Below are 144,179 nucleotides of genomic sequence, written 5' to 3' on the forward strand. Positions count from 1 at the left end.
CAATATTCCAGGTGTGGCCTCACCAGTACCCTGTATAACTGCAGCAAGACTTCCCTGCTTTTAAACTCCACCCCCCTTGCAATAAAAGCCAAGATTCCATTGGCCTTCCTGATCACCTGCTGTACCTGCATACTAACCTTCTGTGTTTCATGCACCAGGACCCCCAGATCCCTTTGTACTGGAACACTTTGCAGTTTCTCTCCATTTAGATAATAAGTTGCTCTTTGATTTTTTCTGCCGAAGTGCATAACCTCACACTTTCCAACATTATATTCCATCTGCCAAATTTCTGCCCACTCACTTCGCCTGTTTATGTCCTTTTGCAGGTTTTTTATGTCCTCCTCACTCACTGCTTTCCCTCCCATCTTTGTATCGTCGGCAAACTTGGATATGTTGCACTCGGTCCCCTCCTCCAAATCGTTAATATAGATTGTAAAGAGTTGGGGTCCCAGCACTGACCCCTGCGGAACACCACTAGTTACTGATTGCCAACCCGAGAATGAACTATTTATCCCAACTCTCTGTTTTCTGTTAGATAGCCAATCTTCCACCCATGCCAGTATATTACCCCCAATCCCGTGATTTTTTAATCTTGTACAGTAATCTTTTGTGTGGCACCTTGTCAAATGCCTTTTGGAAGTCCAAATACACCACATCCACTGGTTCCCCTTTATCCACCCTGTTTGTTATATCCTCAAAGAATTCGAGCAAATTTGTCAAACAGCACTTCCCCTTTATAAAACCATGCTGACTCTGTCCGATTAAATTATGATTATCCAAATGTCCTATTACTGCTTCCTTAATAATGGACTCCAACATTTTACCAACCACAGATGTTAGGCTAACTGGTCAATAGTTTCCAGCCTTTTGTCTACCTCCCTTTTTAAATAAGGGCGTTACATTAGCAGTTCTCCAACCTGCTGGGACCTTGCCTCAATCCAGGGAGTTTTGGAAAATTACCACCAATGCATCCACAATCCCCACCGCTACCTCTCTCAAGACCCTAGGATGTAAGCCATCAGGTCCAGGGGATTTATCTGCCTTAAGTCCCATTATCTTACTGAGTACCATCTCCTTAGTGATTTTAATCGTGTTTAGCTCCTCCCCCCCCATAGCCCCCTGTTTGTCCAGTGTTGGGATATTTTTAGTGTCCTCTACTGTAAAGACTGATACAAAATATTTGTTCAGCGTTTTTGCCATCTCCATGTTCCCCACTACTAATTTCCTGGTCTCGACCTCTAAGGGACCAACATTCACTTTAGCCACCCTTTTTCTTTTATATAACTGTAGAAACTCTTGCTATCTGTTTTTATATTTTTTGCTAGTTTACTTTCATAATCTATCTTCCCTTTCTTAATTAATCTTTTAGTTATTCTTTGCTGGCTTTTAAATGCTTCCCAATCTTCTATCCTCCCACTAGATTTGGCTACTTTATATGCCCTTGTTTTCAGTCGGATACTATCCTTTATTAATTTACTTAGCCACGGATGGCTGTCTTTTCTTTTAATCCCCTTTTTCCTCAGTGGAATATATTTTTATTAAAAGTTGTGAAATATCTCCTTGAATGTACACCACTGCTCATGTATCGTCTTACACCTTAATCTATTTTCCCAGTCCAGTTTAGTCAACTGTGCTCTCATACCTTCATAGTCTCCTTTATTTAAGCTTTGTACGCTGGTTTGAGATCCAACTCCCTCACCCTCCAACTGAATTTGGAATTCAACCATGTTATGGTCACTCATTCCAAGGGGATCCTTTACTAGGACATTTTTTATTAATCCTGTCTCATTACACAGGACCAGATCTAAGATTGCCTGCCCCCTGGTTGGTTCAGTAACATACTGCTCAAGGAACCCGTCCCTGATGCACTCTATGAACTCTTCCTCAAGGCTGCCCTGTCCAATTTGATTTGTCCAGTCAATATGAAAGTTAAAATCTCCCATGATTATAGCTGTTCCCTTATTACAAGCCCCAACTATTTCCTGATTTATACTCCGACCAATAGAGTTGCCACTGTTAGGAGGCCTATAGACTACGCCCGCTAGTGACTTTTTCCCCTTATTATTCATTATTTCCACTCAAACCATTTCACTATCCTGATCCTTTGACCCAATATCATTTCTCACTATTGCAGTGATTCCATCCTTTATTAACACAGCCACCCCACCTCCTTTTCCTTCCTGTCTGTCCTTCCTAATAGTCAAATACCCCTGGATGTTTAGTTCCCAGTCATGGTCACCCTGCAGCCATGTTTCTGTAATGGCCACCAGATCATACCCATGTGCAGTTATTTGTACCGTCAACTCGTCTATTTTGTTACAAATGCTGCGTGCATTCAGATAAAGAACTTTTAAATATGTTTTGTGACAATTTATTCCTGCTTTTACCCCCTTTACTACTTTACCTTTATCTTTATATATTCTGTCCCTTCCTGACACGCTCTGGTTTTTAATTCCCCCACTGCTACCTTGCTCTATTGCCTTCTCCGCTGACATTTTTATTTGTCGCACTCTTGAAACCTCCCCCCACTAATTAGTTTAAAGCCCTCTCTACAGCCCTAGTTATTCGATTCGCCAGGATTCTAGTCCCAGCACTGGCCAAGTGAAGTCCATCCCAACAAAACAGCTCTCTCCTGTCCCAGTACTGGTGCCAGTATCCCAAGAAGCAAAACCCATTTCTCCCCCACCAGTCTTTGTGCCACGCACTTAACTCTCTGATTTTATTTACCCTAGCCAAATTTGCTCATGAGGGCAGGTACAGCACAGGTTAGATACAGAATAAAGCTCCCTCTACACTGTCCCATCAAACACTCCCAGGGCAGGTACAGCACGGGTTAGATACAGAGTAAAGCTTCCTGTACACTGTCCCATCAAACACTCCCAGGGCAGGTACAGCACGGGTTAGATACCGAGTAAAGCTCCCTCTACACTGTCCCATCAAACACTCCCAGGGCAGGTACAGCACAGGTTAGATACAGAGTGTCAGCCGTGGCTCAGGCAGCAGCACTTTCTCCTCTGAGTCAGAAGGTTGTGAGTTGAAGTCCCACTGCAGAGACTCGAGACTAAAACCCTGTGCTGCCCCTCCAGTGCAGTGCTGAGGGAGTAAAGCCCAGTGCAGAGTAAAGTTCCCTCTGCACTGCTCCACTAACAGGCCTGAGCCCCAAACTCAGAAGAGCGCCCTCGGCTGCATTCCACTTGTCTCAGCAGCGGGAGAAGCAGGCGGCGGAAGTCCCGCCCCTCGGACACTCCGATTGGTTGGAGGACCCGCCGCCACCTCAGTCCTCCGAGCTCCACCCGCTCTCTCCCTATTGGTCGGAGCCCCCGTCAGTCACTGCCATGGAGTTGATGACGTGCCCCAGTCCAGCTCCCTGCAGAAGACAAGGGGCTGCGGCCGCTCAATCGGCTCCGCTCGGTGCCGGGAGGGCGCTGGGACGGTTAGGTTTGTATTTTCTTTTTATTTATCTCCCCGCCCGCGCTTCTCTCCGCTATATATAATAAAACCCTGATAAAACTCACTTTCCGCCGGTGATCCGGACTCTCGCGGTTGCCCGGGCCAACCCAGAATGAGAGGCCCTGCACCGGCGTGGTAGCGGCACCTCGGGAGCGGGGCCCCGTGGCGCATGCGGAGTAGGGGGAGGGGGCGGGGCCTGTTCAGAGCCCGCGCTCACCTTGGAGCGGCGCATGCGGAGTAGGGGGAGGGGTCGGGGCCTGTTCAGAGCCCGCGCTCACCTGGAGCAGCGCATGCGGAGTAGGGGGAGGGGGGCGGGGCCTGTTCAGAGCCCGCGCTCACCTGGAGCAGCGCATGCGGAGTAGGGGGAGGGGGCGGGGCCTGTTCAGTGCCCGCGCTCACCTTGGAGCGGCGCATGCGGAGTAGGGGGAGGGGGCGGGGCCTGTTCAGAGCCCACGCTCACCTTGGAGCGGCGCATGCGGAGTAGGGGGCGGGGGCGGGGCCTGTTCAGAGCCCACGCTCACCTTGGAGCGGCACATGCGGAGTAGGGGGAGGGGGCGGGGCCTGTTCAGAGCCCTTGCTCACCTTGGAGCGGCGCATGCGGAGTAGGGGGAGGGGGCGGGGCCTGTTCAGAGCTCACCTCCAACAATGGGAACAACAACAACTTGTATTTCTATAGCGCCTTTAACATAGGAAAACGTCCCAAGGCGCTGCACAGGAGTATTGTAAGACATTGAAAAATGTGACCCCGAGCCACAGAAGGAGAAATTAGGGCAGATGGCGAAAAGCTTGGTCACAGAGGTGGGTTTTGATCAGCCATGATCTCATTGAATGGCGGAGCAGCCTCGAGGGGCCGAATGGCCGACTTCTGCTCCTATTTTATATGAAAGGGAGGTGGAGAGGTTCAGAGAGGGAATTCCAGAGCTTAGGGCCGAGGCTACAGAAGACACGGCCACTGATGGTGCAGCGATTATAATCAGGGATGCTCAAGAGGGCAGAATTGGAGGAGCGCAGATGTCTCGGGGAGGAGGAGGTTGTTTTCTTTGGAACCGAGGAGGCTGAGGGGAGACCTGATTGAGGTGTATAAAATTCTGAGGGTCCGAGATAGGAAGGACCTATTTCCCTTGGCAGAGGGGTCCGCAACCAGGGGGCATAGATTTAAAGAAATTGGTCGGAAGTTTAGAGGGGAGTTGAGGAGAAATGTTTTCACCAAGAGGGTGGTGGGGGTCTGGAACTCACTGCCTGAAAGGGTGGTAGAGGCAGAAACTCTCATCACGTTTTAAAAAGTACTTGGATGTGCACTTGAAGTGCCGTAAACTACAAGGCTACGGACCAAGTGCTGGAAAGTGGGATTAGTGTGGATAGCGGTTAATCGGCCGGCACGGACAAGATGGGCCGAATGGCCTCCTTCTGTGCCGTAATTTTTCTGTGATTCTATCGCGGGGGGCGGGTGGTTGTGACGCTGAAGGGAATAACTAAGATAGGGGGGGGCGAGGCCATGGAGGGATTTGAAAACAAGGATGAGAGTTTTGAAATCAAAGCATTGCTTAACTGGGAGCCAATGAAGGTCAGCGAGCACAGGGGTGATGGGTGAACGGGACTTGGCGTTGAGTTACAACACGGGTAGTTTTGGATCACCTCAAGTTTATGTGGGCTGGAATGTGGGAGGCCAGCCAGGAGTGCATTGGAATAGTCGAGTCTAGAGGTAACAAAGGCCCGGGTGAGGGTTTCAGCAGCGGATGAGCTGAGGCAGGGGCGGAGACGGGCGATGTTACGGAGGGGGAAATAGGCAGTCTTTGTTATGCTGCAGGTATGTGTTTGGAAGCTCATTTCAGGGTCAAATACGACACCAAGGTTGTGAACAGTGTGGTTCAGCCTCAGAGAGATGTTAGGGAGAGGGATGGAGTCAGTGGCTAGGGAACGGAGTTTGTGGCAGGGACTGAAAACAATGGCTTTAGTCTTCCCAATATTTAATTGGAGAAAATTTCTGCTCACCCAGAACCGGATTAGAGATCGTGGAGGGGTCAAGAGAAGTGGTGGTGAGGTAGAGCTGGGTGTCATCAGCGTACATGTGGAAACTGAGGCTGTTTTCAGATGATGTCGCCAAGGGGCAGCATTTAGATGAGAAATAGGAGGGGCCCAAGGATCGATCCTTGGGGGACACCAGAGGTAACGATGCGGGAGCAGGAAGAGAAGCCGTTGCAGGTGATTCTGTGGCTACGATTAGATAGATAAGAATGGAACCAGGCGAGTGCAGTCCCACCCAGCTGGACGACGGTGGCGAGGCGTTGGGAGAAGGATGGAGTGGTCAACCGTGTCAAAGGCTGCAGACAGGTCAAGAAAGACGAGGAGAGATAGTTTACCTTTGTCACAGTCACAAAGGATGTCATTTTTGACTTTGAAACTTGATTTGACTTCAGGGCCATGTCAGTGAGATGGATTGGGCTGTTTCTGGCCCGCTGGTTATTGTGGGCACGGCTGGACACCAGTGGGACCGGCTCTACCCCGTTTGTTCTTTGAGGCAAAATAAGCCAAGAAAACCCCTGCTTCCCCTCTTACCCTTTCTACACTCCTTTTACAGGGTTTTAGAAGTGGAGCATTTACAGACAGGAAGCTCAAACCAAACATCACCTCAAATTCTGACAGAGTTACACGATTCCTCAGGACCTGATTGAGTCGCTCCTCCAATCTGCTGGCACACCCGTGAGTTCACACTGATGAGAGACCTTTTAAATGTTCTGAAAGAGCTTCAAAATCTACAAATACCTGAAGCGACACCAGTGGCCACACACTGGGGGAAACCCGGGCCCCGTGTGTGGGAAGGGATTCACTCAGCCATCCGCTCCAATGATACACCAGCAAGTTCACACTAGGGAGAGACCTTTAACCCGCTCCGTGTGTGGGCAGAGATTAATTACACCCTCCGTGCTGCTGAGACACCAGCTTGTCCACACCGATGAGAGACCGTTGACCTGCTCCGTGTTTTTGAAGCGATTCACTCATTCTGCCACCCTCCTGAGACATCATCTTGTTCATAGTGATGAGAGACCGATTAAATGTTCTGACTGTGGGAAGAGATTTAAAAGGTCCCAGGATCTGAAGAGACACCAGCTGGAGAGAGCAGGAGAGATTCTGTTCACCTGCTCAGTGTGTGGGAAGAGATTCACTCAGTCCTTGAATCTGCTGGCACACCAGCGAGTTCACACTGGGGAGAGGCCGGTAAAACATTCCGACTGTGGGAAAAGCATTAGAAGGTCCCAGGAGCTGAAGGGTCACCAGCTGGAGCCATTAGGAAAGAGACCGTTCACCTGCTGTGTGTGTGGGAAGGGATTCACTCAGCCATCAAGCCTGGTGAGACACCAGCGATATCACACCAGGGAGAGGCCGTTCACCTGCTCTGCCTGAGGGAAGGGACTCACTCAGTCATCCCACCTACTGACACACCAGCGAGTTCACACTGGGGAGAGACCGTTCACCTGCTCTGTGTGTGGGAAGGGATTCACTCAGTCATCCCACCTGTTGAGACACCAGCGATATCACACTGATGAGGGACCATTTAAATGTTTCAACTGTGGGAAGAGCTTTAAAACCTCTGGGGTTCTGAAGGGCCACCAGCGAGTTCACACCGATGAGAGACCATTTAAATGTTCCGACTGTGAGAAGAGCTTTAAAAGCTTCAGGGATCTGAAGCAACACCAGCGAGTTCACACTGATGAGAGACCGTTTACATGTTCTGTCTGTGGGAAGAGCTTTAAAAGCTCCAGGAATCTGAACGGACATCAGCGAGTTCACACCGGGGTGAGGCCATTCACCTGCTCCGTGTGTGGGAAGGGATTCACTCAGTCATCCCACCTGCTGGCGCACCAGCGGGTTCACACTGATGAGACACCATTTAAATGCTCTGACTGTGGTAAGAGCTTTAAAAGCTCCGGGGAGCTGAAGAGACACCAGTGAGCTCACACTGTTCTATAGTGCAGGGCCCTGCAGACAGTTGGAGTGATATGAACATGGAATGGATGAATGTTTTGAAATTCTTGTACTGCTGTTTAATCTTTAAGACTGCTGTGCTGATGATTCCCTTCGATTGACTGTTCATGGTGTGGAGATGCCGGTGTTGGACTGGGGTGGACAAATGTAAGAAGTCACACAACACCAGGTTATAGTCCAACAGCTTTATTTGAAATCACAAGCTTTCGGAGCGCTGTTCCTTCGTCAGGTGAAGTGGAGAGATGCATAAAAACACAGCTTATATAGTCAGAGAATAATGTCAGATGTTTACAGGTAATCTTTCTAACTGCCATTTATCACACCTCGGCAGAGAGATAATCACAGCAATCAAAGGTGTGAATGGTGTCCAAACAGGTCAGTCAGGAAAACATTACATCAAAGAACAATGAGGTGGGGTCACAAGGGGCCAAAAGTTGCAGATGCTGGGGTCTGTATGAAAAACAAAAAAACAGACAAAAAACATTTTTTTTGCTGGAAATCACAGCAGGTCCGGCCGCATCTGCGTGGAGAGAACAAGCCAACGACAACTCAAGTCTGGATGACCCTATGTCGGGGAGCACTTCAGCAGTCAAGGACATTCAGTCTCCGATCTTCGGGTAAGCATTCTCCAAGGCAGCCTTCGAGACACACGACAACGCAAAATCGTCGAGCAGAAACTGATAGCCAAGTTCCGCACCCATGAGGACGGCCTGAACCGAGATCTTGGGTTCAAGTCACGCTACATGTAACCCCACCTGACGTAGGGTCATCCAGACTCGAGTCGTCGTTAGCTTGTTCTCTCCACACAGATGCGGCCGGACCTGCTGTGATTTCCAGCAAAAAAAATGCTTTTTGTCTTTTTTTGTTTTCCATACAGACCCCAGCATCTGCAACATTTGACCCCTTGTGACCCCACCTCATTGTTCTTTGATGTAATGTTTTCCTGACTGACCTGTTTGGACACCATTCACACCTTTGATTGCTGTGATTATCTCTCTGCCGTGGTGTGATAAATGGCAGTTAGAAAGATTACCTGTAAACATCTGACATTATTCTCTGACTATATAAGCTGTGTTTTTATGCATCTCTCCACTTCACCTGACGAAGGAGCAGCACTCCGAAAGCTTGTGATTTCAATTAAAGCTGTTGGACTATAACCTGGTGTTGTGTGACTTCTTACATTTGACTGTTCATGGTGTTCCATAGAATGTACGGCACAGAAACAGGCCATTCGGCCCAACTGGTCCATGCCAGTGTTTGTGCTCCACACCCACCCTACTTCAATTAACTCGATCAACACATCCTCCTATTCCTTTCTCCCTCATGTGGCTTCCCCATAAATCCATCTGTGCTGTTCACCTCAACCACTCCTTGTGGTAGCGAGTTCCCCATTCTCACCATTCTCTGGGTAAAAAAAGTTTCTCCTGAATTCCCTCCTGGATTTATTAGTGACTATTTTAAGTTTGTGGCCTCATAAATATGATGAAATTCTGTTAATCTGACCAGTATGTTGTTGTACTTTGTCTTTTTCTGATGAATTAAACATTACTGAGCCCTTGTACGCCTGTTATGGGATGACGTTTTTTTTTATGCGTTCATGGGATGTGGGCGTCGCTGGCAAGGCCAGCATTTATTACCCATCCCTAATTGCCCTTGAGAAGGTGGTGGTGAGCCGCCTTCTTGAACTGCTGCTGTCCGTGTGGTGAAGGTTCTCCCACAGTGCTGTTAGGGAGGGAGTTCCAGGACTTTGACCCAGCGACGATGAAGGAATGGCGATATACTTCCAAGTCAGAATGGTGTTTGACTTGGAGGTGGTGGTCATAGAGTCATAGAGCTATACAGCACAGAAAGAGGCACTTCAGCCCATCGTGTCCACGCTGGCCATCAAGTCCTGTCTATTCTAATCCCATTTTCCAGCACTTGGTCCGTAGCCTTGTATGCTATGGCATTTCAGGTGCTCATCTAAATGCTTCTTGAATGTTGTGAGGGTTCCTGCCTCTACCACCCTTTCAGGCAGTGAGTTCCAGATTCCAACCACCCTCTGGGTGAAAAGGTTTTTCCTCAAATCCCCTCTAAACCTCCTGCCCCTTATCTTGAAACTATGCCCCATGGTTATTGGCCCCTCTACTAAGGGGAAAAGTTCCTTTCTATCTACCCTATCTATGCCCCTCATAATTTTGTACACCTCAATCATGTCCCCCCTCAGCCTTCCCTGCTCTAGGATCCAGGAAGGATGTTTCTGATGGCCAGGGAGTCCAGAACCAGGGGTCGTAGTCTAAGGATAAGGGGTAAGCCATTTAGGACTGAAATGAGGAGGAATTTCTTCACCCAGAGAGTGGTGAACCTGTGGAATTCTCTGCCACAGAGGGCGGTGGAGGCCAGTTCATTAAATATATTCAAGAAAGAATTGGATATATTTCTTGAGGCTAAAGGGATCAAGGGATATGGGGAGAAGGCAGGGACAGGGTACTGAATTTGGATGATCAGCCATGATCTCATTGAATGGTGGAGCAGGCTCGAAGGGCCGAATGGCCTACTCCTGCTCCTATCTTCTATGTTTCTAAGGAAAACAACCCTAGCCTGTCCAGTCTCTCCTCATAGCTGAAGTGCTCCAGCCCAGGTAACATCCTGGTGAATCTCCTCTGCACCCTCTCCAATGCAATCACATCCCTCCTATAGTGTGGCGACCAGAACTGCACACAGTATTCCAGCTGTGGCCTAACCAGCGTTTTGTACAGCTCCATCATAAACTCCCTGCTCTTATATTCTATGCCTCAGCTAATGAAGGCAAGTATCCCATATGCCTTTTTAACCACCTTATCTCCCTGCCCTGCTGCCCTCAGTGATCTATGTATTCTATCAGGTGTTCCCATGCGCCTGCTGCCCTTGTCCTTCTAGGTAGAAGAGGTCGAGGCTTTGGGAGGTGCTGCCGAAGAAGCCTTGGCGAGTTGCTGCAGTGCATCTTGTAGATGGTACACACTGCAGCCACGGTACACCGGTGGTGGAGGGAGTGGATGTTTAAGGTGGCAGATGGGGTGCCAATCAAGCGGGCTGCTTTGTCCTGGATGGTGTCGAGCTTCTTGAGTGTTGTTGGAGCTGCACTCATCCAGACCAGTGAAGAGTATTCCATCTCACTCCTGACTTGTGCTTTGTAGATGGTGGAAAGTCTTTGGGGAGTCAGGAGGTGAGACACTCGCCACAGAATACCCAGCCTCTGACCTGCTCTTGTTGCCACAGTATTTATGTGGCTGGTCCAGTTAAGTTTCTGGTCAATGGTGACCCCCCAGGATGTTGATGGTGGGGGATTCGGTGATGGGAATGCCGTTGAATGTCAAGGGGAGGTGGTTAGATGCTTGCTTGTTGGAGATAGTCGTTGCCTGGCACTTGTGTGCTGCAAATGTTACCTGCCACTTATCAGCCCAAGCCTGAATGTCATCCAGGTCTTGTTGCATGCGGGCATGGACTGCTTCATTATCTGAGGAGTTGTGAATGGAACTGAATACTGTGCAGTCATCAGCAAACATCCCTACTTCTGACCTTATGATGGAGGGAAGTTCATTGATGAAGCAGTTGAAGATGGTTGGGCCGAGGACACTGCCCTGAGGAACTCCTGCAGCGATATCCTGGGGCTGTGATGATTGACCTCCAACCACCACAACCATCTTCCTTTGTGCTCGGTCGGACTCCAGCCAGTGGAGAGTTTCCCCCGATAGATTAGCATTGAGGTAATAGTGAGAGTAATAAGGGAAGCGAAACAGGACATTAGAAATAAATGAGAGACAAGGAAAGAAAACTAAAGATCAAAGTAAGAAAGAGACAAACGAAGGAGATGAGAGGAAAAGAATTTGAGGAGAAAGTGAGTGATGATAAGAAACATTGACATTTCAAAAATGAGACAGGAGAGGAGAAGATAAGTAAGAAGAAAGAAAGATCTTGAATATGTACAGCACCTTTCACAATTTCAGGACATCGCCAAGCGCTGTGCAGCAATTGCAGGACTTCTGACATGTGGTCATGTAGGAATGTAATGTAGCAGCCAATTAGAGAGAGATGTGGATAGGAAAGGCAAGAAGAGAAAGAGCAGGAAAGGAAAATAAACGGACAAAAAGAGGGAGGTAGTTTATTTAAAATTTGTTCATGGGATCTGGGTGTCGCTGGTAATGCCAGCATTTATTGCCCATCTCTAATTGCCCTTGAGAAAGTGGTGGGGAGCCACCTTCTTGAACCGCTGCAGTCCGTGTGGTGAAGGTATTCCTGCAGTGCTGTTCGGGAGGGAGTTCCAGGATTTTGACCCAGCGACGATGAGGGATCGGCCGATATACTTCCAAGTCAGGATGGTGTGTAACATGGAGGGGAACGTGGAGGTGATGGTGTTCCCATGCACCTGCTGCCCTTGTCCTTCTAGTTGGTAGAGGTCACAGAGTCATAACGGCACAAAAAGGAGGCCATTCGGCCCATCAAGTCCGTGACGGCTCTCTGTAGAGCAATCCAGTCAGGCCCACTCTATCCCCATAGCCCTGCAAGTTTATTTCCCTCAAGTGCCTATCCAGTCTCCCCTTGAAAACATTGTGTGTCTCCGCTTCCACCACTTCCGTCGGCAGTGAGTTCCAGGTCCTCACCACTCACTGCGTAAAAAAGTTGTTCCTCACGTCCCTCCTGTATCTCTTGCCCAAAACCTTAAATCTGTGTCCCCTAGTCCTTGTACCATCAACTAGTGGGAACAGCCTTTCCCCATCTAGCCTATCCAAACCCGTCATAATCTTGTACACCTCTATCAAATCACCCCTCTGTGGAGGAGCCACAAGAGACTCAGAGTAACTTAGAATAATCCCCTTAATTGCATTGTAGTGCAGCCGGGGACTGCACCTTTAAACTGATTGTTACCTTTACTGTATGTACTTGCCTGTATCCTGCGTGGTGACATCATGATGCCGATCACGTGACCGCCAGTGGCGCGAGGAGCATCATGACGTCATGACGTCAGCCGAGAGAACTTTCCAGCAGTCTTCGACTACCTGGCATCCTGAGCAGATGTATATTGAGATCCTCCTTGTATCTTCCAGTTAACTTTGTTATTATTAAATTCCAGTCTTTTGATTCATCGAGTTGAACTCAGTTATTTAGTTAGGAACCTCCGTTCCTACATTGGTGACCCCGATCTCGTCGAACAACCGTCGAAGAGAATTCAACATGAGCACAAATGCCGTTGCCCTCAAATTGCCTCAGTTCTGGGACCAGCAGCCAAAAGCTTGGTTCCTCCAGACGGAAGAGCAGTTCACCCTGCGAGATATCGGAGCGGATTCCACCGGTTATTTTTACGTGGTCTCCGCTCTCGACAGCGCCACGGCCTCGAGGGTCATCAGCCTCCTGAGCAATCCACCAGATGAGGGCAAGTATGAAGCTCTTAAAGCTGGTTTGCTGCAAATTTTTGGCCTTAATAAGTCGGAGCGCGCACGCAGGCTTATTGCCATGCCAGGCCTCGGGGACTCAAAACCTTCGGAATTAATGAGCCAAATGCTCACCCTGCTGGGTTCGGAAGCCCAATGTTTTTTATTTCAGGAACTTTTCCTCTGCCAGCTACCTGAAGCTGTTCAGACAGCCTTGGCCAAGTCTGAGATCACTGATTGTGCCGAGCTCGCGGCAGAGGCAGACAAGATTTTTACGGTTACACAGCAGTGCTGTGCAGCCATGAGGCGCCTTTCTCCTGTGCGTGCGAAGCCCAGCCCTCCTCCAGCAGGCTGGTGCACATACCACGCCCGTTTTGGCGCCAAAGCTCGATGCTGCCAGCCCCCCTGCAGTTTCTCCCCCCCAAAAAATCCTTCAACAAGCCATCATTGTTCGAAAGGGACGAAAAGGCCTGAAAAACACGTTCAATTTGCCATGGCGGTCGGTTCAACAGGGAAATTACTTTATGTTACTGATTCCACAACGGGAAGACGATTCCTGTGCGACACTGGGTCCCAGTGCAGCATTCTGCCAGCTTCCAAGCTGGATCAACAATCCGGCGGTCGCGGTCCTGCACTCGAGGCAGCCAATGGCGTGGCTATCCGCACTTTTGGAAAGCGGACTGTTAATGTAACCTTCGGCGATCAGCTGTTCCTCTGGCAATTTATCACTGCCACAGTGTCACAGGCCATACTAGGTGCTGACTTCTTTTGTGCAAACGGCTTTCTTGTCGACATCAAAAACTGCCACCTCATTCATGCGTCCACTTATCACGTGGTGCCCTGCCACTGCAGAACCACTGTGTCCTGGTCGGTTGCCTGTGCGGTACCAGTGCAAGATGGGTTTACATGCCTATTTGGCGAGTTTCCAGAGCTCACCAGGCCTACCTTCTCGGCAGCAATCACGAAACATGGTGTGGCACACCATATCACCACAAATGGTTCACCGGTTTATGCCCGGGTGCGCAGGTTAGAACCCCGCAAACTTGCAGCGGCTAAAGCAGAATTCCAAACAATGGAGCGCCTCGGGATCATCCGACGCTCCGACAGTCCTTGGTCATCTCCACTGCACATCGTCCCTAAACCAGGCAGAGGGTGGCGGCCTTGCGGTGATTACAGATGACTGAACGATGCCACGACACCAGACAGGTATCCAATACCTCATATGCAAGATTTCTCGGCCCATTTGGCTGGCAACTCAATATTTTCAAAAGTTGATCTCGTCCGCGGGTATCACCAAGTTCCGGTGCACCCCCAAGACGTTACCAAGATGGTGGTCATCACACCGTTTGGCCTTTTTGAATTTCTCCGAATGCCTTTCGGGTTAAAAAATGCAGTGCAGGCTTTCCAGTGGCTCATGCACTCTGTGCTACGGGATTTACCTTTTCTTTTTGTATATCTAGACGATATCCTCATCGCTAGCAAAGACTCCAAGGAACACTTGGTGCATTTACGCAAGCTCTTCACCCAGTTAAGCCAACATGGCCTCATCATCAACCCAGCTAAATGCCAATTCGGTCTCACCAGCATCGACTTCCTGGGGCACAGGATCACCTCGGGCGGCGCCGTTCCACTAGCCACCAAGGTAGTGGCCATTACAGCTTTTTCACAACCTCTCACGGTCAAGTCCTTGCAGGAGTTCCTGGGGATGGTTCATTTTTACCATCGTTTTGTCCCCAAGGCAGCTTAGTTGATGCAACCACTCTATGAAGCACTGAAAGGGAAATCGGGCAAAGACCTCATCGACTGGACTCCCCAGATGGACCAAGCTATCCTGGATACCAAAGCAGTGTTGGCAGATGCAACCATGCTGGCACACCCCATTCCGGGCACAACCATCGCTCTCACGACAGATGCCTCTGACTATGCCATTGGGGCGGTGCAGGAACAATGTGTCAATGGGACTTGGCAGCTGCTGGCCTTTTTCAGCCGCCAACTGCGCAAGAATGAGCGCAAGTACAGCACATTCGATAGGGAGTTGCTGGCCCTGTTTTTGGCCATTTGGCATTTTCGGTTTCTGCTAGAAGGATGCCCATTCACCGCGTTCGTGGGCCACAAACCACTCACTTTTGCAATGGCCAAAACGTCTGAACCTTGGTCAGCTCGGCAACAGCGTCACCTCACCTTCATATCGGAATTCACAACCGATTTACGACATGTCTCAGGCAAGGACAACCTCGTGGCCGATTGCCTCTCCCGCACTCCTGTCCTGGCAGTTCACCTGGGTATCGATTTTGCTGGCTTAGCGGAAGAGCAGTTAGCAGACCCTGAGGTGCAAGCGTACCGGACCACACCTTCCAGTTGGCAAGTCGCCGACGTTAAGTTCCAGTCAGCAGGAACCACCCTCTTGTGTGACATGTCCATGGGAGTGCCTAGGCCCATAGTGCCGGTCGAATGGCGCAAGAAAGTCTTTCAGGCAATACACGGGTTGTCGCACCCAGGGATGCGGGCTTCGCAACATCTAATGTCCCACAAGTTCGTGTGGAAAGGCATGCACTTAGATGTCCGAGATTGGACAAACAATTGTATTGATTGTCAGAAAGCGAAAGTCAACCGGCATGTTAAAGCCCCATTGGCTGAGTTTCCAGTGCCAGAACGACGTTTTGACCACGTGGACATGGACCTAGTGGGTCCTCTCCCCGCCTCACGGGGTTTTACGCATCTCCTCACAATAGTGGACCGTACCACCAGGTGGCCAGAGGTGATTCCATTGGTCGCTACCACTACAGCTGATGTCTCCAGGGCGTTGCTATCATCGTGGGTGGCTCGCTTCGGCACCCCATCCTACATTTCATCGGACTGAGGTCCACAATTCACTTCCGAATTATGGAATGCCGTTGCACACAGCTTGGGTACCAAGCTGCACCGTACTACCACCTACCATCCGCAGGCGAATGGCCTGTGCGAAAGGTTCCATCAGTCGCTCAAGGCATCCCTTCGTGCCAGCCTGCGCGGATTCAATTGGGTAGACAGATTACCCTGGGTGCTGTTAGGGCTCCGGACAGCCCCCAAGGAGGACCTTCAGTCTTCATCAGCTGAGTTAGTCTACAGGCAGACCTTGCGGGTACCTGGTGACTTCCTACCTCCACACACAGAACCGTGGTCTGCAGCTCAATAGCTTCTCCAGCATCGCGAGGTGGCCAAGAACTTCCTGCCTATTCTGACCTCGCATCATGGCTTACAGAGGCCTCACATTCCTGCGGACCTCATGTCCACCGATTATGTCTTCATCAGGCAAGATGCTCACAGGAACCCACTTAAACCACCGTACGCCGGCCCATTTCGTGTCATATCTGCTGGAGAGAAATATTTCACGGTCGGCGTGGGCGTCAAGCCTGATACTGTCTCCATCGACCGGCTGAAAGCCGCTCATCTCGATCGCACTGAACCAATAGTTCCTGCCCAGCCACCTCGCCGAGGACGACCGCCGTTGAACGCCGAACCAGTGTTACAGCAGCCCGCCACTGAACCGCCTGCAGCTACCTCATTGTTGCCTTCACAGTCAGACACCGTTTTTGACGCACCTGACGCACCGCCACAACCACAGCCAAGCTCCATCTCGTCTCCCGATGTTCCACTTCCGCCGCCTGAGGGTCGTCGACGCTTGGACAGAATCATCAAGCCTCCTGCTCGTCTGACACTGTCCATTAAAGGGGATTCTGGGGGGGCGCCTGTGGAGGAGCCACAAGAGACTCAGAGTAACTTAGAATAATCCCCTTAATTGCATTGTGGTGCAGCCGGGGACTGCACCTTTAAACTGATTGTTACCTTTACTGTATGTACTTGCCTGTATCCTGCGTGGTGATGTCATGACGCCGATCACGTGATCGCCAGTGGCGCGAAGAGCGTGATGACATCATGACGTCAGCCGAGAGAACTTTCCAGCAGTCTTCGACTACCTGGCATCCTGAGCAGACGTATATTGAGATCCTCCTTGTATCTTCCAGTTAACTTTGTTATTATTAAATTCCAGTCTTTTGATTCATCGAGTTGAACTCAGTTATTTAGTTAGGAACCTCCGTTCCTACACCTCAACCTCCTTTGCTCTAATGAAAACAAATCCAGCTTCTCCAACCTGTCCTTGTAGCTAAGATCCCCCATCCCCGGAACCATTCTGGTAAATCTCCTCTGCACCCTCTCAAGGGCCTTCACATCCTTCCTAAAGTGTGGTGACCAGAACTGGATGCAATACTCCAGCTGTGGCCTAACCAGCGCTTTATAAAGTTTCAGCATAACCTCTCTACTTTTGTACTCAATACCTCTATTTATGAAGCCCAAGATCCCAAATGCTTTGTTAACCACTCTCTCAATATGTCCTGCCACCTTCAGGGACCTACGCACATTAACTCCCAGGTCCCTCTGTCCCTGCACACTCTTTAAAACTGTGCCATTAAGTGTATATTGCCTGTCCCTGTTCCTTCTGCCAAAATGCATCACCCACACACTTCTCTGTATTAAATTCCATCTGCCACTTGTCTGCCCATTCTGCTAGCCTTTCTATGTCCTGTTGCAGTCGATTGGTATCATCCTCACTGTTTACCACACCCCCAAGTTTGGTGTCATCGGCAAATTTAGAAATTCGACTCTGTATTCCAATATCCAGGTCATTTATATATATCAAAAAAAGCAGTGGCCCCAGCACTGACCCTTGGGGAACACCACTGTCTACAATCCTCCAGTTTTAAAAACAGTCATTTACTACAACTCGCTGTTTTCTGTCCTTAAGCCAATTCCTAATCCAAGCTGCCACTGACCCACCTATTCCACGAGCCTCAATTTTGATAACCGGCCTTCTATGTGGTACCACAGGAACTTTCAAAGGCAATTGGACATGTACTTGAAGAGGACTAGTTTGGAGGTTATGGGGATAAAGCCGGGGAGTGGGACTAAATTCAACAGCTCTTTCAAAGAGCCGGCACATCACAATGGGCCCAAGAAGCTCCTTCTGTGCTGTAAGATTCTATGAACAGTGTGAACTCGCTGGTGTCTCTTCAGGCTCTTCGAGCTTTTCAAGCTCTTCCCACAGTCAGAACATTTAAAGGGTTACTCTCCAGTGTGAACTCGCTGGTGTCCCTTCATCTCCCCGGTGCTTTCAAAGCTCTTCTCACAGTCAGAACATTTAAAGGGTTTCTCATCAATGTGGACAAGCTGGTGTCTCAGCAGGTGGGATGGATAAACAAATCCCTTCCCACACACGGAGCAGGTGAACAGACTGTCCCCGGTGTGACTGCACCGATGAACATCCGACGGACGGGGAACTGAATCCCTTCCCGCCGTCCCCACCTTTGCCCGGTTTCTCTCCGGTGTGACGGTGCACGTGTCTCGCCAGGTCAGGTGATCAGCTGAATCCGAGTCCACACACGGAACACATGTGCGGTTTGTCCGCGCTGTGATCACTGCTCTCTCCTTCCATGTACAAAGGCCAATGATACTCAGGTCCCGATAAATCGAGCGACTCAGATCTTAACGTCAGTACTGCACCAGCCCTGGGAGTGTTGGATGGGACAGTGTAGAGGGAGCTTTACTCTGTATCTAACCCGTGCTGTACCTGCCCTGGGAGTGTTTGATGGGACAGTGTAGAGGGAGCTTTACTCTGTATCTAACCCGTGCTGTACCTGCCCTGGGAGTGTTTGATGGGACAGTGTAGAGGGAGCTTTACTCTGTATCTAACCTGTGCTGTACCTGCCCTGGGAGTGTTTGATGGGACAGTGTAGAGGGAGGTTTACTCTGTATCTAACCTGTGCTGTACCTGCCCTGGGAGTGTTTGATGGGACAGTGCAGAGAGAGCTTTACTCTGTATCTAACCCGTGCTGTACCTGCCCTGGGAGTGTTTGATGGGACAGTGTAGAGGGAGCTTTACTCTGTATCTAACCCATTCTGTACCTGCCCTGGGAGTGTTTGATGGGACAGTGCAGAGGGAGCTTTACTCTGTATCTCACCCGTGCTGTACCTGCCCTGGGAGTGTTTGATGGGACAGTGTAGAGGGAGCTTTACTCTGTATCTAACCTGTGCTGTACCTGCCCTGGGAGTGTTTGACGGGACAGTGTAGAGGGAGGTTTACTCTGTATCTAACCTGTGCTGTATCTGCCCTGGGAGTGTTTGATGGGACAGTGCAGAGAGAGCTTTACTCTGTATCTAACCCGTGCTGTACCTGCTCTGGGAGAGTTTGATGGGACAGTGTAGAGTGAGCTTTGCTCTGTATCTAACCTGTGCTGTACCTGCCCTGGGAGTGTTTGATGGTACAGTGTAGAGGGAGGTTTACTCTGTATCTAACCTGTGCTGTACCTGCCCTGGGAGTGTTTGATGGGACAGTGCAGAGAGAGCTTTACTCTGTATCTAACCCGTGCTGTACCTGCCCTGGGAGTGTTTGATGGGACAGTGTAGAGGGAGCTTTACTCTGTATCTAACCCATTCTGTACCTGCCCTGGGAGTGTTTGATGGGACAGTGTAGAGGGAGCTTTACTCTGTATCTCACCTGTGCTGTACCTGCCCTGGGAGTGTTTGATGGGACAGTGTAGAGGGAGCTTTACTCTGCATCTAACCTGTGCTGTACCTGCCCTGGGAGTGTTTGAAGGGACAGTGTAGAGGGAGGTTTACTCTGTATCTAACCTGTGCTGTATCTGCCCTGGGAGTGTTTGATGGGACAGTGCAGAGAAAGCTTTACTCTGTATCTGACCCGTGCTGTACCTGCCCTGGGAGTGTCTGATGGGACAGTGTAGAGGGCGCTTTACTCTGTATCTAACCCGTGCTGTACCTGCTCTGGGAGTGTTTGATGGGACAGTGTAGAGTGAGCTTTGCTCTGTTTCTAACCCGTGCTGTACCTGCCCTGGGAGTGTTTGATGGGACAGTGTAGAGGGAGCTTTACTCTGTATCTAAGCCATGCTGTACCTGCCCTGGGAGTGTTTGATGGGACAGTGTAGAGGGAGCTTTACTCTGTATCTAACCCGTGCTGTACCTGCCCTGGGAGTGTTTGATGGAACAGTGTAGAGGGAGCTTTACTTTGTATCTAACCCATGCTGTACCTGCCCTGGGAGTGTTGGATGGGACATTGTAGAGGGAGCTTTACTTTGTATCTAACCCATGCTGTACCTGCCCTGGGAGTGTTTGATGGGACAGTGTAGAGGGAGCTTTACTCTGTATCTAACCTGTGCTGTACCTGCCCTGGGAGTGTTTGATAGGACAGCGTAGAGGGAGCTTTACACTGTATCTAACCCGTGCTGTACCTGCGCTGGGGGTGTTTGATGTGACAGTGTAGAGAGAGCTTTACTCTGTATCTAACCCATGCTGTACCTGCCATGGAAGAATCACGCAATACTCTAGAATTGTTTTGAATAATTTTTATTGACATTCAGACCTGACCCTTTTACCAGATAACAAAGTCATACAACCTTATTCTGGGGAGCACCACTCGGAGCTGAGGGTGATCAGGACCGTGTTCTGGGAGAGTTGAGGATGTTCTTGTCCTTCTTGCTTCATTGTGACTCGTGGTTCTCCTGACAGTCGCTGTAATTCTGGATGTTTTGTAGCCTTAGCTTCCTGAGTCTGTTGCTGCGCAGAATACATTATGTAGACTTGTTTTTCCAATAGTTCAACATCCGCCTTATCTCTTCCTTTGTTACGTCGCACACTTTCGTAACTGTCACCAGATTGGATAAGCTTTGACAATGAACAGTCGAGCAGGCCGCAGTCAGTCTGTAATACTGTTCCATTCTGGGCACCGCACCTCAGGAAGGATATATTGGCACAGATTCACCAGAATGATACCAGGGCTAAAGGGGTTAAATGATCAGGACAGGTTGCACAGACTAGGCTTGTGTTCCCCATGAACCATCAGCTCCACAGGCTGAAAGATTAAACAGCAGTACAAAATTTATAAAAGAATTTCCATGTTCACATTGCCCCAGCTGCCGGCAGGGCCCTGCCCTACAGAGCAGGGTGAACTTGTTGGTGTGTCCGCAGGTGGGATGACTGAGTGAACCCCTTCCCACACACAGAGCAGGTGAACGGTCTCTCCCCGGTGTGAACTCACTGGTGTGTCAGCAGGTGGGATGACTGAGTGAATCCCTTCCCACACACAGAGCAGGCGAACGGTCTCTCCCCAGTGTGGACCCACTGGTGTGTCAGCAGGTGGGATGACTGAGTGAATCCCTTCCCACACACGGAGCAGGTGAATGGTCTCTCCCCAGTGTGAACTCGCTGGTGTATCAGCAGGTGGGATGACTGTGTGACTCCCTTCCCACACACGGAGCAGGTGAACATCTCTCCCCGGTGTGAACTCACTGGTGTGTCAGCAGGTGGGATGACTGAGTGAATCCCTTCCCACACACAGAGCAGGTGAACGGTCTCTCCCCAGTGTGGACCCACTGGTGTGTCAGCAGGTGGGATGACTGAGTGAATCCCTTCCCACACACGGAGCAGGTGAACGGTCTCTCCCCGGTGTGAACTCGCTGGTGTATCAGCAGGTGGGATGACTGAGTGAATCCCTTCCCACACACGGAGCAGGTGAATGGTCTCTCCCCGGTGTGAACTCGCTGGTGTCTCAGTAGGTGGGATGACTGAGTGAATCCCTTCCCACACACGGAGCAGGTGAACAGCCTCTCCCCGGTGTGAACTCGCTGGTGTGTCAGCAGGTGGGATGACTGAGTGACTCCCTTCCCACACACGGAGCAGGTGAACGGTCTCTCCCCAGTGTGAACTCGCTGGTGTGTCAGCAGGTGGGATGACTGAGTGACTCCCTTCCCACACACGGAGCAGGTTGTTGTGGAGTATTTTAAACCTACACTCGACACAAGGTTTTCAGATCGTTATTCAAATGGTCTTTAATACACCAGTGGGGAGACAATCTCTAACTGGCGCACCAGTAAGGACTTCTCCAAAATTATACAGTAAGCGTTACATATTTATACGTTCAAATGTCGTGTTAACCTCGTGCATATTCCATTACACTGTTTTAATTGGCTTAAGGCCCGCGTGCACAGTTGCTGTTTAGCTAATTCCCTATCTCGCATCACACAATCTTTCGCCTATATGTTATTGTCACATGATCTTTATGATCTCACCTGTTATTGTATTTTGTGACCGTTAGTAAAACCACATGTCTGCATTTCTGTCTTGCTGTGCCCCGTGTGGTTTCACTTCCATAGTTTGTGGTTGGTGTTTCTGAGCTAATTTCATCTAACGTTCAAAAGCATCGAAACTTTGTGGTCAACATGTCTGATCTCTGCCGGTCACTGTCTCAACTGTTTCTAGTGTGTAAGCTGCATTGTTAACCCCTTAATTCCTGAAGGGCGCCGATGCCCCACTTCAGACCCCCCTTTTGGTCCTTGGCTAACTTACCCAAGATGACCAATTACTACTACTACTGCCTTAGGCATCCCGCCCTGCTTGCAGTGGCCAGCTGCTAGGTTGGGGACACCTAGTGCGTTTTAGAGCTAAGTAATTCCTTCGTCTTGCACATGTTTGAGCAGCTTACTCTGTTCCTTAACTATCGTCTTTGCCCTGGTTTTGTTTCTATGCTTCGAGCAAGCAGCACAAGTCATTGTAAGCCAACCTAATGCTAATATTAATTGTAGCGCTACCAGTACATGAGAGATGATGCGGATCCAAGGATGGATATCTACATTTAAGCCCCAGTTTCAGGCTGTTTCACATCACGGTATCTTACGGAGTTCGGTTTCGATCTCCTTGTCTAGTTCCTGTAACTCTTGTTTTAGGAGATGGTACCGTTTCATGTTGAAAGGGTTAAAAGGGAGAAAGGGGCTCATTAGCTAAAAATAAGAGAATTGAGGAACCGAGCATACATCCAGCCATATAAAGAGTTGTTTTGTAGATGTCCCAGAGGGAAGGATGGTGTAATGTGGTCAAATGGTCAAACTGTCAGTTACAACTTGAGTAAGGTACACAAACCGTTAGTTACTAATTAAGGAATGAGGTGAAGATAACGTATGGGGTCACAAGACTAATGTAAACGGTCAGAATGTGCACACGGGTCACAAGAATTTGCATCCGAAGCCAACTGTCTGATGTAAGCCACGACTTAGAGCAAAAACTGTATAAAAGGCAATGGATTGTAAAAATCGGGGAACATCTGTCCACGGATAGGTGTTCCCCTGTTAATGTGTAATAAAATTGTGTTGAAGGTACTTTCTGGACTCTGAGTGAATTTTATGTTGCATGACCCACGGGCACCCACGGCTCCCCGTAACAACCTGTTGCAGAGGTGAGTAAAGGGGATTTAGTCCATCTGTGACCAGACCATAACCACAAGCCCGTCTGGGTATCACAGCTATATGGTCCGTGAGGTTATTATTAGATTCACAGCCAGACGTTGTGCCTTCACTTGTCGACCTATTCTATGTGATAACATGAACAGTTCACCGGCGTGCTTGAGGCCTTCCACGACTGGTGGGTACCGGAGGGACTGACGTGCATCATCACCCCTGAAAATAGAATTTTAATTTAATTTAAGTTTCCTTTAAACTTTTTTTTGGTATGTTACATGTTTTATTGGTTGTGCCCCTTTAATAAGGGGGCACATGGTTGACTTTTAACAGGCAATTGCCTATGATAAGGGAAAAAAATAACATGAACAGTCAAATCAAGGGAATCGTCAACACAACAGATTGAAAGATTAAACAATAGTACAGGAATTTATAAAACATTCATCCATTCCATGTCCATGTCACCCCAGCTGCCTGCAGGGCCCTGCGCTACAGAACAGTGTGAACAAGCTGGTGTCTCAGCAGGGCATTGGAGCTTTTAAAGTTCTTCCCACAGTCAGAACATGTAAAGGGTCTCTCATCGGTGTGAACAAACTGGTGTCTCAGCAGGCTGGAGGACAGCAAGAATCCCTTTCCACACACGGAGCAGGTGAATGGCCTCGCCCCGGTGTGAACTCGCTGGTGTGTAGTCAGAGCCCAGGATCTTTTAAAGCTCTTCCCACAGTCAGAACATTTAAAGGGCCTCTCATCAGTGTGAACAAGCTGGTGCATCAGCAAGGTAGAAGAATCAGTGAATTGCTTCCCACACACAGAGCAGGGAAATGGCCTCTCCCCAGTGTGAACTCGCTGGTGTCTGATCAGAACCTCGAAGCCTTTAAAGCTCTTCCCACAGTCGGAACATTTAAATGGCCTCTCATCAGTGTGAACTTGGTGGTGTGCCTGCAGGTTGGATAACTGTGTGAATCGCTTCCCACACACGGAGCAGGGAAATGGCCTCTCCCCAGTGTGAATTCGTTGGTGTATCTGCAAGCTGGATGACCCAGTGAAACCCTTCCCACACACAGAGCAGGTGAACGGTCTCTCTCCAGTGTGAGACCGTTGGTGTGTCATCAGATTCATGGAACTTTTAAACTTCTTCCCACAGTCGGAACATTTAAACGGTCTCTCACCAGTGTGGACAAGCTGGTGTCTCAGCAGGTGGGATGTGCAAGTGAATCCTTTCCCACACACGGAGCAGGTGAGCAGACTGACTCCAGGGTGACTGTGCGGATTAAATTTCAACACAGACGGGGAACTGAATCCATTCCCACCATCCCCACCTTTACTCGGTTTCTCCCCGGTGTGACGATGCATGTGTCTCGCCAAGGCAGGCAATCGGCTGAAGGTGAGTCCACACATGGAGCACGTGTGCAGTTTGTCTGCGCTGTGATCGCTGCTCTCTCCTTCCATGTGCAAAGGCCAATGATATAAATCGAGTGACTCTGTCAGATCTTGATGTGATGTTGGTTTGAGCTTCCTCTCTGTAAATGCTCCGCTTCTAAAAAAAAACCCTGTGAAAGGAGTGTAGAAAGCGGTAAGAGGGAGAATGTCGTCTCATGTTGCTCTTTCGCAGCCCAGGGGCAGTGAAGCTGATTTTCAGGCCCCAGCTGCTGCACAACTTGGTTGAAAGAATCAATAGTAATGGCGGCTGCAATTCCCACAAGGCCCCGCGCTCCAGAAAGTGCTCCGGCCACTGCGCTGAGTTGTGGCTGACACCGCGCATGCGCCCATGGCCCCGCCCTCTCCTGCTCCACAGGCGCCCAGCCCGCACCGTGCATGCTCAGCACACACCCTGCTCCCCTGTCAATCATCCTCCTGCGCGCTGGGCCCCTGAGCTCCAGGCTGTCGCGCGGGGCTTTCTTTGTAAAGTCGGTGTTGGTTATGAGCTGCAATCAGTGAGGGAAAGTGAGTTTTCCCCCAGATCCGATTGAGATCAGCGGAGGGGAGAGAATAAAGGGGAATCCAAACCTGAGAGTCCGCGGATCCGGGCCCCGAGCGGAGCTTCTTCAGTTTGCCGGAGTGCACTCCAGGGACACGTGACCCAGGCCTGATTGACGGGAGCTTCCGACCAATAGGGAGCGAACGGGGCGGGGCTAGAGGAGCGAACCGGCGGTGGGTCCTCCAACCAATCGGGGAGCTTGAGGGACGGGACTTGCGCCGGCTGATTGTCTGATCCACAGGGCAGCGAGTTTCTCCAGTCCCTTGTTCAGGGCCTGGGGCCAGGGGAGGCTGTGGGCCTTTAGTCCCCGCATTGGAAACAAGGCTCTTTGGCTCACAACCCACGGGCTCAGATTGTAATACAGTCTTTTTAAATTCAGGAATCAAAGGGACAGGATCTCTAATTCTGTTTTGCGACAGTTCCTGGGACAGACTTAGATTTTCGGAAGGCGTTTGACAAAGTACCACATAGAAGGCTGGTTAACAAAATGGAGGCTCATGGAATAGGTGGGTCAGTGGCAGCTTGGATAAGGAATTGGCTTAAGGACAGAAAACAGCGAGTTGTGGTAAATGGGTGTTTTTCAGACTGGAGGATGGTAGCGGTGTTCCCCCAGGGTCAGTGCTGGGGCCACTGCTTTTTTTGATAGAGTCACACAGAACAGAAAGAGGCCCTTCGGCCCATCGTGTCTGCGCTGGCCATCAAGCCCTGTCTATTCTAATCCCATTTTCCAGCACTTGGTCCATAGCCTTGTATGCTATGGCGTTTCAAGTGCTCATCTAAATGCTTCTTGAATGTTGTGAGGGTTCCTGCCTCTACCACCCTTTCAGGCAGTGAGTTCCAGATTCCAACCACCCTCTGGGTGAAATAGTTTTTCCTCAAATCCCCGCTAAACCTCCTGCCCCTTACCTTGAAACTATGCCCCCTGGTTATTGACCCCTTTACTAAGGGGAAAAGTTCCTTTCTATCTACCCTATCTATGCCCCTCATAATTTTGTACACCTCAATCAGGTCCCCCCTCAGCCTTCTCTGCTCCAAGGAAAACAACCCCAGCCTCCTCATAGCTGAAGCGCTCCAGCCCAGGTAACATCCTGGTGAATCTCCTCTGCACCCTCTCCAATGCAATCACATCCCTCCTATAGTGTGGTGACCAGAACTGCACACAGTATTCCAGCTGTGGCCTAACTAGCGTTTTGTACAGCTCCATCATAACCTCCCTGCTCTTATATTCTATGCCTCAGCTAATGAAGGCAAGTATCCCATATGCCTTTTTAACCACCTTATCTACCTGTCCTGCTTCCTTCAGGGATCTATGTACATGCACACCAATGTCCCTCTGATCCTCTGTCCTTCCTAGGGTCCTACCATTCATTGTGTATTCCCTTGCCTTGTTAGTCCTCCCAAAATGCATCACCTCACACTTTTCAGGGTTAAATTCCATTTGCCACTGTTCTGCCCATCTAACCAACCCATCTATATCGTCCTGTAGCCTGAGGCTTCCCTCCTCGCTATTTACCACTCCACCAATTTTTGTGTCATCTGCGAACTTACTGATCATACCTCCTACATTCATATCTAAATCATGAATGTACACTACAAACAGCAAGGGGACCAGCACCGATCCCTGCAGTACACCACTGGACACAGGCTTCCAGTCACAGAAACAACCTTCGACCATCACCCTCTGCCTCCTGCCACTAAGCCAATTTTGGATCCAATGTGCCAATCTGCCCTGGATCCCATGGGTTCTTACCTTCTTGACCAGTCTCCCATGTGGGACTTTGTCAAAAGCCTTACTGAAGTCCATGTAGACTACATCAATTGCACTACCCTGATCCACACACCTAGTCACCCCCTCGAAAAATTCAATAAAACTGGTTAGACTTGATCTCCCCTTGACAAAGCCATGCTGACTATCCTTGATTAATCCTTGCCTCTCCAAGTGGAGACTAATTCTGTCCCTCAGAAGTTTTTCCAATAATTTCCCTACCACTGATGTTAGGCTCACTGGCCAGTAATTCCCTGGTTTATCCCTACTACCCTTCTTGAATAATGGTACTACGTTAGTTGTTCTCCAGTCCTCTCACCAGAGGTTCTGAAAATTTGTGTCAGAGCCCCTGCAATCTCCTCCCTTGCCTCACAAAGCAGCCTGGGATACATCTCGTCTGGGCCTGGGGATTTATCCACTTTTAAGCCTGCAAAAACCGTGAGTACCTCCTCCCCCTCAATACTAATTTGTTCAAGTATATCACAATCCCCCTGCCTGATTTCTATGCCTACATCGTCCTTCTCTATAGTGAACACATATGCAAAATATTCATTTGAAACCTCACCCACATCTTCCGGCTCTACACACAGATTGCCACTTTGGTCTCTAATGGGCCTTAGTCTTTCCCTGGTTATCCTCTTGCCCTTAATATACTTATAAAACACCTTGGGATTTTCCTTTATTTTGCCCACCAGTGTTATTTCATGCCCCCTCTTTGCTCTCCGAATTTCATTTTTAAGTACCCCCCGGCACTTTTTATACTCCTCTAGGGCTTCCACTGTTTCTAGTCCTTTGTATCTGCCAAAAGCCACCCTTTTTTTCCTAATCCATTCTCGTATATCCCTTGACATCCAGGGTTCCCTGGGCTTGTTGGTCCCACCCTTGACCTTTACGGGAACATGTTGCCATTGTACTCTCTCAATTTCCTTTCTAAAAGATTCCCACTGCTCTGATGTGGATTTTCCTACATGTAGCTGATCCCAGTCCACTTTGGCCAGATCCTGCCTTATCATATTAAAATCGGCCTTCCCCCAATTTAGAACCCTTATTTCTGGTCCATCTTTGTCCTTTTCCATGACTACCTTAAATCTCACCGAATTATGGTCACTGTCACCAAAATGCTCTCCGACTGACACTTCTCCCACTTGCCCGGCCACATTCCCTGGAATTAGGTCCAGTACCGCCCCCTCTCTTGTAGGACTTTCTACATGCTGCCTCAAAAAGCTCTCCTGGATGCACTTTAAGAATTCTGCACCCTCTGAGCCTTTCACACAGATGAATGCTGGAGGAGGGGCGTGTCTGGAATAAAAAGGCGGAGGTTGTGAATATTTATTTTATGTTTAATCATATTTTCTAAAGTATTGTCTTATTTTAAATTAAATTGAAATGGGTTTATTTTTTGCTTTGATGTGCCTGCTGTACATGGTCCATGTCTCTGAGGCATACAGGAGGGCGGATATCACTACTGCTCTGTAGACCATGAGCTTGGTGCCAGGTTTGAGGTCCTGGTCTTCAAACACTCTCTTCCTCAGGCGACCGAAGGCTGCACTGGCACACTGATGGCGGTGTTGGACTTTGTCGTCGACGTCTGCCCTTGTTGACAGTAGGCGCCCGAGGTATGGAAAGTGGTCCACGTTGTCCAAGGCCTTGTCGTGGATTTTGATAATCAGGGGGCAGCACTGCGTGGCGGGGGCAGGTTGGTAGAGGACCTTTGTCCTGCAGGTGCGCTTCGCCAAACTGAAGAAGCTCTGCTCGGGGCCCAGATCCGCGGACTCTCAGGTTTGGATTCCCCTTTATTCTCTCCCCTCCTCTGATCTCAATCGGATCTGGGGGAAAACTCACTTTCCCTCACTGATTGCGGCTCTTCACCAACACCGACTTTACAAAGAAAGCCCCGCGCGGCAGCCTGGAGCTCAGGGGCCCAGTGCACAGGCGTGGGGAGGATGATTGACAGGGGCCCAGGGTGAGTGCTGAGCAACAGAAAATGCTGGAAAAGCTCAGCAGGCCAGGCAACATCTGTGGAGAGAGAAATCGAGTCAACGTTTCAGGTCGAAACCCTTCGTCAGGACTGAGAGGAAACACAGGAAATGAAACAGATTAAAAGGCCAGTTTGGGGGCTGGGAAATGGGGATGAAAGAACAAAAGAGAAGTGAAGATCGGACCAGTAAAGAGACAAAAGACGGCTCGAGATGTTTATTCAATGGATGCAGTGTGAAGTGTGAAATGTTCTGGCAGAATGAGAGACAGCTGCCATGTGGGAGAGAGAAAAAGGGGGAAGGGCCAAAAGAAAGGGGTGGATAAAAAATATATAAAAATGTAACAGGGGCCGAGGTTATGATCTGAAATTGTTAAACTCGATATTGAGTCCGGAAGGCTGTAAAGTGCCTGATCGGAAGATGAGGTGCTGTTCCTCGAGCTTACGCTGGGTTTCCGTGGAACAATGCAAGAGCCCGAGGACGGTGAGGTCTGAGTGGGAATGGGGCGGTGAATTAAAGTGACAGGCGACCGGAAGCTCGGGGTCACCCTTACGGACTGAATGGAGGTGTTCCGCAAAGTGGTCACCCAATCTGCGTTTGGACTCACCAATGTAGAGGAGACCACATCGTGAGCAGCGAATTCTCTCTATATCAACTCTATCAACATTTTTCATAATTCAAAAGACCTCTATTAGGTCACCCCTCAGCCTTCTTTTTTCAAGAGAAAAGAGACCCAGCCTGTTCATCCTTTCCTGATATGTATACCCTTGCATTTCTGGTATCATCCTTGTAAATCTTCTCTGCACCCTCTCCAGTCCCTCTATATCCTTTTTATAATATGGCGACCAGAACTGTACGCAGTACTCTAAGTGTGGTCTAACCAAGGTTCGATACAGGTTTAGCATAACTTCACTACTTTTCAATTCTATCCCTCTAGAAATAAACCCTAGTGTTTGGTTTGCTTTTTTTATGGCCTTGCTAACCTGTGTCGCAACTTTTAGTAATTTGTGTATTTGTACTCCGAGATCCCTTTGTTCCTCTGCCCCACCTAGACTCGCACCCTCCAAGTGATAAGTGACCTCCCCATTCTTCCTACCAAAATGTAATACCTCACATTTATCTGTTCAGCCTTGGTCACTCTGCAAAAACTCTGAAATGTTTAATAATGAAATCAGGGAGTCAAAAAGCTCAGGTGAGGCAGTTTAAAAAGACAGTCCCTGACCAGAGATTGCTGGATGCTGACACTCGGTGCTCACGAGGATAGAATGTCCCATTCCCCAGGCACGGACATCCAGCACCTCGATCACAGCAACAATTCACAAAACACTGGCAATATAACTTGGAGCAGAGACGGTTAAGTGGAGCTCTGATTGAGGTGCTCAAAATTATGAGGGGTTTTGATCGAGCAAACAAGGAGAAGCTGTTGTCACTGGCAGGAGGTTCGGTAATGAGAGGACACAGATTTCAGATCATTGGCAAAAGAATCGAGAGAGGAAATGAGGAGACTTTTTTTTACACAGCGAATTGTGATGATCTGGAATGCGCTGCCTGAATGGGAGTTGGAAGCAGATTCAATTGTAACTTTCAAAAGGGAATTGGATATATACTAAAAGCAGAAATTTGCACGGCTGTGGGGAAAGAGCAGGGCAGTGGGACTAATTGCATCGCTCTTTCAGAGAGCCGGCACCAGCACGATGGGCCGAAATGCATCCTACTGTGCTCTATGATTCTATAACATCAGCTTCTCTCTGCTCACTAGTACTGAGAGAACAGGGAATAATCTTTAAATCCAGCCTAGGTATTGGGGGCTCTTAACATTAACAAGCCCCAGTTGCCTGAATTAACATGGTTCAGTCCTGGATGTGATTAAAGGCATCGAAAACAGTGGAATCGACCCACCGCAGTCACACTGTGGGCACTCTGGTGTGTCAGCGGGTGGGATACACCAGGGAATCCCTTTCCACACACTGAGGTTGGCTCGAATGATTGGGAGTCCCAGGGTTTCGGATACCAGATAATCAAGCTCACAAGGACACAAATTGTCTCTCCAGGCTTTATTAAGAGCGCTGCATAACACAGATCGGGTGATAATTCCCTCAATCTGGAGAATAGAAGTACAGTGGATTCGCGCACGATCTTCTCAAGTCTGTTCCAACTGACAACGGCTTAAGTGGCCTGTTCTTATACACAAGCTTGGTTACCGCTCAGGAAATGGGATTGTTTGGACCCGTCTGTTGACCGCCTCCCGAACTCCTGCTAATTCAGGGAATTTAGTCCATCTGTGACCAGACTATAACCACAAGCCCATTTGGTTATCACACCTATACGGTCCGTGAGGTTATTATCAGATTCACACCCAGACGTTGTGCCTTCACTTGTCTGGCACTTCATCCCATAACACGGGTACAGGGGCTCAGTAATGTTTCATTCATCAGAAAAAGACAAAGTACAACAACATACTGGGCAGCTTAACAGAATCTCATCATAGCTACGGGGCCATAAATTTAAAAGTCACCAATAAATCCAGGAGGGAATTCAGGAGAAACTTCTTTACCCAGAGAGTGTTGAGAATATGGAACTCGCTCCCACAAGGAGTAGTTGAGGCCAATGGTATAGATGTATTTAAGGAGAAGCCAGATAAACATAGGAGGATATGTCGGAGGAGGCTCGCGTGGAGCATAAACCCCGACATGGACCAGTTGGGCCGAATGGCCTGCTTCTGTGCTGTACATTCAATGTAATAACATGAACAGTCCACCGGCGCGCTCGAGGCCTTCCGTGACCGGTGGGTACCGGAGGGACTGGCGTGCATCATCACCACCGAAAATAGATTAATTTAATTTAAGTTTCCTTTAAACATTTTTTTGGTTATGTTACAGGTTTTATTGGTTGTGATGGTTGACTTTTAATAGGCAATTGCCTGTGATAAGGAGAAAAACAAAAATAACATTAACAGTCAAATCAAGGGAATCATCAGCACAACAGATTGAAAGATTAAGCAATAAGTACAAGAATTTATAAAACATTCATCCATTCCACGTTCATGTCACCCCAGCTGTCTGCAGGGCCCTGTGCTACAGAACAGTGCGAACTCGCTGGTGTCTCAGCAGGTCATTGGAGCTTTTAAAGCTCTTCCCACAGTCAGAACACGTAAACGCTCTCTCATCAGTGTGAATAAGCTGGTGTGCCAGCAGGTTGGTGGACTGCAAGAATCCCTTTCCACACACAGAGCAGGGAAATGGCCTCTCCCCAGTGTGAACTTGCTGGTGTCTGGTCAGAGTCCCGGAGCTTTTAAAACTCTTCCCACAGTCAGTACATGTAAATGGCCTCTCATCAGTGTGAACGAGCTGGTGTTGCTTCAGGTCCCCGGAGTATTTAAAGCTCTTCTGACAGACAGAACATGTAAATGGCCTCTCATCATTGTGAACGAGCTGGTGTTGCTTCAGGTCCCCGGAGTATTTAAAGCTCTTCCCACAGTCAGAACATGTAAATGGTTTCTCAACAGTGCAAACTCGCTGGTGTGTGGTCAGAGCCCCAGAGCATTTAAAGCTCTTCCCACAGTCAGAACATTTAAAGGGTCTCTCATCAGTATGAACAAGATGGTGTTGCTTCAGTTCCCCGGTGCATTTAAAGCTCTTCTGACAGACAGAACACGTAAACGGTCTCTCATCAGTGTGAATAAGCTGGTGTGCCAGCAGGTTGGTGGACTGCAAGAATCCCTTTCCACACACGGAGCAGGTGAATGGCCTCTCCCCAGTGTGAACTCGCTGGTGTCTGGTCAGAGCCACAGAGCATTTAAAGCTCTTCCCACAGTCAGAACATTTAAGGGGTCTCTCATCAGTATGAACAAGATGGTGTTGCTTCAGGTCTGTGGAGCTTTTAAAGCTCTTCTGACAGACAGAACATTGAAATGCTCTCTCATCAGTGTGAACAAGCTGGTGTCTGGTCAGAACCCTGGAGCATTTAAAGCTCTTCCCACAGTCAGAACATTTAAATGGTTTCTCATCAGTGTGAACAAGCTGGTGTCTCAGCAGGTGGGATGAATAAACAAATCCCTTCCCACACATGGAGCAGGTGAACAGACTGTCCCCAGTGTGAGTGCACTGATGAACTTCTGACGCAGACGGGGAACTGAATCCCTTCCCGCTGTCACCACCTTTACCCGGTTTCTCCCCGGTGTGACGGTGCACGTGTCTCGCGAGGTCAGGCGATCGGCTGAAGGCGAGTCCACACACGGAACATGTGTGCAGTTTGTCTGCACTGCGATCACTGCTCTCTCCTTCCATGTGCAAAGGCCGATGATATTCAGGTCCTGATGAATCCAGCGATTCTGACAGATCTTGAGGTGATGTTTGGTTTGAGCCTCCTGTCTGTAAATGCTCCATTTCTAAAACCCTGTAAAAGGAGTGTAGAAAGGGGTAAGAGGGAGAATGTTGTCTCATGTCTCCCTTCCCCAGCCCAGGGGCAGTGAAGCTGATTTTCAGACCACAGCTGCTGCACAGGTTGGTTGAAAGGATCAACAGTAATGGCGGCTGCAATCCCCACAAGCCCCCACGCTCCAGAAAGCTCTCCGGCCGCCGCGCTGAGTTGTGGCTGACACCACGCATGCGCCCCATGGCCCCGCCCCCTCCTGCTCCACAGGCGCCCGTCCCGCACCGCGCATGCTCAGCACACACCCTGGGCCCCTGTCAATCATCCTCTCCCGCGCCTGCGCGCTGGGCCCCTGAGCTCCAGGCTGCCGCGCGGGGCTTTCTTTGTAAAGTCGGTGTTGGTTAAGAGCTGCAATCAATGAGGGAAACATAGAAACATAGAAGATAGGAGCAGGAGTAGGCCATTCGGCCCCTCGAGCCTGCTCCACCTTTCAATGAGATCATGGCTGATCATCCAAATTCAGTACCCTGTCCCTGCCTTCTCCCCATATCCCTTGATTCCTTTAGCCTTAAGAAATATATCCAACTCCTTCTTGAATATATTTAATGAATTGGCCTCCACTGCCTTCTGTGGTAGAGAATTCCACAGGTTCACCACTCTCTGGGTGAAGAAATTCCTCCTCATCTCCGTCCTAAATGGCTTACCCCTTATCCTTAGACTGTGACCCCTGGTTCTGGACCCACCGACCATCGGGAACATCCTTCCTGCTTCTAGTCTGTCTAGTCCTGTTAGAATTTTATAAGTTTCAATGAGATCCCCTCTCATTCTTCTAAACTCCAGCGAGTATAAGCCCAATCGACCCAATCTCTCCTCATACGTCATTCCTGCCATCCCAGGTATCAGCCTGGTGAATCTTCGCTGCACTCCCTCCATGGCAAGAACATCCTTCCTCAGATAAGGTGACCAAAACTGCACACAATACTCAAGATGTGGTCTCACCAAGGCCCTGTACAACTGCAGCATGAAATCCTTGTTCCTGTACTCAAACCCTCTCGCTACGAAGGCCAACAAACCATTTGCCTTCTTAACTGCCTGCTGCACCTGCATGCTTACCTTCAGCAACTGATGCACAAGGACACCCAGGTCTCTTTGCACTTCCCCTTCTCCCAATCTACTGCCATTCTAATAATAATCTACCTTCCTGTTTTTGACACCAAAGTGGATAACCTTGCATTTATCCACGTTATATTGCATCTGCCATGCTTCTGCCCAATCACCCAACCTGTCCAATCATAGTGGAGTTTCTCAGCATCCTCCTCACAGCACACATGCCCACCCAGCTTTGTGTCGTTTGCAAACTTGGAGATATTACATCCAATTCCCTCATCTAGATCATTAATATATATTGTGAATAGCTGGGGTCCAATGACCGATCCCTGCGGTACCCCGCTAGGCACTGCCTGCCACTCAGAAAAAAAAACATTTATTCCAACTCTTTGCTTCTGTCTGCCAACCAGTTCTCTATCCAAGTCAATACCTTGCCCCCAATCCCATGTGCCTTAACTTTACACGCTAATCTCTTATGCGGGACCTTATCAAAAGCCTTTTGAAAGTCCAAATACACCACATCCCTTAGCTATTTTACCAGTTACATCCTCAAAAAATTCCAGTAGATTAGTCAAGCATGATTTACCTTTAGTAAATCCATGTTGACTTTGTCCGATCCTGTCACTGTTTTCCAAGTGCTCTGCTATTACATCTTTTATAATGGACTCTAGCATTTTTGCCACTACTGATGTCAGGCTTACCAGTCTATAATTCCCTGTTTTCTCTCTTCCACCTTTTTTAAACAGTGGGGTAACATTAGCTACCCTCCAATCCATGGGAACTGTTCCAGAGACTATCGAATTTTGGAAGATGACCAGCAATGCATCTACTATGTCGATATTTATCTATCTATCTATCCAGAAAAGCAGTGGGCCCAGCACTGACCATTGGGGAACACCATCCTCCAGTTTGAAAAACAGCCATTTACCACAACTCGCTGTTTTCTGTCCTTAAGTCAATTTCCTTTCCAAGCTGCCACTGACCCTCCTATTCCATGAGCCTCAATTTTGTTAACCAGCCTTCTATGTGGTACTTTGTCAAACGCCTTCTGAAAATCCATGTAGACAACATCCATTGCATTCCCTTCATCAATCCTCCCTGTTACTTCATCAAAAATTCAATTAGATTAGTCTGTCACTTTAATTCTCTACATTGGGGAGACCAAACGCAGATTGGGCGACCGCTTTGCAGATCACCTCCATTCAGTCGGTAAGGGTGACCCCGAGCTTCCGGTCGCCTGTCACTAATTCTCCGCTCTACTCCCACTCTGACCTCTCCGTCCTCGGCCCTCTTACACTGTTCCAATGAAGTTCAACGTAAGCTCGAGGAACAGCAGCTCCTCTTTCGATTAGGCACTTTACAGCCTTCTGGACTCACTCCCAGGGCAGGTACAGCATGGGTTAGATACAGAGTAAAGCTCCCGCTACACTGTCCCATCAAACACTCCCAGGGCAGGTACAGCACGGGTTAGATACAGAGTAAAGCTCCCTCTACACTGTCCCATCAAACACTCCCAGGGCAGGTACAGCACGGGTTAGATACAGAGTAAAGCTCCCTCTACACTGTCCCATCAAACACTCCCAGGGCAGGTACAGCACGGGTTAGATACAGAGTAAAGCTCCCTCTACACTGTCCCATCAAATACTCCCAGGGCAGGTACAGCACGGGTTAGATACAGAGTAAAGCTCCCTCTACACTGTCCCATCAAATACTCCCAGGACAGGTACAGCACGGGTTAGATACAGAGTAAAGCTCCCTCTACACTGTCCCAGCAAACACGTCCAGGGCCGGGACAGCACGGGTTAGATACAGAGTAAAGCTCCCTCTACACTGTCCCATCAAACACTCCCAGGGCAGGTACAGCCCGGGTTAGATACAGAGTAAAGCTCCCTCTACACTGTCCCATCAAACACTCCCAGGGCAGGTACAACACGGGTTAGACACAGAGTAAAGCTCCCTCTACACTTTCCCATCAAACACTCCCAGGGCCGGGACAGCACGGGTTAGATACAGAGTAAAGCTCCCTCTACACTGTCCCATCAAACACTCCCAGGGCAGGTACAGCACGGGTTAGAAACAGAGTAAAGCTCCCTCTACACTGACCCATCAAACACTCCCAGGGCAGGTACAGCACGGGTTAGATACAGAATAAAGCTCCCTCTAAATTTGTTCACCAACCACAACCAACTCAGATCCAGCATGTGTTAAATGCAGCGTACAACTCCTCTGACACTATCCAATGATGCACACCAGCTCAGGTAATGCATAGTAAGAATGCAGAATAAAAATCCCTCTGCATGAAAGTGTCAAGCACTCCCAGGTAGCTTCACACACGAGTTAAGCTCGGGTCAACTTATCGCATCAAAGGCCGAGTCTTCTGGCAGCTGTGAGACAGCTCCCTGTGGCTGGTTAGATTCTCACCTCTGGAGGGGTCTTAGTCCCACCTGATCGGCTCTGTGAATCCAGCCACCTCCATCCAGTCCCAGTTAGTGTGATGGTGATTCGACTCCTCTCTCCACTTTTCACAGATACTGTTCAGTCCAAGAATCCTTTAACATAAAACTGATTATTATTAATTCTAGAATCTGTAATTGGAATACAATTTTTGTGACTATGATTAGATTTAATTTGAATATATTTGTAATTAATGACATTAGGTTGAATTACTTACCTTAATATTAAATTGTTCTTTCCGTTCCCCTATTTATATGGACTAGACTCACCGGCAGTGTCAGCTGCCATGTCCAGCTCCACCCACAGTGACTCCCACTGATGCTGTGTAACCAGGGGCGTAAACCGTCTCCAGGTGACATCAGAAAGGAGCCAGGGACCATGTCACAAAGCAGCCAAACCCCTCCCACTCTAGGTATTACAGAGTCACATGACCAGGCTCTGCTCCTGGAGTGCAGTCTCACTGGGCATGAATGCAGTTTGTACAATCAGTCCCGTCTCCAACCCTGCTCCCGCGTACTGAGAATCCAGGCAGGGAGCACTGACTCCCAAAATTACCACTGATAAATTCTCCCTCCCATCCTCTGAATGTGAGGTCCCAATATTCAAAGGCCCCCATTTCTACCTTTTGCATTATACTCCAGAAAGTCTCCCCTCACTTTATTTCAGTGTGTCTCCATCCTGCTTTGGCAGAGAGAGACAGTTTGTGGGAATGGTGTTTGGGATACGGCAAGGATATTACATCTCCCTTCTTGTGCTCTGAAACAAGTCTATTCCCTGTAACAGGAAGGGCGCCAGAGGCAAGAAGTGGAGGGATCTTCAGGGGGATCAAGTGCTGGGACCATCGGAGCAGTAATTGGAGGGTGCATCATGGGCAATAGGCTCCCTGTGTATTATCCCATCAAACACTCCCAGGGCAGGTACAGCACGGGTTAGATACAGACTAAAGTTCCCTCTACACTGTCCCATCAAACACATCCAGGGCAGGTACAGCACGGGTTAGATACAGAGTAAAGCTCCCTCTACACTGCCCCATCAAACACTCCCAGGGCAGGTACAGCACGGGTTAGATACAGAGTAAAGCTCCCTCTACACTGTCCCATCAAACACACCCAGGGCAGGTACAGCGCGGGTTAGATGCAGAGTAAAGCTCCCTCTACACTGTCCCCATCAAACACTCCCAGGGCAGGTACAGCATGGGTTAGATACAGAGTAAAGCTCCCTCTACACTGCCCCATCAAACATCCCCGGGGCAGGGAGAGCATGGGTTAGATACAGAGTAATACTCCCTCTACACTGTCCCGTCAAACACTCACAGGGCAGGTACAGCACGGGTTAGGTACAGAGTAAAGCTCCCTCTACACTGTCCCATCAAACACTCCCAGGGCAGGTACAGCACGGGTTAGATACAGAGTAAAGCTCCCTCTACACTGTCCCATCAAACACTCCCAGGGCAGGTACAGCACGGGTTAGATACACAGAAAATCTCCCTCCACACTGTCGCATCAAACACGCCCAGCGCAGGTACAGCACGGGTTAGATACACAGAAAATCTCCCTCCACACTGTCCCATCAAACACGCCCAGCGCAGGTACAGCATGGGTTAGATACAGAATAAAGGGCCTAGAAATTCAGTTAGGGGCACCCAGCTCGCCTGGGCGCCGGAATTACCGCTGCGCGCGAATCCACTTGCGCCAGCGGGATATTCAGTTTCAGCGCCCCAAGTGGAAGCCGGCCGCTAAACAGGGGTTTCGGCGCCCCGCTTGGGGGCGCTGAAACTGAATATCGGCATGCAAGGTGCCGCAGCGCCACCCGCTGCGGCACGGCAGCCTGCGGTACTGCAGGCCTTCCTCTCACCCTTAAGGGGGAGGTGCCTGCAACAGCGCGATCTCCGCTCGCGAGTGCCGGCAAATGAGCCCGGCACCAAGGAGAAGTGCCGGGCTCTCTGGAAACAGCTGGCAATGCCGCGGGGGGGTGGTGTAGGAGGCCGGGGACGGAGGTGCGGGCAGGCGGCCGCCGAAAATGCGGCCGGCCGCACCTCCACCTTAATTATCGCCACTACCGCCACAGGTAGGCCCCTGTGTACCGGTCGCTGTTTGCGGCTGGCGCGGAGGAGGCGGCCGCTACTAAATATGGCCAGCGGGGCGATAGCAGGGCGCTGCGCACACCGATGACATAATCGGTGGTGGCGCAGCGCTCCAGCCTAACGCCGCCATTAGCGTACCACTGAATTTCAATGGAGGTTTGCAGACTGGCGCAAAAGCCCTCTTTGGGTGCAAACTGGTGGCGCAGGCCACTGAATTTCTAGGCCAAGGTCCCTCTACACTGTCCCATCAAACACTCCCAGGGCATGTACAGCACGGGTTAGGTACAGAGTACAGCTCCCTCTACACTGCCCCATCAAACACTCCCAGGGCAGGTAGAGCACGGGTTAGATACAGAGTAAATCTTCCTCTACACTGCCCCGTCAAACACTCCCAGGGCAGGTACAGCACGGGTTAGATACAGAGTAAAGCTCCCTCTACACTGTCCCATCAAACACTCCCAGGGCAGGTACAGCACGGGTTAAATACAGAGTAAAGCTCCCTCTACACTGTCCCGTCAAACACTCCCAGGGCAGGTACAGCACGGGGTTAGATACAGAGTAAAGCTCCCTCTACACTGTCCCATCAAACACCCCCAGGGCAGGTACAGCATGGGTTAGATACAGAGTAAAGCTCCCTCTACACTGTCCCGTCAGTCACTCCCAGGGCAGGTACAGCACGGGTTAAATACAGAGTAAAGCTCCCTCTACACTGTCCCATCAAACACTTCCAGGGCAGGTACAGCACGGGTTAAATACAGAGTAAAGCTCCCTCTACACAGTCCCATGAAACACTCCCAGGGCAGGTACAGCACGGGTTAGATACAGAGTAAAGCTCCCTCTACACTGTCCCATCTAACACTCCCAGGGCAGGTACAGCACGGGTTAGATACAGAGTAAATCTCCCTCTACACTGTCCCGTCAAACACTCCCAGGGCAGGTACAGCACGGGTTAGATACAGAGTAAAGCTCCCTCTACACTGTCCTGTCAAACACTCCAAGGTCAGATACAGCATGGGTTAAATACAGAGTAAAACTCCCTCTACACTGTCCCATCAAACACTCCCAGGGCAGGTACAGCACGGGGTTAGATACAGAGTAAAGCTCCCTCTACACTGTCCCATCAAACACCCCCAGGGCAGGTACAGCACGGGTTAGATAGGGAGTAAAGCTCCCTCTACACTGTCCCGTCAGACACTCCCAGGGCAGGTACAGCACGGGTTAAATACAGAGTAAAGCTCCCTCTACACAGTCCCATGAAACACTCCCAGGGCAGGTACAGCACGGGTTAGATACAGAGTAAAGCTCCCTCTACACTGTCCCATCTAACACTCCCAGGGCAGGTACAGCACGGGTTAAATACAGAGTAAAGCTCCCTCTACACAGTCCCATCAAACACTCCCAGGGCAGGTACAGCACGGGTTAGATACAGAGTAAAGCTCCCTCTACACTGTCCCGTCAGACACTCCCAGGGCAGGTACAGCACGGGTTAGATACAGAGTAAAGCTCCCTCTACACTGTCCCGTCAGACACTCCCAGGGCAGGTACAGCACGGGTTAGATACAGAGTAAAGCTCCCTCTACACTGTCCCATCAAACACTCCCAGGGCAGGTACAGCATGGGTTAAATACAGAGTAAAGCTCGCTCTACACTGTCCCATCAAACACTCCCAGGGCAGGTACAGCATGGGTTAAATACAGAGTAAAGCTCCCTCTACACTGTCCCGTCAAATACAGCCAACTCAGATACTGCATGTGTCAAAAGCAGCGTCCATCTCCTCTGACACTATCCAATCATGCACACCAGCTCAGGTAATGCATAGTAAAAATGCGGAATAAAAATCCCTCTACATGTAAGTGTCAAGCACTCCCAGGTAGCTTCACACACGAGTTAAGCTCGGGTCAACTTGTCGCATCAAAGGTCGAGTCTTCTGGCAGCTGTCAGACAGCTCCCTGTGGCTGGTTAGACTCTCACCTCTGGAGGGGTCTTAGTCCCACCTGATCGGCTCTGTGAATCCAGCCACCTCCATCCAGTCCCAGTTAGTGTGACGATGATTCGACTCCTCTCTCCACTTTTCACAGATACTGTTCAGTCCAATAATCCTTTAACATAAAACTGATTATTATTAATTCTAGAATCTATAATTGGAATACAATTTTTGTGACTATGATTAGATTTAATTTGAATATATTTGTAATTAATGACATTAGTTTGAATTACTTACCTTAATATTAAATTGTTCTATCCTTTCCCCTATTTATATGGACTAGACTCACCGGCAGTGTCAGCTGCCATGTCCAGCTCCACACACACTGACTCCCACTGATGCTGTGTAACCAGGGGCGTAAACCATCTCCAGGTGACATCAGAAAGGAGCCAGGGACCATGTCACAAAGCAGCCCAAACCCCTCCCACTCTAGGTATTACAGAGTCACATGACCAGGCTCTGCTCCTGGTGTGCAGTCCCACTGGGCATGAACGCAGGTTGTACAATCAGTCCCGTCTCCAACCCTGCTCCCGCGTACTGAGACTCCAGGCAGGGAGCACTGACTCCCAAAATTACCACTGATAAATTCTCCCTCCCATCCTCTGAATGTGAGGTCCCACTATTCAAAGGCCCCCATTTCTACCTCTTGCTTTATACTCCAGAAAGTCTCCCCTCACTTTATTTCGGTGTGTCTCCATCCTGCTTTGGCAGAGAGAGATGGCTTGTGGGAATGGTGTTTGGGATACGGCAAGGATATTACCTCTCCCTCCTTTGTGCTCTGAAACAAGTCTATTCCGTGTAACAGGAAGGGCACCAGAAGCAATATGTGGAGGGATCTTCAGGGGGATTAAGTGCTGGGACCATCGGAGCATTAATTGGAGGGTGCATCATGGGCAATAGGCTCCCTCTACCTTGTCCTATCAAACACTCCCAGGGCAGGTACAGCACGGGTTAGATAGAGAGTAAAGCTCCCTCTACACAGTCCCATCAAACACTCCCAGGGCAGGTACAGCACGGGTTAGAAACAGCGTAAAGCTCTACTCTACACTGCCCCATCAAACACTGCCAGGGCAGGGACAGCACGGGTTAGATACCGATTAAGGATCCCTCTGCACTGTCCCATCAAACACTCCCAGGGCAGGTACAGCATGGGTTAGATACAGAGTAAAGCTCCCTCTACACTATCCCATCAAACACTCCCAGGGCCGATCCAGCACGGGTTAAATAAAGAGTAAAACTCCCTCTACGCTGTCCCATCAAACACACCCAGGGCAGGTACAGCACGGATTAGATACAGAGTAAATCTCCCTCTACACTGTCCCATCAAACACTCCCGTGCTGTCCCTGCCCTGGCAGTGTTTGATGAGACAGTGTAATGCCTGCCCGGACAGCAGGCATTAGATACAGAGTAAAGCTCCCTCTAAACTGCCCCATCAAACTCTCCCAGGGCAGGTACAGCACGGGTTAGATACAGAGTAAAGCTCCCTCTACACTGTCCTGTCAAACACTCCCAGGGCAGGAACAGCACAGGTTAGATACAGAGGAAAGCTCTCTCTAAATTGGTTCACCAACCACAGCCAACTCAGATCCAGCATGTGTTAAATGCAGCGTACAGCTCCTCTTGCACTATCCAATGATGCACACCAGCTCAGGTAATGCATAGTAAGAATGCAGAATAAAAATCCCTCTACATGTAAGTGTCAAGCACTCCCAGGTAGCTTCACACATGAGTTAAGCTCGGGTCAACTGGTCGCATCAAAGGCCGAGTCTTCTGGCAGCTGTCAGACAGCTCCCTGTGGCTGGTTAGACTCTCACCTATGGAGGGGTCTTACTCCCACCTGATCGGCTCTGTGAATCTAGTGGCCTCCATCCAGTCCCAGTTAGTGTGACGATGATTCGACTCCCCTCTCCACATTTCACAGATACCGTTCAGTCCAAGAATCCTTCAACATAAAACTGATTATTATTAATTCGGGTACAGCACAGGTTAGATATAGAGTAAATCTCCGTCTACACTGTCCCATCAAACACTCCCAGGGCAGGTACAGCGCGGGTTAGATAAAGAGTAAAGCTCCCTCTACATTGTCCCATCAAACACTCCCAGGGCAGGTACAGCATGAGTTAGATACAGAGTAAATCTCCCTCTACACTGTCCCATCAAACAGCCCCAGGGCAGGTACAGCGCAGCTTATATACAGAGTAAAGCTCCTCTGCAGTGTCCCACTAAACACACCCAGGGAAGGTATAGCATGAGTTAGATACAGAGTTAAGCTCCCTCTACACTGTTCCATCAAACACCCCCAGGGCAGGTACAGTGCGGGTTAGATACAGAGTAAAGCTGCCTATACATTGGCACATCAAACACTCCCAGGGCAGGTACAGCACGGGTTAGATACAGAGTAAAGCTCCCCTTACACTGTCCCATCAAACACTCCCAGGGCAGGTACAGCGCGGGTTAGATAGAGAGTAATGCTCCCTCTACACTGTCCCATCAAACACTCCCAGGGCAGGTACAGCGCGGGTTAGATAGAGAGTAAAGCTCCCTCTACACTGTCCCATCAAACACTCCCAGGGCAGGTACAACGCGGGATAGGTACAGAGAAAAGCTCCCTCTAAATTGTCCCAACAAACACTCCCAGTGCAGGTACAGCATGATTTAGATACAGAGTAAAGCTCCCTCTACAGTGTCCCATTATACCTCCCCAGGGCAGGTACAGCACGGGTTAGATACAGAGTAAAGCTCCCTCTAAACTGCCCCATCAAACACCCCCAGGGCAAGTAAAGCGTGGGTTAGATACAGAGTAAATGTCCCTCTGCATTAACCGATCAAACACTCCCAGGACAGGTACAGCATGGGTTAGATACAGAGTAAAGCTCCCTCCACACTGTCCCATTAAACACACCCAGGGCAGGTATAGCATGAGTTAGATACAGAGTTAAGCTCCCTCTACACTGTCCCATCAAACACCACCAGGGCAGGTACAGTGCGGGTTAGATACAGAGTAAAGCTGCCTATACACTGTCCCATCAAACACTCCCAGGACAGGTAGAGCGCAGGTTAGGTACAGAGTAAAGCTCCCTCTAAACTGTCCCATCAAACACCCCCAGGGCAGGTACAGCACGGGTTACATACAGAGTAAAGCTCCCTCTACAGTGTCCCATTAAACCTCCCATGGGCAGGTAATTCACGTGTAAGATATAGAGTCAAGCTCCCTCTACACTGTCCCATCAAACACTCCCAGGGCAGGTACAGCACGGGTTAGATACAGAGTAAAGCTCCCTCTACACTGTCCCATCAGACACTCCCAGGGCAGGTACAGCATGAGTTAGATACTGAGTAAAGCTCCCTCTAAATTGTCCCTACAAACACCCCAGGGCAGGTACAACATGGGTTAGATACAGAGTAATGCTCCCTCTACACTGTCCCATCAAACACTCCCAGGGCAGGTACAGCACGGGTTAGATAGAGAGTAAAGCTCCCTCTACATTGTCCCATCAGACACTCCCAGGGAAGGTACAGCATGAGTTAGATACAGAGTAAATCTCCCTCTACACTGTCCCATCAAACAGCCCCAGGGCAGGTACAGCGCAGCTTATATACAGAGTAAAGCTCCCTCTGCAGTGTCCCACTAAACATACCCAGGGCAGGTATAGCATGTGTTAGATACAGAGTAAAGCTCCCTCTACACTGTCCCATCAAACACTCCCAGGGCAGGTGCAGTGCGGGTTAGATACAGAGTAAAGCTGCCTATACATTGGCACATCAAACACTCCCAGGGCAAGTTCAGCATGGGTCAGATACAGAGTAAAGCTCCCCTTACACTGTCCCATCAAACACTCCCAGGGCAGGTACAACGCGGGATAGGTACAGAGAAAAGCTCCCTCTAAATTGTCCCAACAAACACTCCCAGTGCAGGTACAGCATGTTTTAGATACAGAGTAAAGCTCCCTCTACACTGTCCCATCAACACCGCCAGGGCAGGTGCAGTGCGGGTTAGATACAGAGTAAAGCTGCTTATACACTATCCCATCAAACACTCCCAGGGCAGGTACAGCACTCGTTAGATACAGAGTAAAGCTCCCTCTACACTGTCCCATCAAACACTCCCAGGGCAGGTACAGCACGCGTTAGATACAGAGTAAAGCTCCCTCTACACTGTCCCATCAAACACCCCCAGGGCAGGTACAACATGGGTTAGGTACAGGGTAATGCTCCCTCTACACTGTCCCATCAAACACTCCCAGGGCAGGTAAAGCATGGGTTAGATACAGAGTAAAGCTCCCTCGACACTGTCCCATCAAACACTCCAAGGGCAGGTACAGCATGGGTTAGATTCAGAGTAAAGCTCCCTCTACACTGTCCCATCAATCACTCCCCGGGCAGGTACAGCACGGGTTAGATACAGAGTAAAGCTCCCTCTACACTGTCCCATCAAACACTCCCAGGGCAGGTACAGCGCGGGTTAGATACAGAGTAAATCTCCCTCTACACTGTCCCATCAAACACTCCCAGGGCATGTACAGCATGAGTTAGATGCAGAGTGAAGCTTCCTCTACACTGTCCCATCAGCACTCCCAGGGCAGGTACAGTGTGGGTTAGTTAGAGAGTAAAGCTCCATCTACATTGTCCCATCAAACACTCCCAGGGCAGGTACAGCATGAGTTGGATACAGAGCAAAGCTCCCTCAACACTGTCCCATCAAACACTGCCAGGGCAGGTAACGCGCGGGTTAGATACAGAGTAAAGCTCCCAATGCTGGGAACTCAACATCCAGAGGTATTCAATATTCAGGAAGGAGAGTGTATATTTAGATTAAGACACTTAAACATTCAACATACATTTGGCTTGTAATACATTACATAAACATAACCATAATAAAGTGCATTGGCAGATGTGCAGGCTTTAGAGTTTATTTGTGGAGTTCAGTAGGATGACAGCCCTGGGAAAGAAGCTGTTCCTAAATCTGGTCGTACAGGTGCGAATGCATCTGTAGCGTCTCCCAGATGGCAGGAGGGTGAACAGACTGTGGCTGGGGTGGGTAGGGTCTTTGATGATGGACCGTGACCTCCGTAAACAGCGTTTCTGGTATATGTGCTCTATGGTCAGTAGCCAGTGTGAAATCGTTGGTGTCCATTCAGCTCCCGGGAGCTTTTAAAACTTTTCCCACAGTCAGAACATTTAAAGGGTCTCTCGTCAGTGTGAACTCGCTGATGTGCCAGCAGGTTGGAGGACCGAGCGAATCCCTTCCCACAGACAGAGCAGGTGAACGGTTTCTCCCCAGTGTGAGCTCGCTGGTGTCCCTTCAGCTCCCCAGGACTTTTAAAGCTCATCCCACAGTGGGAACATTTAAATGGTCTCTTATCAGTGTGAGGAAGCTGGTGTCTCAGCAGGGTGGATGAACCAGTGAATCCCTTCCCACACATGGAGCAGGTGAACGGCCTCTCCCCAGTGTGAACTCTCTGGTGTATCTGGAGCTTGGATGAGTCTGCAAATCCCTTCCCACACATGGAGCAGGAGAACGGTTTCTCCCCAGTGTGAACTTGCTGGTGTGTATGGAGGCTGGATGACTGAGTGAATCCCTTCCCACATTCAATACACGTGAACGGCCTCTCCCCAGTATGAACTCACTGGTGTATCTGGAGCTTGGATAACTCTGCGAATCCCTTCCCACACACGGAGCAGGTGAACGGCCTCTCCCCGATGTGAGTGTGCCGATGAGTTTCCAGCTTGGATGGATAACTGAATCTCTTCCCACAATCCCCACATTTCCACTGTTTTTCCGTGGTGCGGGTGTCCTTGTGTTTATCCAGGTTGGACGATCAGTTAAAGCCTCATCCACACACAACGCGTGTACGGTTTCTCCCCGCTGTGAATGGTGCGATGTTTTTCAGGCTGTGTAACTGGTTAAACCTCTTTCCACAGTCAGTGCACTGGAACACTCTTACTCGGGTGTGTGTTTTCCAGTCACACGGATGTTTGAAATCTTTTCCCACAGACAGAACAGACAAACATTTGTCCTTCCATATTCAAAGGTCAATGATATTCAGGTCCTGATGAATGGAGTGACTCTGTCAGATCTTGATGTGATGTTTGGTTTGAGTTTCCCGTCTGTAAATCCTGCCCTTCTCACACCCTGTAAAAGGAGTTTACAAAAGCCATCACTGTAAATACAGGATAGAAATTCAGAACAGACAATTCTAGTTTCTGTGGAACATTCTTTCCTCTCTTGTTTCCCCAAAGCTGTAAATCCCCGTCCCACACACTCTCCCTCCTCCCTGTGCTGAAATCCAAACCCATCGCACCATCTCCAACTTTTCTTTCCTCCACTCCCAGTTTTCGTCCTCCCTTTACTCTGGTTGGGTTCAGTTCTACACCCGCTGTGTGCAGAGTGAGAATAAAGTCAATAAGTCAATGATTGTCTCTCCTGGTCACGGGGACCCTGAAGCCCCGCCCACTCATTCTTCCTGTACCAAGATGGCCACGCATTCGCCGTGCTGCAGGTGGAAGCGGTCTGTCTTTCTTGCACCAAGATGGCGGCGCGTAACCCGGGCCTGTCACCAAGAAAAAGCCTCACAGCTGCCATCCGGTGGAACAGTGACCAGGCCGCTGGATCTCATTCGGGCCGGAGGCCGTTCTCCAACTTTATAAACCCTGCGGCGCAGACTAACCGCAGTTCATTAATCTCCTGACCCCACTCCCACTGACCAGCAGCTCCGCCTGGCGACCGCGCGGGTCTTTCTTTGTGAGGGACTCGTGACCCGGGCCCAGGGCCTGATTGACGGGAGCTTCCGACCAATAGGGAGCGAGTGGGGTGGGGCTGGAGGAGTGAGCCGGCGGTGGGTCCTCCAACCAATCGGGGAGCCTGAGGGGCGGGACTTGCGCCGGCTGATTGTCTCATCCGCAGGGCAGCGAGTTTCTCCAGTCCCTTGTTCGGGGCCAGGGGAGGCTGTGGGCCTTTATTCCCCTCATTGGACTCAAGGCTCTTTGGCTCACAACACACGGGCTCAGATTGCAATACAGACTTTTTAAATTCATGAATCAAAGGGACAGGGTCGTTCATTCTGTTGTGCGACAGTTCCTGGGACAGACTGTATCTCCCCCTCTTCTCCACACAGGGATTTGTGCTGGTTAAAGGGACAGCGATTCTCCTTGTTCTGTGAGTTTGTAATTAACTTTATCCCATATTAGAGACTCCAGGAGTTTACCAATAACACCTCGAGTCTTGGTTATGATCTTCCAGAATTCCTTAGATTCTAGAACGGTCCCTGGGGATCGGAAGGTATCAAATGTAACCCCGCCATTCAAGAAAGGAGGGCGAGAGAAAACAAGGACCCCTGGGCCAGTTAGCCTGACATCAGTGGTACGTGCAAAAAAGATTCACAAGAATGATACCAGAACTGAGAGGATATACCGATCAGGAAAGGCTGAACAGGCTGGGGGCTCATTTCTCTGGAAAAGAGAAGGCTGAGGGGTGACCAGATAGAGGTCATCAAGATTATGAAAGGGTTTGATAGGATAGACGTGGAGAAAATGTTTCTACTTGTCGGGGGAGACCAGAACTCGTAGTCATAGATGTCAGATATAAGAGAGAGAAATAGCACCAGAGTAAAGAAAAGTTCAGAAATAGGAGGAATCAGACGGGGCAAAAGCGAGGCAGACTAAGATGTGTTTGGAGTGCATGTGTGTAAATGTACATAGCCTGGTAAATAAGGTTGGTGAGCTGCAGGCACAAGGTGCCACAGGGGACTCTGATATAGGGGCAATAAAGAGACCAGACTCAAAGAAAGGGAGGATTGGGATCTTAATATTCCTGGCTACAAGGTAATCAGGAAAGATAGGGAAGGAAAAAGAGAAGGGGTGGCAGTATTGATCAATAAACTATTACAGCACTGGAGAGGGTGATGTAGTCGAGGGAGCAAAGATTGGTTTGAATTCAGGAACAATCGAGGAGCGATTACACTGCTGGGTGTTTACTACAGGCCACCAAATAGTGGGGAGCAGATAGAGGAGCAGATTTGCAGGCAAATTACAGAAAGATGCAAGAATTAGAGAGTAGTGATAATGAGGGACTTCAATTATGCGAATGTAGATAGTAACAGTGTAAAGGGCAAATTGGGGAGGAATCCCTGAAATGTGTACAAGAGAACTTTCTGGATCAGTGTGTTTCCAGCCCAAGGAGGAAGGAAGCAGAGCTGGATCAAGTTCTGGGGAATGAAGTGGGGCGAGTGGAGCGTGTTTCAGTGGGAGAGTATTTAGGGGAACAGTGATCATAATATCATCAGGTTTAGAATAGTTATAGAAAAGGACAAAGAACAATCAAGCTTAAAAATAATTAACTGGAGGAGGGCTAACTGCAGTGAGAGGAAAAGGGATCTGGCCCAGGTGGATTGGAGTCAAAAATTGGGAGGCAAAACAGAAAATGACCAATGGGAGGCCTTCAAAGAGGAGCTGGTTCGGGTACAGAGCAGACACATTCCTATGAGGGGGAAAGGAAGGGCATCCAAAGCTCGAGCTCCCTGGATGACTAAAGATAGAGGTTAAAGTGAGAGAGAAAGAAGAGGTTTATGACAAATGTAAGGTTGATAATACAGTGGGGAATCATGCTGAATATAGAAAGTACAGAGGAGATCTAAACAATGGAATAAGAGGGGCAAAGAGAGAGTATGAGAACAGATTAGCAGCTAACATAAAAGGGAACCCAAAAGTCTTTTATAAAGACTTAACTGGTAAAAGGGCAGTCAAAGGAAGGGAGGGGCTGATTGGGGACCTAAAGGGAGATTGTCTTGTGGAGGCAGAGGGCTGGGCTGAGGGACTAAATAAGAACTTTGCATCTGTCTTCACTGGAGAAGAGGATGCTGCCAATGTAGCAGTAAAGGAGGAGGCCGGAGCGATACTGGATAGGATACAAATAGATAAAGAGGAGGGACTTCAAAGGTTGGCAGTCCTCAAAGTAGAAAAGTCGCCCGGTCCGGATGGGATTTGTCCTCGGTTACTGAGGGAAGTAGGGGTGAAAATTGCGGAGGCTCCGGCCACAATCTTCCAATCCTCCTTGGACATGGGGGTGGTGCCAGAGGACAGGAGGATTGCAAATGTTACAGCCCTGTTTAAAATAGGGGAGAGGGATAAACCCGGCAACTACAGGCCAGTCAGCCGAACGTCGGTGGTGGGGAAACTTTTAGAGACAATAATCTGGGACAAAATTCATTGGCCCTTGGAAAACTACCATGGGATTAAAGGGATCAAGGGATATGGGGAGAGTTTGAATAAACAGATCTTTTTCCAAGTGGCAGGCAGTGACTAGTGGGGTACCGCAGGGATCGGTCCTTGGACCCCAGCTATTCACAATATATATTAATGATCTAGACGAGGGAACTAGATGTAATATCTCCAAGTTTGCAGACGACACAAAGCTGGGTGGGCGTGTGTGCTATGAGGAGGATGCTGAGAAACTCCAGCATGATTTGGACAGGTTGGGTGATTGGGCAGATGCATGGCAGATGCAGTATAATGTGGATAAATGCGAGGTTATCCACTTTGGTGGCAAAAACAGGAACACAGATTATTATCTGAATGGCAATAGATTGGGAGAAGGGGAAGTGCAATGAGACCTGGGCGTCCTTGTGCACCAGTCGCTGAAAGTAAGCATGCAGGTGCAGCAGGCGATTAAGAAGGCAAATGGTATGTTGGCCTTCGTAGCGAGAGGGTTCGAGTACAGGAACAAGGATGTCTTGCTGCAGTTATACAGGGCCTTGGTGAGACCACACCTTGAGTATTGTGTGCAGTTTTGGTCACCTTATCTGAGGAAGGATGTACTTGCCATGGAGGGAGTGCAGCGAAGATTCACCAGACTGATACCTGGGATGGCAGGAATGATGTATGGGGAGAGATTGGGTCGATTGGACTTGTACTCACTGGAGTTTAGAAGAATGAGAGGGGATCTCATTGAAACTTATAAAATTCTAACAGGACTAGACAGACTCGATGCAGGAAGGATGTTCCTGATGGCCGGGGAGTCCAGAACCAGGGGTCACAGTCTAAGGATTAGGGTTAAGCCATTTAGGATGGAGATGAGGAGGAATTTCTTCACCCAGAGAGTGGTGAACCTGTGGAATTCTCTACTACAGAAGGCAGTGGAGGCCAATTCATTAAATATATTCAAGAAGGAGTTAGATATATTTCTTAAGGCTAAAGTGATCAAGGGATATGGGGAGAAGGCAGGGACGGGGTACTGAATTTGGATGATCAGCCATGATCTCATTAAATGTCAGAGCAGGTTCGAGGGGCCGAATGACCTACTCCTGCTCCTATCTTCTATGTTTCTATATTTCTATTACTCTCACTATTACCTCAATGCTAATGAATCAGGGGGAACCTCTCCACTGGCTGGAGTCAGACCGAGCACAAAGGAAGATGATCTTGGTGGTTGGAGGTCAATTATCACAGCCCCAGGACATCGCTGCAGGAGTTCCTCAGGGCAGTGTCCTCGGCCCAACCCTCTTCAACTGCTTCATCAATGACCTTCCCTCCAACATAAGATCAGAAGTAGGAATGTTCGCTGGTGACTGCACAGTATTCAGTTCCATTTGCAACTCCTCAGATAATGAAACCGTCCACGCCCGCATGCAACAAGACCTGGACAACATTCAGGCTTGGGCTGATAAGTGGCAGGTAACATTCGCAGCACACAAGTGCCAGGCAATGACTATCTCTGACAAGCGAGCATCTAATCACCGCCCCTTGACATTCAACGGCATTCCCATCACCGAATCCCCCACCATCAACATCCTGGGGGTCACCATTGACCAGAAACTTAACTGGACCAGCCACATAAATACTGTGGTTACAAGAGCAGGTCAGAGGCTGGGTATTCTGTGGCGAGTGTCTCACCTCCTGACTCCCCAAAGACTTTCCACCATCTACAAAGCACAAGTCAGGAGTGAGATGGAATACTCTCCACTTGTCTGGATGAGTGCAGCTCCAACAACACTCAAGAAGCTCAACACCACCCAAGACAAAGCAGCCCGCTTGATTGGCATCCCATCCACCACCTTAAACATTCACTCCCTCCACCACCGGTGCACCGTGGCTGCAGTGTGTACCATCTACAAGATGTACAGCAGCAACTCGCCAAGGCTTCTTCAGCAGCACCTCCCAAACCGACAACCTCTTCTACCTGGAGGAACAAGGACAGCAAGCGCATGGGAACACCTGATAGAATACATATATCCCTGAAGGCAGCAGGACAGGCAGAAAAGGTGGTTAAAAAGGCTGATGGGATACTTGCCTTCATTAGCCGAGGCATAGAATATAAGAGCAGGGAGGTGATGATGGAGCTGTACAAAACACTAGTTAGGCCACAGCTGGAATACTGTGCAGTTCTGCTCGTCACACTATAGGAAGGATGTGATTGCATTGGAGAGGGTGCAGAGGAGATTCACCAGGATGTTACCTGGGCTGGAGCTCTTCAGCTATGAAGAGAGACTGGACAGGCTGGGGTTGTTTTCCTTAGAGCAGAGAAGGCTGAGGGGGGACCTGATTGAGGTGTACAAAATTATGAGGGGCATAGACAGGGTAGATAGAAAGGAACTTTCCCCTTAGTAGAGGGGTCAATAACCATTAGTTTCAAGGTAAGGGGCAGGAGGTTTAGAGGGGATTTGAGGAAAAACTTTTTTCCCCAGAGGGTGGTTGGAATCTGGAACTCACTGCCTGAAAGGGTGGTAGAGGCAGGAACCCTCACAACATTCAAGAAGCATTTAGATGAGCACTTGAACCGCCATAGCATACAAGGCTACAGACAAAGTGCTGGAAAATGGGATTAGAATAGACAGGGCTTGATGGCCGGTGTAGACACGATGGGCCGAAGGGCCTCTTTCTGTGCTGTATAACTCTATGACTCTATGACCACCAACTCCAAGTCACGCACCATCCTGACTTGGAAGTATATTGCCATTCCTTCATCGGCGCTGGGTCAAAGTCCTGGAACTCCCTCCCTGACAGCACTGTGGGAGTACCTTCACCACACGGACAGCAGCGGTTCAAGAAGGCGGCTCACCACCACCTTCTCAAGGGCAATTAGGCATGGGCAATAAATGCTGGCCTTGCCAGCGACGCCCACATCCCATGAACGAATTTAAAAAACTTCATCCCATAACACGCGTACAAGGACTCAGTAATGTTTAATTCATCAGAAAAAGACAAAATACAACAACATACTGGTCAGCTTAACAGAATCTCATCATATTTATGAGGCCACAAACTTAAAATAGTCACTAATAAATCCAGTAATGAATTCAGGAGAAGTGTCTTTACCCAGAGAATGGTGAGAATGGGGAACTCGCTACCACAGGGAGTAGTTGACGTGAACAGCACAGATGGATTTATGAGGAAGCCACACAAGGGAGAAAGGAATGGGAGGAGATGTTGATCGGGTTAATTGAAGTAGCGTGGGTGTGGGGCATAAACACCGGCATGGACCAGTTGGGCCGAATGGCCTGTTTCTGTGCTGTACATTCTATGTAACACCATCAACAGTCAATCGAAGGGAGTCATCAGCACAACAGATTGAAAGATTAAACAGCAGTACAAACATTTATAAAACATTCATCCATTCCACGTTCATGTCACCCCAGCTGTCTTCAGGGCCCTGTGCTACAGAACAGTGTGAACTCGCTGGTGTCTCTTCAGCTCCCCGGACCTTTTAAAGCTCTTAGCACAGTCAGATCATTTAAATGGTCTCTCATCAGTGTGAACTCGCTGGTGTGTCAGCATGTTGGATGACTGAGTGAATCCCTTCCCGCACACGGAGCAGGTGAACGGCTTCTCCCCAGTGTGAGTACGCTGGTGTTCCTTCAGCTCTCCGGACCTTTTAAACCTTTTCTCACAGTCAGAACATTTAAACGGTCTCTCATCAGTGTGAACTCGCTGGTGTGCCAGCATGTTGGATGACTGAGTGAATCCCTTCCCGCACATGGAGCAGGTGAACGGCTTCTCCCCAGTGTGAGTACGCTGGTGTATCTTCAGCTCTCCAGTGCTTTTAAAGCTCTTACCACAGTCAGAACATTTAAATGGTCTCTCATCAGTGTGAACTCGCTGGTGTATCTTCAGCTCCCCGGTGCTTTTAAAGCTCTTACCACAGTCAGAGCATTTAAATGGTCTCTCATCAGTGCGAACTCGCTGGTGTATCTTCAGCTCCCCGGAGCTTTTAAAGCTCTTACCACAGTCAGAGCATTTAAATGGTCTCTCATCAGTGTGAACTCGCTGGTGTGTAGTCAAATTGCTGTAGCTTTTAAACCACTTCCCACAGTCAAAACATTTAAATGGTCTCTCATCGGTGTGAACTCGCTGGTGTTCCAGCAGCTGGGATAACTGAGTGAATCCCTTCCCACACACGGAGCAGGTGAATGGCCTCTCCCCGGTGTGAACTCGCTGGTGTATCTTCAGCTCCCCGGAGCTTTTAAAGCTCTTACCACAGTCAGAGCATTTAAATGGTCTCTCATCAGTGTGAACTCGCTGGTGTGTAGTCAAATTCCTGGAGCTTTTAAACCACTTCCCACAGTCAGCACATTTAAATGGTCTCTCATCGGTGTGAACTTGCTGGTGTTGCAGCAGGTGGGATGACTGAGTGAATCCCTTCCCACACACGGAACAGGTGAATGGCCTCTCCCCGGTGTGAACACGCTGGTGTCCATTCAGATGCCTGGAGCTTTTAAAGCTCATCCCACAGTCAGAGCATTTAAATGGTCTCTCATCAGTGTGATATTGCTGGTGTCTCAACAGGTTTGATGGCTGAGTGAATCCCTTCCCAGACACGGAACAGGTGAACGGTCTCTTTCCTGTTGTCTCCAGCTGTTGTCGCTTCAGCTCCTGGGACATTTGAAAGCTTTTCCCACAGTCAGAATGTTTCACCGGCCTCTCCCCAGTGTGAACTCGCTTGTGTGCCAGCAGATTTGAGGACCGAGTGAATCTCTTCCCACACACGGAGCAGGTGAACAGAATCTCTCCTGCTCTCTCCAGCTGGTGTCTCTTCAGATCCTGGGACCTTTTAAAGCTCTTCCCACAGTCAGAACATTTAATTTGAACAAGCTGGTGTCTCAGGAGGGTGGCAGAATGAGAGAATCGCTTCAAAAACACAGAGCAGGTCAACGGTCTCTCATTGGTGTGGACAAGCTGGTGTCTCAGCAGCACGGAGGGTGCAATTAATCGCTTCCCACACACGGAGCGGGTTAAAGGTCTCTCCCTAGTGTGATCTTGCTGGTGTATCATCGGAGCGAATGACTGAGTGAATCCCTTCTGGAACACGGGGCCGGTGAACGGGCTCTCCCCAGTGTGTAGCCACTGCTGTTGCTTCAGGTACTTGTAGATTTTGATGCTCTTCCCACACTCAGAACATTTAAAAGGTCTCTCATCAGTGTGAACTCGCTGGTGTGCCAGCAGATTGGAGGACCGACTGAATCAGGTCCGGATGAATCGAGCGACTGTCTGTTCTTGACGTGATGTTCGGTCTGAGCTTCCTGTCTGTAAATGCTCCACTTCTAAAACCCTGTAAAAGGAGTGTAGAAAGGGGTAAGAGGGAGAATGTTGTCTCATGTCCCCCTTTCCCAGCCCAGGGGCAGTGAAGCTGATTTTCAGGCCCCAGCTACTGCACAGGTTACATACGAACATACGAATTAGGAGCAGGAGTAGGCCACTCGGCCCCTCGAGCCTGCTCCACCATTCAATAAGATCATGGCTGATCTGATTACTCCACATTCCCACCTACCCCCGATAACCTTTCACCCCTTGCTTATCAAGAATCTATCTACCTCTGCCTTAAAAATATTCAAAGACTCTGCTTCCACCGCCCTCTGAGGAAGAGAGTTTGAAATACTCATGACCGTCCGTAAGAAAACATTTCTCCTCGTCTCTGTCTTAAATGGGCGATGCCTTATTTTTAAACAGTGACCCCTAGTTCTAGATTCTCCCACAAGAGGAAACATCCTCTCCACATCCACCCTGTCCAGACCCCTCAGGATCTTATATGTTTCAATCAAGTCACCTCTTACTCTTCTAAACTCCAGCGGATACAAGCCTCGCCTGTCCAACCTTTCCTCATAAGACAACCCGCCCATTCCAGGTATTAGTCTAGTAAACCTTCTCTGAACTGCTTCCAATGCATTTACATCCTTCCTTAAATAAGGAGACCAATACTGTACACAGTACTCCAGATGTGGTCTCAATAATGCCCTGTATAACTGAAGCATAACCTCCCTACTTTTGTATTCGGTTTCCCTCGCAATAAACAATAACATTCTATTAGCTTTCCTGATTACTTGTTGTACCTGAACACTAACCTTTTGCGATTCATGCATTAGGGCACCCAGATCCCTCTGCATCTCAGAGCTCTGCAATCTCTCACCATTTAGATAATATGCTTCTTTTTTATTCTTCCTGCCAAAATGGACAACTTCACATTTTCCCACATTATACTCCATTTGCCAGATCTTTGCCCACTCACTCAACTTATCTATATCCCTTTGTAGCCTCCTTATGTCCTCTTCACAATTTACTTTCCTACCTATCTTTGTGTCATCAGCAAATTTAACAACCATGCCTTCGGTCCCTTCATCCAAGTCATTTATATAAATTGTAAAAAGTTGAGGTCCCAGCACTGATCCCTGTGGCACACCACTCGTTACATCTTGCCAACCAGAAAATGACCCATTTATGCCTACTCTCTGTTTCCTATTAGCTAGCTAATCTTCTATCCATGCCAACATGTTACCCCCTACAACATGAGCTTTTATTTTCCGCAATAGCCTTTGATGTGGCACCTTATCAAATGCCTTCTGGAAATCTAAGTACAGTACATCCACCAGTTCCCCTTTATCCACAGCACATTTTACTTGCTCAAAGAACTCCAATAAATTGGTTAAACATGATTTCCCTTTCACAAAACCATGTTGACTCTGCCTGATTACCTTGAATTTTTCCAAGTGCCCTGCTATAACGTTTTTAATAATAGCTTCTATCATCTTCCCGATGACAGATGTTAAGCTAACTGGCCTGTAGTTTCCTGCTTTCTCTCTGCCTCCCTTTTTGAATAAAGGAGTTACATTCGCTATTTTCCAATCTAATGGAACCTTCCCCGAATCTTGGGAATTTTGGAAAATTAAAACCAACGCATCAACGATCTCACTAGCCGCTTCTTTTTAGATCCTAGGATGAAGTCCATCAGGACCCGGGGACTTGTCAGCCCACAGCTCCAACAATTTGCTCAGTACCACTTCCCTGGTGATTGTAATTTTCTGGAGTTCCTCCCTCCCTTCCATTTCCTGATTTACAGCTATTTCTGGGATGTTACTTGAATCCTCTATAGTGAAGACCGATGCAAAATACCTGTTCAATTCAACTGCCATCTCCTTATTTTCCATTATTAATTCCCCAGACTCACTTTCTATAGGACCAACGCTCACTTTGTTAACTCTTTTGTTTTTTAAATATCTATAGAAACTCTTATTATCTGTGTTTATATTTCTAGCTAGCTTTCTCTCGCACTCTAATTTTTCTTTCCTTATTAATCTTTTAGTCATTCTTTGTTGTTTTTTATATTCTGTCCAATCTTCTGACCTGCCAGCAATTATATGCTTTTTCTTTAAGTTTGATACTATCTTTAACTTTTTTAGTTAACTATGGATGGTGGATCCTCCCCTTGGAATTTTTCTTTCTCGTTGGAATGTATATATTCTGAGTATTCTGAAATATCCCCTTAAATGTCTGCCACTGCAACTCTCTTGACCTATCCCTTAACCTAATTTGCCTGTTCACTTTAGCTAGCTCTGCTTTCATGCCCTCATAATTGCTCTTATTTAAGTTTAAAATACTAGTCTTGGACCCACTCTTCTCTCCCTCAAACTGAATGTAAAATTCAATCATATTATGATCGCTGCTACCTAGGGGCGCCTTCACTATGAGGTCATTAATTAATCCTATCTCATTGCACAATACCAGGTCTAGTATAGCCTGCTCTCTGGTTGGCTCCAGAACGTGCTGTTCTAAGAAACTATCCCGAAAACATTCTATGAACTCCTCATCTAGGCTACCTTTGCCCATCTGATTTTTCCAGTCTATATGTAGATTAAAATCCCCCATAATTATTGCCATACCTTTCTGACAAGCTCCCATTATTTCTTCCTTTATACTCCATCCTACCGTGTGGTTACTGTCAGGGGGCCTGTACACCACTCCCACAAGTGACTTCTTGCCTTTATCATTTCTCATCTTAACACGCAGGTGCAGCAAGCAATTAGGAAAGCAAATGGTATGTTAGTCTTTATTACAAAAGGGATTGGAGTATAAGAGTAAAGAAGTCTTACTGCAATTATATAGGGCCTTGGTGAGACCACACCTGGAGTATTGTGTACAGTTTTGGTCTTCTTACCTAAGGAAGGATATACTTGCCTCAGAGGGAGTGGAACGAAGGTTCACCAGACTGATTCCTGGGATGGGGGGATTGTCCTATGAGAAGAGGTTGAGTAGACTGGGCCTATATTCCCAGGAATTTTCAAGAATGCGAGGTGACTCAACCGTGGCTAACAAGGGAAATAAGGGATAGCATAAGATCCAAGGAGAGGACATATAAATTTGGCCAGAAAAAGCAGCAAACCTGAGGATTGGGAGCAGTTTAGGATTCAGCAAAGGAGGACAAAGGGATTAATTAAGAAGGGGAAAATAGAGTACGAGAGTAAGCTTGCAGGGAACATAAAAACTGACTGTAAAAGCTTTAATAGATATATGAAGAGAAAAAGATTGGTGAAATCAAGTGTAGGTCCCTTGCAGTCAGAATCAGGGGAATTTATAATGGGGAACAAAGAAATGGCAGACCAACTAAATTCATACTTTGGTTCAGTCTTCACAAAGGAGGACACAAATAACCTCCCAGAGATGTCGGGGATCATAGGGTCTAATGAGAGGGAGGAACTGAAAGAAATCAGTATTTGTAGGGAAATGGTGTTAGGGAAATTGACGGGATTGAAGCCGATAAATCCCCAGGGCCTGATAATCTCCATCCTAGGGTACTTAAGGAAGTGGCCCTCGAAATAGTAGATGCATTGCTGGTCATCCTCCAAAATTCGATAGACTCTGGAACAGTACCCATGGATTGGAGGGTAGCTAATGTTACCCCACTGTTCAAAAAAGGTGGTAGAGAGAAAATGGGGAATTATAGACCGGTAAGCCTGACATCGGTAGTGGGGGGAAAATGCTAGAGTCCATTATAAAAGATGTAATAGCAGAGCACTTGGAAAACAGTGACAGGATCGGACAAAGTCAACATGGATTTACAAAAGGTAAATCGTGCTTGACTAATCTACTGGAATTTTTTGAGGATGTACCTGGCAAAATTGATAAGGGAGAACCAGTGGATGTGGTGTATTTGGACTTTCAGAAGGCCCTCGATAAGGTCCCGCATAAGAGATTAGCGTGTAAAGTTAAGGCACATGGGATTGGGTGCAAGGTATTGACTGGGATAGAGAACTGGTTGGCAGACAGAAAGCAAAGAGTTGGAATAAACGGGTCTTTTTCCGAGTGGCGGGCAGTGACTAGTGGGGTACCGCAGGGATCGGTCCTGGGACCCCAGCTATTCACAATATATATTAATGATCTGGACGAGGGAATTGGATGTAACATCTCCAAGTTTGCAGATGACACAAAGCTGGGTGGGAGTGTGTGCTGTAAGGAGGATGCCGAGAAACTCCAGTATGATTTGGACAGGTTGGGTGATTGGGCAGAGACATGGCAGATGCAATATCATGTGGATAAATGCGAGGTTATCCACTTTGGTGTCAAAAACAGGAAGGCAGATTATTTTCTGAATGGCAATAGATTGGGAGAAGGGGAAGTGCAACGAGACCTGGGTGTCCTTGTGCACCAGTCGCTGAAGGTAAGCATGCAGGTGCAGCAGGTGGTTAAGAAGGCAAATGGTATGTTGGCCTTCGTAGCGAGAGGGTTCGGGTCCAGGAACAAGGATGTCTTGCTGCAGCTGTACAGGGCCTTGGTGCGACCACACCTGGAGTATTGTGTGCAGTTTTGGTCGCCTTATCTGAGGAAGGATGTTCTTGCCATGGAGGGAGTTCAGCGAAGATTCTCCAGGCTGATACCTGGGATGGCAGGAATGACGTACGAGGAGAGATTGGGTCGATTGGGCTTATACTCGCTGGAGTTTAGAAGAATGAGAGGGGATCTCATTGAAACTTATAAAATACTAACAGAACTAGATAGACTGGATGCAGGAAGGATGTTCCCGATGGCCGGGGAGTCCAGAACCAGGGTTCACAGTCTAAGGATAAGGGGTTAGCCAATTAGGACTGAGATGAGGAGGAATTTCTTCACCCAGAGAGTGGTGAACCTGTGGAATTCTCTATCACAGAAGGCAGTTGAGGCCAATTCATTAAAAATACACAGTGCTCCTGGGAGTTAATGTGCGTAGGTCCCTGAAGGTGGCGGGACATATTGAGAGAGTGGTTAGCAAAGCATATGGAATCTTGGGCTTCATAAATAGAGGTATTGAGTACAAAAGTAGAGAAGTTATGCTGAACCCATTGTGCCTGTGCCGACTCTTTGAAAGAGCGATCCAATTAATCCAACTCCCCCTGCTCTTTCCCCATAGCCTGTAAATGTTTTCCCTTCAAGTATTTATCTCAATCTCTTTTGAATTATAATATGGAATCTGCTTCCACCGCCTTTTCAGGCAGCGCATTCCAGATCACAACAACTTGGTGTAAAAATCTGTTTCCTCATGTCACCTCTGGTTCTTTTGCCAATCGCCTTAAATCTGGTTTCTGTCCCTTCAGCCATTGGAAACGGTTTCTCCTTATTTACTCTCTCAATATCCATCCTGATTTTGAACAACTCTATTAAATCTCCTCTTAATCTTCTTTGCTTAAGGAGAACAACCCCAGCTTCTCCCATCTTTCCACGTAACTCAAGTCCCTCATCCCTGGTCCCATTCTCGTAAATTTCTTCTGCACCCTCTCTAAGGCCTTGACATCCTTCCTAAAGTGTGGTGCCCAGCGGAAGCCTAGCCAGTGTTTTATAAAGGCTTAGCATAACCTGCTTGCTTTTGTACTCTATTCCTCTATTAATAAAGTCAAGGATCCTGTATGCTTTTTTAACAGCCTTCTCAACTTGTCCTGCCACCTTCTAAGATTTGTGTACATACACCCCGAGGCCTCTCTGTTCCTGCACCCTCTTTAAAACTGGACCATTTGTTTATATTGCCTCTCCTCATTCTTCCTACCAAAATGAATCACTTCACACTTCTCTACATTAAATTTAATCTGCCACGTTTCTGCCCATTTCACCAGTCTGGCTACATCCTCCTGAAGTCTGTTACTATCCTCATTGTTTGCTACATTTCCGAGTTTCGTGTCATCTGTAAATTTTGAAATTTTGCCCTGGATCCCCAAGTCCAGGTCATTGATATATATCAAAAAAAGCAGTGGTCCGAATCAATGTTCACGTTAAGTTGCGCGGCCACGCAGCGGTCTGGAGTTTCCGCGCAGCCGGCTCACCGTCCTATAAATGGAATAAACGCGCATGCGCGGAAATTTGAATGGGCCGTGCAGCCTGTTAAAAGGGGCCACGCACCTCAAAAAATTAGAGGGAACATTGATCCTAATACCGACCCCTGGGGAACATCACTGTTTACCTCCCTCCAGTCTGAAAAGCAACCGTTCACCACTACTCTCTGCTTTCTGTCCGTTGGCAGAAAATTGGGAGGGGGGCGAGAGCAAACAGCACCTGATTTCTCGCCAAGCACTCACGGTAGCAGGGGATTTGCCCTACTTTAAATGTCAGTCTCTTAAATATACATTAATAAAAAGGGAGACGCTGTCCCTTTAAAATCAGTCGTCGACAGGGACGCGGTCCCTTTAATGAAAATCACATAGAAAAAGAGAGCGCCTGTCCCTTTAGGAGAACCCCCACCATTCCCATATTTCTCTTAAAGTGCTTGAAATTAATAATTAAAAATGCAGAAAATTAATATTTAAAAAATTAATTCAGGGAGAAAAAATATTTTTACTCACATTTGCTCCCCAGGGTTTCTTGTTTCATCAATTTAAAAACAAACTGCTTTTTTTATGATCAGCCATGATCACATAGAATGGCGGAGCAGGCTCGAAGGGCCGAATGGCCGACTCCTGCTCCTATCTTCTATGTTTCTATGATTAAAACAAGTATCTTCTGTAAAATAAAATTAGTTTGAGCTGTAAAATGTGAAAGGAACATTAAAAATAAACTTTCCCAGGATCTCAGATTCTGACCAGGCCGCTTTACAAAATGGCGGCGGGCCGATCCCAGGTCCCGCCTCCTCCTTCGCTGCGATTGGTTGGAGGACCAAAGCCCCTCGGTCGGTCCTCCAGGCTCCGCCTCCCCTCGCTCATTGGTGGAGAGCTCAGTGTCAGTCAGTGCACGCCGGCGACATCGTGACGTTGCAGGGTGGGCGGTTGGAGCAGGCCGGAAATTAAATTCATTTAAATTAAATCTCCCGTCAGCCTCCTCTGTCCCAATCAGCTGGCGCAAGTCCCGCCCCTCAGGCTCCCCGATTGGTTGGAGGACCCGCCGCCGGCTCGCTCCTCCAGCCCCGCCCCGCTCGCTCCCTATTGGTCGGAAGCTTCCGTCAATCAGGCCCTGGGCCCGGGCCTTATCTTCTATGTACTTTCAGTGATGACTTTTATAAACTGGTTTTACAGGAAATTAGAAGAGGGGAGAGATTTGAAGACTCTCGGTCCCTTTGTGACTCTAAAGTTGCAGCTGACACTGCGCATGCGCCCCATGGCCCCGCCCTCTCCTGCTCCACAGGCGCCTGGCCCGCACCGCGCATGCTCAGCACAGCCCCTGGGCCCCTGTCAATCATCCTCCCCCTCTGAACAGGCCCCGCCCCCTCCCCCTACTCCGCCGTCGGGCCCCGCTCCCGAAGTTGAGCCGCTACTGCGCCTGCGCAGTACCTCGCATTCTGGGGAAGGCCCGGGCAAACGCGAGAGTCCAGATCACCGGCGGAAAGTGAGTTTTATCAGGGTTTTTTATATATAGCGGAGAGAAGCGGTGGCGGGGAGATAAATAAAAAGAAAATACAAACTGGACCGTCCCAGCGCCCTCCCGGCACCGAGCGCAGCAGATTCAGCGGCTGCAGCCCCTTGTCTTCTGCAGGGAGCCGGACAGGCTTACGTCATCAACTCCACGGTGGTGACTGACGGGAGATCCGACCAATAGGGAGAGCATGGGCGGAGCTTGGAGGACTGAGGTGGCGGCGGGTCCACCAACCAATCGGAGTGTCCGAGGGGCGGGACTTCCGCCGCCTGCTTCTCCCGCTGCTGAGACAATTGGAATGCAGCAGAGGGCGCTCTTCTGATTTTGGGGCTCAGGCCTGTTAGTGGAGCAGTGCAGAGGGAACTTTACTCTGCACTGGGCTTTACTCCCTCAGCACTACACTGGAGGGGCAGCACAGAGTTTTAGACTCGAGTCTCTGGAGTGGGACTTCAACCCACAACCTTCTGACTCAGAGGAGAGAGTGCTGCCACCTGAGCCACGGCTGACACTCTGTATCTAACCCGTGCTGTACCTGCCCTGGGAGTGTCTGATGGGACAGTGTAGAGGGAGCTTTACTCTGTATCTAACCCGTGCTGTACCTGCCCTGGGAGTGTTTGATGGGACAGTGTAGAGGGAGCTTTACTCTGTATCTAACCCGTGCTGTACCTGCCCTGGGAGTGTTTGACGGGACAGTGTAGAGGGAGCTTTACTCTGTATCTAACCCGTGCTGTACCTGCCCTGGGAGTGTTTGACGGGACAGTGTAGAGGGAGCTTTACTCTGTATCTAACCCGTGCTGTACCTGCTCTGGGAGTGTTTGATGGGACAGTGTAGAGGGAGCTTTACTCTGTATCTAACCCATGCTGTACCTGCCCTGGGAGTGTTTGACGGGACAGTATAGAGGGAGCTTTACTCTGTATCTAACCCGTGCTGTACCTGCCCTGGGAGCGTTTGACGGGACAGTGTAGAAGGAGCTTTACTCTGTATCTAACCCGTGTTGTACCTGCCCTGGCAGTGTTTGATGGGACAGTATAGAGGGAGCTTTACTCTGTATCTAACCCGTGCTGTACCTGCCCTGGGAGTGTTTGATGGGACAGTACAGAGGGAGCTTTACTCTGTATGTAACCCGTGCTGACCTGCCCTGGGAGTGTTTGATGGGACAGTGTAGAGGGAGCTTTATTCTGTACTAACCCGTGCAATACCTGCCCTGGGGAGTGTTTGATGGGACAGTGTAGAGGGAGCTTTACTCTGTATCTAACCTGTGCTGTACCTGCCCTGGGAGTGTTTAATGGGACAGTGTAGAGGGAGCTTTAGTCTGTATCTAACCCGTGCTGTACCTGCCCTGGGAGTGTTTGATGGGACAGTGTAGAGGGAGCTTTACTCTGTATCTAACCCGTGCTGTACCTGCCCTGGGAGTGTTTGATGGGACAGTGTAGAGGGAGCTTTACTCTGTATCTAACCCGTGCTGTTCCTGCCCTGGGAGTGTCTGATGGGGACAGTGTAGAGGGAGCTTCACTCTGTATCTAACCCATGCTGTACCTGCCCTGGGAGTGTTTGATGGGACAGTGTAGAGGGAGCTTTACTCTGTATCTAACCCGTGAGGAAAGTGGGGGGGGAAAGGAGTGGAAAAATTGCAAGTAAAAAAGTAATCGGGGCCGAGGTTATGATCTGAAATTGTTGAACTCGATGTTGAGTCCGGAAGGCTGCAGAGTGCCTAATCAGAAGATGAGATGCTGTTCCTCGAGTTTACGTTGAGCTTCCGCGGAGCAATACAAGAGGCCAAGGACGGTGAGGTCCGAGTGGGAATGGAGCGGTGAATTAAAATGACAGGCGACCGGAAGCTCGGGGTCACCCTTACGGACTGAACGGAGGTGTTCCACAAAGCGGTCATCCAATCTGCGTTTGGTCTCCCCAATGTAGAGGAGACCGCATTGTGAGCAGCGAATAGAGTATACTAGATAACTAGGCGCCGTGACTGACGTCAACGCTGACCAATAATGAGAGCGGCACCGCGGGGCCGTGACTGACGTCCGTGCTGACCAATAATGAGAGCGGCACCACGTGACCACTGCCGGGGCCGTCAGTGCTGACCAATAGGGAGAGCGCAGCCATGCTAGGCGGGCGGAGCCTCCAACCAATCAGGGCGCGGGCCGCGGGGGCTCCATTGTGACGTCGCTCACACAACAACACCACCAACAACTTGCATTGCTGCAACATTCAGCGCCCAGCCAGGTTAAGAGAGACTGGATAATATCCAAAGCTGGGGCAAAGAGGGAGCTTTTGAGGAGCGTCTTAGAGCAGTAAACTAGAACTGGACAGGTTGGGTGATTGGGCAGAAGCATGCCAGATGCAGTATAATGTGGATAAATGCGAGGTTATCCACTTTGGTGGCAAAAACAGGAAGGCAGATTATTATCTGAACGGCAATAGATTGGGAGAAGGGGAAGTGCAAAGAGACCTGGGTGTCCTTGTGCACCAGTCGCTGAAGGTAAGCATGCAGGTGCAGCAGGAGGTTTAGAAGGCAAATGGTATGTTGGCCTTCGTAGCGAGAGGGTTCGAGTACAAGAACAAAAACAGTGACCGATCGGACAAAGTCAACATGGATTTAGAAAAGGTAAATCGTGCTTGACTAATCTACTGGAATTTTTTGAGGATGTAACTGGTAAAATAGATAAGGGAGAACCAGTGGATGTGGTGTATCTGGACTTTCAGAAGGCCTTCGATAAGGTCCGGCATAAGAGATTAGCGTGTAAAATTAAGGCACATGGGATTGGGGGCAAGGTATTGACTTGGATAGAGAACTGGTTGGCAGACAGAAAGCAAAGAGTTGGAATAAACGGCTCTTTTTCTGAGTGGCAGGCAGTGACTAGTGGGGTACCGCAGGGATCGGTCCTTGGACCCCAGCTAGTCACAATATATATAAATGATCTAGACGAGGGAACTTGATGTAATATCTCCAAGTTTGCAGACGACACAAAGCTGGGTGGGCGTGTGTGCTGTGAGGAGGATGCCGAGAAACTCCAGTATGATTTGGTAAGGTTGGGTGATTGGGCAGAAGCATGGCAGATACAATATAATGTGGCTAAATGCAATGTTATCCACTTTGTTGTCAAAAACAGGAAGGCAGATTATTATCTAAATGGCAATAGATTGGGAGAAGGGGAAGTGCAACGAGACCTGGGCGTCCTTGTGCACCAGTCGCTGAAAGTAAGCATGCAGGTGCAGCAGGCGGTTAAGAAAGCAAATGGTATGTTGGCCTTCGTAGCAAGAGGGTTTGAGTGCAGGAACAAGGATGTCTTGCTGCAGTTGTACAGGGCCTTGGTGAGACCACACCTTGAGTATTGTGTGCAGTTTTGGTCGCCTTATCTGAGGAAGGATGTTCTTGCCATGGAGGGAGTGCAGCAAAGATTCTCCAGGCTGATACCTGGGATGGCAGGAATGACGTATGAGGAGAGATTGGGTCAATTGGGCTTGTACTCGCTGGAGTTTAGAAGAATGAGAGGGGATCTCATTGAAACTTATAAAATTCTAACAGGGCTAGACAGACTAGATGGTGGAAGGATGTTCCCGGTGGTCGGGGAGTCCAGAACCAGGGGTCACTGTCTAAAGATAAGGGGTAGGCCATTTAGGACAGAAATGAGGAGGAATTTCTTCACCCAGAAAGTGGTGAACCTGTAGAATTCTCTACCACAGAAGGCAGTTGAAGCCAAATCATTAAATATATTCAAGAAGGAGTTAGATATATTTCTTAAGGCTAAAGGGATCAAGGGATATGGGGAGAAGGCAGGAACGGGGTACTGAGTTTGGATGATCAGCCATGATCTCATTGAATGGGGGAGCAGGCTCGAGGGGCCGAATGACCTACTCCTGCTCCTATCTTCTATGTTTCTATGTTTCTAATCATAGAAAGGTTACACAGAAACATAGAAATTTACAGCACAGAAGGAGGCCATTCGGCCCATCTTGTCTGTGCCGGCCGACAAAGCGCTCTCCTCCCTAATCCCACTTTCCAGCACTTGGTCCGTAGCCTTGTAGGTTACGGCACTTCAAGTGCACATCCAAGTACTTTTTAAATGTGATGAGGGTCTCTGCCTCTCCCACCCTGTCAGGCAGTGAGTTCCAGACCCTCACCACCCTCTGGGTGAAAAACGTTCTCCTCAAATCCCCTCTAAACCTCCGACCAATTATTTTAACTCTGTGCCCCCTGGTTATCAACCCCTCTGCTAAGAGAAATGAGGTCCTTCCTATCCTATCTAGGTCCCTCTTAATTTTATACACCTCACTTAAGCCTCCCCTCAGCCTCCTCCATTCCAAAGAAAACAACCCCAGCATATCCAATCTTTCCTCGTAGCTAAAATTCCCCAGACCAGGCAACATCCTCGTAAATCTCCTCTGCTCCTCCTCTAGTGCAATCACATCCTTCCTGTAATGTGGTGACCAGAACTGCACGCAGTATTCTAGCTGTGGCCTAACTAGTGTTTTATACAGTTTAAGCATAACCTCCCTGCTCTTATATTCTATGCCTCAGCTAATAAAGGCAGAAACCCTCACCACTTTTAAAAAGTACTTGGATGTGCACTTGGGATGCTGTAACCTACAGGGCTACGGACCAAGAGCTAGAAAGTGGGATTAGGCTGGATCGCTCTTTGTTGGCCGGCGCGGACACGATGGGCCAAAATGGCCTCCGTCCGTGCTGTAACTTTCTATGATTCTGTGAATGATTCAAGAAAGACTCTGAGAAGGATGAACTAAGGAAGTTAAGGAGGGTATCAAATTGAAAGAAAAGGCATACAATGCTGTGAAGATTAGTGGTAGGCCAGAAGATTGGGAAATTTTTAGAAACTTGCAAAGGATGACTAAAAAAAAACGAGGGAGAAAATTGATTGAGAGTAAACGAGCAAGAAATATAAAAACAGACAGTAAGAGCTTCTACAAGTATATAAAAAGGAAGAGAGTAGCTAAAGTAAACGTTGGTCCCTTAGAGGATGAGACAGGGAATTAATAATGGGAAACAAGGAAGTGGCAGAGACTTTGATCAAATATTTTGTATCTGTCTTCACGTTGGAAGACACTAAAAGCATCCCAATAATAGTGGAAAATCAAGGGGCAAAAGGGAGGGAGGAACTTAAAACAATCACTATCACTAGGGAAAAAGTACGAGGCAAACTAATGGGACTACAGGCTGACAAGTCCCCTGGACCTGATGGCCTGCATCCTGGGGTCTTAAAAGAAGTGGCTGCAGAGATAGTGGATACATTGGTTGTAATCTTCCAAAATTCCCTAGACTCTGGAAAGGTTCCAGCAGATTGGAAAACTGCAAAAGTAACACCCATATTCAAGAAAGGAGGGAGACAGATAGCAGGAAACTATAGGCCAGTTAGCCTAACATCTGTCATTGGGAAGATGCTGGAATCCATTATCCAGGAAGTAGTAGCAGGACATTTAGAAAATCATAATACAATCAAGCAGTCAACATGGTTTAATGAAAGGGAAATCGTGTTAGACAAATGTATTAGAGGATGTAAGGAGCAGGGTGGATAAAGGGGACCGAGTAGATGTCACAGAGTCATAACAGCACAGAAGGCCCATCCAGTCCGTGCCAGCTCTCTGTAGAGCAATCCAGTCACTCCCATTCCCCTGCTCTATCCCCGTAGCCCTGCAAGTTTATTTCCCTCAAGTGCCTATCCAGTCTCCCCTTGAAAACATTGAGTGTCTCCGCTTCCACCACTTCCGTCGGCAGTGAGTTCCAGGTCATCACCACTCGCTGCGTAAAAAAGTTTTTCCTCACATCCCCTCAGTATCTCTCGCCCAAAACCTTAAATCTGTGTCCCCGAGTCCTTGTACCGTCAACTAGTGGGAACAGCCTTTCCCCGTCTAGCCTATCCAAACCCGTCATAATCTTGTACACCTCTATCAAATCAGCCCTCAACCTCCTTTGCTTCAATGAAAACAAATCCAGCTTCTCCAACCTGTCCTTGTAGCTAAGATCCCCCATCCCCAGAACCATTCTGGTAAATCTCCTCTGCACCCTCTCAAGGGCCTTCACATCCTTCCTAAAGTGTGGTGACCAGAACTGGACGCAATAATCCAGCTGTGGCCTAACCAGCGCTTTATAAAGGTTCAGCATAACTTCTCTACTTTTGTACTCAATACCTCTATTTATGAAGCCCAAGATCCCATATGCTTTGTTAACCACTCTCTCAATATGTCCTGCCACCTTCAGGGACCTATGCACATTAACTCCCAGGTCCCTCTGTCCCTGCACACTCTTTAAAACTGTGCCATTAAGTGTATATTGCCTCTCCCTGTTCCTTCTGCCAAAATGCATCACCTCACACTTCTCTGTATTAAATTCCATCTGCCACTTGTCTGCCCATTCTGCTAGCCTTTCTATGTCCTGTTGCAGTCGATTGGTATCATCCTCACTGTTTGCCACACCCCCAAGTTTGGTGTCATCGGCAAATTTAGAAATTCTACTCTGTATTCCAATATTTGGTCATTTATGTATATCAAAAAAAGCAGTGGCCCCAGCACTGACCCTTGGGGATCACCACTGTCTACCATCCTCCAGTCTGAAAAACAGCCATTTACCACAACTCACTGTTTTCTGTCCTTAAGCCAATTCCTTATCCAAGCTGCCACTGACCCACCTATTCCATGAGCCTCAATTTCGTTAACCAGCCTTTTATGTGGTACTTTGTCAAACACCTTCCGAAAACCCATGTGGACAACATCCATTGCATTCCCTTCATCAATCCTCTCTGTTACTTCATCAAAAAAATTCAATTAGATTAGTCGAACACGATCTGCCTTTTACAAATCCGTGTTGGCTCTCCTTAATTAGCTTAAACCTCTCCAAGTGCCCGTTAATATTTTCCTTGATTATTGTTTCTAAAACTTTACCCACCACTGATGTTAAACTGACCGGCCTGTAGTTACTAGGATTGTCCTTACCGCCTTTAAAAGACATAAAAGATCCCATTATTTCGAAGAAGGGCAGGAGAGTTATCCCCGGTGTCCTGGCCATTATTTATCATGCAAATTGGCTGCAGTGTTTCCCACATTACAACAGCGACTACACTTCAAAAAGTACTTCATTGGCTGTAAAACCGTTGATCGTGAAAGGCGCCGTATAAAGGCCAGTCTTTCTTTATTTTCTGTCCTGTATTTACATTAATTACTTATATAAACCTGTTTTACTGTCTCTTGCAAGGGGAGGAATTGCAGACGGGCAGCTTAACGCAAACTTCACACGAAGATCTGACAGAGTCACTCGATTCATCAGGACCTGAATATCATCGACATATGGAAGCGAAAAGCAGCAATCAGAATGCGGGCAAACTGCACACGTGTCTTGTGTGTGGACGTGGGTTCAACCGAAGGTGCAGCCTGGGGAGGCACAAGTGTAACCAAAGCGAGGAGAATCCGTGCAAATGTCGGGAATGCGGGATAGGATTCAGTTGCCTCTCCGAGCTGGAGACTCATCAACGCAGTCACTCCGTGAAATGGCCGTTCACCTGCTCTGAGTGCGGGAAAGGATTCACTCATTCAGGCTCCCTGCGGGCACACCAGCGAGTTCACACCGGGGAGAGGCCGTTCAACTGCTTCGAGTGCGGGAAGGGATTCACTCAGTTATCCAACATGCTGAGACACCAGCGAGTTCACACCGGGGAGAGGCCGTTCAACTGCTCCATGTGTGGGAAGGGATTCACTCAGTTATCCAACATGCTGACACACCAGCGAGTTCACACCGGGGAGAGGCCGTTCACCTGCTCCGTGTGTGGGAAGGGATTCAGTCACCAATCCGTTCTGCTGAGACACCGGCGAACTCACACCGAAGAGAAGCCGTTCGCCTGCTCTCACTGTGAGAAGAAGTTTAACCAGTCTTGCCACCTGTTGCTACACGAGCATGTTCACACCGATGAGAGACCTTTTCAGTGCTCCGACTGCGAGAAGGGCTTCAGAAGATCCAGCGACCTGATACAGCACCAGCGAGTTCACACCAGGGAGAGGCCGTTCACCTGCTCCGTGTGTGGGAAGGGATTCACTCTCTCCTCCACCCTGCTGGCACACCAGCGAGCTCACACCAGGGAGTTCACCTGCTCCGTGTGCGATAAAGGATTCACTAAACAATCCACGCTGCTGACACACCAGCGAGCTCACACCGGGGAGAGCCCGTTCACCTGCTCCGTGTGTGGGAAGGGATTCAGCCATTCTACCTCTCTGCGGGTGCACCAGCGAGCTCACACTGACGAGAGACCCTGTAAGTGCCCTGACTGTGAGAAGAGCTTTAAAAGCGCCGAGGATCTGAACAAGCATCAATGCATTCACACCGGGGAGAGGCCATTCAGCTGCTCTCACTGCGGAAAGAGGTTTGCTAACTCATCGAACCTGGTGAGACACCAGCGACATCACACCGGGGAGAGGCCGTTCACCTGCTCAGTGTGCGGGAAGGGATTTGTCCAGTCCCACACTCTGCTGGTACATGAACGTGGGCACACTGACGAGAGGCCGTTCTCCTGCTCAGAGTGTGGGAAAGGATTCACTCGTTCCGACTCTCTGCGAGAACACCAGCTGGTTCACACTGACGAGAGGCCGTTCTCCTGCTCCGAGTGCGGGAAAGGATTCACTCGTCCCTCCTCTCTGCGGGAACACCAGCTGGTTCACACTGACGAGAGGCCGTTCTCCTGCTTAGAGTGCGGGAAAGGATTCACTCGTCCCTCCTCTCTGCAGGAACACCAGATGGTTCACACTGACGAGAGACTGTTTAAATGTTCCGACTGCGACAAGAGTTTCAAATGCTCAAAGGACCTGAAGAAGCATCGACGCATCCACACCGGGGAGAGGCCATTCAGTTGCTCTCACTGCGGGAAGTGGTTTACGCACTCATCCAGTCTTCGGAAACACCTGCTCCACACCCACACCGGGAAGAGGCCGTTCCCCTGCTCAGTGTGTGAAAAGCGATTTAGCTATCCATCTGACCTGCTGAGACACCAGCAAGTTCACACCTGAGCGCACTGGTCCCATTCTGCTGTCAATCACATGAAGGACTGTTCCGTGTTAATAATGGCAATTAGGGGGTTGGGGGGGTGGGGGGCGGTTTGAAGATGCTGATAACCCCAGTAACTAGGCTGGAGTTTAAGAGGGGTCAGCCTCGGCTCAGTGGGTGACACTCTCACCTCTAGAGTCAGAAGGCCGTGGGTTTGAGTCCCACTCTGGAGACTTGAGCGCGTAACCTAGGCTGACACTCCATGGCAGTACTGAGGGAGAGCTGCTCTGTCAGAGGTGCCATCTTTTGGATGCGACGTTAAACCGCTGCCCCGTCTGCCCTCTCAGGTGGGTGTAAAAGATCCCGTGGCCGCTATTTTGAAAAACGGAAGGGAGAAAGGATCTCGACTCGGAAGATCAGGAAGTAGAATAAGGAGCTAAGGATAACAAGGGGCAGAAAACACTGGTAGGAGTAGTATAAAGGCCCCCTAACCATAGCTAAACTGTTAGACAGAATATTAATCAAGGAATAGCAGGAGCTTGCAACAAAAGTAATGCAATAATCTTGGGGGACTTTAATCTTCATATAGACTGGACAAATCAAATTGGCAAAGGCAGTCTGGAGGATGAGTTCATGGGATGCATTTGGGACAGTTTCCTAGAAAAATATGTCATGGACCCAACCAGGGAACAGGCTATTTTAGATCATGTGTTGTGTAATGAGACAGGGTTAATTAGCAATCTCACAGTAAAGGATCCTCTGGGGCAGAGTGATCATAATATGATAGAATTTTACATTAATTTTGAGAGTGACTTGCCTCAGTCCAAAACTAGAGTCTTAAACTTAAATAAAGCCTATTGCATAGGTATGAGGGGCGAGTTGGCCAAGGTAGATTGGAAAAATAGATTAAAAGGTATAGCAGTAGATAAGCAGTGGCTAGCATTTAAAGAAATATTTCATAATTGTCAACAAAAATACATTCCATTGAGAAACAAAAACTCCACGGGAAAAGTGATCCAACCGTGGCTAACTAAAGAAATTAAGGATAGCATTAGATTGAAAGAAGAAGCTGATAATGTTGCAAAGAATAATAGTAAGGCTGAGGATTGGGAGAGTTTCAGAAACCAGTAAAGGTTGAGCAAAAAATTGATAAAAAGGGAAAAAGTAGAATGAGAGTAAAATAGTAAGAAATATAAAAGCAGATTGTAAGAGTTTCTACAAGTATGTAAAAAGGAAAAGAGTAGCAAAAGTAAACATTGGTCCCGTAGAGGCTGAGGCAGGAGAAATTATTATAGTGAATAAGAAAATAGCAGAAATGTTAAAAAAAAATGTCTTCACAGTAGAAGACACAAAAAGCATACCCGAAATGGTGGGGAACCAAGGGTGTAATGAGGGTGAGGAACTTAACGTATTTAATATAAGTAGAGAAAAGGTACTAGGAAAACTAATGGGACTAAAAGCCGACAAATCCCCTGGACCTGACGGCCTACATCCTAGGGTTGTAAAAGAGGTGGCTGAAGAGATAGTGGATGCATTGGTTTTGATCTTCCAAAATTCCCTAGATTCTAGAACGGTCCCAACGGATTGGAAGGTCTGGTTGGCGGACAGAAAGCAAAGAGTTGGAATAAACGGGTCGTTTTCCGAGTGGCAGGCAGTGACTAGTGGGGCACCGCAAGGATCGGTCCTAGGACCCCAGCTGTTCACAATATAAATGATCTGGATGAGGGAATTGGATTTAATATCTCCAAATTTGCAGGTGACATATAGCTGGGTGGGAGGGTATGCTGTGAGGAGGATGTCGTGAAACTCCAGTACGATTTGGACAGGTTGGGTGATTGGGCAGAAACATGGCAAATGCACTATAATGTGGATGAATGTGAGGTTATCCACTTTGGTGGCAAAAACAGGAAGGCAGATTATTTTTTGAATGGCAATAGATTCTGCTTCTCCCAGGACGGTGCTATTTACGTTAATGTTATTTGTATTGGACTCATGGGAGCTTGCAAGATCACATTTCGTTGTTCATGTACTTGTGCATTGTACAATGACAATAAAGTTGAATTATTATTATTATTATTATTATTGGGAGAAGGGGAAGTGCAAAGAGACCTGGGTGTTCTTGTGCACCAGTCGCTGAAGGTAAGCATGCAGGTGCCGCAGGCGGTTAAGAAGGCAAATGATATGTTGGCCTTCGTAGCAAGAGGGTTCGAGTACAGGAACAAGGATGTCTTGCTGCAGTTGTACAGGGCCTTGGTGAGACCACATCGTGAGTATTGTGTGCAGTTTTGGTCGCCTTATCTGAGGAAGGACATTCTTGCCACAGAAGGAGTGCAGCGAAGATTCACCAGGCTGATACCTGGGATGGCAGGAATGACGTATGAGGAGAGATTGTGTCGATTGGGCTTATACTCACTGGAGTTTAGAAGATTGAGAGGGGATCTCATCGAAACCTATAAAATTCTGTCAGGCCTGGACAGACTAGATGCAGGAAGGATGTTTCTGATGGCCGGGGAGTCCAGAACCAGGGGTCATAGCCTAAGGATAAGGGGTAAGCCATTTAGGACTGAAATGAGGAGGAATTTCTTCACCCAGAGAGTGGCGAACCTGTGGAATTCTCTGCCACAGAGGGCGGTGGAGGCCAGTTCACTAAATATATTCAAGAAGGAGTTGGATATATTTCTTAAGGCTAAAGGGATCAAGGGATATGGGGATAAGGCAGGGACAGGGTACTGAATTTGGATGATCAGCCATGATCTCATTGAATGGCAGAGCAGGCTCGAAGGGCCGAATGGCCTACTCCTGCTCCTATCTTCTATGTTTCTATGTTTATTGCAAGGGGCTGGAGTATAAAAGTAGGGAAATCCTGCTACAACTGTACAGGGCGTTGGTGAGACCGCACCTGGAGTACTGCGTACAGTTTTGGTCTCCGTATTTAAGGAGGGATATACTTGCATTGGAGGCAGTTCAGAGAAGGTTCACGAGGTTGATTCCTGGGATGAGGAGGTTGTCTTATGAGGAAAGATTGAGCAGGTTGGGCCGATACTCTTTGGAGTTTAGAAGAATGAGAGGTGATCTGATTGAAACATAAGATACTGAGGGGGCTCGACAGGGTAGATGCAGAGAGGATGTTTCCCCTCGTGGGGAAATCTAGAACTCGGGGGCACAGTTTCAGAATAAAGGGTCGCCCTTTTAGAACTGAGATGAGGAGGAATTTCTTCTCTCCGAGGGTCGTAAATCTGTGGGATTCTCTGCCCCAGAGAGCTGTGGAGGCTGGGTCATTGAATATATTTAAGGTGGAGATAGACAGATTTTTGAACGATAAGGGAGTGATGGGTTATGGGGAGCGGGCAGGGAAATGGAGCTGAACCCAAGATCAGATCAGCCATGATCTCATTAAATGGCGGAGCAGGCTCGAGGGGCCAAATGGCCGACTCCTGCTCCTATTTCTTATGTTCTTATGATGAGATCCTATTTGGTCGCTAATCGGCCCCACCATTCCTTTAACTATCCTTTTACTTTTCATGTGTTTATAGAAGATTTTTTCCCTTTTATGTTACCCCCTAATCTTTTCTCATATTCTCTTTGCCCTTCTTATATCCTGTTTCAATTTCCCCCGCACTTTCTGTATTCTGCCTGGTTTTTGACTGTATTCTGTACCTGACATTTGTCGTAAACCTCCTTTTTCTGTTTTATTCTAACCTCTATATCCTTTGTCATCGGGAGCTCCAGCTTTGGATGGCCCATCTTTCCTCCTTATGGGAATATGCTTGGTTTGTACCTGAACTATCTCAGCCTTGAAGGCCTGCCATTGGTCTTTCACTGTTTTCCTGGACAATCTTTGTTTCCAGTCCACCTGTGCTCGATCCCTTCTCAAATCACTGAAACTGGCTCTCTTCCAGCTGGGTATTTTCACCGTTGATTTTATTTTGTCCCTTTCCATAAGTACTTTAAACCTAATGATATTGTGATCACTGTTAACCAGATCCCTCCTGCCCCAGAACCGATGAGAGACCTTTTAAATGATCTGACTGTGCAAAGAGGTTTCAGAGCTCATCCCACCTGCTGAGTCACCAGCCTGTTCACACAGATCCTCAAAAAAGGAAGATGTTTTAGAAAGGCTGGCGGCATGAAAAGTTCGCAGCCATCTCAGAGCAGTGTCCCTTTAATTACAATCTCGCAAAACAAGGAGAATTGCTGTCCCTTTAACTACCACAAATCCCTGGGTGGAGGAGAGGGGAGATACAGTCTGTCCCAGTAACTGTCGCACAACAGAATTAACGACCCTGTCCCATAAGGACCCTCCTGCCATCTGGGAGACGCTACAGATGCATTCGCACCCGAACGACCAGATTTAGGAACAGCTTCTTTCCCAGGGCTGTCATCCTACTGAACTCCACAAATAAACTCTAAAGCCTACACATCTGCCAATGCACTTTATTATGTTTATGTTAATGTATTACAAGCCAAATGAATATTGAATGTTTAAATGTCTTAATCTAAATGTACACTCTCGGGAGCCGCAAGCCTACATTTCGTTGTACTGCACTTGTGCACTAACAATGACAATAAAGTTGATTATTATTATTATTATTATCCCTGCTTTTCTTCAAGTGTCTCATCCTTAAAATTCTCATCCTTGTTTTCAAATCCCTCCGTGCCCTTGCCCCTCCCTATCTCTGGAATCTCTTCCAGCCCCTACAACCTTCCGAGATATTTGCGCTCGTCTAATTCCGGCCTCTTGAGCCTCCCCGATTTTAATCGCTCCACCATTGGTGGCCGTGCCTTCAGCTGCCTAGGCCCTAAGCTCTGGAATTCCTTCCCTAAACCTCTCCATCTCTCTATCTCTCTCTCTCCTTCTTTAAGATGCTCCTTAAAACCTACTTCTTTGACCAAGCTTTTGGTCATCTGCCCGAATATTGCTTTATGTGGCTCGGTGTCAAATTTTGTTTTCTAACGCTCCTGTGAAGAGCCTTGGGATGTTTTACTACATTAAAGGTGCTTTATAAATACAAGTGGTTGTTGTTTCCTGAAACTAATAACAAATTCCCCAGAGGGAAAAAAACTTGTACTTTTACTCCCAAATATTAAAAGGTTTGTGCCACAGAAGCACAAGGTTTATCTGCTTTTATTCGTGAATTTAAAAAGTCTGTATTGCAATCTGAGCCCGTGGGTTGTGAGTCAAAGAGCCTTGTGTCCAATGAGGGGAATGAAGGCCCACAGCCTCCCCTGGCCCCAGGCCCTGAACAAGGGACTGGAGAAACTCGCTGCCCTGCGGATCAGACAATCAGCCGGCGCAAGTCCCGCCCCACAGGCTCCCTGATTGGTTGGAGGACCCGCCGCCAGCTCGCTCCTCCAGCCCCACCCCGCTCGCTTCCTGTTGGTCGGAAGCTCCCGTCAATCAGTCACTGGGCCTGGGTCACGTGTCCCTCACCGACTTTACAAGAAAACCCCGCGCGGTCACCGGGTGGAGCTGCTGGTCGGCGGGAGCTGGGTCGGGAGATTAATAAACTGCGGGTAGGCCACGCCGCAGGGTTTATAAAGTTGGAGAACGGCCTCAGGCCTGAATGCGATCCCGCGGCCTGGTCTATGTTCCACCGGACGGCAGCTGTGAGGCTTTTTCTCGGTGACAGGCCCGGGTTACGCGCCGCCATCTTGGTGGAGGAAAGACTGGCTGGTTCCCACTGCAGCATGGTGCATGCGCGGCCATCTTGGTAAAGGAAGAAAGAGTGGGCGGGGCTTCAGGGTCCCAGTGACCAGGAGAGACAATCAGTGACTCATTGATTTGATTCTCACTCTGCACACAGCGGGTGTAGAACTGAACCCAACCAGAGTAAAGGGAGGACGAAAACTGGGAGTGGAGGAAAGAAAAGTTGGAGATGGTGCGATGGTTTTGTATTTCAGCACAGGGAGGAGGGAGAGTGTGTGGGACAGGGATTTACAGCTTTGGGGAAACAAGAGAGGAAAGAATGTTCCACAGAAACTAGAATTGTCTGTTCTGAATTTCTATCCTGTATTTACAGTGATGGCTTTTGTAAACTCCTTTTACAGGCTGTGAGAAGGGCAGGATTTGCAGACGGGAAACTCAAACCAAACATCACATCAAGATCTGACAGAGTCACTCCATTCATCAGGACCTGAATATCATTGACCTTTGAATACAGAAGGACAAATGTTTGTCTCTTCTGTCTGTGGGAAAAGATTTCAAACATCCGTGTGACTGGAAAACACACACCCGAGTAAGAGTGTTCCAGTGCACTGACTGTGGAAAGAGCTTTAACCAGTTACACAGCCTGAAAAATCATTGCACCATTCACAGCGGGGAGAAACCGTACACGTGTTCTGTGTGTGGATGAGGCTTCAACCGATCACCCAACCTGGAGGGCCACAAGGACACCTGCACCACGGAGAAACGGTGGAAATGTGGGGACTGTGGGAAGGGATTCGATTATCCATCCAAGCTGGAAACTCATTGGCGCACTCACACTGGGGAGAGGCCGTTCACCTGCTCAGAGTGTGGGAAGGGATTTACTCAGTCCTCCAGCCTGCTGAGACACCAGCGAGTTCACACCGGGGAGAGCCCATTCACCTGCTCCGAGTGTGGGAAGGGATTCGCAGAGTTATCCAAGCTCCAGATACACCAGCGAGTTCACACTGGGGAGAGGCCGTTCATGTGTATTGAATGTGGGAAGGAATTCACTCAGTCATCCAGCCTCCATACACACCAGCGAGTTCACACTGGGGAGAAACCGTTCTCCTGCTCCGTGTGTGGGAAGGGATTTGCAGAGTCATCCAAGCTCCAGATACACCAGAGAGTTCACACTGGGGAGAGATCGTTCACCTGCACTGTCTGTGGGAAGGGATTCACTCGGTCCTCCAACCTGCTGGCACACCAGCTTTTTCACACTGACGAGAGATCCGTGAAATGTTCTGACTGTGGGAAGACCTTTAAAAGCTCGAAGAGCCTTAAGAGACACCAGCGTCTTCACACTGATCTTAGAATCTAACAGCATAGAAGGAGGTGATTCGGCCCATCATGTCTGTGCTGGCTCTTTGAAAGAGATATCCAATTTAGTCCCAAACCCAGCTTTATCCCCAGAACTCTGCAAACTAGTCCTCTTCAACTATACGTCCAATTACCGTTTGAAAGTTCCTGTGGAACCTGATTCCAGCATCCTTTCAGATGGTGCGTTCCAGATCTTAACAACCCTCTGTGTGAAAACAATTCTCCTCATTTCCTTCTAGTTCTTTTAGCAACTATTTTAAATCTGTGACCTTTGGTTACCGACCCACTTGCCAGAGGAAACAGTTTCTCCCTACTTGCTCGATCAAAACCCCTCATCATTTTGAACACCTCTATTAGGTCTCCTCTTAACCTTCTCTGCTCGAAGAGGAACAATCCCAGCTTCTCCAATATCTCCACATAACTGAAGTCCCTCATCCCTGGTACCATCCTGGTCAACCTCCTCTGTACCCTCTCCAAGGCCTTGACATCCTTCCTAAAGTGTGGTGCCCAGAACTGTACACAAGACTCCAGCTGAGGCCAAAACCCTGCAGCTGTACAAAACCCTGGTTAGACCACACCTGGAGTACTGTGAGCAGTTCTGGGCATCACACCTTAGGAAGGATATATTGGCCTTGGAGGGAGTGCAGTGTAGATTTACCAGAATGATACCCGGAACCCAAGGGTTAAGTTACGAGGAGAGATTATACAAATTAGGGTTGTAGTCCCTAGAATTTAGAAGGTTAAGGGGTGATCTGATCAAAGTTTTCAGGATATTAAGGGGAACAGATAGGGTAGATAGAGAGAAACTATTTCCGCTGGTTGGGGATTCTAGGACTAGGGGGCATAGTCTAAAAATAGAGCCAGACCTTTCAGGAATGAAATTAGGAAACACTTCTACACACAAAGGCCTAGAAATTCAGTGGCCTGCGCCACCGGTTTGCGCCCAAAGAGGGCACTCAGTGGCTTTTGCGCCACTGGCCACACCTACCGCGATATTTAGCGGGGCGCTAATGGTGGCGTTAGCCTGTAGTGCTGCGCCGCCACCGATGACGTCATCGGTGTGCGCAGTGCCCCGCTCCCGCCCCGATGACCATATTTGGTCGCACCCGCCTCCCCCGCGCCGGCCGCAAATAGCGACCGGTACACAGGGGCCTACCTGTGGCGGTAGTGGCGCTCGTTAAGGTGGAGGTGCGGCCGGCCGCTCTTTCGGCGCCCGCCTGCCAGCACCTCCGTCCCCGGCCTCCTACACCACCCCCCCCCGCGGCATTGCCGGCTGTTTCCCGAGAGCCCGGCACTTCTCCTTGGTGCCGGGCTCATTTGCCGGCACTCGCGAGCGGGGATCGCGCTGTTGCAGCCACCTCCCCCTTAACAGTGGGAGGAAGGCCTGCAGTACCGCAGCGTGCCGTGCTGCAGCGTGTGGCGCTGCGGCCCTTAGCGCGCCGATATTCAGTTTCAGCGCCCCAAGCGGGGCGCGGGAAGCCTCGATTAGCGGCCCGCTTCCGTTTGGGGCGCAGAAACTGAATATCCGGATGGCGCAAGTGGCTCCGCTCGCAGCGGTAATTCCGGCGCCCAGGCGAGCTTGGCGCCCCAAACGGCGCCCAACTGAATTTTTAGCCCCATGGGTGGTAGAAGTTTGGAACTTCCTTCTGCAAATGGAAATTGATGCGAGATGAATTGTTAATTTTAAATCTGAGATTGATAGGTTTTTGTTACCCAAAGGTATTAAAGGATGTGGGCCAAAGGCGGGTCTATGGGGTTAAGTCACAGATCAGCCATGATCTCATTGAATGGCGGAACAGGCTCGAGGGGCTGAATGGCCTCCTCCTGTCCTATGTTCCTCACTAGTGATTTGTAAAGGTTTAGTGTAACTTCCTTGTTTTTGTTTTCAATGGCACCATTTACAAAGCCAAGTATCCCACACGCTTTCTGAACCACCTCACCAACTTGCCGTCGCTCTTTCAAAGATTTGTGAATATGGACCCCCTGGTCCCTCTGCTCTTGCACCCCCTCAAAATAGTCCCATTTAGATTATACGGCCTCTCCCTGTTGTTTCTCCCAAAGTGCATCACTTCACACTTATCCTGATTTAATTTCATCTGCCTTGTGTCTGCTCATTTCACAGTCTGTCTGTCCTGCTGAAGTCTGCTACTACTATGCTCACTATTTACTACGTTGCCAAGCTTTGTATCATCTGTAAACTTCAAACTTGTACACCTACACCCAAGTCCAGGTCAGTTATATATAACAGGAAAAGCAATGGTCTTAATCCCGACCCCTGGGGGAACCACTGCATACTTCCCTCCAGTCAGAAAAACATCCCTCAGCACTGCTCACTGTCTCCTATCCCTCGGCCAATTATATACCCAAATTACCATCAGCCCTTTAATAGCATGTGCTTCTCTTTTCCGAGTAGGTCTCCTGTGTGGTACTTTATCAAATGCCTTTTGAAAGTCCATAAGAACATAAGAAATAGGAGCAGGAGTGGGCCATATGGCCCCTCGAGCCTGCTCCGCCATTCAATAAGATCATGGCTGATCATCGACCTCAACTCCACTTTCCCGCCCAATCTCCATATCCCTTGATTCCCCTAGAGTCCAACAATCTATCGATCTCAGCCTTGAATACACTCAAAGACTCAGCATTCACAGCCCTCTGGGGCAGAGAATTCCAAAGATTCACAACCCTCTGAGTGAAGAAATTCTTCCTCATCTCAGTCTTAAATGGCCTACGCCTTATCCTGAGACTATGCCCCCTAGTTCTAGACTCTCCAGCCAGGGGAAACAACCTCTCAGCATCTACCCTGTCAATCCCCTTCAGAATCTTGTATGTTTCAATGAGATCACCTCTCATTCTTCTAAACTCCAGAGAGTATAGGCCCATTCTACACAATCTCTCATCATAGTTGGAATAAACGGGTCATTTTCCGAGTGGCAGGCAGTGACAAGTGGGGTACCGCAAGGATCGGTCCTAGGACCCCAGCTGTTCACAATATATATTAATGATCTGGACGAGGGAATTGGATGTAATATCTCCAAATTTGCAGATGACACAAAGTTGGGTGGGAGGGTATGCTGTGAGGAGGATGCTGTGAAACTCCAGTACGATTTGGACAGGTTGGGTGATTGGGCAGAAATATGGCAAATGCACTATAATGTGGATAAATGCGAGGTTATCCACTTTGGTGGCAAAAACAGGAAGGCAGATTATTTTTTGAATGGCAATAGATTGGGAGAAGGGGAAGTGCAAAGAGACCTGGGTGTTCTTGTGCACCAGTCGCTGAAGGTAAGCATGCAGGTGCAGCAGGCGGTTAAGAAGGCAAATGGTATGTTGGCTTTCGTAGCAAGAGGGTTCGAATACAGGAACAAGGATGTCTTGCTGCAGTTGTACAGGACCTTGGTGAGACCGCACCTTGAGTATTGTGTGCAGTTTTGGTCGCCTTATCTGAGGAAGGACATTCTTGCCATGGAAGGAGTGCAGCGAAGATTCACCAGGCTGATACCTGGGATGGCAAGAATGACGTATGAGGAGAGATTGTGTCGATTGGGCTTATACTCACTGGAGTTTAGAAGATTGAGAGGGGATCTCATCGCAACCTATAAAATTCTGTCAGGCCTGGACAGACTAGATGCAGGAAGGATGTTTCTGATGGCCGAGGAGTCCAGAACCAGGGGTCATAGTCTAAGGATAAGGGGTAAGCCATTTAGGACAGAGATGAGGAGGAATTTCTTCACCCAGAGAGTGGTGAACCTGTGGAATTCTCTGCCACAGAGGGCGGTGGAGGCCAGTTCATTAAATATATTCAAGAAAGAGTTGGATATATTTCTTAAGGCTAAAGGGATCAAGGGATATGGGGAGAAGGCAGGGACAGGGTACTGAATTTGCATGATCAGCCATGATCTCATTGAATGGCGGAGCAGGCTTGAAGGGCCGAATGGCCTACTCCTGCTCCTATCTTCTATGTTTCTATGTTTCTATAGGACAGCCCTCTCATCCCAGGAATCAATCTAGTGAACCTTCGTTGCACCGCCTCCAAGGCAAGTATATCCTTCCTTAGATAAGGAGACCAAAACTGTGCCCAGTACTCCAGGTGTGGTCTCACCAAGGCCCTGTACAATTGTAGCAAGACTTCCTTACTCTTATACTCCAAGCCCCTTACAATAAAGGCCAACATGCCATTTGCCTTCCTTATTGCTTGCTGTACCTGCATGCTAGCTTTCTGTGTTTCTTGCACGAGGACACCCAAATCTCTCTGAACACCAACATTTGAAAGTTTCTCACCATTTAAAAAATATTCTGTTTTTCTATTCTTCCGACCAAAGTGAATAACCTCACATTTCCCTACATTATACTCCATCTGCCACCTTACTGCCCACTCACTTAGTCTATCTATATCCCTTTACAGACTCTCTGTGTTCTCCTCACAGCTTACTGTCCCACCTAGCTTTGTATCATCAGCAAACTTGGATAGATTACACTCGGTCCCTTCATTTAGGTCATTAATATAGATTGTAAATAGCTGAGGCCCCAACACTGATCCTTGCGGCACCCCACTAGTTACAGCCTGCCAACCTGAAAAAGGTCCGTTTATCCCTACTCTTTGTTTTCTGTCCATTAACCAATCCTCTATCCATGCTACTATATTACCCCTAACCCCGTGAGCCCTAATCTTGTGTAATAATCTTTTATGTGGCACCTTATCGAATGCCCTTTGGAAATCCAAATATACTACATCCACTGGTTCCCCTTTATCTACCCTGCTAGTTACATCCTCAGATAACTCTAATAAATTTGCCAAACACGGTTTCCCTTTCATAAAACCATGTTGACTCAGCCTACCCATGTTATGATTTTCTAAGTGCCCTGATACAACTTCCGTAACAATGGATTCCAGCATTTTCCCAACGACTGATGTCAGGCTAACTGGCCCGTCGTTCCCTGTTTTTTCTCTCCCTCCTTCCTTGAATAGCGGTGTTACATTTGCGACCTTCCAATCCGCTGGGACCGTTCTAGAACCTCGGGAATTTTGGAAGATCAAAACCAATGCATCCACTGTCTCTTCAGCCACCTCTTTTAGAACCCGAGGATGTAGGCCGTCAGGTCCAGGGGATTTGTCGGCTTTTAGTCCCATTAGTTTCTCTAGTACTTTACATTAAGTTCCTCACCCTCATTAAACCCTCGGTTCCCCATCATCTTTGGTATGCTTTTGTGTCTTCTACTGTGAAGACAGATACAAAATATTTGTTTTAACGTTTCTGCTATTTCCTTATTCCCCATAATAATTTCTCCTGTCTCTACCTCTAAGGGACCAACGTTGTCAGTTGTGGCTCAGTGGGCAGCTCACTCGCCTCTGGGTCAAAGGGTTGTGGGTTCAAGTCCCACTCCAGGGACTCGAGCACATAAAGCTAAGCTGACACTCCAGTGCAGTGCTGAGGGAGTGCTGCACTGTCGGAGGTGCTGTCTTTCAGATGAGACGTTAAACCGAGGCCCCGTCTGCTCTCTCGGGTGGATGTAAAAGATCCCATGGCAGTATTTTGAAGAAGAGCAGGGGAGTTATCCCCGTTGTCCTGGCCAATATTTATCCCTCAACCAACATAACAAAACCGATTATCTGGTCATTATCACATTGCTGTTTGTGGGAGCTTGCTGAGTGAAAATTGGCTGCTGCACTTCCCACATTACAACAGTGACTACACTTCAAAAAGTAAAGTGCTTTGAGTCGTCCAGTGGCCGTGAATGGTGCTATAGAAATGCAAGTCTTTCTTTACTTTTGCTACTCTCTTCCTTTTTGATGCTTTTGATTTAATGATTAAACATTTAAGAAATTATTGCAGTGACAAAGGCTGTCTGTGAAACTGGAGGAAATTTGTCTTTAAATAATGTTATTTAAAAAAAATTTTTTAATGTAAGATTGAACATTTTATTTACAGTAAATGACATTTACAGAGCTCAGGTCTCAGCTCTTTGTACAAAGTCACAAGCCCTCATGCCTACAAGACAGGGGTCCCAGTCTCTACAAGCTTCTTGGTCATCTTCACTTGTTCATCTGGATAATGGGTCTCCCGGAATTCACACAGTTGAGGGTCGGCGCTCCCAGTGGAGAGTTTGTGCAGATCCAGCAGACTCTGGTTGACATTCTTCTCCATCTGCAGGGCTCTCTGCATCGCCGAGCGGAGCCTCTCGCTCTCCCGGCCGAACAAGCGGACTGTAATGAAACTTAAAAACTTAAATTCATTTTTGAAACTTATCAAATTAAATTAAATTCACCCCAGCCGGGGTGACAATGCACTCCAGTCCTCGCGGCACCCACCGATCTCGGAAGGTCTCAAGTGTGCCGGCAGACACCGCGTGCTCCATCTCCAGGGCCACCCGGGCATGAACATGGCCGCAGAAGAGAGGCAGGCAATCGGGCCGAACGACCCCCTCGACTGCCCGCTGCCTGGACCTGTTTATTGCCATTTTGGCCAGGCTCAGGAGCAGTCCTACAAGGAGGTCCTCCGATCTGCCTGCTCCCCTTCGTAGATCAGGAGCGTGGGACTGAAGTGCAACCAAAAATCGAGGAGCAGCCCCTTCAAAAAATGGAACAGGGGCTGCAACCTCTCACATTCCACATAAACATGGAACACGGACTCCTCTAGGCTGCAGAAAAGGCAGGCGGCCTGGTAGTCTGTGAACCTACTTAACATTTTATTGCAAGGGACGGCACCGTGCAACACCCTCCAGGCCAAGTCCCCAATAGAACAAGGGAGGACTCCCGCATAGAGAGCCCTCCATTGGGGACCTCCGCCTCCACCAGATGGCAAGATGGCACGCCAAGGCGTGTACGGATGGCAGACGATGATGGCAAAGTGGAGAGTGTGCAGCAGCAGCCCGTACAGGAAACCCCTCCATGCAGAGCTCAAGGGCACGGAGGACATTTCCCCGAGGTGGCTCAAGTTGTGAGGCGCCATTTCCTGAGAGGGGTTTCAGGGTCGTGCGCCGATGAGGAATTCTGTCCGAATGGGGGTCAGTTCGGACGGGATCACCCCATGTGCTTGAGCCTCCTCGATACACCTAGTGGAGTCGGGGCCCACTGCCGCTTTCAGCAACTCGATGGCTTTGGCCGTGCGCCAGACGTTGGCCAAGGACAGGCGCTGTGCCAGCTCTTCTGGCGCCATCCAGCCCACTTTTCCACCATATAGCAGGTCCCTGATTCTAGTCACCTTGCCAGGCACAGCCCTGCTCTCCGCCAGCCACCCGATCCAGCAGTCACGGAGGTGCGGATTCCTGAGCAGCGGCTCCCGAAGGAGAACCGCCATTCCTGATGGGGGAGAACTCCGCCTGGAGGCGACGCTGTTCCAGACCCATAGCAGTTCCTGGTAGAAGACAGGCAGCTCCCGCAGGTAGGCATGTGTACCACCCAATTCCACAAACAGGAGCTGCGTGTCGTAATTGAGGCCATGCAGCTGACAGAAGAAATACGTCGCCAGCGCACACCATCGAGGAGGATTCTTGATGTACAGGTATCTCTGCAGGAGCTGAGTGGGTTTGGGAGGTGCTGCTGAAGAAGTATTGGCGAGTTGCTGCAGTGCATCTTGTAGATGGTACACACTGCAGCCACAGTGCACTGGTGGTGCAGCAAGTGAATATTTAAGGTGGTGGCTGGGGTGCCAATCAAGCGGGCTGCTTTGTCCTGGATGGTGTCGAGCTTCTTGAGTGTTGTTGGAGCTGCACTCATCCAGGCAAGTGGAGAGTATTCCATCACACTCCTGACTTGTGCCTTGTAAATGGTAGAAATGCTTTGGGGAGTCAGGAGGTGAGACACTTGCCACAGGATACCCAGCATCTGACCTTTGGAATTCTCTTCCCCAGAGAGCTCTGGAGGCTGGGTCATTGAGTGTGTTTAAGGTGGAGATAGACAGATTTTTGAACGCTAAGTGAGTCAAGGGTTATGAGAAGTGGGTAGGGAAGTGGAGTTGAGGCCAAGATCAGATCAGCCATGATTTTATTGAATGGCGGAGCAGGCTCGAGGGGCCAAATGACCTACTCCTGCTCCTACGTCTTATGTTCTTGTGTCTCTCATCAGCTCCGGCCGCCGCGCTGAGTTGTGTCTGACCCCGCGCATGCGTCCCATGGCCTCACCCTCTCCTGCTCCACAGGCGCCCGGCCCGCACCGCGCATGCTCAGCACACACCCTGGGCCCCTGTAAATCATCCTCCCCCACGCCTGCGCGCTGGGCCCGAGCTCCAGGCTGCCGCGTGGGGCTTTCTTTGTAAAGACGGTGTTGGTGAAGAGCCGCAATCAATGAGGGAAAGTGAGTTTTGCGAGGGGGCGGAGTGAACCGCAGCACGTGATCGCGGGGCCTGTGACTGACGGGAGCTCTGACCAAAAGGAAGAGCGCAGGCGGAGCTGACTGGCGGCGGGTCCTCCAACCAATGGCGGCGCGGCAAGGGGGCGGGACCTCCTCTCCAGCTCAGGTGCGCTGGGGCCGACTGTGACGCGCTGTCCCCAGGTGAGAGCAGCTCAGTCAGCACAGAGCTGGGGCTGGAATCTGGGAGAGGGGCCGCAGGCAGCACAGAGCTGGGGCTGGAATCTGGGAGAGGGGCCGCAGGCAGCGGGCCTGGCAAAGGGACAATCACTGATTGAATAATAAACAGGGGTAAGGGCACACTAACCTCACATCATATATATATTAATGAATACTTTACATCTGTTTTCACAAAAGAGAGGGATGATGCTGACATCACAATCAGGGAGGAGGAGTGTGAAATATTAGATGAAATAAACATAGTGAGAGAGGAAGTATTAAGGGGTTTAGCATCTTGGAAAGTGGATAAATCCCCAGGCCCGGATGAAATGTATCCCAGACTGTTAAGAGAAGTAAGAGAGGAAATAGCAGAGGCTCTGACCATCATTTTCCAATCCTCTCTGGCTACAGGGGTGGTGCCGGAGGACTGTTAACGTGGTACCGTTGTTTAAAGAGGGAGAAAGGGATAGACCGAGTAATTACAGGCCAGTCAGCCTAACCTCGGTGGTGGGAAAATTATTGGAAAAGATTCTGAGGGCCAGGATAAATCTTCATTTAGAAAGACACGGATTAATCAGGGACAGTCAGCATAGATTTGTTGAGGGAAGGTCGTGTCTGACTAACTTGGTTGCATTTTTTGAGGAGGTAAGAAGGAGGATCGATGAGGGTAGTGTGTTTGATGTAGTCTATATGGATTTTAGCAAGGCTTTTGATTAGGTCCCGCATGGCAGACTGGTCACGAAAGTAAAAGCCCGTGGGATCCAAGGGAAAGGGACAAGTTGGATCCAAATTTGGCTCAGAGGCAGGAAACAAAGGGTAAAGGTCGAAGGGTGTTTGTGACTGGGAGGCTGTTCCCAGTGGGGTTCCACAGGGCTCAACACTGGGTCCTTTACTTTTTGTGGTATAAATCAATGATTTGGACTTGAATGTAGGAAGTATGATTACGAAGTTTGCAGATGATGCAAAAGTTGGCCGTGTGGTTGATGATGAAGAAGAAAGCTGCAGACTGCAGGAAGATATCGATGGACTGGTCAGGTGGGCAGAACAGTGGCAAATGGAATTCAATCTGGAGAAGTGTGAGGTAATGTATTTGGGGAGGGCTAACAAGGCAAGGGAATACACTATAAATGGTAGGACACTGAGAAGTGCAGAGGATCAGAGGGACCTTGGAGTGCCTGTCCACAGATCCCTGAAGGTGGCAGGACAGGTAGATAAGGAGATTAAGAAGGCACACGGGATACTTGCCTTTATTAGCCGAGGCTTAGAATGTAAGAGCAGGGAGGTTATACTTGAATTGTATAAAACACTAGTTAGGCCGCAGCTAGAACACTGCGTGCAGTTCTGGTCACCACATTACAGGAAGGGTGTGATTGCACTAGAGAGGGTGCAGAGGAGATTTACGAGGATGTTGCCAGGTCTGGGGAATTTTAACTATGAGGAAAGATTGGATAGGCTGGGGTTGCTTTCTTTGGAACGGAGGAGGCTGAGGGGAGACCTAATTGAGGTGTAAAAATTATGTGGGGCCTAGATAGAGTGGATAGGAAGGACCTATTTCCCTTAGCAGAAGGGTCAATAACCAGGGGGCACAGATTTAAAGTAATTGGTCGGAAGTTTAGAGGGGATTTGAGGAGAAATTTTTTCACCCAGAGGGTGGTGGGGGTCTGGAACTCACTGCCTGAAAGGGTGGTAGAGGCAGAGACCCTCATCACATTTAAAAAGCACTTGGGTGTGTACTTGAAGTGCCGTAATCTACAAGGCTACGGACCAAGTGCTGGAAAGTGGGATTAGGGTGGATAGCTCTTTGTCGGCCGGCACGGACAAGATGGGCCGAATGGCCTCCTTCTGCGCTGTAAATTTCTTTGATTCTATGATTCATTGATCATCCCATTCCCAAGCTGACTCTGTGTTAACACCTCAGACGAGCCGTCCCACATAGGGTGACTCCCTCAACCTGTTCTCCCGGTTACAGAACCAGTTTGTCTCTCTCAGGAATGCCCAAGCCTCTGTTGTCTGGGCACCAACTCACTCGTGACCTCACATGTTGCAACAAGTCTGCTGCCTGAGCAGTTTGCAGTGTTATTAGGTCTGTGGGTCTCTTAGCAACCACCTCCCTTATCTAGGCAAAGGGCTCATCTCCTGATTTTGGGGGTTATCATTCCAAACTTCAGCATTCTCTGTCTTTTAATTTCAATCTGTCTGTGTCCACCCAGTGACAACACTGAGCTCCTCCCTCCAACCACTGACACTTGCCCTCTTGCTGAGAAAGAAAGACTTGCATTTATATAGCGCCTTTCACAACCTCAGGATGTCCCAGAGCACTTTACAGCCAATGAAGAACTTCTGAAGTGTAGTCACTGTTGTAATGTAGGAAACACGGCAGCCAATTGGTGCACAGCAAGCTCCCGCAAACAGACAATGTGACAATGACCAGATAATCTATTTCAGTGATGTTGATTGAGGGATAAATATTGGCCCCAGGACACCGGGGAGAACTCCCCTGCTCTTCTTCAATGTAGCGCCATGGGATCTTTTACATCCACCTGAAAGAGCAGACGGGGGCCTCGGTTTAACATCTCATCCGAAAGACGGCACCTCTGACAGCGCAGCACTCTCTCAGTACTGGAGTGTCAGCCTAGATTTTTATGCTCAAGTCTCTGGACTGGGACTTGAACCCACGACCTTCTGACTCAGAGGTGAGAGTGCTGCCCACTGAGCTAAAGTGCCTGGAGCTAAGCCAGCTGGGATACTTGACATAGGATTACATCGGATATACGGCACAGAAACAGGCCATTCGGCCCAACCAGTCCATGCCGGTGTTTATGCTCCACTCGAGCCTCCTCCCGTCTTTCCTCATCTAAATCTATCAGCATAACCCTCGATTCCCTTCTCCCTCATATGCTTGTCTAGCCTCCCCTTAAATGCATCGATACTATTCGCTTCAACCACTCCCTGTGGCAGCGAGTTCCACATTCTCACCACTCTCTGGGTAAAGAAGTTTCTTCTGAATTCCCTATTGGATTTCTTGGTGACTATCTTATATTGAGGCCTCTAGTTATGCTCTTCCCCACAAGTGGAAACATTCTCTCTGTATCCACTCTATCAACATTTTTCATAATTTTAAAGACCTCTATTAGGTCACCCCTCAGCCTTCTTTTTTCAAGAGAAAAGAGACCCAGCCTGTTCATCCTTTCCTGATATGGACACCCTCGCATTTCTGGTATCATCCTTGTAAATCTTCTCTGCACCCTCTCCAGTGCCTCTATATCCTTTTTATAATATGGCGACCAGAAATGTACGCAGTACTCCAAGTGTGGTCTAACCAAGGTTCGATACAGGTTTAGCATAACTCCACTACTTTTCAATTCTATCCCTCGAGAAATAAACCCTAGTGCTTGGTTTGCTTTTTTTATGGCCTTGCTAACCTGTGTCGCAACTTTTAGTGATTTGTGTATTTGTACTCCGAGATCCCTTTGTTCCTCTACCCCACCTAGACTTGCACCCTCCAAGTGATAAGTGAGCTCCCCATTCTTCCTACCAAAATGTAATACCTCACATTTATCTGTTCAGCCTTGGACACTCTGCAAAAACTCTGAAATGTTTAATAATGAAATCAGGGAGTCAAAAAGCTGAGGTGAGGCAGTTTCAAGACAGTCCCTGACCAGAGATTGCTGGATGCTGACACTCGGTGCTCACGAGGATAGAATGTCCCATTCCCCAGGCACGGACATCCAGCACCTCGATCACAGCAACAATTCACAAAACAATGGCAACATAACTTGGAGCAGAGACGGTTAAGTGGAGCTCTGATCGAGGTGCTCAAAATTATGAGGGGTTTTGATCGAGCAAACAAGGAGAATCTGTTGTCACTGGCGGGAGGGTCGGTAACGAGAGGACACAGATTTCAGATCATTGGCAAAAGAATCTAGAGAGGAAATGAGGAGACTTTTTTTACCCAGCGAATTGTGATGATCTGGAATGCACTGCCTGAATGGGAGGTGGAAGCAGATTCAATAGGAACTGTCAAAAGGGAATTGGATATATACTAAAGGCAGAAATTTGCAGGGCTGTGGGGAAAGAGCAGGGCAGTGGGACTAATTGCATCGCTCTTTCAGAGAGCTGGCACCAGCACGATGGGCCGAAAGGCATCCGACTGTGCTCTATGATTTTATAACATCAGCTTCTCTCTGCTCACTAGTACTGAGAGAACAGGGAATAATCTTTAAATCCAGCCCAGTTATTGGGGGCTCTTAACATTAACAAGCCCCAGTTGCCTGAATTAACATGGTTCAGTCCTGGATGTGATTAAAGGCATCGGAAACAGTGGAATCGAACCACCGCAGTCACACTGTGGACACTCTGGTGTGTCAGCGGGTGGGATACACCAGGGAATCCCTTTCCACACACTGAGGTTGACTCTAATGATCAGGAGTCATAGGGTTTCGGATACCAGATAATCAAGCTCACAAGAACACAAATTGTCTCTCCAGACTTTATTAAGAGCGCTGCATAACACAGATCGGGTGATAATTCCCTCAATCTGGAGAATAGAAGTACAGTGAATTCGCGCGCCATCTTCTCGAGTCTGTTCCAACTGACAACGACTTAAGTGGCCTGTTCTTATACACAAGCTTGGTTACCGCTCAGGAAATGGGATTGTTTGGACCCGTCTGTTGACCGCCTCCTGAACTCCTGCTAATTCAGGGAATTTAGTCCATCTGTGACCAGACTATAACCACAAGCCCATCTGGTTATCACACCTATACGGTCCGTGAGGTTATTATCAGATTCACACCCAGACGTTGTGCCTTCACTTGTCTGGCACTTCATCCCATAACACGGGTACAGGGGCTCAGTAATGTTTCATTCATCAGAAAAAGACAAAGTACAACAACATACTGGTCAGCTTAACAGAATCTCATCATATTTATGGGGCCATAAATATAAAAGGCACTAATAAATCCAGGAGGGAATTCAGGAGAAACTTCTTTACCCAGAGAGTGATGAGAATGTGGAACTCACTCCCACAAGGAGTAGTTGAGGTGAATGGCATTGATGTATTTAAGGAGAAGCCAGATAAACATAGGAGGATATGTCAGAGGAGGCTCGTGTGGAGCATAAACCCCGGCATGGACCAGTTGGGCCGAATGGCCTGTTTCTGTGCTGTACATTCAATGTAATAACATGAACAGTCCACCGGCGCGCTCGAGGCCTTCCGTGACCGGTGGGTACCGGAGGGACTGGCGTGCATCATCACCACCGAAAATAGAATTTTAATTTCATTTAAGTTTCCTTTAAACTTTTTTTGTTATGTTACAGGTTTTACTGGTTGTGATGGTTGACTTTTAATAGGCAATTGCCTGTGATAAGGAGAAAAACAAAAATAACTAACAGTCAAATCAAGGGAATCATCAGCACAACAGATTGAAAGATTAAACAGCAGTACAAGAATTTATAAAACATTCATCCATTCCACGTTCATGTCACCCCAGCTGTCTGCAGGGCCCTGCGCTACAGAACAGTGTGAACTCGCTGGTGTCTCAGCAGGTCATTGGAGCTTTTAGAGCTCTCCCCACAGTCAGAACATGTAAACGCTCTCTCATCAGTGTGAACAAGCTGGTGTACCAGCAGGTTGGTGGACAGCAAGAATCCCTTCCCACACACAGAGCAGGGAAATGGCCTCTCCCCAGTGTGAACTTGCTGGTGTCTGGTCAGAGCCCCGGATCTTTTAAAGCTCTTCCCACAGTCAGAACATGTAAACGGTCTCTCATCTGTGTGAACAAGCTGGTGTTGCTTCAGGTCCCGGGAGTATTTAAAGCTCTTCCCACAGTCAGAACATGTAAATGGTCTCTCATCAGTGTGAACAAGCTGGTGTATCAGCAAGTTAGATGAATCAGTGAATCCTTTCCCACACACAGAGCAGGGAAATGGCCTGTCCCCAGTGTGAACTCGCTGGTGTTTGATCAGAGCCCCGGAGCTTTTAAAACTCTTCCCACAGTCAGAACATGTAAATGGTCTCTCATCTGTGTGAACAAGCTGGTGTTGCTTCAGGTCCCGGGAGTATTTAAAGCTCTTCCCACAGTCAGAACATGTAAATGGTCTCTCATCAGTGTGAACAAGCTGGTGTATCAGCAAGTTAGATGAATCAGTGAATCCCTTCCCACACACAGAGCAGGGAAATGGCCTCTCCCCAGTGTGAACTCGCTGGTGTTTGGTCAGAGCCCCGGAGCTTTTAAAACTCTTCCCACAGTCAGAACATGTAAATGGTCTCCCATCTGTGTGAACAAGCTGGTGTTGCTCCAGGTCCCGGGAGGATTTAAAGCTCTTCCCACAGTCAGAACATGTAAATGGTCTCTCATCAGTGTGAACAAGCTGGTGTATCAGCAAGTTCGATGAATCAGTGAATCCCTTCCCACACACAGAGCAGGGAAATGGCCTCTCCCCAGTGTGAACTTGCTGGTGTCTGGTCAGAACCCCGGAGCTTTTAAAACTCTTCCCACAGTCAGAACATTTAAACGGTCTCTCATCAGTGTGAACAAGCTGGTGTTGCTTCAGGTCCCGGGAGTATTTAAAGCTCTTCCCACAGTCAGAACATTTAAATGGTTTCTCATCAGAGTGAGCTTGCTGGTGTCTCAGCAGGTTGCATGAATACACAAATCCCTTCCCACACACGGAGCAGGTGAATGGACTGACCCCAGGGTGACTGTGCGGATGAACTTCTGATGTCGGCGGGGAACTGAATCCCTTCCCGCTGTCCCCACCTTTACCCGGTTTCTCCCCGGTGTGACGGAGCACGTGTCTTGCAAGGTCAGGCGATCGGCTGAAGGCGAGTCCACACACGGAACACGTGTGCTGTTTGTCTACGCTGTGATCGCTGCTCTTTCCTTCCATGTACAAAAGCCGATGATATTCAGGTCCTGATGAATCCAGCGACTCTGTCAGATCCTGACGTGATGTCTGGTCTGAGCTTCCGGTCTGTAAATGCTCCATTTCTAAAAACCCTGTAAAAGGAGTGTAGAAAGGGGTAAGAGGGAGAATGTTGTCTCATGTCGCTCTTTCCCAGCCCAGGGGCAGTGAAGCTGATTTTCAGGCCCCAGCTGCTGCACAGGTTGGCTGAAAGAATCAACAGTAATGGCGGCTGCAATCCCCACCAGCCCCCGCGCTCCAGCAGCCGCGCTGAGTTGTGACTGACCCCGCGCATGCGCCCCATGGCCCCGCCCTCCCCTGCTCCACAGGCGCCCGGCCCGCACCGCGCATGCTCAGCACACACCCTGGGCCCCTGTCAATCATCCTCCCCCGTGCCTGCGCGCTGGGCCCGAGCTCCAGGCTGCCACGCGGGGCTTTCTTTGTAAAGTCGGTGTTGGTTAAGAGCTGCAATCAGTGAGGAAAACATAGAAGATAGGAGCAGGAGTAGGCCATTCAGCCCCTCGAGCCTGCTCCGCCATTCAACAAGATCATGGCTGATCATCCAAATTCAGTAACCTGTTCCTGCCTTCTCCCCATATCCCTTGATCCCTTTAGCCTTAAGAAATATATCCAACTCCTTCTTGAATATATTTAATGAATTGGCCTCTACTGCCTTCTGTGGTAGAGAATTCCACAGGTTCACCACTCTCTGGGTGAAGAAATTCCTCCTCATCTCTGTCCTAAAAGGCTTACCCCCTTTCCTTAGTCTGTGACCCCTGGTTCTGGACTCCCCGACCATTGGGAACATCCTTCCTGCATCTAGTCTGTCCAGTCCTGTTAGAATTTTATAAGTTTCAATGAGCTCCCCTCTCATTCTTCTAAACTCCAGCGAGTATAAACCCAATCGACCCAATCTCTCCTCATACGTCATTCCTGCCATCCCAGGTATCAGTCTGGTGAACCTTCGCTGCACTCCTTCCATGGCAAGAACATCCTTCCTCAGATAAGGCGACCAAAACTGCACACAATACTCAAGATGTGGTCTCACCAAGGCCCTGTACAACTGCATCCTTGTTCCTGTACTCAAACCCTCTCACTACGAAGGCCAACATACCATTTGCCTTCTTAACCGCCTGCTGCACCTGCATGCTTACCTTCAGCGCACAAGAACACCCAGGTCTCGTTGCACTTCCCCTTCTCCCAATCTATTGCAGTTCAGAAAATAATCTGCCTTCCTGTTTTTGCCACCAAAGTGGATAACCTCGCATTTATCCACATTATACTGCATCTGCCATGCTTCTGCCCAATCACCCAACCTGTCCAAATCATACTGGAGTTTCTCGGCATCCTCCTCACAGCACACACGCCCACGCAGCTTTGTGTCGTCTGCAAACTTGGAGATATTTCATCTAGTTTTCTCGTCTAGATCATTTATATATATATTGTGAATAGCTGGGGTCCTAGGACCGATCCCTGCGGTACCCCAGTAGTCACTGCCTGCCACTCGGAAAAAGAGCCATTTATTCCAACTCTTTGCTGCCTGTCTGCCAACCTGTTCTGTATCCAAGTCAATACCTTGCCCCCAATCCCATGTGCCTTAACTTTACACGCTAATCTCTTATGCGGGACCTTATCGAAAGCCTTCTGAAAGTCCAAATACACCACATCCACTGGTTCTCCCTTAGCTATTCTACCAGTTACATCCTCAAAAAATTCCAGTAGATTAGTCAAGCACGATTTACCTTTTGTAAATCCAAGTTGACTTTGTCCGATCCTGTCACTGTTTTCCAAGTGCTCTGCTATTACATCTTTTCTAATGGACTTTAGCATTTTCCCCACTACCGATGTCAGGCTTACCGGTCTATAATTCCCCGTTTTCTCTCTACCACCTTTTTTGAATAAGTGGGGTAACATTAGCTACCCTCCAATCCATGGGAACTGTTCCAGAGTCTATTGAATTTTGGAAGATGACCAGCAATGCATCTACTATTTCTAGGGCCACTTCCTTAAGTACCCTAGGATGTAGATTATCAGGCCCTGGGAATTTATCGGCCTTCAATCCCGTCAATTTCCCAAACACCATTTCCCTACAAATACTGATTTCTTTCAGTTCCTCCCTCTCATTAGCAGTAACATAGAAGATAGGAGCAGGAGTAGGTCATTCAGCCCCTCGAGCCTGCTCCACCATTCAATGAGATCATGGCTGGTCATCCAAACTCAGTACCCTGTCCCTGCCTTCTCCCCATATTCCTTGATCCCTTTAGCCTTAAGAAATATATCTAACTCCTTCTTGATGCACTGTCCCCAGGTGAGAGCAGCTCAGTCGGCACAGAGCTGGGGCTGGAATCTGGGAGAGGGGCCGCAGGCAGCGGGCCTGGCAAAGGGACAATCAGTGATTGAATAATAAACAGGGGTAAGGGCACACTAACCTAACATCAGATATATCTATAGCTTAAGTAGACAGATTTTAAGCCAAACGATGGGACCGAAGGCTGCAATTCCTGTGCCATGCAGGAACTCCGGGACGCTTCACATATCCTGGTGAACCGCGTGTGCAGGAAGCGCCTCCCGTGGCTGGAACTCGAGCTCAGGGTCTCTGAGCTTGGGGAACGGCTGGAGTCACTGCCGGGCAGACAGGAGGCTGAGAGGTTCCTGGAGCGCACGTTCCAGGAGGTGATCACCCCGCAGCCACATAGAGTTTGTGGGAATGGTAACTGGGTGGCCGCCCAGCAGGGTTTGAGGAGGCAAGGCAGTGCAGGAATCCCCCGGGAGTGCGGCGCTCTCAAACTGGTTTTCAGTGCTGAATCCCGGTGAGGGTGACGACACCTCGGGGGGGAGAGTGCAGTCTAGAGCGCATCCAATGCACTGTGGGGCAAGGCCAATTTCAGTGGGATGAGAATGGATCTGGCCCGGGTAAATTGGAATCAAAGATTGGCAGGAAAAACTGTAGAGGAACAATGGGCTGCCTTTAAAGAGGAAATAATTCGGGTACAGTCGAGGTACATTCCCACTAAGGGGAAATGTAGGGCAACTAAAGTCAGAGCGCCCTGGATGATGAAAGAGATAGAGAGTAAGATGAAGCAGAAAAAGAGTGCGTATGACAGATGTCAGGTCGAGAATACATCTGAGAATCAGGCTAAATATAGAAAGTTCAGAGGAGAAGTGAAAAAGGAAATACGAGGGGCAAAGAGAGGGTATGAGAATAGAATGGCAGCTAACATAAAAGGTAATCCACAAGTCTTCTTTAGGCATATAAATAATAAACAGGTAGTTAGAGGAGGGGTGGGGCCGATTAGGGACCAAAAAGGAGACCTACGCATGGAGGCAGAGGGTAAGGCTGAGGTACTAAATCAGTACTTTGCATCTGTCTTCACCAAGGAAGAAGATGCTGCCATAGACATAGTGAAGGAGGAGGTGGAGGAGACACTGGATGGGATAAAATTGATAAAGACAAGGTACTAGAAAGGCTGGCTGTACTTAAAGTAGATAAGTCACCAGGACCGGATGGGAAGCATCCTAGTACGCTGAGGGAAGTGAAGGAAGAAATTGTGGAGGTACTGGCCATAACCTTCCAAATCCTCATTAGAAACTGGGGTGGTGCCAGAGGACTGGAGAATTGCAAATGTCACACCCTTGTTCAAAAAAGGGTGTAAGGACAAACCCAGCAACACGGGCCAGTCAGTTTGACCTCGGTAGTGGGGAAGCTTTTAGAAACAAAAATCAGGGACAAAATTAACAGTGTGGATTAATTAAGGAAAGCCAGCACGGATTTGTTAAAGGCAAATTGTGTTTAACCAACTTGATGGAGTTTTTTGATGAGGTAACAGAGAGGGTTGATGAGGGCAATGTGGTTGACGTGGTGTGCATGGATTTCCAAAAGGCGTTCGACAAAGTGCCACATAATAGGCTTACCAGCAAAGTTGAAGCCCATGGAGTAAAAGGGACAGTGGCTGCATGGATAGGGAATTGGCTAAGTGACAGGAAACAGTGAGTAGTGGTGAACGGTTGTTTTTCGGACTGGAGGAAGGTACACAGTGGTGTTCCCCAGGGGTCGGTTCTAGGACCACGGCTTTTCTTGATATATATTAAAGACTTGGATGTAGGTGTACAGGGCACAATTTCAAAATTTGCAGATGACACAAAACTTGGAAGTATTGTGAACAGTGAGGAAGATAGTGATAGACTTCAAGTGGACATAGACAGGCTGGTGGAATGGGCAGACACGTCACAGATTAAATCTAATGTAGAAAAATGTGAAGTGATACATTTTGGTAGAAAGAATGAGGAGAGGAAATATAAACTAAAGGGTACAATCCTAAAGTGGGTGCATGAACAGAGAGACCTGGGGGTATATGTGCACAAATCATTGAAGGTAGCAGGGCAGGTTGAGAAAACAGTTAAAAAAGCTTACCGGAACCTGGGCTTCATGAATAGAGGTATAGAGTACAAAAATGTTGAAATTATGATGAACCTTTATAAAACACTAGTTCGGCCTCAACTGGAGTATTGTGTCCAATCCTGGGCACCACACTTTAGGAAGGATGTGAAGGCCTTAGAGAGGGTGCAGAAAAGATTTACGAGAATGATTCCAGGGATGAGGGACTTCAGTTACATTGATAGACTGGAGAAGCTGGGGTTGTTCTCCTTGGAGCAGAGAAGATTGAGAGGAGATTTGATCGAGGTGTTCAAAATCAAGAGGGGTCTGGACAGAGTAGAGAGAAACTCTTCCAATTGGCAGAGGGGTCGAGAACCAGAGGACACAGATTTAAGGTGATTGACAAAAGAACCAAAGGCGACATGAGGAAAAACTTTTTTACGCAGCGAGTGGTTAGGATCTGGAATGCACTGCCTGAAAGGGTGGTGGAGGCAGATTCAATCACCGCTTTCAAAAGGGAATTGGATAAGTACCTGAAAGAGAACTATTGCAGGACTTCAGATTCCTGGGGCAGGAGGGACCAGTTCTGGGGCAGGAGGGACCTGTCCAAGGTGGACGGGTTGCACCTCAACAGAGCTGGGACCAATGTCCTCATGGGACGGTTAACTAGTGCTGTGGGGGAGGGTTTAAATTAATTTGACAGGGGGATGGGCACCAGGATGAAACATTAGAGAGGAGAAACAAGGTGAAGAGAGGACTGGGAGAGACAAGTAGCACTAGAGGGACAGAATTGCTGGTCATCTTCCAAAATTCGATAGACTCTGGAACAGTTCCCATGGATTGGAGGGTAGCTAATGTTACCCCACTATTCAAAAAAGGTGGTAGAGAGAAAACGGGAAATTATAGACCGGTAAGCCTGACATCGGTAGTGGGGAAAATGCTAGAGTCCATTATAAAGGATGTAATAGCAGAGCACTTGGAAAACAGTGGCAGTATCGGACAAAGTCAACATGGATTTACAAAAGGTAAATCGTGCTTGACTAATCTACTGGAATTTTTTGAGGATGTAACTGGTAGAATAGATAAGGGAGAACCACTGGATGTGGTGTATTTGGACTTTCAGAAGGCTTTTGATAAGGTCCCGCATAAGAGATTAAAGTGTAAAGTTAAGGCACATGGGATTGGGAGCAAGGTATTGACTTGGATAAAGAACTGGTTGGCAGACAGGAAGCAAAGAGTTAGAAACATAGAAGATAGGAGCAGGAGTAGGCCATTCGGCCCCTTGAGCCTGCTCCGCCATTCAATGAGATCATGGCTGATCATCCAAATTCAGTACCCTGTCCCTGCCTTCTCCCCATATCCCTTGATCCCTTTAGCCTTAAGAAATATATCCAACTCCTTCTTGAATATATTTAATTAATTGGTCTCGACTGCCTTCTGTGGGAGAGAATTCCACAGGTTCACCACTCTCTGGGTGAATAAATTCTTCATCTCTGTCCTAAATGGCTTACTCCTTATCCTTAGACTGTGACCCCTGGTCCTGGACTCCCCGACCATCGGGAACATCCTTCCTGCATCTCGTCTGTCTAGTCCTGTTAGAATTTTATACGTTTCAATAAGATCCCCTCTCATTCTTCTAAACTCCTGCGAATATAAGTCCAATCGACCCAATCTCTCCTCATACGTCATTCCTGCCATTCCAGGTATCAGCCTGGTGAATCTTCGCTGCACTCCCTCCATGGCAAGAACATCCTTCCTCAGATAAGGCAAACAAAACTGCACACAATACTCAGGATGTGGTCTCACCAAGGCCCTGTACAACTGCAGCAAGACATCCTTGTTCCTGTACTCAAACCCTCTCGCTACGAAGGCCAACATACCATTTGCCTTCTTAACCGCCTGCTTCACCTGCATGCTTACCTTCAGCGACTGGTGAACCAGGACCAGTACAAGATAGATTAAGGCGATACTTAGTACAACTAAATCAGGAGGTACAAGCACTAAATAAAGAAGTAAGGAACCAACAACAGATTAAAGATCTAGAAAGGCAGAATGCTGGACTTAAACCAGACGAGTTGCCCAGAATAGGTCAACAAGTAATGACGCAAGTTATCGGAAGAAAGGGAATGGGGCCTGTTGGATGGGGCCATGTACTGTATTAATGACAAGTGATACGTGTGTTTGTCTACAGGAACCGATGGGTATGCGATGGAAGCAATGGACCCAGGTGAAACCATTTAACACTAAAGACCCCCATTCTACCCTCTCCTCTAGGGGAAAGAGCTCAGAAGACGACCAGACCTCTGTTTAAATTACAGATAAAGATGGATCCAGTCGACCCTTTATATCAGAGGGTCCGTCTCGGGGAGAAGAAGCTCTCCCGGTTTACCCTTACACCTGAGAACTAATTTTTAATGTGGAAGCAAGTCATCCTCAGTTCCGATGGACTGCCTAAGAAGAAAGAAGAAGATATAATTGGAGTAAGACTTCTTTACTCCTGTACTCAAATCCTCTTGTAATGAAGGCCAGCATACCATTTGCTTTCTTAACCGCCTTTCACGACCACCGGACGTCCCAAAGCGCTTTACAGCCAATGAAGTACTTTTGAAGTGTATTCACCGTTGTAATGTGGGAAACATGGCAGCCAATTTGCGCACAGCAAGCTCCCACAAACAGCAACGTGATAATGACCGGATAATCTGTTTTTTCATCATGGTGATTGAGGGATAAATATTGGGCTCAAAACACCGGGGATAACTTCTTCGAAATAGCACCACGGGATCTTTTACATCCACCTGAGGGGGCAGACGGGGGCCTCGGTTTAACATCTCATCCGTAGGACGGCACCTCCAACACTGCAGTGCTCCTTCATTACTGCCCCTCCGACAATGCGGCTCTCCCGCAGCACTGTCTCTCCGACAGTGCAGCACTCCCTCAGTACTGCCCCTCCAATGGAGCAGAGCTCCGTCAGTACTGCCCCTCCGACAATGCGGCTCTCCCTCAGTACTGCCCCTCCGACAGTGCAGAGCTCCCTCAGTACTGCCCCTCCGACAGCGCGGAGCTCCCTCAGTACTGCCCCTCCGACAGTGCAGAGCTCCCTCAGTACTGCCCCTCCAACAGTGCGGAGCTCCCTCAGTACTGCCCCTCCGACAGTGCGGCGCTCCCTCAGTACTGCTCCCCCGACAGTGCGGCGCTCCCTCAGTACTGCCCCTCCGACAGTGCGGCGCTCCCTCAGCGCTGCCCCTCCGACAGTGCGGCGCTCCTTCAGCACCGCCCCTCCGACAGTGCGGCGCTCCCTCAGCACCGCCCCTCCGACAGTGCGGCGCTCCCTCAGCACTGCCCCTCCGACAGTACGGCACTCCCTCAGTACTGCCCCTCCGACAGTGCGGTGCTCCCTCAGTATTCCCCCTCCGACAGTGCGGCGCTCCCTCAGTACTGCCCCTCCGACAGTGCGGCGCTCCCTCAGGACTGCCCCTCCGACAGTGCGGCGCTCCCTCAGGACTGCCCCTCCGACAGTGCGGCGCTCCCTCAGTGCTGCCCCTCCGACAGTGCGGCGCTCCCTCAGCACTGCCCCTCCGACAGTGCGGCGCTCCCTCAGTACTGCCCCTCCGACAGTGCAGCGCTCCCTCAGCACCGCACTGGAGTGTCAGCCTCGCTTTATGTGTTCAAGTCCCTGGAGCGGGACTTGAACCCACAACCTTCTGACTCTGCTATCCACTGAGCCACAGCTGACTCCAGTCTTTTACACAGTTTCATCATAACTTCCTTGCTTTTTGCACTCTAGGCCTCTCCTAAAGCAGGGGAGTTATGATGAATTGTTAAACAGTGTTTTTTGCAGAGTGACCAAGGCTGTCTGTCGGAAACAATTGTGCATTTGAAAGCAGCTTGTATTGTGAAGCTTGTGCCCCTTTGCCAGGCCCGCTGCCTGCGGCCCCTCTCCCAGATTCCAGCCCCAGCTCTGTGCTGACTGAGCTGCTCTCACCTGGGGACAACGCGTCACAATCGGCCCCAGCGCACCTGAGCTGGAAAGGAGGCCCCGCCCCCTAGCCGCGCCGCCATTGGTTGGAGGACCAGGCCGCCCAGTTCAGTCCGCCCAGCTCCGCCCTCTTCCTATTGGTCAGAGCTCCCGTCAGTCACAGGCCCGGGCCGGCCTCCATCCACCTGACAGGCCGCTTCCTGTGATGACGTCACAATCGGGCCCCAGCCTCAGCGCCGGGGAGGAAGGTCCCGCCCCCTAGCCGCGCCGCCATTGGTTGGAGGACCCGGGCCCGCCCTAGTGCTATTGGTCAGCGACTCCGTCAGTCAGAATCACAATGCTCCGGCTCACGCCGCCACCTCGCGCGGTTCAATCGGCTCCGTTCGGCGTCCGCGGAGGTCCCGCCCGCCCGACTCTCAGGTTTGGTTTTTCTCGTATTTTACTTTATAATCTCGCTCTCCGCCTCACCTCGATTTAAATCGATTCCCCAACACATTACTTTACCCCGGCCGCTGATTCCGCCACATCCCCGGCCTTCTGCCTGCGACGGCGCACTGGCAGCCTGGTGTTGCGCCTGCCCGCGCTGTGATTGGTGCACGGGAAGGCAAGTGGGCGTGTCCGGGCCCGGGCTAACTTGGGGGAGACAAAGGCTGGCTGGAGCGCATGCGCAGCCCGCCTCGCACCGTTGGGAAGCTTTTCAATTATTTTTTTTTGCGAAACAAATTGAAAACACTCATTAATTCCCCCAACCTCCTCCTCTCTAAAGTGCGATTATTATTATTTTTGTTTTTCCTCATTTGTGTGGGATGTCTTTTTTTTTACCTTGCGGTGGCGTGCGCCGATCCAACCGACTCCTGGGCGTTGCGTGCTGGCGTCAGCGCGTAATCGGAGGGGAGGTGTGATTGACGCGAGGCGCCCGCCAATCAGGAGCGGGGAAAACGCTGGGAGGACCGGGCGGGCTGACGGTCCTCCAACCAATGGCGGCGCGGGACCTCGGTGGGCTGCAGGCCGCTTTCCTGCTTTCATTGTCTGCAGGAGCTGTTAAAGGAAAAGGGGAGGAGGGGGTGGAAAAAAACCAGCTTGTGAGTGTTTATTCCTTTGCATTACCTTTATTGCAAGGCTGTTCATCAACTGCATTCATTTAAAAATAAGTGAACCTTTTCTCTTTTCGACTTTTATCCAGAACAAGAGCCCTGGTGCTGTGAACATTTTGGTGGGCAGCCACTTTTAAAGGGACAAAGACCAGCATTCTTCCTCCTCTCTCTCTCTCTTGTGAGTATTTGTGGTGGGTGAGAGGGGGTGAGTCAAAGGGGACTGCGGCCCCTTTTCAACAAAAACAATTGCTTGCCCATTTAAAGGGGAATGGGTGCCCCCCAGGTATTTAAAGGGGCAGTGCCTCTCTCTTTCTGTATCATGTAAGAGCAGGGAGGTTCTGCTTGAACTGTACAAAACACCAGTTAGGCCAGCGGCTAGAGTGCTGCGTGCAGTTCTGCTCGCCCCATTGCAGGAAAGATGTGACTGCTCGAGACGGGAGATTTACGAGGATGTTGCCAGGACTAGAGAATTTCAGCTACAAGGAAAGACTGAATACATAGAAACATAGAAGAAAATCTACATCCTAGGGTACTTAAGGAAGTGGCCCTGGAAATAGTAGATACATTGCTGGTCATCTTCCAAAATTCGATAGACTCTGGAACAGTACCCATGGATTGGAGGGTAGCTAATGTTACCCCACTGTTCAAAAAGGGTGGTAGAGAGAAAACGGGGAATTACAGACCGGTAAGCCTGACATCGGTAGTGGGGAAAATGCTAGAGTCCATTATAAAAGACGTAATAGCAGAGCACTTGGAAAACAGTGACTGGATCGGACAAAGTCAACATGGATTTACAAAAGGTAAATCGTGCTTGACTAATCTACTGGAATTATTTGAGGATGTAACTGGTAAAGTAGATAAGGGAGAACCAGTGGATGTGGTGTATTTGGACTTACAAAAGGCTTTCGGTAAGGTCCCGCATAAGAGATAGAAACATAGAAGATAGGAGCAGGAGTAGGCCATTCGGCCCCTCGAGCCTGCTCCGCCATTCAATGTGATCATGGCTGATCGTACAAGTTCAGTACCCGGTCCCTGCTTTCTCCCCATATTCCTTGATCCCTTTGGCCTTAAGAAATATATCCAACTCCTTCTTGAATATATTTAATGAATTGGCCTCTGCTGCCTTCTGTGGTAGAGAATTCCACAGGTTCACCACTCTCTGGGTGAAGAAATTTCTCCTCATCTCTGTCGTAAAAGGCCTACCACTTATCCTTAGACTGTGATCGCAGGTTCTGGATTCCCCGACCATTGGGAACATCCTCCCTGCATCTAGTGTGTCCAGTCCTCCCAGAATTTTATAAGTTTCAATGAGATCCCCTCTCATTCTTCTAAACTCCAGCGACCCAATCTCTCCTCATACATCATTCCTCTCATCCCAGGTATCAGTCTGGTGAATCTTGGCTGGACTCCTTCCATGGCAAGAATATCCTTCCTCAGATAAGGCGACCAAAACTGCACACAATACTCAAGGTGTGGTCTCACCAAGGCCCTGCACAACTGCAGCAAGACATCCTTGTTCCTGTACTCAAACCCTCTCGCTACGAAGGCCAACATACCATTTGCCGCCTTAACCACCTGCTGCACCTGCATGCTTACCTTCAGCGACTGGTGCACAAGGACACCCAGGTCTCGTTGCACTTCCCCTTCTCCCAATCTATTGCCATTCAGATAATAATCTGCCTTCCTGTTTTTGACACCAAAGTGAATAACCTCACATTTATCCACAATATATTGCATCTGCCATGCTTCTGCCCAATCACCCAACCTGTCCAAATCATCCTGGAGTTTCTCGGCATCCTCCTCACAGCACACACGCCCGCCCAGCTTTGTGTCGTCTGCAAATTTGGAGATATTACATCTAGTTCCCTCATCTAGATCATTAATATATATTGTGAATAGCTGGGGTCCAAGGACCGATCCCTGCGGTACCCCACTAGTCACTGCCTGCCACTCGGAAAAAGACCCATTAATTCCAACTCTTTGTTTTCTGTCCGCCAACCAGTTCTCTATCCAAGTCAGTACCTTACCCCAATCCCATGTGCCTTAACTTTGCACGCTAATCTCTTATGTGGGACCTTATCGAAAGCCTTCTGAAAGTCCAAATACACCACATCTACTGGTTCGCCCTTATCTATTTTACCAGTTACATCCTCAAAAAATTCCAGTAGATTAGTCAAGCACGATTTACCTTTTGTAAATCCATGTCGACTTTGTCCGATCCTGTCACTGTTTTCCAAGTGCTCTGCTATTACATAAGAACATAAGCACATAAGAAATAGGAGCAGGAGTAGGCCAATCGGCCCCTCGAGCCTGCTCCGCCATTCAATAAGATCATGGCTGATCTGATCCTAACCGCCAATCTACAATCACAAAACCATCTCCTGAATCTAACAGAATTAGACACGCGAAATAGGAGCAGGATCAGGTTACACGGCCCCTGGGCCCGCTCGCTACCCACAGGGCCATGTCCGATCCGAACCTAGACTCATGTCCAAATTCCTGCCCGCTCCCCGTAACCCTTAATTCCCTTTTACTTCTAGGAAACTGTCTATTTCTGTCTTAAATTTATGTAATGATGTAGCTTCTACAGCTTTTTGGGGCAGCATATTCCATGGACCTACCACCCTGAGTGAAGTAGTTCCTCCTCATCTCAGTTTTGAAAGAGCAGCCCCTTATTCTAAGACTATGCCCCCTAGTTCTAGTTTCACCCATCATCGGGAACATCCTCCCCGCACCCACCTGATCCAACCCCTTCACTATCTTATATGTTTCAATAAGATCGCCTCTCATTCTTCTGAACTCCAATGAGTAGAGTCCCAATCTACTCAACCTCTCCTCATATGTCCATCCCCTCATCCCCGGGATTAACCGAGTGAACCTTCTTTGTACTGACTCGAGAGCAAGTATGTCTTCAGTATGGACACCAAAACTGTATGCAGTACTCCAGGTGCAGTCTCACCAATACTTTGTACAACTGAAGCAATACCTCCCTATTTTTATATCCTGTCCCCCTAGCAATGAAAGCCAACATTCCATTGGCCTTCTTAATCACTTGCTGCACCTGCATACTAACCTTTTGAGTTTCGTGCACCAGGACCCCCAGATCCCTTTGTACTTCAGTACTTTCCAGTTTCTTGCCATTAAGATAATAACTTGCTCTATGATTTTTCCTGCCAAAGTGCATAACCTCACACTTTCCAGTATTGTATTACATCTGCCAAATCTCTGCCCACTTACTTAGCCTGTCTATGCCCCCTTGCAGATTTTTTATGTCCTCCTCACTCACTACTTTCCCTCCCATCTTAGTATCATCTGCAAACTTTGATATGTTACACTCGGTCCCCTCCTCCAAATCGTTAATATAGATTGTAAAGAGTTGGGGACCCAGCACTGACCCCTGCGGAACGCCACTAGTTACTGATTGCCAGTCTGCGAATGAACCATTTATCCCAACTCTCTGCCTTCTGTTAGATAGCCAATCCTCTATCCATGCCAGAATATTACCCCCAATCCCGTGATTTTTTATCTTAAGCAATAATCTTTTGTGTGGCACCGTGTCAAATGCCTTTTGGAAGTCTAAATACACTACGTCCACTGGTTCCCCTTTATCCACCCTATACGTTACTTCCTCAAAGAACTCCAGCAAATTTGTCAAACATGACTTCCCCTTCATAAAACCATGCTGACTTTGTCCTATTAAATTATGATTATCCAAATGTCCTATTACTGTCTCCTTAATAATGGACTCCAAAATTTTACCTACCACAGATGTTAGGCTAAGCGTGTTACATTAGCAGTTTTCCAGTCTGCCGGGACCTTTGCCGAGTCCATGGAGTTTTGGAAAATTATTACCAATGCATCCACAATCCCTACCGCCACTTCCCTCAAGACCCTAGGATGTAAGCCATCAGGTCCAGGTGATTTATCCGCCTTGAGTCCCATTATTTTTCCGAGTACCACTTCCTTAGTGATTTTGATCGTGTTTAGCTCCTCCCCCCGCTATAGCCCCCTGTTTGTCCAGTGTTGGGATATTCTTAGTGTCTTCTACTGTAAAGACTGATACAAAATATTCATTCAGTGTTTTTGCCATCTCCATATTTCCCACCATTAATTTCCCAGTTTCATCCTCTAAGGGACCAACATTTACTTTAGCCACCCTTTTTTCTTTTTATATAACTATAAAAACTCTTACTATCTGTTTTTATATTTTTTGCTAATTTACTTTCATAATCTATCTTCCCTTTCTTAATCAATCTTTTTGTTATTTTTTGCTGTCTTTTAAAGTTTCCCAATCCTCTATCCTCCCACTAGATTTGGCTACCTTATATGCCCTTGTTTTTAGTTGAATACTATCCTTAATTTCTTTACTTAGCCAAGGATGGCTGTCTTTTCTTTTACACCCTTTTCTTCTCAGTGGAATATATATTTTTTGGAAGTTGTAAAATAACTCCTTAAATGTACACCACTGATCATGTATCGTCTTACCCTTTAATCTATTTTCCCAATCCACTCTACTCAATTCCGCTCTCATACCTTCATAGTCTCCTTTATTCAAGCTTAGCACGCTTGTTTGAGATCCAACCTTCTCACCCTCTAATTGAATATGGAATTCAACCATGTTATGGTCACTCATTCCAAGGGGATCCTTTACTAGGACATTTTTAATTAATCCTGTCTCATTACACAGGACCAGATCTAAGGTTGCTTGCCCCCTGGTCGGTTCAGTTACATACTGCTCAAGAAACCCATCCCTAATACACTCAATGAACTCATCCTCAAGGCAGCCCTGCCCAATTTGATTTGTCCAATTAATATGATAGTTAAAATCCCCCATAATTATAGATGTTCCCTTATTACAAGCCTCAACTATTTCCTGATTGATACTCCGTCCAACAGAGTTGCCACTGTTCGGAGGCCTATAGACTACGCCCACTAGTGTTTTTTTCCCCTTATTAATCCTTACCTCCACCCAAACTGTTTCATTATCTTGATCTTTTGACCCAATATCATTTCTCTGTATTAGTGATTCCTTCCTTTATTAACATAGCCACCCCACCTCCCCTTCCTTCCCGCCTGTCCTTCCTGATCGTTAAATAACCTGGTATGTTTAATTCCCAGGCATTGTCACCCTGCAGCCATGTTTCTGTAATGGCCACAAGATCATACCCATATGTAGTTATTTGTGCCATTAACTCGTCTATTTTGTTACAAATGCTACGTGCATTCAGATAGAGAACTTTCAAATATGTTTTGTGACACTTAGTTCCTGCTTTTGCCCTTTTTATTACTTTACCTTTTACTCCATACCTTCTGCCCCTTCCTGACACTCTCTGGCTTTTAATTTCCCCACTGCTACCTAAGTCTATGACCTTCTCTCTTGTCATTTTTATTGTTTGCTCTCTAGGAACCTCCCCCCCCCCCCCCTCCACTAGTTAGTTTAAAGCCCTCTCTACAGCCCTAGTTATATGATCTGCCAGGACTCTAGTCCCAGCACTGGCCAAGTGAAGCCCGTCCCAACGGAACAGCTCCCTCCTGCCCCAGTACTGGTGCCAGTGTCCCAGGAAGCAAAACCCATTTCTCCCACACCAGTCTTTGAGCCACGCATTTAACTCTCTAATCTTTTATAATGGACTCTAGCATTTTCCCCACGACCGATATCAGGCTTACCGGTCTGTAATTCCTCGTTTTCTCTCTACGACCTTTTTTGAATAGTAGGGTAACATTAGCTACCCTCCAATCCATGGGTATTGTTCCAGATTCCATCGAAAACCCAGCAGCTTCTCCTCCATCTCCACTCCAGCTCAAACTGCTACAACAAAAAGACCTACACAGGCGGCCAGGGACCGACTTCCGTCACCTGCAATAAAACTCTTCCCGACAACCGCTGACTAATGGCGGCCGCAGCACCCACAATTCCCCGCGCCCCAGAAACCGCTCTATCCAACGCGCTGATTTCCCCGCTGAGATTGCGCATGCTCCCCGGGGCCGCGGGCCATTCTGGGAGCCTGGCTCCTGTCCTTTGGCCCGAGTCAGATTCGGTGGAACCGGCTGAAGAAACCGGGAAGCGGCGGCTCAGATGGGGAGGCGCTGCACCCTGGGTTTCCTGGTGCCGGGGCTCTGGCCGCACGTTCGCCGGGCCCGGCCGCTCTGATTCTGATTGAGGTTTTTGATGAGGTAACAGAGAGGGCTGATGAGGGCAATGCGGTTAACGTGGTGTACATGGATTTCCAAAAGGCGTTCGACAGCGTGTAAAGTTAAGGCACATGGGATTGGGGGGCAAGGTATTGACTTGGATAGAGAACTGGTTGGCAGACAGAAAGCCAAGAGTTGGAATAAATGGGTCTTTTTCCGAGTGGCAGACCGTGACTAGTGGGGTACCGCAGGGATCGGTTCTAGGACCCCAGCTATTCACAATATCTTGAGTATTGTGTGCAGTTTTGGTCGCCTTATCTGAGGAAGGATGTTCTTGCCATGGAAGGAGTGCAGCAAAGATTCACCAGGCTGATACCTGGGATGGCAGCATTGACGTACGAGGAGAGATTGGGTCGATTTGGCTTGTACTTGCTGGAGTTTAGAAGAATGAGAGGGGATCTCATTGAAACTTATAAAATTCTAACAGGACTACACAGACTAGATGCAGGAAGGATGTTCTCGATGGTCAGGGAGTCCAGAACCAGGGGGCACAGTCTAAGGATAAGGGGTAAGCCATTTAGGACAGTGATGAGGAATTTCTTCACCCGGAGAGTGGTGAACCTGTGGAATTCTCTGCCACAGAAGGCAGTGGAGGCCAATTCATTAAATATATTCAAGAAGGAGTTGGATATATTTCTTAAGGCTAAAGGGATCAAGGGATATGGGGAGAAGGCAGGGACAGGGTACTGAATTTGGATGATCAGCCATGATCTCGTTAAATAGCGGAGCAGGCTCGAGGGGCCGAATGGCCTACTCCTGCTCCTATCTTCTATGTTTCTGTGTGTCCCCAGGTATTTAAAGGGGCAGTGCCTCTCTCTTTCTGTGTCATGTAAGAGCAGGGAGGTTCTGCTTGATCTGTACAAAAACACCAGTTAGGCCACCGCGTGCAGTTCTGGTCGTCCCCATTGCAGGAAAGATGTGACTGCTCCAGACAGGAGATTTACGAGGATGTTGCCAGGATTAGAGAATTTCAGCTGCAAGGAAAGATTCAATACATAGAAACATAGAAAAAAGGAGCAGGAGTAGGCCATTCGGCCCCTCGAGCCTGCTCCGCCATTCATTGAGATCATGGCTGATCATCCAAACTCAGTACCCTGTCCCTGCCTTCTCCCCATATACCTTGATCCCTTTAGCCTTAAGAAATATATCTAACTCCTTCTATGAATTTAATGAATTGGCCTCAACTGTCTAGTCCTGTTAGAATTTTATAAGTTTCAATGAGAATCCCTCTCATTCTTCTAAACTCTAGCGAATATAAGCCTAATCGACCCAATCTCTCCTCATACGTCATTCCTGCCATCCCAGGTATCAGTCTGGTGAATCTTCGCTGCACTCCTTCCATGGCAAGAACCTCCTTCCTCAGATAAGGTGACCAAAACTGCACACAATACTCAGGATGTGGTCTCACCAAGGCCCTGTACAACTGCAGCAAGACATCCTTGTTCCTGTACTCGAATCCTCTCGCTATGAAGGCCAACATACCATTTGCCTTCTGAACCGCCTGCTGCACCTGCATGCTTACCTTCAGCGACTGGTGCACAAGGACACCCAGGTCTCGTTGCACTTCCCCCTTCTCCCAATCTATTGCTGTTCAGATAATCTGCCTTCCTGTTTTTGCCATCAAAGTGGATAACCTCGCATTTATCCACATTATACTGCATCTGCCATGTTTCTGCCCAATCACCCAACCTGTCCAAATCATACTTGAGTTTCTCGGCATCCTCCTCACAGCACACACGCCCACCCAGCTTTGTGTCGTCTGCAAACTTGGAGCTATTACATCTAGTTTTCTCGTCCAAATCACTAATATATATTGTGAATAGCTGGGGTCCAAAGACCGATCCCTGCAGTACCCCACTAGTCACTGCCTGCCACTCGGATAAAGACCCGTTTATTCCAACTCTTTGCTTCCTGTCTGCCAACCAGTTCTCTATCCAAGTCAGTACCTTGCCCCCAATCCCATGTGCCTTAACTTTACACGCTAATCTCTTATGCAGGACCTTATCGAACAGGCTGGGGTTGTTTCCTTTGGAACAGAGGAGGCTGAGGGGAGACCTGATTGTGGTGTATAACATTATATGGGGCAGAGAGAGAGTGGATAGGGAGGACCTATTTCCCTTAGCAGACAGATCAATAACCAGGGGGCATAGATTTAAAGTAATTGGTCGGAGGTTTAGAGGGGAGATGAGGGGATCTTTCTTCACCCAGAGGGTGGTGGGGGTCTGGAACTCACTGCCTGACAGGGTGGTAGAGGCAGAAACCCTCATCACATTTAAAAAGTACTTGGATATGCACTTGAAGTGCTGTAACCTACAAGGCTACGGACCAAGTGCTGGAAAGTGGGATTAGGGAGGAGAGCTCTTTGTTGGCTGGCACGGACAAGATGGGCCGAATGGCCGCCTCCTGTGCTGTAAATTTCTATAATTCTATGAATTGTAGTTAAAGGGACAGACACCCCACAAACTCTGTTCCCTAGCCACTGACTCCATCCCTCTCCCTAACATCTGTCTGAGGCTGAACCACACTGTTCACAACCTTGGTGTCATATTTGACCCTGAAATGAGCTTCCGACCACATATCCGCAGCATAACTAAGACCGCCTATTTCCACCTCCGTAACATCGCCCGTCTCCGCCCTTGCCTCAGCTCATGCGCTGCTGAAACACTCATCCATGCCTTTGTTACCTCAAGACTGGACTATTCCAACGCACTCCTGGCTGGCCTTCCACATTCTACCCTACGTAAACGTGAGGTCATCCAAAACTCGGCTGCCCGTGTCCTAACTGGCACCAAGCCCTGTTCACCCATCTCCCCTGTGCTCACTGACCTACATTGGCTCCCAGTTAAGCAACACCTCGATTTCAAAATTCTCATCCTTGTTTTTAAATCCCTCCATGGCCTCGCCCTTCCCTATCTGTGTAATCTCCTCCAGCCCCACAAACCCCCCCCCCCCCCCAACCCCCCCGAGATATCTGCGCTCCTCTAATTCTGCCCTCTTGAGCATCCCTGATTATAATCGCTCAACCTTTGGTGGCCGTGCCTTCTGTTGCCTGGGCCCTAAGCTCTGGAATTCCCTCCCTAAACCTCTCCGCCTCTCTACCTCTCTTTCCTCCTTTAAGGCGCTCCTTAAAACCTACCGCTTTGACCAAGTTTTTGCTCACCTGCCCTAATTTCTCCTTATGGCTCAGTGTCAAATCTTTTGTCTTCTCATACTCCTGTGAAGCACCTGGTGACGTTTTACTATTTTAAAAGGCGCAATATAAATACTTCTTGTTGGTGTAGAAACATAGAAGATAGGAGCAGGAGTCGGCCATTCGGCCCCTTGAGCCTGCTCCGCCATTCAATGAGATCTTGGCTGATCGTCCAAATTCAGTACCCTGTCCCTGCCTTCTCCCCATATCCCTTGATCCCTTTAGCCTTAAGAAACATATCCAACTCTTTCTTGAATGTGTAGATTTCTGTACTGTGAACTTGTTTATTTTTAGAGACTTCAGGCTTTCTTGAACAGTCTCTCTGTTTTCTGAAGATGAAGTTTAATTCCATTTCCCCCCACAGTTTCCACATGTACGCTGACAACACCCAGCTCTACATCACGACCACTTCTCTCAACCCCTCCACTGTCTCTAAATGGTCAGACTGCTTGTCCGACATCCAGTTCTGGGTGAGCAGAAATTTTCTCCAATTAAATATTGAGAAGACCGAAGCAATTGTTTTCGGTCCCTGCCACAAACTCCGTTCCTTAGCCACTGACTCCATCCCGCTCCCTAACATCTGTCTGAGGCTGAACCACACTGTTCGCAACCTTGGTGTCATATTTGACCCTGAAATGAGCTTCCAACCACATATCCGCAGCATAACAAAGACCGCCTATTTCCACCTCGGTAACATCGCCCGTCTCCACCCCTGCCTCAGCTCATCCGCTGCTGAAACCCTCATCCGGGCCTTTGTTACCTCTAGACTCGAGTATTCCAACTCACTCCTGGCTGGCCTCCCACATTCTACCCCACGTAAACTTGAGGTCATCCAAAACCGCCCGTGTCCTAACTGGCACCAAGTCCCGTTCACCCATCACCCCTGTGCTTGCTGACCTACATTGGCTCCCGGTTAAGCAATGCCTCGATTTCAAAATTCTCATCCTTGTGTTCAAATCAATTCAATTCAAATCGCTTTATTGGCATGACAAGGTACATCTTATGTTGCCAAAGCATCGAAAAACATTCATGGTTGAACACATAAACACAGATCTATCCATACAGTGTATAAACAGATATATCCCTGAGTGTATAAATACACATTCATATAATTTATATATACTCTTTTCTTCTATTTAGTGGTTGTCCCTCTGTTTATGGCAAGCTGTAACATAGTGTGCCGCTAAGGTTACACAATTTCTCTCTTCCCCTAGTAGGTATGGGAGTTTTTGGTCGTCATTCAAATTTCTGAATTCCGGGCATATTTTTGTGAATTTTGGGTAGAAATTCTCCCTTATGCCCTGATATTTTCTACATGGCCCTCCTCGCCCCTCCCTATCTCTCTAATCTCCTCCAGCCCCACAACCCCCCTGAGATATCTGCGCTCCTCTAAATCGGCCCTCTTGAGCATCCCTGATTATAATCGCTCAACCTTTGGCGGCCGTGCCTTCAGCCGCCTGGGTCCTAAGCTCTGGAATTCCCTGACTAATCCTCTCCACCTCACTACCTCTCTTTCCTCCTTTGAGACGCTCCTTAAAACCTACCTCTTTGACCAGGCTTTTGGTCACCTGCCCTAATTTCTTGTTATGTGACTCGGTGTCATTTTTTTGTCTTATAATACTCCTGTGAAACGCCCTGGGACATTTTACTACATTAAAGGCGCTATATAAATACAAGTTGTTGTTGTTTCATTTTTAAAGATTTAACCGTTCTTGCAGTGACTGATGGCGGCTTTGCCTGGCTGAAGTTCTGGAGAGTCTAGAACTAGGGTTCACAGTCTCAGGATAAGGGGTTTAAGACTGAGGTGAGGAGGAATTTCTTCACTCAGAGGGTGGTGAATCTTTAGAATTCTCTGCCCCAGAGAGCTGTGGGGGCTCAATCATTGAGTATATTCAAGGCTGAGATCGAAAGGTGTTTGGGCTCTCGGGGAATCGAGGGATATGGGGATCGGGCGGGAAAGTGGAGTTGGGGTCGATGATCTTATTGAATGGCGGAGCAGGCTCGAGGTGCCGTATGGCCGACTCCTGCTCCTATAGAATCAGAATGGTTACAGCACAGAAGGAGGCCAATCGGCCTGTCGAGCCCGTGCTGACTCTCAGCTAGTCCCACTCCCCCGCCCTTTCCCCGTAGCCCTGCAAATTGTTTTCCTTCAGGTACTTATCCAATTCCCTTTTGAAAGCGGTGATTGAATCTGCCTCCACCACCCTTTCAGGCAGTGCATTCCAGATCCTAACCACTCGCTGCGTCAAAAAGTTTTTCCTCATGTCGCCTTTGGTTCTTTTGTCAATCCCCTTAAATCCGTGTCCTCTGGTTCTCGACCCTTCCGCCAATGGGAACAGTTTCCCTCTATCTACTCTGTCCAGACCCCTCATGATTTTGAACACCTCTATCAAATCTCCTCTCAATCTTCTCTGCTCCAAGGAGAACAACCCCAGCTTCTCCAGTCTCTCCACGTAACTGTCATCCCTCATCCCTGGAACCATTCTAGTAAATATCTCTGCACCCTTTCCAAAGCCTTCACATCCTTCCTAAAGTGTGCTGCCCAGAATTGGACACAATATTGCCCTGGGGCTGAACTCGTGTTTAAAAAGGTTTAGCATAACTTCCTGGCTTTTGTACTCTCTGCCTCTATTTATAAAGCCCAGGACCCCATGAGCTTTATTAACTGCTTTGTTAACCTGTCCTGCCACCTTTAAAGAATTGAGCACAAGCTCCCTTGTAGCATCCCCCTTTAAAATTGTACCATTTAGCAGGTATTTTCTCTCCTCATCCGAGCAAAATGTATCAGCTCACACTTTTCTGTGTTGAATTTTATCTACACTCCTTTTACAGGGTTTTAGAAGTGGAGCATTTACAGACAGGAAGCTCAGACCAAACATCACGTCAAGAACAGACAGAGTCGCTCGATTCATCAGGACCTGATTCAATCGCTCCTCCAATCTGCTGGCACCCCAGAGAGTTCACACTGATGAGACCTTTTAAATGTTCTGAGTGTGGGAAGAGCTTCAAAATCTACAAGTACCTGAAGAGACACCAGTAGCTACACACTGGGGAGAATCCCCAGCCCCATGTGTGGAAGGGATTAATTGCACCATCCGTGCTGCTGAGACACCAGCTTGTCCACACCGATGAGAGACCGTTGACCTGCTCCGTGTTTTTGAAGCGATTCTCTCATTCTCCCACCCTCCTGAGACACCAGTTTGTTCACAGTGATGAGAGACCGATTAAATGTTCTGACTATGGAAATAAATTTAAAAGGTCCCAGGATCTGAAGAGACACCAGCTGGAGAGAGCAGGAGAGATTCTGTTCAACTGCTCAGTGTGTGGGAAGAGATTCACTCAGCCCTCGAACCTGCTGGCACACCAGCGAGTTCACACTGGGGAGAGGCCATTGAAACATTCCGACTGTGGGAAAAGCTTTCAAATGTCCCAGGAGCTGAAGAGACACCAGCTGGAGACAGCAGGAAAGAGGCTATTCACCTGCTCCGTGTGTGGGAAGGGATTCACTCAGTCATCCCACCTGTTGAGACACCAGCGAGTTCACTCCGATCAGAGACTATTTAAATGTTCTGACTGTGGGAAGAGCTTTAAAACCTCTGAGGATCTGAAGCAACACCAGCGAGTTCACTCCGATCAGAGACCGTTTACATGTTCTGTCTGTGGGATGAGCTTTAAAAGCTCCAGGAATCTGAGCAGACACCAGCGAGTTCACACTGGGGAGAGGCCGTTCACCTGCTCTGTGTGTGGGGACGGATTCAATCAGGCATCCAACCTGTTGAGACACCAGCGAGTTCACACTGATGAGAGACCATTTAAATGTTCTGCCTGTGGGATGAGCTTTAAAACCTCTGGGGATCTGAAGCAACATCAGCGAGTTCACACTGATGAGAGACCGTTTACATGTTCTGTCTGTGGGATGAGCTTTAAAAGCTCCAGGACTCTGAGTGGACACCAGCGAGTTCACACCGGGGAGAGGCCATTCACCTGCTCCGTGTGTGGGAAGGGATTCACTCAGTCATCCAGCCTACTGACACACCAGCGAGTTCACTCCGATCAGAGACCATTTAAATGTTCTGTCTGTGGGAAGAGCTTTAAAACCTCTGGGGATCTGAAGGTACACCAGCGAGTTCACTCCAATCAGAGACTATTTACATGTTCTGGCTGTGGGATGAGCTTTAAAAGCGCTGGGATTTTGAATGGACACCAGCGAGTTCACACTGGGGAGAGACCGTTCACCTGCTCCGTGTGTGGGAAGGGATTCACTCGGTCATCCAGCCTACTGAGACACCAGCAAATTCACATTGTTCTATAGCGCAGAGCCCTGAAGACAGCTGGGGTGACATGAACATGGAATGGATGAATGTTTTATAAATTCTTGACTTTAAGACTGTTGTGCTGATGATTCCCTTCTTTTGACATTTCATGCTGTTACATAGAATGTACAGCACAGAAACAGGCCATTCAGCACAACTGGTCCATGCCAGTGTTTATGCCCCACACCCGCCCTACTTCAATTAACCCGATCAACATCTCCTCCCATTCCTTTCTCCCTTGTGTAGCTTTCTCATTAATCCATCTATGATGTTCACCTCAACTACTCCCTGTGGTAGCGAGTTCCCCATTCTCACCATTCTCTGGGTAAAGAAGTTTCTCCTGAATTCCCTCCTGGATTTATTAGTGACTTTTATATTTATAGCCACATAAATATGATGAGATTCTGTTAAGCTGACCAGTATGTTGTTGTACTTTGTCTTTTTCTGATGAATGAAACATCACTGAGCCCCTGTACCCGTGTTATGGGATGAAGTGCCAGACAAGTAAAGGCACAACGCCTGGGTGTGACTCTAATAATAACCTCACGGACCGTATAGGTGTGACAACCAGATGGGCTTGTGGTTATAGTCTGGTCACAGATGGACTAAATTCCCCGAATTAGCAGGAGTTCAGGAGGTGGTCAACAGATGGGTCCAAACAATCCCATTTCCTGAGCGGTAACCAAGCTTGTGTATAAGAACAGGCCACTTAAGCCGTTGTCAGTTGGAACAGACTCGAGAAGATCGCGCGTGAATCCACTGTACTTCTATTCTCCAGATTGAGGGAATTATCACCCGATCTGTGTTATGCAGCGCTCTTAATAAAGCCTGGAGAGACAATTTGTGTTCTTGTGAGCTTGATTATCTGGTATCCGAAACCCTGGGACTCCCGATCATTAGAGTCAACCTCAGTGTGTGGAAAGGGATTCCCTGGTGTATCCCACCCGCTGACACACCAGAGTGTCCACATTGTGACTGCGGTGGGTCGATTCCACTGTTTCCGATGCCTTTAATCACATCCAGGACTGAACCATGTTAATTCAGGCAACTGGGGCTTTGTGGTGTATGTAACCTTTACCACCTTAAGAGACTACCTTAAGAGATGGACTACTTTCTCTTGGCTACTGTATATTGTAGTACCGGTGGTGACCACACCGGTATATAAACTCTGTGTAGTAATTTGCTAAGCAGTTCAGCCCTGACCTTCGATTAGTAAAGACCTGTTTAAGTTATTCTTGTTGTCTGTGTCCAGTGATTTAGAATAAGCATATCTGGGACACTCAGACTCAACAGTGGCGACGAGTCCGATCTTACCCTGCGGCAGTTTTGCATCCAAGGCAGCTCCGTCCTCAGAACGGGCGTCGAGAAGAGGCATCCGCCCTCATCATCCTGCTGAGCACCGCATCGCACGGGAGGCATCGAGAACCCGGGTTGAAATTACTGACCACGAAGTCCTCCATCAGCGACAGGCAGTGATCATCCTTCTACCATGGTGGTGGGTAAGCCGATCTAGCAACACGGGCAGAAAGTCGGCCGCGTTGTCAGTGGAGAAGGGGAGGGAAACCGGAGGAAAAAGGGCGGAGAACTCGACCGCAGCCGGTGAAAAGGGCCGGGCTGCAATCGGGGCCGAGAGGCGCAGCGACGAGGGCAGCGTTAATGCCACGAGAACTGCGGAGAACTCGACCGCAGCTGGTGTAAAGGGCCGGGCTGCAATCGGGGCTGAGAGGTGCAGCAACGAGGGAAGTGTTAATGCCCACGAGAACCGCGGGGGAGCAAAAGCAGCGTCGGGGAAATTAAGAACCGCTGGGAGGCGAGAACGGCAACAGCGAGGTCATCGCCATTGTAGCCAGTGGGGGAAGAAGACAAGCGCGGGAAGCCGCCATTGTAGTCGGCGGGGGAAGAAGACAAGCGCGGGAAAAGCCGCCAAGCGCGGGAAGCCGCCATTTTGGAAAAATAAAATATTTAAAGAAACTCTCAAGGATGCCTAAACACGGTAACATCACTGCTTTTGATAGCGATGTTGAAGATTGGGCCACGTATGTAGTTTATTGTACAGCAAATGAGGTACCAGATGATAAGAAAGCACTAACCTTATTAAACTCAATGGGTGCGAAGACGTACGGGTTATTGAGGCACCTTGTAACACCAGATAAACCGGCGGATCAGACTTTCGCGAATATTGTTAATATCCTGCAAGAACATTTAAACCCCACGCCGCTGCTGATAGCGGAACGATTTAAATTTTACAGAAGAACGCAGCGGAAAGAGGAAAGCAACGCTGAATTCTTAATTGAACTGCGCAAGCTATCAAAGTACTGTCAGTTTGGTACAGGACTAGCAGATGCTCTGAGAGATAAATTCGTGTGTGGATTATTAAAAGAAGGAACACAAAAGCGACTGCTAGAGGAGAAGGACCTTACGCTTGATAAAGCTGTCACCATTGCAGCATCGCACGAGGCCGCGGCAAGAGGCACCGCGGAAATGCAGCTAAGGTCATCGGAACTCAGCACCAATCAAATGGCATTGGGTGCAGTAAAGTGTTATCATTGCGGAAGGACAACGCACGATCAGAACCAGTGCTGGTTCAAAAATCAGGAATGCAGAAAATGTGGCAAGCTCGGTCACATAGCTAAAGTATGCCGGTCAGGAAAGAAGACCAGCAACAAAAAGTCACCGCAGGAAAAGTGCAAAAAGGTACACAAGGTGACAGAGAACAGTTCGGATGAACAGAAGACGGATTCAGACTCCAGCAGTAAGAATACATAATGTGGGTAACACAGCAGACCACCAAAATATCTGGGTCACACTTCAGATAGCAGGAGTCCAAGTGAAGATGGAATTGGACACTGGATCGGCATTGACGGTCATGAATAAGCAAGATTACAAAAGGTTATTTCCACACATTCCCCTAAGGGATACGGAGATTGTATTGAAAACATACACGGGGCAAAGAGTATACCCCATTGGAAAGATAAAGGTAAAGGTGGTCCACAAGGGTAAAGAAAGCCGAGGAATGGACTTCTATGTGTTACCTGAGGGAGGTCCACCACTACTGGGACGGGAATGGATCAGGAGAATAAATATGGACTGGCATTCCTTAAAAGCACTAACTGTAGATTCCGGTAAAAAGGACGATGTCAAACCTAAACGACTGTCCAGAATATTGGACGATGCTAAAGAGGTGTTCCAGCAGGGACTGGGAACACTGAAAGGAATTACGGCAAACATCAAGGTTGAAGAACATGCAAACCCGAAATTTTTCAAAGCTAGACCGGTACCTTATGCGATACGACCTGCTGTGGAAGCTGAGCTGGAAGGACTAGAACGTTCCGGAGTACTGTCAAAGGTGGACTGGAGTGAATGGGCCACGCCCATTGTTCCCGTCATGAAGCGTTCATCGAGTAACAAGCGGGGGAACCGGGGAAGGTTCGCATCTGTGGCGATTTCAAGATCACTGTTAATCCGGTGCTTCACACGGTGCAATATCCGCTTCCACGGATTGAGGATATCTTCGCTTCATTGTCTGGCGGGAAACACTTCACCAAGATAGACCTGGCGCAGGCGTACTTACAGATGGAAGTTGATGAAGCGTCACGCCAGTATCTCATGATCAACACGCATAAGGGCTTATATCGGTATAATAGACTAGTTTTTGGAGTGGCATCGGCTCCAGCGATTTGGCAAAGGGCCATGGAGCAGGTATTACAGGGAATTCCAGGCACACAATGCTACCTGGACGACATTCTGATTACAGGAGATGATGATGATGAGGAACACCTTGCAAATTTGGAACATGTGCTCACCAGATTGAAAGAATATGGACTTCGAGTTAATCGCCAGAAATGTGAGTTCTTTCAGAAGCAAATCTCGTACTGTGGTCACGTCATTGACCAGGAGGGGCTTCACAAGTCACCTGACAAGATCGAAGCTGTTGTGAAGGCTCCCGCTCTGGAAAATGTATCCCAGTTGAGGTCGTTCCTAGGGTTGATTAACTATTACCATAAGATTCTGCCAAATTTATCCACGGTGCTACACCCGCTGAATGCTCTTTTGCAGAAGGGAGTGCCATGAAAGTGGAGCGAGGACTGTAAGCGGGCCTTTCACAAAAGCAAGGCATTGATCACCGCTAAGGAAGTGTTGGCTCACTTTAACCCAACGCTGCCTATTCGTTTAGCTTGTGATGCTTCTCCATATGGTATTGGGGCGGTGCTCTCACATAAGTTGCCAAATGGCTTGGAAAAACCAGTCGCGTTCGCATCCAGATCATTGACCTCCGCTGAGCGCAACTATGCTCAGATAGATAGGGAGGCTCTCAGCCTTGTGTGGGGAGTAAAAAAATGTAATCATTACCTGCAAGGGCAAAAGTTTACGCTGCTGACAGACCACCAGCCGTTGGTTTCCATTTTTAACCCTAAGAAGGGTGTTTCGGTGATGACAGCGCAGCGGCTCCAGAGATGGTCCCTTTTCCTAGGGGCACATCAATATCAGATCGAATTCAAAGGTACAAAGCAACATGGTAATGCTGATGGGCTGTCGCGCCTGCCACTACCTACAGCGGAAGAGGCACCGACAGTTGACCCTGTTGAGTTATTTCACTCGACCATCATCGAATGTTTACCAGTCACCAATGCAAGTATTGAGAGAGAAACCAGGAACGACCCGACACTGTCTCGGGTCTATGAATTGACAGTGAAGGGATGGCCAGCTCATGGTGAACCACTGTTACCGGCATTCTCAGCCAGACGAGAACAGCTGTCCATCTGTCAAGGAACATTGATGTATGGAACACGGGTGATTATTCCTCCTAAATTAAGGGAGAGTTCTAAAGGAACTGCATGAAGGTCATCTGGGGGGAGTCAAGATGAAAAGCCTTGCTAGGGCTTGTGTGGTGGCCAGGTATCGACCAACAAATAGAGGATCTGACTAAAAGCTGCTCAGGGTGCCAAAAAGTTCAAAATGCAGCTCCAATTGCACCGCTGCATCCATGGGAATGGCCTTCAACCCCATGGCAACGTGTACATATTGACTTCGCAGGTCCATTCATGGACTCCATGTTTTTAATTGCCGTAGACGCACATTCTAAATGGCCAGAAGTGATTAAGATGGCGACCACTACCTCGGAAAAGACGATCGCAGTTCTAAGAACGATATTCGCAAGAAATGGATTGCCAGAACAAATATGTTCAAACAACAGACCGCAGTTTGTGTCAGAAGAATTCCAGAAATTCATGAAGAATGGGGTGAAACATTATACCGCTGCCCCATATCATCCGGCTACAAATGGGTTGGCCAAGAGATTTGTACAAACGTTCAAAAAGGCGATAAAGGCCATGAACGAAGACCAGATTCCACAACACAAGGTGGACAATTTCCTAATGGCATATCGAAACGCCACTCATGCAGTGACAAATCAAAGCCCTGCCATGATGTTCTATAACAGGAGGTTGCGGTCCAGGTTGGACTTGTTAAAACCAAATGTGCGGAGGGAAGTCGAAAACAAACAGTTCCAGCATATAAATAACAAGACCACTTGGAGTTTCGAAATAGGACAACCAGTGTTAGCCCGGGACTGTAAGAATGAGAAATGGCAATCTGGAACAATTCGTGCCAGACAAGGACCTCTGATGTACATGGTAGATATTGGTGAAAACATAATACGACGTCATGCTGACCAACTTGTAGAATCGAGAACAAGGGTCGAACCCATGACTACGACAGAGACACCAGTGGAAGAAGTTAGTGAACCTGAAGCATCTACCTCAGACGCCAATGTATCTGATGATGTCCAATCCATAAGAGATCAACTAGATGAGTCACCCCAGCAACGAGAATCAGAGACCCCTGAAAGGCGTTATCCAACTCTGATCAGGAGGCCTCCTCAGAGACTGAATCTTTGAACAGTTTTGCATGAAGTTGTATATATGTTATCCATGTTATGTTTAAATTGGGATGTACACTGTTAAGCTAAAAAGGGAGGAATTGTGGTGTATGTAACCTTTACCACCTTAAGAGACTACCTTAAGAGATAGACTTCTTTCTCTTGGCTACTGTATATTGTAGTACCGGTGGTGACCACACCGGTATATAAACTCTGTGTAGTAATTTGCTAAGCAGTTCAGCCCTGACCTTCGATTAGTAAAGACCTGTTTAAGTTATTCTTGTTGTCTGTGTCCAGTGATTTAGAATAAGCATATGTGGGACACTCAGACTCAACCAGGCTTGTTAATGTTAAAACCTCAATAACTGGGCTGGATATAAAGATTATTCCCTGTTCTCTCAGTACTAGTGAGCAGAGAGAAGCTGATGTTATAGAATCATAGAGCACAGTAGGATGCCTTTCGGCCCATCGTGCTGGTGCTGGCTCTCTGAAAGAGCGATGCGGTTAGTCCCACTGCCCTGCTCTTTCATAGAAACATAGAAGATAGGAGCAGGAGTAGGCCATTCGGCCCTTCGAGCCTGCTCTGCCATTCAATGAGATCATGGCTGATCATCCAAATTCAGTACCCTGTCCCTGCCTTCTCCCCATATCCCTTGATCCCTTTAGCCTCAAGAAATATATCCAACTCTTGAATATATTTAATGAACTGGCCTCCACTGCCCTCTGTGGCAGAGAATTCCACAGGTTCACCACTGTCTGGGTGAAGAAATTCCTCCTCATTTCAGTCCTAAATGGCTTACCCCTTATCCTTAGACTATGACCCCTGGTTCTGGACTCCCCAGGCATCAGAAACATCATTCCTGCATCTAGTCTGTCCAGACCTGACAGAATTTTATAGGTTTCGATGAGTCCCCCTCTCAATCTTCTAAACTCCAGTGAGTATAAGCGCAATCGACACAATCTCTCCTCATACGTCATTCCTGCCATCCCAGGTATCAGCCTGGTGAATCTTCACTGCACTCCCTCCATGGCAAGAAAGTCCTTCCTCAGGTAAGGTGACCAAAACTGCACACAATACTCAAGGTGCGGTCTCACCAAGGCCCTGTACAACTGTAGCAAGACATCCTTGTTCCTGTACTCGAACCCTCTTGCTACGAAGGCCAACATACCATTTGCCTCCTTAACCGCCTGCTGCACCTGAATGGTTACCTTCAGCGACTGGTACACAAGGACACCCAGGTCTCGTTGCACGTCCCCTTCTCCCAATCTATTGCCATTCAGATAATAATCTGCCTTCCTGTTTTTGCCACCAAAGTGGATAACCTCGCATTTATCCACGTTATATTGCATCTGCCATGCTTCTGCCCAATCACCCAACCTGTCCAAATCGTACTGGAGTTTCACGGCATCCTCCTCACAGCACACATGCCCACCCAGCTTTGTGTTGTCTGCGAACTTGGAGATATTACATCTAGTTCCCTTATTAATATATATTGTGAACAGCTGGGGTCCTAGGACCGATCCCTGCGGTACCCCACTAGTCACTGCCTGCCACTCGGAAAAAGACCCGTTTATTCCAACTCTTTGTTTTCTGTCTGCCAACCAGTTCTCTATCCAAGTCAATACTTTGCCCCCAATCCCATGTGCTTTAACATTACATGCTAATCTCTTATGCGGGACCTTATCGAAAGCCTTCTGAAAGTCCAAATGCACCACATTCACTGGTTCTCCCTTATCTATTTTACCAGTTACATCCTCAAAAAATTCCAGTAGATTAGTCAAGCACGATTTACCTTTTGTAAATCCATGTTGACTTTGTCCGATCCTGTCACTGTTTTCCAAGTGCTCTGCTATTACATCTTTTATAATGGACTCTAGCATTTTCCCCACTACCAATGTCAGGCTTAACGGTCTGTAATTCCCCGTTTTCTCTCCACCACCTTTTTGAATAGTGGGGTAACATTAGCTGCCCTCCAATCCATGGGTACCGTTCCAGATTCCATCGAATGTTGGAAGATGATCAGCAATGCATCTACTATTTCTAAGGCCACTTCCTTAAGTACCCTAGGATGTAGATTATCAGGTCCTGGGGATTTATCGGCCTTCAATCCTGTCAATTTCCCTAACACCATTTTCCTACAAATACTGATTTCTTTCAGTTCTTCCCTTTCATCAGACCCTATGTACCCCGACATCTCTGGGAGGTTATTTGTGTCCTCCTTTGTGAAGACAGAAGCAGAATATGTATTTAATTGGTCTGCCATTTCTTTGTTCCCCATTATAAATTCCTCTGATTCTGACTGCAAGGGACCTACGCTTGACTTCACCAATCTTTTTCTCTTCACATATCTATAAAAGCTTTTACAGTCAGTTTTTATGTTCACTGCAAGCTTACTCTCATATTCTATTTTCCCCTTAATTAATCCCCTTGTCCTCCTTTGTTGAATCCTAAACTGCTCCCAATCCTCAGGTTTACTGCTTTTTCTGGCCAATTTGTATGTCCTCTCCTTGGACCTTATGCTATTCTTAATTTCCCTTGTTAGCCACGGTTGAGTCACCTTTTTTGTTTTATTTTTATGCCAAACTGGGATGAACAAATTCTGTAGTTCATCCATGCGGTCTTTGAATGTTTGCCATTGCCGATCCGCCGTCAACCCTTTGAGTGACATTCCCCAATCAATCCTACTCAACTCGTGCCTCAGACCATTGTAGTTTCCTTTATTTAAATTCAGGACCCCAGTCTCTGAGTCAACTACTTCATTCTCCATCTTAATGAAGAATTCTATCATATCATGATCGCTCCAACCCAAGGGGCCTCGTACAACAAGATTGCTAATTAATTCTTTCTCGTTACATAATACCCAGTCTAAGATAGCCTGATCTCTGGTTGGTTCCTCGACATATTGGTCCAGGAAACCATCCTGTAAACACTCTAGGAATTCCTCCTCCACAGTATTGTTACTAATTTGGTTAGCCCAATCTATATGTAGATTAAAGTCACCCATGATGACTGCTGTGCCCTTATTGCACACTTCTCTAATTTCCCTTTTAATGCCATCTATAACCTCCGCATTACTGTTTGGAGGTCTATATACCACTACCACTAATGTTTTCTGCCCCTTGGCATTTCTCAGTTCTGCCCATACAGATTCCACATCATCAGAGCTAATATCCTTCCTTACATTTGTGTTAATCCCTTCTTTAACCAGCAATGCTACCCACCTCCCTTTCCTTTTTGCCTATCTTTCCTGAATATTGAATACCCCTGGATGTTGAGTTCCCAGCCTTGGCCACCTTGGAGCCATGTTTCCGTAATCCCAATCAAATCATATTCGTTTACCTCTATTTGCACAGCTAATTCATTCACCTTATTACGAATGCTCCTCGCATTAAGACACAAGGCCTTCAGGCTTGTGTTTTTAACGCTCTTAGATCTATTAGAATTATTATTTACTGTGGCTCTGCTTGATTTAAACCGTTGATTTCTCTGACTGCCACTTTTGTTTTTCTCCTTCCTATCTTTTGCTTTTATCCTTGTTTCCCTTTCCACTGTCTCCCTGCTCAGGTTCCCAACCCCCTGCCATTTTAGTTTAAACCCTCCCCTGTGAGGTATTACATTTTGGTAGGAAGAATGGGGAGGTCACTTATCACGGGGAGGGTGCGAGTCTAGGTGGGGTAGAGGAACAAAGGGATCACGGAGTACAAATACACAAATTACTAAAAGTTGCAACACAGGTTAGCAAGGCCATTAAAAAAAGCAAACCAACCACTAGGGTTTATTTCTAGAGGTATAGAATTGAAAAGTAGTGAAGTTATGCTAAACCTGTATCGAACCTTGGTTAGACCACACTTAGAGTACTGCGTACAGTTCTGGTCGCCATATTATAAAAAGGATATTGAGGCACTGGAGAGGGTGCAGAGAAGATTTACAAGGATGATACCAGAAATGCGAGGGTATACATATCAGCAAAGGATGAACAGGCTGGGTCTCTTTTCTCTTGAAAACAGAAGGCTGAGGGGTGACCTAATAGATGTCTTTAAAATTATGAAAAATGTTGACAGAGTGGATACAGAGAGAATGTTTCCACTTGTGGGGAAGAGCATAACTAGAGGCCTCAATATAAGATAGTCACCAAGAAATCCAATAGGGAATTCAGAAGAAACTTCTTTACCCAGAGAGTGGTGAGAATGTGGAACTCGCTGCCACAGGGAGTGGTTGAAGCGAATAGTATCGATGCATTTAAGGGGAGGCTAGACAAGCATATGAGGGAGAAGGGAATCGAGGGTTATGCTGATAGATTTAGATGAGGAAAGACGGGAGGAGGCTCGAGTGGAGCATAAACACCGGCATAGACTGGTTGGGCCGAATGGCCTGTTTCTGTGCCGTATATCCGATGTAATCCTATGTCAAGTATCCCAGCTGGCTTAGCTCCAGGCACTTTAGCTCAGTGGGCAGCACTCTCACCTCTGAGTCAGAAGGTCGTGGGTTCATGTCCCAGTCCAGAGACTTGAGCATAAAAATCTAGGCTGACACTCCAGTACTGAGAGAGTGCTGCGCTGTCAGAGGTGCCGTCTTTCGGATGAGATGTTAAACCGAGGCCCCCGTCTGCTCTTTCAGGTGGATGTAAAAGATCCCATGGCGCTACATTGAAGAAGAGCAGGGGAGTTCTCCCTGGTGTCCTGGGGCCAATATTTATCCCTCAATCAACATCACTGAGATTATCTGGTCATTGTCACATTGCTGTTTGTGGGAGCTTGCTGTGCGCCAATTGGCTGCTGCGTTTGCTACATTACAACAGTGACTACATTTCAGAAGTTCTTCATTGGCTGTAAAGCACTCTGGGACGTCCTGAGGTTGTGAAAGGCGTTATATAAATGCAAGTCTTTCTTTCTCAGCAAGAGGGCGAGTGTCAGTGGTTGGAGGGAGGAGCTCAGTGTTGTCACGGGGTGGACACAGACAGATTGAAGCTAATAGTCAGAGAATGCTGAAGTTTGGAATGAAAACACCCAAAGTCAGGAGATGAGCCCTTTGCCAAGATAAGGGAGGTGGTTGCTAAGAGACCTACAGACCTAATAACACTGCAAACTGCTCAGGCAGCAGACTTGTTGCAACATGTGAGGTCACGAGTGAGTTGGTGCCCAGACAACTGAGGCTTGCGCATTCCTGAGAGACACAAACTGGTTCTGTAATCGGGAGGACAGGTTGATGGAGTCACTCTACGTGGGACGACTCATCTGAGGTGTTAACACAGAGTCAGCTTGGGAATGGGATGATTAATGAATCATAGAATCATAGAAATTTACAGCACAGAAGGAGGCCATTCGGCCCATCTTGTCCGTGCTGGCCAACAAAGAGCTATCCACCCTAATCCCACTTTCCAGCACTTGGCCCGTAGCCTTGTAGGTTACAGCACTTCAAGTGCATATCCGAGTACTTTTTAAATGTGATGAAGGTCTCTGCCTCTACCACCCTTTCAGGCAGTGAGTTCCAGACCCCCACCACCCTCTGGGTGAAAAAGATTTCTCCTCAAATCTCCTCTAAACTTCCGACCAATTACTTTAAATCTGTGCCCCCTGGTTATTGACCTCCCTGCTGAGGGAAATAGGTCCTTCCTATCCATTCTATCTAGGCCCCCCATAATTTTATACACCTCAATTAAGTCTCCCCTCAGCCTCCTCTTGCAAAGAAAACAACCCCAGCCTATCCAATCTTTCCTCATAGCTAAAATTCCCCAGCCCAGGCAACATCCTCATAAATCTCCTCTGCACCCTCTCTAGTGCAATCACATCCTTCCTGTAATGTGGTGACCAGAACTGCACGCAGTATTCTAGCTGCTGCTCGGTCTCTCCAACAGGAAACCAAGACTGGTTCGACGAGAATGACCAGGAGATCCAGGAGCTAATAAGTAGCAAGCGCAAGGCATTCCTGATCTGGAAACAGCAACACAACTCGAGAGCAAGAAAGCAGCTCTACAGACGCCTGAAGGCCGAGGTCCAACAAAAAAGTCGCGACCTAAAGAACAGATGGTGGAGAAAGGGTAGGAGTTCCAGCAGCTAGCTGACAACCACGACGTGCATGGATTCTTTAGTGCAGTCAAGACCATCTATGGCGCAAGGTCCTACCCCACTGTGGGCCAAGAATGGAGAGGTACTCATCAAGGACAGAGAGGCAGTCAGTGCCCGCTTGAACAAGCACTTTGGAGATCTCCTTAACCGAGACGCTGTCTTCGACACGAGTGTCCTCAACTCCATCCTGCAGCATGCTACTCAAACCCTCTCGCTACGAAGGCCAACATACCATTTGCCTTCTTAACCGCCTGGTTATCTACACATCTATACTATTCGCTTCAACCACTCCCTGTGGCAGCGAGTTCCACATTCTCACCACTCTCTGGGTAAAGAAGTTTCTCCTGAATTCCCTATTGGATTTCTTGGTGACTATCTTATATTGAGGCCTCTAGTTATGCTCTTCCCCACAAGTGGAAACATTCTCTCTGTATCCACTCTATCAACATTTGTCATAATTCTAAAGCCCTCTATTAGGTCACCCCTCAGCCTTTTTTCAAGAGAAAAGAGACCCAGCCTGTTCATCCTTTCCTGATATGTATACCCTCGCATTTCTGGTATCATCCTTGTAAATCTTCTCTGCACCCTCTCCAGTGCCTCTATATCCTTTTTATAATATGGCGACCAGAACTGTACGCAGTACTCTAAGTGTGGTCTAACCAAGGTTCGATACAGGTTTAGCATAACTTCACTACTTTTCAATTCTATCCCTCTAGAAATAAACCCTAGTGCTTGGTTTGCTTTTTTATGGCCTTGCTAACCTGTGTCGCAACTTTTAGTGATTTGTGTATTTGTACTCCGAGATCCCTTTGTTCATCTACCCCACCTAGACTCGCACCCTTCAAGTGATAAGTGACCTCCCCATTCTTCCTACCAAAATGTAATACCTCACATTTATCTGTTTAGCCTTGGTCAGTCTGCAAAAACTCTGAAATGTTTAATAATGAAATCAGGGAGTCAAAAAGCTGAGGTGAGGCAGTTTAAAAAGACAGTCCTTGACCAGAGATTGCTGGGTGCTGACACTCGGTGTCCCTCGGGCCTGCTCCGCCACTCAATAGGATCATGGCTGATCCGAACCTAGAATCACGTCCACTTCCCTGCCCGCTCCCCGTAACCCCTAATTCCCTTATCAGCTAGGAAACTGTCTATCTCCGTTTTAAATTCATTTAATGTTGCAGCTTCCACAGCTCTCTGAGGTAGCAAATTCCATAGATTTACCACCCTCTGAGTGAAGACATTTCTCCTCATCTCAGTTTTGAAAGGGCAGCCCCTTATTCTAAGATTATGCCCCCTAGTTCTCGTCTCACCCATCAGTGGAAACATCCTCACCGCATCCACCCGATCAAGCCCCCTCACAATCTTATATGTTTCGATAAGATCGCCTCTCATTCTTCTGAATTCCAATGAGTAGAGGCCCAACCTACTCAACCTTTCCTCATAAGTCAACCCCCCCATCTGCGGAATCAACCGAGTGAATCTTCTCTGAACTGCCTCGAGAGCAAGTATATCTTTTCTTAAATATGGAAACCAAAACTGTACGCAATATTCGAGGTGTGGCCTCACCAGTACCCTGTATAACTGCAGCAAGACTTCCCTGCTTTTATACTCCACCCCCCTTGCAATAAAAGCCAAGATTCCATTGGCCTTCCTGATCACCTGCTGTACCTGCATACTAACCTTCTGTGTTACATGCACCAGGACCCCCAGATCCCTTTGTACTGTAACACTTTGCAGTTTCTCTCCATTTAGATAATAACTTGCTCTTTGATTTTTTCTGCCAAAGTGCATAACCTCACACTTTCCAACATTATATTCCAACTGCCAAATTTCTGCCCACTCACTTCGCCTGTCTATGTCCTTTTGCAGGATTTTTATGTCCTCCTCACTCACTGCTTTCCCTCCCATCTTTGTATCGTCGGCAAACTTGGATATGTTGCACTCGGTCCCCTCCTCCAAATCGTTAATATAGATTGTAAAGAGTTGGGGTCCCAGCACTGACCCCTGCGGAACACTACCAGTTACTGATTGCCAACCCGAGAATGAACCATTTATCCCAACTCTCTGTTTTCTGTTAGATAGCCAATCTTCCACCCATGCCAGTATATTACCCCCAATCCCGTGATTTTTTTTATCTTGTGCAGTAATCTTTTGTGTGGCACCTTGTCAAATGCCTTTTGGAAGTCCAAATACACCACATCCACTGGTTCCCCTTTATCCACCCTGTTTGTTACATCCTCAAAGAATTCGAGCAAATTTATCAAACATGACTTCCCCTTTATAAAACCATGCTGACTCTGTCCGATTAAATTATGCTTATCCAAATGTCCTGTTGCTGCTTCCTTAATAATGGACTCCAACATTTTACCAGCCACACATGTTAGGCTAACTGGTCTATAGTTTCCAGCCTTTTGTCTACCTCCTGTTTTAAATAAGGGCGTTACATTAGCAGTTTTCCAATCTGCTGGGACCTTGCCTGAATCCAGGGAGTTTTGGAAAATTACCACCAATGCATCCGCAATCCCCACCGCTACCTCTCTCAAGACCCTAGGATGTAAGCCATCAGGTCCAGGGGATTTATCCGCCTTAAGTCCCATTATCTTACCGAGTACCATCTCCTTAGTGATTTTAATCGTGTTCAGTTCCTCCCCTCCTATAGCCCCCTGTTTGTCCAGTGTTGGGATATTTTTAGTGTCCTCTACTGTAAAGACTGATACAAAATATTTGTTCAGCGTTTTTGCCATCTGCATGTTCCCCACCACTAATTTCCCGGTCTCGTCCTCTAAGGGACCAACATTCACTTTAGCCACCCTTTTTCTTTTTATATAACTGTAGAAACTCTTGCTATCTGTTTTTATATTTTTTGCTAGTTTACTTTCATAATCTATCTTCCCTTTCTTAATTAATCTTTTAGTTATTCTTTGCTGGCTTTTAAATGCTTCCCAATCTTCTATCCTCCCACTAGATTTGGCTACTTTATATGCCCTTGTTTTCAGTCGGATACTATCCTTTATTACTTTACTTAGCCATGGATGGCTGTCTTCTTTTACACCCCTTTTTCCTCAGTGGAACATATTTTTCTTGAAAGTTGTGAAATATCTCCTTGAATGTACACCACTGCTCATGTACCGTCTTACACCTTAATCTATTTTCCCAGTTCACTTTCGTCAACTCTGCTCTCATACCTTCATAGTCTCCTTTATTTAAGCTTAGTACGCTGGTTTGAGATCCAACTCTCTCACCCTCCAACTGAATTTGGAATTCAACCATGTTATGGTCACTCATTCCAAGGGGATCCTTTACTTGGCCATTTTTTATTAATCCTGTCTCATTACACAGGACCAGATCTAAGATTGCCTGCCCCCTGGTTGGTGCAGTAACATACTGCTCAAGGAACCCATCCCTAATGCACTCTATGAACTCTTTCTCAAGGCTGCCCTGCCCAATTTGATTTGTCCAGTCAATATGAAAGTTAAAATCTCCCATGATTATAGCTGTTCCCTTATTACAAGCCCCAACTATTTCCTGATTTATACTCCGACCAATAGAGTTGCAACTGTTAGGAGGCCAAAAGACTACGCCCACTGGTGACTTTTTCCCCTTATTATTCCTTATTTCCACCCAAACCGTTTCACAATCCTGATCCTTTGACCCAATATAATTTCTCACTATTGCAGTGATTCCATCCTTTATTAACACAGCCACCCCACCTCCTTTTCCTTCCTGTCTGCCCTTCCTAATAGTCAAATACCCCTGGATGTTTATTTCCCAGTCATGGTCACCCTGCAGCCATGTCTCCGTAATGGCCACCAGATCATACCCATGTGTAGTTATTTGTACCATCAGCTCATCTATTTTGTTACGAATGCTGCGTGCATTCAGATAAAGAACTTTTAAATATGTTTTGTGACAATTTATTCCTGCTTTTACCCCCTTTACTACTTTACCTTTATCTTTATATATTCTGTCCCTTCCTGGCACGCTCTGGTTTTTAATTACCCCACTGCTACCTTGCTCTATTGCCTTCTCCGCTGACATTTTTATTTTTCGCTCTCTTGAAACCTCCCCCCTACTAATTAGCTTAAAGCCCTCTCTACAGCCCTAGTTATTCGATTCACCAGGATTCTAGTCCCAGCACTGGCCAATTGAACTCCGTCCCAACGGAACAGCTCTCTCCTGTCCCAGTAATGGTGCCAGTGTCCCAAGAAGCAAAACCCATTTCTCCCACACCAGTCTTTGAGCCACGCATTTAACTCTCTGATTTTATTTACCCTAGCCAAATTTGCTCGTGAGGGCAGGTGCAGCAAGGGTTAGATACAGAGTAAAGCTCCCTCTACATTGTCCCATCAAACACTCTCAGGGCAGGTACATCACGGGTTAGATACAGAGTAAAGCTCCCTCTACACTGTCCCATCAAACACTCCCAGGGCAGGTACAGCACGGGTTAGATACAGAGTAAAGCTCCCTCTGCACTGTCCCATCAAACACTCCCAGGGCAGGTACAGCACGGGTTAGATACAGAGTAAAGCTCCCTCTACACTGTCCCATCAAACACTCCCAGGGCAGGTACAGCACAGGTTAGATACAGAGTAAAGCTCCCTCTACACTGTCCCATCAAACACGCCCAGGGCAGGTACAGCACGGGTCAGATACAGAGTGAAGCTCCCTCTACACTGTCCCATCAAACACTCCCAGGGCAGGTAGAGCACAGGTTAGATACAGAGTAAAGCTCCCTCTACACTGTCCCATCAAACACTCCCAGGGCAGGTACAGCACGGGTTAGATACAGAGTATAGCTCCCTCTACACTGTCCAATCAAACACCCCCAGGGCAGGTACAGCAGGGGTTAGATACAGAGTAAAGCTCCCTCTACACTGTCCCATCAAACACTCCCAGGGCAGGTACAGCAGGGCAGGTACAGCACGGGTTAGATACAGAGTAAAGCTCCCTCTACACTGTCCCATCAAACACTCCCAGGGCAGGTACAGCATGAGTTAGATACAGAGCAAAGTTCCCTCTACACTGTCCCATCAAACACTCCCAGAGCAGGTACAGCATGGGTTAGATACAGAGTAAAGCTCCCTCTACACTGTCCCATCAAACACTCCCAGGGCAGGTACAGCACGGGTTAGATACCGAGTGTCAGCGGTGGCTCAGGCGGCAGCACTCTCTCCTCTGAGTCAGAAGGTTGTGGGTTGAAGTCCCACTCCAGAGACTCGAGTCTAAAACTCTGTGCTGCCCCTCCAGTGCAGTGCTGAGGGAGTAAACCCAGTGCAGAGTAAAGTTCCCTCTGCACTGCTCCACTAACAGGCCTGAGCCCCAAACTCAGAAGAGCACCCTCTGCTGCATTCCACTTGTCTCAGCAGCGAGAGAAGCAGGCGGCGGAAGTCCCGCCCCTCGGGTACCCCGATTGATTGGAGGACCTGCCGCCACCTCAGTCCTCCGAGCTGCGCCCGCTCTCTCCCTATTGGACGGAGCCCACGTCAGTCACCCCCGTGGAGTTGATGACGTGCCCCAGTCCGGCTCCCTGCAGAAGACAAGGGGCTGCGGCTGCTCAATCCGCTCCGCTCGGTGCCGGGAGGGTGCTGGGATGGTGCGGTTTGTATTTACTTTTTATTTATCTCCCCGCCCGCGCTTCTCTCCGCTATATATAAAAAACCCTGATAAAACTCACTTTCCGCTGGTGATCCGGACTCTCGCGGTTGCCCGGGCCGACCCAGAATGCGAGGCCCTGTGCAGGCGCGGTAGCGACTCACTCTCGGGAGCGGGGCCCGGCGGCGCATGCGGAGTAGGCGGAGCCTGTTCAGAGCCCGCGCTCTTGGAGCGGTGCATGCTGAGTAGTGGGAGGGGGCCGGGCCTGTTCAGAGCCCGTGCTCACCTTGGAGCAGTGGATGCGGAGTAGGGGGAGGGGCAGGGCCTGTTCAGAGCCCGCGCTCACCTTGGAGCGGTGGATGTGGAGTAGGGGGAGGGCCTGTTCAGAGCCCGTGCTCACCTTGGAGCGGTGGATGCGGAGTAGGGGAGGGGGCGGGGCCTGTTCAGAGCCCGCGCTCACCTTGGAGCGGCGCATGCGGAGTAGAGGGAGGGGGCGGGGCCTGTTCAGAGCCCGCGCTCCCCTTGGAGCGGTGGATGCGGAGTAGGGGGAGGGCCTGTTCAGAGCCCGTGCTCACCTTGGAGCGGTGGATGCGGAGTAGGGGGAGGGGGCGGGGCCTGTTCAGAGCCCGCGCTCACCTTGGAGCGGTGCATGCGGAGTAGGGGGAGGGGCTTGTTCAGAGCCCACGCTCACCTTGGAGCGGTGCATGCGGAGTAGGGGGAGGGGGCGGGGCCTGTTCAGAGCCCGCACTCACCTTGGAGCGGTGCATGCGGTGTAGGGCGACGGGGCGGGGCCTGTTCAGAGCCCGCGCTCACCTTGGAGCGGCGCATGCGGAGTAGGGGGAGGGGGCGGGGCCTGTTCAGAGCCCGCGCTCCCCTTGGAGCGGCTCATGCGGAGTAGGGGGAGGGGGCGGGGCCTGTTCAGAGCCCACGCTCACCTTGCAGCGGCGCATGCGGAGTAGGGGGAGGGGGCGGGGCCTGTTCAGAGCCCGCACTCACCTTGGAGCGGTGCACGCGGAGTAGGGGGAGGGGGCGGGGCCTTTTCAGAGCTCACCTCCAACAATGAGAACAGCAACAATATGTATTTCTATAGCGCCTTTAACGTAGGAAAACGTCCCACGGCGCTGCACAGGAGTATTGTAAGACATTGAAAAATGTGACCCCGAGACACAGAAGGAGAAATTCGGGCAGATGGCCAAAAGCTTGGTCACAGAGTTGGGTTTTGATCAGCCATGATCTCATTGAATGGCGGAGCAGGCTCGAGGGGCCGAATGGCCGACTCCTGCTCCTATTTTATATGAAAGAGAGGCAGAGAGGTTCAGGGAGGGAATTCCAGAGCTTCGGGCCAAGGCAACAGAAGACACGGCCACTGATGGTGCAGCGATTATAATCAGGGATGCTCAAGAGGGCAGAATTGGAGGAACGCAGATGTCTCAGGGTGGGGGGGAGGAGGTTGTTTTCTTTGGAACCGAGGAGGCTGAGGGGAGACCTGATTGAGGTGTATAAAATTCTGAGGGGCCGAGATAGGAAGGACCTATTTCCCTTGGCAGAGGGTTCCACAACCAGGGGGCATAGATATAAAGTGATTGGTCGGAGCTTTAGAGGGGAGTTGAGTAGAAATGTTTTCACCCAGTGGGTGGTGGGGATCTGGAACTCACTGCCTGACAGGGTGGTAGAGGCAGAAACTCTCATCACATTTTAAAAAGTACTTGGATATGCACTTGAAGTGCCGTAACCTACAAGGCTAAGGACCAAGTGCTGGAAAGTGGGATTAGTGTGGATAGCACTTAATCGGCCGGCACGGACAAGATGGGCCGAATGGCCTCCTTCTGTGCCGTTATTTTTCTGTGATTCTATCACGGGGGGCGGGTGGTTGTGAGTCTGAAGGGAATAACTAAGGTAGGGAGGGGCGAGGCCATGGAGGGATTTGAAAACAAGGATGAGAATTGTGAAATCGAAGCATTGCTTAACCAGGAGCCAATGTGGGTCAGTGAGCACAGGGGTGATGGGTGAATGGGACTTGGCGTTAAGTTACGACACGGGTAGTTTTGGATCACCTCAAGTTTACATAGGGTAGAATGTGGGACACCAGCCAGGAGTGCGTTGGAATAGTCGAATCTCGAGGTAACAAAGGCCCGGGTGAGGGTTTCAGCAGTGGATGAGCTGAGGCAGGGCTGGAGACGGGCCATGTTACCGAGGTGGAAATAGGCGGTCTTAGTTATGCTGCGGATATGTGTTCAGAAGCTCATTTCAGGGTCAAATATGACACCGAGGTTGTGAACAGTGTGGTTCAGCCTCAGAGAGATGTTAGGGAGAGGGATGGAGTCAGTGGCTAGGGACCGAAAACAATTGCTTTAGTATTCCCAATATTTAATTGGAGAAAATTTCTGCTCACCCAGAACCGGATTAGAGATTGTGGAGGGGTCACGAGAAGTGGTGGTGAGGTAGAGCTGGGTGTCGTCAGCGTACATGTGGAAACTGAAGCTGTGTTTTCAGATGATGTCACCAAGGGGCAGCATTTAGATGAGAAATAGGAGGGGCCCAAGGATAGATCCTTGGGGGACACCAGAGGTAACGATGCGGGAGTGGGAAGAGAAGCCGTTGCAGGTGATTCTGTGGCTACGATTAGATAGATAAGAATGGAATCAGGCGAAGGCAGTCTCACCCAGCTGGACGACGGTGGCGAGGCATTGGAGAAGGATGGAGTGGTCAACCGTGTCAAAGGCTGCAGACAAGTCAGGAAGGACGAGGAGGGATAGTTTACCTTTGTCACAATCACAAAGGATGTCATTTGATGAGACTTGATTTGACTTTAGGGCCAAGTCAGTGAGGTGGATTGGGCTGTTTCTGGCCCGCTGGTTATTGTGGGCATGGCAGGACACCAATGGGACTGGCTCTGCCCTGTTTGTTCTTTGAGGCAAAATAAGCCAAAAAAAATTCCTGCTTCCCCCTTACCCTTTCTACACTCCTTTTACAGGGTTTTCGAAGTGGAGCATTTACAGACAGGAAGCTCAGACCAAACATCACCTCAAGATGTGACAGAGTTACACGATTCCTCAGGACCTGATTCAGTTGCTCATCCAATCTGTTGGCACAGCCGTGAGTTCACACTGATGAGAGACCTTTTAAATGTTCTGAGTGTGGGAAGAGCTTCAAAATCTACAAGTGCTTGAAGCGACAACAGTGGCTACACACTGGGGAGAGCCCGTTCACCGGCCCCGTGTGTGGAAGGGATTAATTGCACCGTCCCTGCTGCTGAGCCACCAGCTTGTCCACACCGATGAGAGACCGTTGACCTGCTCCGTGTTTTTGAAGCGATTCTCTCATTCTGCCACCCTCCTGAGACACCAGCTTGTTCACAGTGATGAGAGACCGATTAAATGTTCTGACTGTGGGAAGAGATTTAAAAGGTCCCAGGAGCTGAAGAGACACCAGCTGGAGAGAGCAGGAGAGATTCTGTTCACCTGCTCCGTGTGTGGGAAGAGATTCATTCGGTCCTCGAATCTGCTGGCTCACCAGCGAGTTCACACTGGGGAGAGGCCGGTGAAACATTCCGACTGTGGGAAAAGCTTTCAAATGTCCCAGGAGCTGAAGGGACACCAGCTGGAGAGAGCAGGAAAGAGACCATTCACCTGCTCTGTGTGTGGGAAGGGATTCATTCGGCCATCCCACCTGCTGGCACACCAGCGAGTTCACACTGATGAAAGACCATTTAACTGTTCTGCCTGTGGGAAGAGCTTTAAAACCTCTTGGGATCTGAAGCAACACCAGCGAGCTCGCTCTGATCAGAGACCATTTATATGTTCTGTCTGTGGGATGAGCTTTAAAAGCTCCAGCACTCTGAACGGACACCAGCGAGTTCACACCGGGGAGAGGCCATTCACCTGCTCCGTGTGTGGGAAGGGATTCACTCAGTCATCCCACCTGTTGGGACACCAGCGAGTTCACACTGATGAGAGACCATTTAAATGTTCTGACTGTGGGATGAGCTTTAAAACCTCTGGGGATCTGAAGGAACACCAGCGACTTCACTCCGATCAGAGACCGTTTACATGTTCTGTCTGTGGGATGAGCTTTAAAAGCGCTGGGATTTTGAATGGACACCACTGAGTTCACACTGGGGAGAGGCCATTCACGTGCTCCGTGTGTGGGAAGGGATTCACTCAGTCATCCAGCCTGGTGGCACACCAGCGAGTTCACACTGGGGAGAGGCCATTCACCTGCTCCATGTATGGGAAGGAATTCACTCGATCACCCCACTTGTTGAGACACCAGCGAGTTCACACTGATGAGAGGACGTTTAAATGTCCTGACTGTGGGAAGAGCTTTAAAAGCTCTGGGGATCTGATGGGACACCAGCGACTTCACACTGGGGAGAGGCCGTTCACCTGCTCTGTGTGTGGGAAGAGATTCACTCAGCCATCCCACCTACTGACATACAAGCAAGTCCACACTGGAGAGAGGCCATTCACCTGCTCTGTATGTGGGAAGGGATTCACTCAGTCCTCCAACCTGCTGATGCACCAGCGAGTTCACACTGGGGAGAGGCCGTTCACCTACTCCGTGTGTGAGAAGGGATTCGCTCAGTACTCCAGCCTGCTGAGACACCAGCGCGTTCACACGGTTCCAGTCACAGTCATAGAGTCATAACGGCACAGAAGGAGGCCATTCGGCCCATCAAGTCCGTGCCAGCTCTCTGTAGAGCAACCCAGTCAATCCCATTCCCCGCTCTATCCCCGTAGCCCTGCAAGTTTATTTCCCTCAAGTGCCTATCCAGCCTTCCCTTGAAAACATTGAGTGTCTCCGCTTCCACCACTTCCGTCGGCACCGAGTTCCAAGTCCTCACCACTCGCTGCGTAAAAAAGTTTTTGCTCACATCCCCCCGTATCACTTGCCCATAACCTTAAATCTGTGTCCCCTAGTCCTTGTACCATCAACTAGTGGGAACAGCCTTTCCCCGTCCAGCCTATCCAAACCCATCATAATCTTGTACACCTCTATCAAATCACCCCTCAACCGCCTTTGCTTTAATGAAAACAAATCCAGCTTCTCCAACCTGTCCTTGTAGCTAAGATCCCCCATCCCCGGAACCATTCTGGTAAATCTCCTCTGCACCCTCTCAAGGGCCTTCACATCCTTCCTAAAGTTTGGTGACAAGAACTGGATGCAATACTCCAGTTGTGGCCTAACCAGTGCTTTATAAAGTTTTAGTATAACTTCTCTACTTTTGTACTCAATATCTCTATTTATGAAGCCCAAGATCCCATATGCTTTGTTAACCACTCTCTCAATATGTCCCGCAACCTTCAGGAACCTATGCACATTAACTCCCAGGTCCCTCTGTCCCTGCACACTCTTTAAAACTGTGCCATTAAGTGTATATTGCCTCTCCCTGTTCCTTCTGCCAAAATGCATCACCTCACACTTCTCTGTATTAAATTCCATCTGCCACTTGCCTGCCCATTCTGCTAGCCTTTCTATGTCCTGTTGCAGTTGATTGGTGTCATCCTCACTGTTTGTCACACCCCCAAGTTTGGTGTCATCGGCAAATTTAGAAATTCTACACTGAATTCCAATATCCAGGTCATTTATATATATCAAAAAAATTATATAACTGCTGTGCTGATGATTCGATAGTCACTGGAACAGTTCCCATGGATTGGAGGGTAGCTAATGTTACCCCACTGTTCAAAAAAGGTGGTCGAGAGAAAACAGGGACTTATAGACCGGTAAGCCTGATATCGGTAGTGGGGAAAATGCTAGAGTCCATTATAAAAGATGTAATAGCAGAGCACTTGGAAAACAGTGACAGGATCAGACAAAGTCAACATGGATTTACAAAAGGTAAATCGTGCGTGACTAATCTACTGGAATGTTTTGAGGATGTAACTGGTAGAATAGATAAGGGAGAACCAGTGGATGTGGTGTATTTGGACTTTCAGAAGGCTTTCGGTAAGGTCCCGCATAAGAGATTAGCGTGTAAAGTTAAGGCACATGGGATTGGGGGCAAGGTACTGACTTGGATAGAGAACTGGTTGGCAGACAGAAAGTAAAGAGTTGGAATAAACGGGTCTTTTTCCGAGTGGCAGGCAGTGACTAGTGGGGTACCGCAGGGATCGGTCCTAGGACGCCAGCTATTCACAATATAAATGATCTAGACGAGGGAACTAGATGTAATATCTCCAAGTTTGCAGATGACACAAAGCTGGGTGGGCGTGTGTGCTGTGAGGAGGATGTTGAGAAACTCCAATATGATTTGGACAGGTTGGGTGATTGGGCAGATGCCTTACTGATGCAGTATAACGTGGATAAATGTGAAGTTATCCACTTTGGTGGCAAAAACAGGGAGGCAGATAATTATCTGAACAGCAATAGATTGGGAGAAGGGGAAGTGCAACGAGACCTGGGTGTCCTTGTGCACCAGTCGCTGAAGGTAAGCATGCCGGTGCAGCAGGCAGTTAAGAAGGCAAATGGTATGTTGGCCTTCGTAGTGAGAGGGTTTGAGTACAGGAACAAGGATGTCTTGCTGCAGTTGTACAGGGCCTTGGTGAGACCACACCTTGAGTATTGTGTGCAGTTTTGGTCACCTTATCTGAGGAAGGATGTTCTTGCCATGAGTGCAGCTAAGATTCACCAGACTGATATCTGGGATGGCAGGAATGATGTATGAGGAAAGTTTGGGTTGACTGGGCTTACACTCGCTGGAGTTTAGAAGAATGAGAGGTGATCTCATTGAAACTTATAAAATTCTAACAGAACTAGACAGACTAGATGCAGGAAGGATGTTCCCGATGGTGGGTGAGTCCAGAACCAGGGGTCACAGTCTAAGGATAAGGGGTAAGCCATTTAGGACAGAGATGAGGAGGAATTTCTTCACCCAGAGAGTGGTGAACCTGTGGAATTCTCTACCACAGAAGGCAGTAGAGGCCAATTCATTAAATATATTCAAGAAGGAGTTGGATATATTTCTTAAGGCTAAAGGGATCAAGGGATATGTGGAGAAAGCAGGGACAGGGTACTGAGTTTGGATGATCAGCCATGATTGCATTGAATGGCGGAGCAGGCTCGAGGGGCCGAATGGCCTACTCCTGCTCCTATCTTCTATGTGTGGTAAACCACTTTTATCGTTACACTATAGTTATCACTGTTGTATTGTTATCACCGTTATCACTGTTGTATCACGATACGAGGTCGCCTCTTGTCGCGCTGTTATACCTGGGCTGACCACCTCCGACTCCGCCCATGGCTCCACCTACCTGCCCAGGTATAAAGGTAGTCGACTGGCTGGTATTCCTCCTTGTTGGACCCGATCACCCACGAGGGTGGGCTCTGTTATTTAGTCAATAAAAACCTTTAGTTACGTTCCTAACTCGTCGCTTTTTATTGGACGAATTGATAGGTATATCAATTTTATTGACTAAATTTTAAAGATGTCTACTACTGGCCAGCCAGAAGCCCTCCCAGAAGCACAGCCACACCAGCCGGCTTGGCTGCAAGCCCTCAAACCACCGTACCTGGATCTAAACCCACAGGCAGCAAACGCAGCCCTCAACTTCAAACACTGGCTGGACTGCTTCGAATCCTACCTGGAAGAATCCGGCGCCCCGCAGAGATCCAAACTAAGACTTCTGAACGCCCAAGCGAGCCCGAGAGTATACGCACTCATACAGGACACGACTACGTACGAGGCCGCTATCAACCTACTGAAACAGCAGTACCGCAGCCCGGTAAATTACATGTACACCAGGCACCTCCTAAGATCCCGCCCGCAACAGCCAGGAGAGTCTGTAGCTGAATTTTTACGGGCGCTAAGAGCACTCGGCAGGAACTGTGACTTTAAAGCGGTGACGGCTGTTGAAAATACGGAAGATAATATCCGCGATGCCTTTGTGAAAGGCCTACGGTCCGACTACTCACGGCAAAGACTGCTTGAAGCTAAAGACCTCGACCTGGACAAAGCTGAAGCCCTCGCTCTCTCCCTGGAGGTGGCCCATCAGGACCAGGAGGCGTTTTCCAGGTACTGCTCGCGACCCTGGGACTCGGGCCCGACCCCTACCGCAATACCCTTCGCAGCGCCGCCCCCGGGACCTACCTCAGCGTCGGCGTCCCGGACCCGACCGGGCCCGCCACCCCCGGTACCGGCTCCGACATCGGGCACCCGCGATCGGGCCGCCGGCTGCTTCTTTTGCGGCCAGGAGAAGCACCCGAGGTCGCGCTGCCCAGCCAGGAACTCTACCTGCACAACCTGCAGGAAGAAAGGCCATTTCTCTAAGGCCTGCAGGAGCGGATCTTCAGAGGCCAGCAGTGCCTCATGCGAACTGTGGGGGCGGCCATCTTCTTTCACGGCAACTGAGGCCAGTATCCCCACACGTGAGTCATGGGGGCGGCCATCTTTGATCAAGGCAACCGACCCCAATAGTGCCTCATGTGAGTTATGGGGGCAGCCATCTTCTCCGCCATTTTGTCCTACCTCGTGGGAGACGCCATTTTACCCACCACGCCCGACTGCCACCGGGCCCCCGGACCCGACGACCGCCTCGCCCGCAGACGACAACGACTCGCTTACCTACACGCTAGCCTCCGTCACTCTGGATCAAGCCCGCCCACACCACCTGTCCAAGTCGATGATGGACATCAAAGTAAACGGCCACGCCACGACCTGCCTGTTCGACAGCGGAAGCACGGAGAGCTTCATCCACCCAGACACGGTGAGCCACTACTCCCTCCCTGTCCTGCCAACGCGCAACCGAATCTCGATGGCATCGAGGTCCCACGCCACGGACATTAGCGGCTACTGTGCTGTGACCTTGTCGGTTAAGGGTACAGAGTATAAAAACTTTAAACTCCTCGTCCTCCCCCAGCTCTGCGCTGCCGTCCTACTAGGGCTGGACTTCCAATCCCACCTCCAAAGTGTAACCCTAGCATACGGTGGACCCCTCCCCCCACTCACAGTCGACAACCAGCGAAGGTTAAACCGCCCACCGCGTAACACCTGCAGCCTATCCACCCTCAAGGTGCCGCCACCTTCCCTGTTCGCTAACCTCACCCCCGACTGCAAACCCGTCGCTACCAAGAGCAGGCGGTACAGCGCTGGGGACAGAGCTTTCATTAGCTCTGAGGTGCAGCGTCTCCTGAAGGAGGGCATCATCGAGGGGAGCAACAGCCCCTGGCGTGCCCAGGTCGTGGTCGTTAAGACCGGCGATAAAAATCGCCTGGTCATCGACTACAGCC

General features: G+C 48.6%; 4 protein-coding genes across 4 annotated transcripts; 2 read left to right on the top strand and 2 right to left on the bottom strand.

Annotated features, from left to right (window-relative positions):
• Positions 1 to 22,528: 22,528 nt before the first annotated feature.
• On the bottom strand, positions 22,529 to 62,695 carry LOC147118246 (uncharacterized). The gene is made up of 5 exons (XM_085983688.1): positions 61,880 to 62,695; positions 53,541 to 55,356; positions 45,976 to 46,117; positions 23,627 to 24,315; positions 22,529 to 22,645 (listed from the first exon to the last, which is right to left on the bottom strand). Exons 2-5 carry the CDS (start codon positions 55,077 to 55,079, stop codon positions 22,529 to 22,531), a joined length of 2,487 nt encoding a protein of 828 aa, XP_085839814.1. The 5' UTR covers positions 55,080 to 55,356; positions 61,880 to 62,695.
• Positions 62,696 to 70,107: 7,412 nt separating this feature from the next.
• Positions 70,108 to 79,262, top strand: LOC147118247 (uncharacterized). The gene is made up of 2 exons (XM_085984343.1): positions 70,108 to 71,625; positions 78,328 to 79,262. Exons 1-2 carry the CDS (start codon positions 70,186 to 70,188, stop codon positions 78,871 to 78,873), a joined length of 1,986 nt encoding a protein of 661 aa, XP_085840469.1. The 5' UTR covers positions 70,108 to 70,185; the 3' UTR covers positions 78,874 to 79,262.
• Positions 79,263 to 91,736: 12,474 nt separating this feature from the next.
• LOC147118248 (uncharacterized) lies at positions 91,737 to 103,229 on the bottom strand. The gene is made up of 2 exons (XM_085984336.1): positions 103,098 to 103,229; positions 91,737 to 94,373 (listed from the first exon to the last, which is right to left on the bottom strand). The coding sequence occupies exons 1-2, from the start codon at positions 103,123 to 103,125 to the stop codon at positions 92,884 to 92,886; spliced, it is 1,518 nt and encodes a 505-aa protein (XP_085840462.1). The 5' UTR covers positions 103,126 to 103,229; the 3' UTR covers positions 91,737 to 92,883.
• A 12,717-nt stretch (positions 103,230 to 115,946) lies between these two features.
• LOC147118249 (uncharacterized) lies at positions 115,947 to 118,650 on the top strand. Its single transcript, XM_085984341.1, has one exon. It carries the CDS (start codon positions 116,530 to 116,532, stop codon positions 117,415 to 117,417), a length of 888 nt encoding a protein of 295 aa, XP_085840467.1. The 5' UTR covers positions 115,947 to 116,529; the 3' UTR covers positions 117,418 to 118,650.
• Positions 118,651 to 144,179: the final 25,529 nt, after the last annotated feature.

This window comes from Somniosus microcephalus, chromosome 4 (genome assembly GCF_052327205.1).
Source record: "Somniosus microcephalus isolate GS21.2 chromosome 4, FLI_Smic_1.0, whole genome shotgun sequence".
NCBI classification, from domain to species: Eukaryota; Metazoa; Chordata; class Chondrichthyes; order Squaliformes; family Somniosidae; genus Somniosus; species Somniosus microcephalus.

Bases quoted from the DNA above. Each gene is read 5' to 3' on its own strand.
- LOC147118247 (XM_085984343.1), top strand. From the start codon at position 70,186: ATGGAAGCGAAAAGCAGCAATCAGAATGCGGGCAAACTGCACACGTGT. The intron at 71,626-78,327 runs GTTCACACTGAC...TATCCATCCAAG, and splicing joins CTCTGCAGGAACACCAGATG to CTGGAAACTCATTGGCGCAC.
- LOC147118246 (XM_085983688.1), bottom strand. From the start codon at position 55,079: ATGATACACCAGCAAGATCACACTAGGGAGAGACCTTTAACCCGCTCC. The intron at 24,316-45,975 runs GTTTTAAAAGCT...TGTGTGGGAAAG, and splicing joins ATGTTCTGACTGTGGGAAAA to GATTCACTTGCACATCCCAC. The intron at 22,646-23,626 runs GCCCTGCTGAGA...TCTTATTTTTAG, and splicing joins AGAACTTTAAAAGCTCCAAT to CTAATGAGCCCCTTTCTCCC.
- LOC147118249 (XM_085984341.1), top strand. From the start codon at position 116,530: ATGTCCCAGGAGCTGAAGAGACACCAGCTGGAGACAGCAGGAAAGAGG.
- LOC147118248 (XM_085984336.1), bottom strand. From the start codon at position 103,125: ATGTGTTGGGGAATCGATTTAAATCGAG. The intron at 94,374-103,097 runs GTGAGGCGGAGA...CTCCTTTTACAG, and splicing joins GGGAATCGATTTAAATCGAG to GGTTTTTAGAAATGGAGCAT.